Raw genomic sequence first — 133,219 nt, 5'->3', positions numbered from 1 at the left:
TATTTGAATCCCGTAAGTGATGTTTTCCTGGCATCTATTAACACAATGGAGACCATAAAAAGCAGTGCATGATAACGTCTTTTTAAATCAAGTAACAGTTAAATACACAGTTATATCCAGAGTTATCATGTGTTTGGTTAAGTTACCAGATGAGTTGAATATCTTCTCACAATATTTGCACTTGAAAGGGTTTCTCTCCAGTGGCGTTCTTTTTTCTTTCTTTTTTTTTTTTTTTTTTTTTTTTCTTTTTTTTCCCTTTTTTTGTTGTTGGTTTTTTGGGCCGCCCAAGGGGGGGTTTAAACCCCTAACCCCCCCCCCCCCCAGTAGATCCGCGCCTGTTTAATCTTGTGGTTATCTTGTGGTTTCCAAACCCAAGATAACCACAAAATACTTGTAAGATTTTCTTTTCTTTACCGTCTGAATTGGCTTTCACCGTGTGAATGCGGCTAATAACAATAGACACAATTACAATAATGATGAGGATTATTATTATCATCATCACAATTATTATTATTATTAATATTATAATTGTTATCATTATTATTATTACTATTATTATCATCATTATGACTTATTAAGTAAGCAAATATCATTCCCAAAAACCTGGGGGGATGATTGTACATGCCATCCCCCCCACCTTGTGAGGTGGGGGGGATGCATCCCCCTCATCCCCCCCGTTGTCTACGCCCCTGACCGACACTACATCATTTAGCATCTAAAACCTCCCGATCAGAAAATTTTGTCGTCCTTTAAATTTCATCATCAAAGTTGTAGAGCAGAAGATGTCCTATAGCTCGCCAAGTTTATATCTTATGGCTGTGTAAATTGAAGAAGGAACCAGTAAACTACAAAAAGTAAAGCATTTTGAACGTTTTTTTTTCATAAAAATCTTCAAAAGAACCAAAAATTCCCTCAAAACTTCTTTTTTTATCACCTAATTCCAACGAAGTATGATTATGTGTGGAAATTATGAACATTGTGTCCATGGCCTCCCAACCAATATGTTATGCATAGCAGGTCAAAATACAAAATTATTATATGCACCGTAAAAATTATACTTTCTGTATTGAAAAAAAATGTATTTCTGATTGGATTACATCTCAACTTTAAAACTTGTTTGATTTATTCGAGGGGGGTAAACTTAATAAAGGGGAATATTTTCGAGAAAAAAGGCGAAATAAAACTCGAAAATGGTTTGATTTTGACCGATAGATAAACTTGTTAATGTTTTTTGTGGATGACCTGTGGTAGAGGCGGCGACCACCCTTCCTACGGGGAACAATGCCCCCACATTTTTTCAAGTACCACAAAATGCCCCTTTTTACTTCTGATAAGTGCCCCTCTTTTCTTTCTAAAAAATTGCCACTTTCCATGTCTGATAAATGCCCCTATTCAAATCCCCTTTTTCCTCCGTAGTAAAGCCCTTCCCCTTCTTATAAGTACCTTTTTTTTTCTTTTGCAATAAAGTCCCTTTCCCTTTTTATTATGAATATTCTTTTTTTACCTCTGACAAAATACTTTTTTTCTTTCTATGGCGCGGGCCCCTTTTCCTTTCTAACATTTGCCTATTTTTACTTATAATGAATGTCCCTTTTTTGGTATGGGAAATGCCCTTTTTGGTATGGGAAATGCCATATTTCACCTCGGTTAAATTCCCACTTAACTCGACACAAACCTCTTTTCTTTCATGATGTAATTTCCCCCTTGTTTACTTTTGTTTGGTGTCCCTTTTCCTTTCTATATAACTGCCCTTTGATAAATGATTGTTACCTGTTCTTAGTTGACCACTAGGTGTAATTAGTATACCGTACAGGCCCGTAACCAGAGTTTTCAATTGGGGGCTTCGTTTTTAAACGGCTAGGGGTCCAGGGGAAACGCCCTGGCGATAGTTAAGGGAGCAGAGCCCCCTGAAGCCCCTGGGTTTTCATTCTTTTTAAGACCCCAAAAAGTTTTTTTTTTCAGGCAAGTTGGTTCCAAAATTTGTTGAAAGACTCAATTGTTTTCTGCCCATTATTGTAGAGCGCTTAGAGACTTCTGATAAAGTAAGTGTTGGGCGCTATAATTATAAGCAAATATAATTATTATTATTAAAGCGCAAATAATTGTGAAATTCAGGTCTATTTTGAAAAAAAAAACAAAGTGCAATTTTATGCGAATCGTTTCGCGCCTTAATATACAACTGTTGAAATATTTATTTTTTCAATAAATTGGAAAGTTCAAACTAATCTCACTTCGAGGGCTGGGACCCATGTCCCACGTCAGCCTCATTCAAACATATAGGGCTTATATTATAGATACAACTAACCTCTCCCCTTCTAAGCTTGCTCACAATTGTAGGCAACTATATCATAAGGTGCAGCCAGGCGCGGATCCAGGGGGCCAAGCGGGCCTTGCCCCCCCCCCCCCCCCCGCAAAAAAGAAAGAGAGAGAGGGAGAGAGAAAAGAAGGGAAAGGGTTGAAAGAGGAGAGAAAGGGAAAAAAAGAAGAGGAAGAAGAAAAGAAAAGGGGGAAGAAGGATATCGGGGGAGCCGAAAGGACCTTGCCTCCCAGGCTGTTGTCCCCCCCCCCCCTCCCCACTTCAACAAAATAAGAGAGAAGGAAGGAAAAGGAAAGAAAAAAGGAAAAGAGGAGATAAAGGGGAGGAAACAAAGAGGAAGAAGAAAAGAAAAGAAGGGAGATATTGAGTTGGAATTTTCCCGCTAACAAGTTGTGGATCGGGGGGGGGGGGGGGGAAGCCCTTGTCTCTCTCAAGGAGGTCAGTTGCAATTTTCCCCGCCAACAAGGTGTAGATCGGCGGGAGCTGGGCCCACTGGCGTACTGATGGAGGGGGGGTTACAGTTGCCCCCCCCCAAAAAAAAAAAACAATAAAAATAAATAAATAAAAATAAATAAATAAATAAATAAATAAATAAAAAAATAATAATAATAATAATAATAAAATAAATTAATTAATTAATTAATTAATTAATTTAAAAAAAATAAAAATAAAAATAAAAAATAAAATGTGGTATATTTCTAATTCGATACCGGTGAATTACAAATGTTGCTGAAATAACAGAACTTTCAAGATTTTTCCTCAGTTTTTAGTAGATTATACTTTTGTATGCGTTTGTAGGAAAATGACAATTTCCTCATTTACAGTCAAGCAAGAAATGTGCTTATATAGAGGCCTACATGTCAGGGCCCGCGGAACGGCGGGGCTCAAGGGCCTCGAGCCCCCACCCCCTCCCCTCCCCCACTTTTTTGAAAAATGATATTAAAGAGAAATAGAATGTACAGTAAGAGAGAAAAAAAGAAAAAATAGTGACCTGCCAGTGTCACAAAATAATGATATATAGAACTTTGCTAATCTGACCGTGATTAAATGCCTCAAACCCTAAGCTTTCGGGGGCTCTAGGCCCCCTGGATCCTCATCTGAAGGTAATGTAATGCCTAAAACCCATGAGCTTTTGGGTGCTCCGCCCCCTGGACCCCACGCCAATAAGTGTCCTGCCAGTGTCACAAATAAGGTATTAAAAAATGCCCATCTGAACGTAATTAAATGCCTAAAACCCCTGAACTTCCGGTGGCTCTGCCCCCTGGACCCCATTTAGGGCCCTAAGGCGGACCCAATCTGACGGAAGTTTAATGCCTAAAACCCCTAAGCTTCTGGGGGCTCTTTCGTCTTCTTTGAGCATGGCTGATCGTCAACGAAACGGAGTTAAGTCTTTTGTCACATCTGTTTGTTGCTATGGCAGGCAACCAGTGAAAACAAATTCGTTCTATCAAATTATGGAAATACAAGCATTAATTTAAACAAACAGAACTTTGTTATTCCTGGCTCATTTTTCCTGATTGAGGTGTCATATGAAAGGTCAGAAAATGACCTTTCTAGAAATGTGATTTTTCTCTTTGAAATTCAGTTACCGCCCGCCAAATGACTTTTTGGTACCCTCTCTTCAAATTGTTTTTTATCACTCATGCATGAAATATGCAACATATGAGTTGCATCAAATGTAAGAGGAGGATCTAAGCTTTACAAATGTGTGTCATTTATTAATTATAATTATGATTAAGTTATGATAAAACTTCGATAATTCTCGGTTTCTTTTTTTCTGGGACGCACAGTATAGTACTTGCGTATGCGCACATGGTCATTTTCCTCGACGACATAAATATACGATTAATTTCGTCAACTTAGTCAGCATCGTAGCTCACCCTCGTACAAATTAGGGGTTCAATGGTTATTTGCTCACGAGGAGGGTGTTGATTTTTTTTTTATGGTGCTCCACCCCCCCCCTTGATTTCGACCCAGACCTACCAAGTCTCACGCCTATATATATGTATTTCTGTTAATTCATGTATAAAATTTTACATATTAAGATTAGTCATGTAATTTATTGTATAGTTGATTGTTTTAAAGCGCATCGAGAATTTATGAGTATGCGCTATATAAAAATTACTTTATTATTATTATTATTATAGCTGGCAGAAGCGGATCTAGAGGGGGGTTGGGGGGGGGGGGTTGTAACCCCCCCAAAAAAAATCCGGGGACCATTTTTTTTAATCTTATCTTTTTTTTTAAACTTGTAATTTTATTTTATTCTATTTCTATGTATTTATTTCATTTATTATTATTATTATTATTATTATTATATTATTATTATTATTATTATTATTATTATTATTATTATTATTATTATTTCTTTTTGGGGGGAGGGGGGGGGGGTTGGGCGAACAAATGTCACAGAGTCCCTTGCCCCCCCCCCCCCCCCCATCAGCTTTTTTGAGGACACGGGCCACCGCCGAAGTGACAAGCTAGGCCAGCGTTGCCGATTCTCATCCCCAAAATCCCCACATTAAAAAAAAAAAAAAAATTGGGGGATTGTTGAAGTCTTTGGGGATGAAAAATAAATATTTGGGAATGAAAATAATATTGAGTTTTATGAAAAACGAATTTGGGGATTTTCTGTCAAAATTTGGCAACTTTGGGGATATTTTAAGTGTCGTTTGGGTGGGGATTTTGTGAAGATTTAACCTGGCAACGCACGCTGAGCTGGGCTGCTCATTTCCTGGATTACTTGTTCAAGTTGCTCACTTTTTTATCAGTCTGGTCTGAGTGTAGTGACAAGCTGTTCATAATAAAAGTATTAGGCTAACAGTGCTTATTCCAAGGTCCCCAATTCTTTGTATCTGTGTTGTTAACTGGCTTTACATTGCAGAAAAATGCAACTTAATTTTACAAATTTTCATGGGGGTTAATTTGGCAACGACCTCTATACCAAAAATAGTGGTGTTTTAGATGCAAGAAAACGCCATTTTCACACACAGATTTTCAAAAATTTTCCCTACTGTGGGAGGGGGGACACCCCCCTCCCACACCCTCCCCCCTTGCTCGCTCCGCTCGCTTGGACTCGGTCGCTACGCTCCCTCGCATACCACCCCAACCCCCCCCCCTTTATAAAAAGCTGGATCCGCCCCTGGCTGGTCCCTTATATTTTGTTTTGCATAGTAAAATAGTCCCTGTCCGTTGTACACTGTGTACTTTTTGTAAACACTACTTCTTTTTTTCAAACAAAGGAGTTGTGATGGTTGTGCATTAAACCCGTTTGGAAGTATACAGGTTGATATTATTGCTTCTCTTTTGAAATACATTTTTATATTGTGAACTTTACAACAGAAGTGCAATTTGATTTATTTCACATTTTGTAAACAACTTAAATGGTAATTCCTATCGCACTTCAAAACAGCGGATCCAGCCGGCGGGAAGAGGGGGGGGGGGGGGGGGGGGGCCAATCCGTGAGAAAATATTAGTTGCGACTCAACCACCGGTGAATAAGCGGGGGGGGGGGGGGGGTAGGAGGCACTTTTTATGTCCAATTTTTCAGGAAATATTTTACCCCGACTCAGCCAGCCGGTAAATAAGCGGGGAAGAGGGGGTAAGACCACTTTTTTTTTTTTTTTTTTTGGCCTTCTTCGTGAGAATTTTTTGTTGTTTAATAATTAAAAAAAAAAAAAAAAAAATTAGCTTCGACTCAGCCGGCCGGCGATTAAGTCGGGGGGAGGGGGGGGGGCACCTTTCTTCTTTCCCTTTTTTGATCGAGTTTTGGAGGAAAAATCTAGCGCCGACTCAGCCGGTCGGTGAATCAATTATTTTTTTTATTTTTTTTTTGTGGGGGCGCTTTTGTTTTGTGTTTTAAAAAAGGTTAACTTTACGTTAATATCCTATTTTTTTTATAGTTTTGGGGGCTACTAATCGCTACTTGGGACCGCCCCTGCTTCAAAATGCTCAAGGTGATACAAATTTATAATACTTGTTTAGGGATACACGTTTTTGAAATATCAGTTTAGGGTGTGAAGTCAAGGGGGGGGGGAATACGCAAAATACTCATTTAGGATATATTTTGGCTCGAGAAGAAATCTTCGTTTAGGGGGTGTCTGGAAACCTGTGGTCACGCATGCTAACAGCATTTCTACATGACTGAGACCCCCGGGACATAAATATGGCAATTTGGAGGAAGGAAATATGTAACAAACAGTGGGGTAGCGTGATCACGATAACCAGCTCGGGTACATAATAGCGTAGGCCTGCAGCTTTCTTTTCCAGCAGAAGAATATTATTAGTCACACTCTTGAATGTTGCCCACAAAATATTACAATAGGATACTATGTGGGTAAATTAGACTATTTTATACAACACCTACGTGGATCCTTGTCATTTGATTGGAGGTTGGTCACATGATATTCAATAGATGTTATATTGCACGACCGTGCATTTTTCGTTATATGCGCCGTGCATTTTTGGTTATATGCAGACTGCGTACCTCTCTGCCGTGCGCGTATCCCTGTGTGTATCTGACGCGAAGGCAATCTGAATGTAATCGAGAAGGCTTGACACCAACTTTAATTTATCTTTAATTTAAGGAGTAAAGCATAATTTGTTGATTAACGTTCGATTAGATCTTCTTCGGTGTTGTATAAAACAACTAATGAATGTTTTTCATTCGTTCAATATAGTGCGAATATTTTCATTCGTTAAAAGATTAACGTTAATTCTATTCAACTCGGCTGGCGCCTCGTTGAATAGAATGTTAATCTTTCAACTCATGAAAATATTTGCAAATTTTGCACTATTGAACTCACAACCATTCATTATTTGTATAATATACAGTGGCGGATCCAGGGGGGCACAGGGGGCACGTGCCCCCGGCCAAAAAAAAAGAAAAGGAGAAAAAGGAGGGGGAAAGAAAAAGGAGAGGAAAAAGAAAAAAAGGGAAGAGAGAAAGAAGAAGCAAAGAGGGAGGAAAGAAAAGGGGAAAGGGAAAGAGAGAGGAGAGAAAAGGCGGAAAAAGAAGAAAGGCGGAAAGGCGGAGGAGAGAAAAGGGGAAAAAGGAGAATAATGAGAAGGGAAAAGAAAGAAAGGGGTATGATATTATAAGAAGGTGTTTTTTTTTACCGGGTAAGGGGCGGGGGGGGGGGCATGCAATTTTAAGTCGAACATGACTAATACCAAAGATTTGTATCTCCTTTATAACTTCTAACTTATAACCTATAACTTAGTCTTGAATTAATTTTCCGATATACCTATTCTAAGTGCTCTTTCAGCATGCAGATTGTCCCCGCCATTAATCCTGCCATAGTTGCTGGTTTCATTGTCATATTATTTTCTGTCATCCCTGTGGCCGCGAAGTTTCTATCCCTTTCGCAAGCACATTTTTTCCATCGCCTACATGTAATGCTTATTGCTTCCAGTTTGCAAAAGATCCCAGTGGCGGATCTCTGGGGGTGGGGGAGGGGTTAAAGGGTTTAACCCCCCCCCCCCCCCTTGGGCTGCCAAGTGAAAATGTGATGTGAATAGAAAAACGCCATCATTTGTCCAGACCCACATAGTATCCGTATCGTCATCGGGTCAAACCCCCCTTAAACTGTTACTAGATTTAAAAAGACGTTATCGTGCACTGCTTTTTATGGTCTCCATTGTGTTAGTAGATGCCAGGAAAACATCACTTACGGGGGTTCAAAATAGCAACAACAAAAAAATAGCCTCGCCGCTACGCGGCTCGTGGACGATGCTCCGTGTCGTCATTGGGTCACCCCCCCCCCCCCCCCCCCCCCCTTAGCAGAAAGCCAGATCCCATCATCCGCCCCTGGATGCCTACTCTTTGAGGGGGTAGAAAAAAAGCAATTTTACGTCATATTACTCCAGGAAGTGCCTGAAAATGCACCTAATGTGGTTCTAAAATTGCAAATGCTTCCTACTCAGGGAGGGGGTTCTGACCCCCTCCCAGACCCACCCCCGCTTAGTCGCTCCGCTCCCTCGCCGCTGACGCCTCGCTCCATCGTTTTTCATATATTTCACCCCATGCGATTGTGTGCCCCCCCCCCCCGGTAAGAAATTCCTGGATCCGCCACTGATATAGCATAAGTAATATTTTATCTATCTAATAAAGTATGCCAATATTTCTGTAGATTGATGTAACGATGTGTTTGAATGGTCGCTCCAGTCAAGTTTTTCATTGGTATAGACACCAAGAAACTTTGTACATGTCTTTCTCTCTATAGAAATATCATCTCGTTTATTATTTAGAGCAAGGTTGTCATTAGATTTTCTACCTCTATAACATATCAATAGAATAATAATTATCTATCATTAATTCTATAAATTCATATTATTAAGTCATTCACAGTTCCATATTATCTTTTGGTTATATAGGCTTGTGCAACGCAGGAGCGAGAAAACTGACTGAAGTTCTGGAGAATGAAACATATTTAAAAAATGATCAGTAAATACATAGGGCTATTTCTCCTTGTCTGGGAGGACACGCACTTTCAATATCCCCTATGAAAAGAGTGTGTGTGTGTGTGTAATTGGGTCTTTACCTTTACAGACATGTATCAATCAGATATGATTATTTCTGGGGACCGACTTTTAACGTCACCATCCGAAAGACGTGACTCAGTTTAGAACCTGCGTTCTCGGCTGAATCAGTTTGTAACTTCCACTTTTTAGCTGGATTACAGGCGCACGCCACAACGCCTAGTTATGAATATGATAGGGCTGTAGTCCATCTTTTAATTCATGATACACTACACGTTTCGTTACTTTTTCTCATCTAAAGTTCTAAAGGAAGTTAGTTAATTGTATTCATATCTATAAAAAAAAAATCTATTGGAAACAGGATTAAACTGTTGCAACATAAAATATTTGTGAAATCAGTAACGATTTAATTATACAAATTTTCCCATAATACACCAGTTCTTATTACGTAACAATCAATTGGGATATATTTCTAATGACAGAACCCCCTCACAACTAAAACAAAAATCCTTATTATTATACTTCTTTGCAATATTTATAACCTACTTCACTTGCTTATTTACTCTCGTATATCACTTGCAGTTATTAGAGTGATTTAAAATCAAATGATCTATAGCGGTTTTCAATTTAGTAATCCTTCTCGAATTTCTGAGGAGCAATAATAAAATGACTCACACATTGAGACAATATGAAATATATATTTGTTTTATTGAAAAATGCTTTCAAATTATGAACAGCCCATAACATATTCTTCTATTTATTTGGCTTGAAAAAATACGAGATCGAAATCATTTCATTCTTCATTTCCCCCATTCAATTTAAGTGATTTCAAAGTGAGTTATCTAAAACTGAGTTATCTGGCCCGAATTCACAAAGGAGGTTTGTCGAAAAAAATAATAAAATGACTCACACATTGAGATAACATGAAAACTCGATCTTTTTTTTTATTAGCTAAATATATATCTCATATTTAATATACGCACAAACCATGATAAATTTTTCCATTTATCTATTTATTTCGCTTTACAAAAATATAAGTTGATCGTATTCTATGCCATTTGAATTTCAAATGAGAAGAGCAAATATAAAATAAATAAAGTCAGAAGCACAAATCAGTCCATCTTATAAGCCTTCATGACAGCGCCACGGATGCTTCGGTAGTATCTCAACCATGGGTGTCGATCCCGGGGGGGATGGGGGGGATATATCCCCCCCAATATTTTAGGTGGGGGGGATGCCCTGTACAATCATCCCCCCCAATAATTCACCATCAAAAAAAAAAAAAAATAAAGAGAAAAATTAATGATGAGAGTCCGATGAGAGTAGTTAATGGTTATTACTCGCAAGATGACCATCAATATACATATTTTGCTATCTCATTTTCATAATTACATATATACGAAGTAAATGAGACAACCGTATATGAGACAAGAATAAATTGAATTCTCTCTCATACGGCTTCATGAGGAATTGATGAATTTATTCAATTTGTTCAATCAACAGCATCATAGAAATGCAGTGCGCCAAATGCAAAGCCGCAGCGTTAAAAAGCAACAAGCTAAATGTTAAACGCGAAGCGCAAAAGTAGCAATCTGCAAAGCACATCAGACAATCCTGGACAGTGTACAATAGATGAACTCTGTGACGAATTCGTGATGAGATCGGAAACAAGGAGAACGATTTTCGGACATCAGTATGACTTATAAGAAAGTTCACTAGTTGATATGTTGTTTCCGTTCACCTTTCTTTAAAATTCACGTCATTGTATCTTTGTTTATTTTTTTCACTCATTTTATTTCCTGATATTTCCTAAAACATTTTTCATTTTTGGATTATTATGTCACAACTTTTTTTTTCTTCATTTAAAAGCTGATGTAAGCCTATGTCACTGGCCCCATAAAATCCAACCATGGCTTATTTTCAATTTCATACAAGTGATTTATAAATGTTCGTGATATCACATGATTTTCAACAAATTCGCGTTTCTCCATTTCTGTTGCAAACTGACACATTCTAAAATAGCCAGGAAGAGCATATATTTTGTATAGTCACTAATGGGCCTAATTAGTGGCCATTTCTAATAATTTAATAAAACGTGAAAGCTTCCGCGATACGCGCGGGATGGGCGAAAATGATTTCAGATGTGGATTAAGAGTAATAATCAAATAAAACGTCAAAGCTTTCCCGCTTCGCGCGGGAGGTGGAAGACTGAATTCAGACAAGGACACTATACAACGAATCGTCTTCCTTCTCTAATAATTAAATGAAACGGTAAAGCTTCCGCGCTTCGCGCGGGATGGGCGAAAACGAATACAGACAAGGATTAAGAGTAATAATTTATTGAACCGTCACACCTTCCGCGCGGTAGGGGGGAGGGAACTTAATTCAGACAAGCACGCGATACAACGAATCGTCTTCATTCTCTAAAATTGTAATGAAATGTGAAAGCTTCCTCGCTTCGCGCAGGACTGGGCGAAATTGAATTCAGACAAGGATTAAGAGTAATAATTAAATGAAACGTCAAAGCTTCCGCGCTCCACGCGGGAGGGCGGGGGGGATTGCACTCAGACATGGACACGATACAATGAATCGTCTTCTTTCTCTAATAATTTAATGAAACGTGAAAGCTTCCGCGCTTAGCGCGGGATGGGCGAAAATGAATTCAGACAAGGATTAAGCGTAATATTGAAACGTCAAAGCTTCCACGCTTCGCGCGGAAGGGGGGGGGGGGAACTGAATTCAGACAAGGATTAAGAGTCGAGAATGGTACATCGAATTGTATTCTTTCTCTAATAATCTATGGAAACATCAGAGCTTCCGCGCTACGCGCTACGCGCGGAGGAAGGGAAACTTGATTCAAACATTAAGGATTAAGAGTCGAGAATGGTACATCGAATCGTCTTCTTTCTTTAATAATCTAATGAAACGTCAGAGCTTCTGCGCTACACGCGGAGGAAGGGAACTTGATTCAAACAAGGATTAAGAGTCGAGAATGGTACATCGAATCGTCTTCTTTCTTTAATAATCTAATGAAACGTCAGAGCTTCCGCGCTACGCGCGGAGGAAGGGGAACTTGATTCAAACAAGGATTAAGAGTCGATAACGGTCCAACGAATCGTCTTCTTTCTCTAATAATTTAATGAAACGTCAAAGCTTCGCGGGGGAGGGGAAACTCCTCCCTCCTTGCACCCAACCCCTTGGCTACGCGCTTAGGGAGGAGGTGCAACCTGCCACACGCTTCTACCCCTTGGTTGCTTTGATCCATTGCTGAAAATATTTTGGCACCTATCATCCCCCCAACAACGGATACAAATCGACACCCTTGATCTCAACATACCGGCATCGTTGAGGTGAAAACCATCATGCGCGAAAAGCTTGCCGTGATTAACTGCAAAAGATCGATGGCGCCAAAAATGCACGTTCGGTAAACCTTCCAGAAATTTAGCGAGCAGGCGGTTGGCATCGGCCACGTTCGTGTTGTAGTTCGGCTTCCACTTCGGCACGAATAAACGCGGTATGCCACAAACGAGTACATGACCGACAATCGAAAGCACGGTGGATTCGGTAGTCGCGCCACTGTCGCACAGGTCGTTGGACCCGAGATCGAGGACCACAGCGTCTGGGGATAGATTCCAGACGAGATCTAGCTGCGATGACGCGGAGAAGACGCTGCCTGGCTGGTCATGACCGACATCGTACATGAAAGAGAGAACAGAAGATTTCTCGAGACTGAGGTTATCCCGCTTGGGATCGCGCGCGATGTACTGATTGAGACGGCTGATGTAACTGTGACCGAGTATACGAGAACGACAGGAGGTTCGTGATCTGAATCGGATGAGCTACACGACATGACAGACATATTGCTATGAGATGCGCTTGACAACTCGTAAAAAGTGAAAAAGAATTGAGTCGGAACGAAATGCGCTTAAAAATTAGCCAAATGAAGATATCAGACAATTCGGATATGGCTTTCAGCAACAGTATTTAAACGCCACGAAATTACAATACAGCGATCAAAAGTGACAAAAATGCAAATAAGTTACTTGTTGATTGCTCGGATAAGTCTAGGGAAGACTGAGGAACAACTAGAATTATTTTCAAATTTATACCGAAACAACAAAGAAAGATTGTCCCAAGTAACCTGACTTAATTGGCCAAGCCATGAGTGAATCGTTTCCCTAGTAAACAAAAGGAATCAATTAGCAAGCTGATGTGATTCGTCAAGACTTTCAGCCAATGAGCGCAGGTCTACACTGATACAATGGACTCTCATTAGTCGTTCTTTTGTAAGTTACGTAATGTTAGTAGGAGGAGAAACTGGAGAGCGTTACTTTGAACAAAAGGGATAGCGAAGATCCGGGAGCATTGAACTTTTTTGTTATCGTGTCTGTGGAAAGATGCTTTCTTGCAATTAATTGCTCCTTTTTGAAGACCTGATAAAAATATGATCAGGCATATTGGCGGGATTGGCATACAACTTTTTCGGGTTACAATAATGTATATATATATAATGATACAGGTGTATGTGTATATACGTGCTTGTCGCAACTGGGTAACCCTTCATAGCTAGCAAAATTCTGCAGCAAACAGTTAGCCATAGTCAGCTTTAGCTGATTTCCTATCTGCCTATTAGTTGTACTCAGGCTAGGGATATATAAAATGTTGAAAATATTTCTTTTATGTCCCTCAAAACGATAAACAATACACTCGAATAGAAACGTTCACAAAATGTACTATCCTGAGACGCAAATGGCGTTTTGACGATAGGATTTAACTGACAGAAATCCATACCAATTGAGGTATAAATTAATGAGAGCTCCACAGCACAAACTCTCAACAGAGTTGCGAATTCGTTATCAGTTATCTGGTTAGCAAAACAAAACATTTCGTCCTTTTATCGGATTTCTTTATTTGGGGGGGGGGGGGGCGGAGTTCACCTATAAAATGTCTCACACGTGTTAATACTAAGTCGGGTTATTGAGTTATTTAGGATACACATTCATCTAATTTTCTCAAAAGCAGCAGCCCAGTTCCCGTGTTATTCTTGTTTAATTGAAAATTATTGGGAGTTCCTTGTAAAGGTTCTTTTTATTTCAGGCTTTGGAAAAGGGAAGACCCCCTTTTCTTTGATATTTTTTTTTATCAAGAGTAATAGAAGTACTGTTTAAAATACACTATAAAGGGTGAACAAATGAGGAATTAAAATTTTCTTAATTGAGTATCATACCCTGTTTTGTCTTCCGTATGTCGCGTAAGATTAAATAAGATTTTAAAAATAATACTATGAATACCGTTGATTGGTTTATTAATATGAAGTTGAGTAAATCCAGTACCTAATGAACTACTTGACTAATAACAAATATTGTTAATTCTTATTTTTGCCACAGGCTTACCTCCTCGGCCCTCTATTGTTGTGCAAATTCTCCATCCTACTGATTAATGATTTGTTATTTCTGTTGTTAAAGTATAATTTTCTTCATCATACGATGGTGAATATTTTCCATGAGTACTGACAGTTTGCATTTCAGAGCATTAACAGTGTGTGGTGGAATATTCACGCACTATTACAATGCACACTTCTTCTTTTTTTAATTTGTTTTAATTCGGATAGATCCCTTCGAAAAATTCTAACACCATGGCCTCCCCCACATAGTCTGCAAGCACAAACCCTGGTCAATCGTAAAAGTGAGTCTGCACTATAAGACTACCATAGGCCATGTACTTTAGCTGCTCCTGACCTATATTGACACAACCAGTAGGTAGCTGGGATAGACTTCTCTCAAGGCACAATGATTTGTTGATAAAGTGTCAAATTAGGGTCTGTGCCTGCAGACTATCCCCCACATACCTTCCCTTCGATGTACGCCCCTACCTATATTTCATTCATTTACAGGTAACCTTATTTTGAGACTGCGGATATTTTCTTGGTGGTGATTGTATGACCGTGACTTGACGAATTTCTCTTTACTTTCTTTTTTTTCAATACGATGCTCACACGGGCCGGAGAGCCTGGTGTTTTATTTAGTTTTAATTTGAAACGATGCTCCAAACCCCATCTCGCTATATACGCATTTCGTCTTCATACTGTAACAAATCAGTGTTTTAGTATTGGACGAAGGTTAAGCATTTTCTGTTGTACGAGCATGCGCTATAGCAATATGGTGCATCGTTGATTTAGCAATTACCAAACTGAAGGAAAATGAGCATAAATTACATATTTTGATCATGTTGGTGCAATTATCATGTTTCTTTTGGGGATATTACTTGTATAGTAGTGATCTAATCAGGAATAAGGGGTTATACTGAAGATTATATGTAAAGATTTTATGGGATTAGTAGAAATGTTGTGTTGAAGTGTTGTTTTACTAACGAGGACATAATTGTTCTTTTATACGGTTATGTATAGGGAAGTTTTTAGTATGGTGAGGATTGTGTATTTAGGACTTTCTACTGCACTGTACCCGATACAGGCCAGCCTCACCGAGGCTGGCCTACTTGTAATTGGCGCTGGCCTTAGTCTTAACTTGAAGTCTTACTTCTAGTTCACACTTGTACTTGTTAAACGAGTTTACCCTGAATGTTGGTTAGTTCGCATTAAAAGAATTCAACATGCAACTCATGATTGGTCTGATTTCTTAGAACAGTGAAACCGTAGTTAGACATTGAGATCGAGAATCGGTGACAGGAGTTGACAAAGCATGCATGGTGATTGATTGATTGATTGCTCGAAGGATGTTCAATTGACTGTTGCTGTGCGCAACGATTGGGGTGACCGATTGCAGTCGAAGGATGCATGATTGTTAATACGCCCTGTGACGTGAGCAGTGAAAGAACTCCAGCCATCAAGCTACGGGCATATACTTTGTCCAAACGGACGGAGAGCGCCTGGCCGACACGGGGCATCCTGACAAATATTCCGTGTCAAGCCAAGGTGGCGAAATCGTGTCCGCCACAGTACACAATATTCAGACCCAAAAGAAATAATATTGATTATACTTATATCGATTACAGCTTTTTTAAATCTAAGAATCTGCAGGCTGAATGGGGAATAGGTGTTTTGTTATAGGGTGTTTAGATGGTGTTTTAGAGAGTGTGAATAGGGTGCGTAAGTTACGTAATCACGGTGATAGGTGTGTGATGATACATGGTTATATTCGGGGAACAGGCGAACTGAATAATATTTTTTAGATGGTGCAAAAGCGGAGTCACTTATAAACTTGGAACCCAAAGAAGATTCAATGTTTAATAAAAGAAAATAAAAAGGTGTTATAGGTCTATATTCTTTTTCGTACACAACATTTTATATACTAAAGAATAAGCATTGCTTTTTTCTTCTGTAGAATAAGACTGAATAATTAAACAAACAAAAATGAGAATCATATTTATCAACATGTTATAATATTAAATTTTTTGAAATTTTCTTTCATTAAAACACAATCTACCCAAAACCCCTCTCTCTTCCTTTCCTCCTCTCTAACTCATTGGATATAAAGTCAAATATATTATTACAGTCGTTCCAGATCAAACGAACTTTTTCACCATCATAAAACAAATGACGATACGTCTCCTTTTCCTTTTTTGCAGCAGCAACACAATTTAGTTTGGGCAATTCTAAAACGATACAAATGATGGTTTGTGTAAATAATTTCATGCAATAATTTAAATTGGAACGCTCTTAATCGGCTATTTAATGAACCTTGTCGTGGTCTCTTAAAAATCTTTTTTTAATGTTTTATAAGAAAAAAACATGTTTATCTTTTATCATTTCAAAAATATTTTGTGTGTCACTGATTTCTGTTTAAGAAATTCTGTGTAGAATTTAAAAAATACAATATCATTCATTGATATATTACTTTTTTCCCAGTACAAACGCAATTCCTTGTACATCATAAATCGTATCACTGTCTTTTCTCATATTTATTTTCCAGCTAACTTCACGTGTTTCATAAAATTGTCTGTATTCGTTTTAAGTCATTTATCATTCGATCCCAACTGTTGGAAATATGCAAAAGATCTTAAGTTTCCACTTTGGTCTAAAATATGTTATTTTTATGTATATATATTTATCGAATAGGTTTTTGTAAAATATGCACTTCCCTTTTACTAGTATGAATTTATTATTACAATTATCTACTTTCCTTGATATGGTTCATATTTCATCTGAAGATACCTCGTATCCATAGAAACAAAATCCCCTTGTCTCAAACACATTTCCACATTAAAATAGCCAGTCGATTTTCCTGCATTAAAGATACAACTTTACATTATTTTCACCCATATATGAAACTGCTGACCGAATCCAAAAAAGCAAACAACTCAATAGCTATCAGAAGCACAGGCATGTTAAATGAGATACATGAAACACAAGTTCGTTAATTATTCTAATCGCTACTCCTATATTTCTTCCCTTCATAAACCCTATTCGATCCATCAGAACAATATCATCCAAGACCTTTTTTCTTCTTGTTGCTATTACTTTAGAAACATTTTTAAAGTCGAATATAACAAGCGAAATCCATTAAAGACTCCACATATTTTCTCCATCTGTTTTTATGACACGCTCTACACGAACAAAAAAGTGGAGGAAGGTATGTGAATTTTTAAAAAACTGACAGTAACTCAATTGTTTAATTTACTCATATTATCTTTGATTTCTTTTCCTTCACATTTTGATAATTCCCATTGACTTAATTAGCCTAATATCGAAATTGCGTGATAAACAGGGGATAAACATGTTACTTTTTTTGGTGACACTTTCATGTAAGCTGCGAACCAGAATTAAGGTCGTACCAAAACTATACCTCTCAATAAGGAGGATAAAAGTTATAATGACTAATTGGGTTTTAATTCAGGCAGCACTAATACTTTGATAAATCCATACAGATATATTTTAATAAGTAATCTAAATGAGAAAGAATAATATAATGTTTTATACTATAGATGGCGCAATAACAGCTTGTCGGTGGAAAAGATTATTTCTAAATCCTGCAACCACGAACAATGTCGCAAGCGGGTCGCAATTCTAGCTTGCTTTATGAAAAGACAGTTCAAAATCAATCTTACGATAAAATACAACCTATGTCACATCTTGATTCATTTATTGGATTCTAATAACAAGCATTGTATTTTTGTTTCCATCGATTTAGCACTGCTTTACTGGACAACACTGGTATATTGGTATCGTATCGTCTGCGCAGCCTCCAATGCCTGTTCGCTCTTTGCTGAATGAGAGACGGCGTGTGAGAGCTCGAGTGCGCCAAAGTTTCCGCACTAATTTAATTTTTGTTTGGAGCGAAGCCTCCGTGTTTAGGTCTCACATTGGTACTCATACCAAGACGTGCAACGACCTGTCAAAACTTACTGCGAAGGAACTATATCGATCTCTTTTGTTTTGTTTGGATTTTCATGACATCTGACAAAGAAATTGACCATCCGAGAAATTATAGTTTAACCTTTTGTTAGAAAACATTGTCTTGCGGGGATTGTCTGCACGGTCTTTTGTCTTACGGCCAACTGGCAGCTTGGAGCGCGGAGGACTCCAGGGGAGCGGAGAGGATCTAGCGGTGGTAGGAAACATTGAGCTGCTGGGCCTGGGAGACGGTAGACGCGGGATCTAAGCTGTTACTACGACTGCGGATGCAGGGAATAAAGAGCCTGAGGAGATAAACGCGTTCAAACAGTTGAATTACGGATATTTACTGTGGAAAGTATTCAAATTAATTTTGTGTCGTCTTGAAGAAAATACTCAAGAGAAATTCAGTGGAGTTGTTAAGGGAACTTAATCGTGACTTCATCTTGACTTCATCTTGACAACCTGATGATTGGATCTTTCCACTGTTAGTTCAAAGAGTGGAAACACAACAGAAGTGAAAATATGGCCAGAGGAATATATTTTGCCACGATTGTGGCGATATTTTTAACATTTGAGGGAGCATCGGCACAGTACTTTCAACACTTAAAAGAGTTTACAGGTAAGTTTATCTATTTGAAGATTAAAAAAACATATTTGTTGAAAATGGTTTAGTTAACTTTGTGAAGCTATTTTTATGTTTAGTTATTTTGTTGTTAATGGAGTTGTAGAAAATTATCAATGGACCATGCCAAGACTTGATACTTTTAGAGTATAAGATGAATTATGATTTAATTTTGTTAACTCATTTCTAACTTGAAGAATTTAAGAATTAATAAGGAAATCAGGATTAAGAATGCTTTAAATATGAGTATGAATATGGAGAGAGATAAAGAGAGAAGGGAAGAGAAGGAGGGGGGGGGGGTAGGGAGGGATCCTTATGGAGGTAGAGCAATGTAAGTGCAATGTAGAGTTGGGGAAATTTAATTTCTTGATCTCTATAATGTTTCTGTTTATTAAGTGATGCCAAAATTATTATAAAAATCTCAACGAAACATACAAAGGTGGTATATTTAACAATGAAAACACTCATTTGAGTAAGAGTATCTATACATAGGCGTGAACTAATTAATCAGCAAACCAGATGAATAATTTTTTGTATCAAATTGAAAGGGTAGTGCTTATTCAAATGATATGAGCAACTATTCCACTATTACTTAGTTCCTGTCTTATTTTAATAATCATGCCTTTTGTTTCAAATTACAGCTAAATGAAATTAAGCAATCAAGATCACATATTTTCCAGTCATCATGAATTTGTGCACTGTTCACACAATATTTCTAGTTGAGATCATTTTGTTTTCAAATCTTCCAGTCTTTGCTTTGGAAGTTTGTGAGTGACTCACATCTCAGTAATGTAGCTATCCTTACTCTTTATTGGCTTCTCTCATCACTTGTCAACTCTTTCTTGTTCTAAGTGCAATTTACAAAACAGCCATCCCCAGGCCAGGGAACATGCTGCTTTCTTGACCCACAAAACCACTTTCTTTTTCTTCTCAGTTTACTTTTGCTGACCACACAGTGTTACTGTGTTTATTTCATTTTCTAAAAGTAGAATCTACATGTATCTTCTTGTTCATACTTTATATTTAGCTGTTGGGAAAACATTTCTGTAATCACAAAAAAGGTTGTTACAAGTTGTAGACAACTTAACTTAACTGACCACATGGTGTGACTGTATATTTCTTTTCATCTTTCCCCCTTTTTTAAGTATAATTTTTTAATCCCTAATTTTTCTGTTATCAAAAAACTTTTGTCAAGGATTTTAAACCACAAACTAGCAAATAATGCTTATTTCAAGTTGGTCTAAATCTAATTTTACTGACCTCATGGTGAGACATCAGTATTTCTTTTTATTTATAGTCAATACACTATTCATCCCATTGTTCTCATTTCGTAAAGTAAATGTTTGGAAGGACTTCGTGACCACAATACAAGAGAAAACTTGTTACAAGTTGGTCCTCACAAAAGCCCCATTCAAGTCTTGTATTGGAGAAGACTTGTAAACAATTGACTTTAGGGGGTTAAAACCTGCATTCCTTCTATTGTATACTGGTAATATTGATTCTTCTAATTGAATACCCAACAATCAAGGGAAAACCATCCTTAATCCTTGAACAAGTGGATTAAGTTTAGGTACTTGAGGATGGTCTTTTTAAGGCAATATTTTAACTGCAGAATATAAAAAAAAAGTCACCAACACCATTCCATTGAATTTTAAAAGCTATTAATTAAACCAAGATCCTCCTCCACAATTGTGTTAGAGGATGAGGATGCTGAAAATCAATTGTTTTCTTTATTCAGCAGAGCTATTAAGAAAGCTTAAAGTCTAAACTCATGCATTTTTAAATGCTTAGAGGCTTACTGTAAATGAGCAGTGGCTACAAATACAGGATATATTATGTATAAGTATACCACTTTTTTTTTGCTGTTGTTCATTTGGACTGTTTCACATTTTAAACAAAAATATTGATAGATATTTATAAAATCAGATCATGTATTTTAAAATATCTAACAATATGTGGAAAAAATGAATAAGATAATATGAATTTGTTAATTGAGTTGATGGAAGGTACAGTACATGTCATTTTTAATACATCAAACACTGACAAAGTTGACAAAACATTCTTTCAAATGTCTGTCAGAGAACAGCCCTGGCTTTTTGCAAAATAATAAGGCTAACATTAGTTTACATAATTTGGTGTAATGCTGTTATTTTAGTTAAATGAGTTTTAGCTATCCATCTGTTTGGAACATTTCGTAAAACTTCTTATCAATAACATATGCTAAATTTCTGTGACAAATTTGTTCTCAGCAAATTAAATGCCACAATCTCAGGAGCTTGTAACATTTACTGTAACTTGTTACTGATAATTTTTTTAAAATGAAACATGGCCTAGAACAGAATGACTGCTTGAACATCTATGTCCTCCTGGATATGGATGTTGTCACATACCAGACATTTGAAACAAATTACCCCTAAAAATCAATACCATACAATACATTATAGTTGACAGCCTCTCTCGTCATCACATTACCTAACGTTTCTTTGGAAGCATCTAACAGCTCGCCCACTAAGTTTATTAATGGGGCACTGCAAATAAATGCAAAGTATTGATTATATTGATGTGGTCCTCATACATCACAATGTCGGTTTCACAGGAAGATGAATCATAGTGGGTTAAATATATTGATCCAAAAATATCAACCCAATATATTTGAGAGTTTGGCAATGAAGGAAACTTTTGATACATTTTTTCCTAGGCTTAAACCAACCCAATTCAGGGTAAATTCATGTTTTTATGCATAGAGGTTGTACTCTTGTAAAATTAAGTTATATATACATGTAAATTGTCCGTTTCCTGGTAGAAGAGCATTAGGTTTTAGGAAGGTGTTTCCTAATTATTTAGTTTACCGGTATTGAAAATTTTAATGTTAAACCATTAGCTAAGTGAGCAGGACATAAATAGTCAACTTAATGTGTTTTTCCTTGCAAAGTTCTTAATAAAAGGGGACTTCTCACAGCATGTCTTTCCACCGATGCGAGCGGAGGAAATAAAAACTGTAGTGCCTCTGTAATCTTTACACTGACTCCAAAACCTGCTCAGATATTAAAAGATTCATTACTACTCCATCGGAGATAGTAATCAGAGAGGATATCGAAGCACTAAGACAGAGGGTGATTAGAGCATATTCTCCTCATCACCGTGACGATACTAAAGCAGTACATAGCTCAGGTTATGCATGATGACGGTCCGGTATAGTATTTTATAGATTTACAGTGTGAGCCAATTTCCTCAAGACATCGATTAGCGATTGGATCGCCTTGAAGAAAAGAGGCCCAGCAAAACCTGGAAGAGTGATGATCTCTCTTGTGTAACCTGTTATCCTAGCTTGTCTTGAGTTGGTTGGAAGTGCTTTTGTGATTATTATCATCTCCTGTGTGGGAAGTGATGGCATCCCTGTTAGTAAAATTTGAACTCTTGAAACAGAAAGAAAATACCAATGTTCTCTTGAAACATTAACTGAAATAGTTTAACTTGATATTCTGTTAACCAAGTGCTACAAAACCTAAGATACATTAAAATCACTCAGATTTTCAGTTGCTATTTATTGCAAGATATGATCTTTATGGTCGATGGCTATCTTTAATATGTGTCAATTAATATATATCCAATCATGGCAAAATGATACTCTAACTCTGGAGTTCTGATAATAAGTGAATAACTGTATTTGGTGAATCATTACACAAAACCTATACCACAAGGCAAGGGCTCTACATGAACTGTAGGTGTTAATATCTTTGTCAATTAGAACGCGCAAGTATATTCTATACATGTACTATTGAACATTCACTATGTAAGTCATGAAGTGAAACTTGAATGTTATTTATAGTGACTTGGCCTCTGTCATCTTGTCATTTTAAAGAAAGTGGCCTTTTCAGATGTCGTCATCCTCCTCCCCGCCGACCCAGTGTCCATTTAGGGTGGAATTTCCTGTTATTTTGTCACATGCCGTGCGGGTTTTGATTGTGAGCAATGAGAATTATTGTTACTTGTGACAGCGTGTTGTCCTGATCCATACAATCAAGCTCCTGCTGCGAGGTGCACACTGTCAATATTGATGAAGAGTCAATAAGTAGGTCCATTGAACTGTTTACTGCCAGACCCTTGCTCTTTCTTTCTTCCTCAACCCCTTCGTTTAGTGATCTCATTCCCTTTCTATGGATCGTACATGTATAGCCCTGTCACACCAACGAGACTGACTATAGATCAAACAAAATAATTGATTTACCACCAATGGTCCTGAAGTCGATTGGTTTCTAGTTGGATTTGCAGTGTGACTGAGGCATGGCTGGAAACCCTTGTTGGGGAAAGCAAATGAACGCATGAAATTAGACATTTAGAATTGCCTGCTCGACCCACTTACGTCTTTGTGTATGTTTGAAAGAGTCATCAGTACTTGGGTGAAGGACATGTACTTTATGCATCAAAAGATAGCAGTGGTAGAATTTTTGTTTGAAATAATAATAAAGAAAGTTTAAAGAATGAGGAGGTAAGTGAAGAAGGAGTGACATGTACTGTAACACCTTTATTTGAGATGCAGCTTTTGTAATGGCATGAATACAACAACATGTACTCACTCTGTTTGACACCATTTACTCCTAGATAATTAACTTTGTCCGTATATATATCAAGGCCTTGAGATATTATTTAATTCAATAAATTCACTTTCAATTTATTCATCATCCAACAATGTAAAAACATATACTGGTACATGTACATGTGTAACAGTCATCAATACTCCAATTGGAAAAATATTACATGAAAGGACACCTTTACAAAAGCACAAGGCTTGTAAAACAGAAGGCACCTGAAAATATGAAAATGACCACAAAGGGAATACAAATCAAATATGCAGTACATTAAATACACTATTCAGACACAGTTCCCCCCCCCCCCCCCACTCCAGCAACATCAGATATAGCAAATAGAATAACTAAATATACGAAGATACATGTACATTGTACATCATATCATGGTCATGATCAAGTCTATAGTTGATCAGTTAAGAAAAAGGAAGGAAGTGCTTGTTGATCTGACATCAAAATGATAAGAATTTGTAGGTCTACATCAATTCTTTTTAAGCCAAGAACAAGGTCTTTGTACTCTCACATAACTTCCACCTTCAGCCTTGGATCATTCAATATTTGTATTATTGGATCAATTTTACTCTGGTAATTTCCTCTTCTGTGTCCGATTCCGATTGCATGGGTGGAAAGTAAAGTTTGATTCTCTGCTGATTGGGTAGCAGTGTAAGATGACATTGACTTTGGGAGATATTCATCTCCAATTTGTGTTTGCAATCGAAGCTGTTGTTTGGCTTAGCTGGTCTCGGTTGAAGAAGTGTGTCAGTAGCTTGGGGGTTACTTCATATCTTTCAGCCTGATCTTCTTGTGATGTTTGTCTGGGGTTGGGATGGGTGTGTGCATGAATATGAAATGGAAAGAAGGGGAGGGGGAAGAAGGAGGGATCTGAAGCGACTCATTTGGAAGAGGATTTAAAGAGAGAGAGAGAGAGAGAGAGAGAGAGAGGAAGAGAGAGGGGCAGGGGCAATAAGATGTAGAGAATGATAATAGACATTTTGAACTGGTGACTGTAATGGTGTAGTAAGTTGTATCGTTCATATTCTTGAAAACAATAAAATTGAAAGTACATGTAGGAGAGAGGGAGCTAGAGAGATGAAAATGAAAGACAATTAGGACCAGTAATACACATGTAGCAATTTATAGTGAGAGAATAAGAGAGATAAACAAAACAAGTGATATTGGGATAATGTTGGAGGGGTGGGGGAGGGGGTAGTGGAGATTGGATGAAGAGATAAATTAGAGCAATGTAATTGTAGCAGTAGGACAAATTAGAAATGTATTACAAGGACACAATGAATGTTTGACAGAAGAACGTACATATACATGTATATGTATATAGGGAAATAGCAGGACCAAACAAAAAAACAAGAAAGAGAAAACCTATTCAAAGAGTTTGACTGCTTTATTTTGACATCAGAAGCAGAAAGCACTGCAAATAAGAAGAAAATATAGGCCGGAGCAAACGCTGTAAACACTTTGATGAATGTTGAATGGATTTGACAGTTGTAGAGAGCTACTACTTGTGGGAGAAAACCTTGCTCTCTTTTGCTCATGTTATTACGAAAGCTTTTGACAAATTTACAAGGAGTCAACTTCTACTCCTTTCATTACAAATCCTTTGTAAGATGTAAATCTTTGATGAAAACCCTATAATTGCATACCGGTCTATGCAACGTGACACATCCCTCGGAGCAATGAAGTTCACAAATGGATCTAAACTTTGAAAATTACATTCCACATGTACAGAGGGAAATGTACATTTCATCTCTTTCATTGTAACTTCTATGAATGTTCTTCAACATTTTGTTGTAGAACATTGCCTACAATGTACACATTTAAGTTTACTAATTGTCCAGTATACACCTGTACAGTGTACTCTGCGAGCTTACCGAGGCCCCAAATTTGTACTTTTTGCATTTTTTTCTTCTAAACTTTCATGGATGCATACTTGTAAGAAAATAAATGCGTGTTCATGTACATGTATCCTCTGGTCTTTGATTTTTGGACATTTGAAAGTGCTCAGAAAGTATTTTCTCATGCTGTGCAGTGTATGAGTTTAGAACTTTAGACCGTAATGAGTGATTGCCATGACGATCACTTCTAACAAGTATATCCTAATGTAGAGACAAAAGACTGGAATTGTAGAGTGGACTCAGAGGAGGAAGTGGTCAGGTAGGATAAATTTATCTCAAATTGCAGGAATGACCAAAGAGCGTCCACCACAAAGCCTGTGGATACTCTCTAAAGACTCTCTAAAATAGTATGAAAGGGTGGAAGTCTGGACTCTGGAGGAGCGATAGCATTTACAAATGTTGTTTCTCAAACCATTTGTTATCACTATCTATCTTTATTGTTCTCTTGTTTATTTAATGTTCTGTAAATCACTTAATGGTATATCTTAATCCATCACCTACGGGAAATTTCTTTAATTCCTGTATAAAGGCTATGTGGATAAGAGAATTAGGTAGTTAACGGGGGAAGTACCGTGCAAATGTTAACTGTTATTCTTATATTTGTGTATTTTGCTGGACCGAACACTCTGAAGTATGCATCCAGCACGTTAAAGTGTTAGATTGACCACTTTGGAAAAACTGCCACTCCTTGCCCTTTTTCAAATGTTGGTTATAACACGTTTTGAGACTACGGTGTGCTGTCTGCTCTGTGTCAAACTTGGAATTGTGCACTGGTAGAACGCTATATGCCACTGCTTTGTAAGAGAGCTATACGTTGGCTTCTCTTTTGGTCGTCATCGGTTAGACGGAGGAGTCGAGCGAAGAGAATGGAGGGTACGATTGATCATGCCATGTGTACTGCCACTCCTTTGTAGTTTGATCTTTTTTGTGGTGGTTTTGTGATGAAGAAAGGGTGCTTTTCGATTTGTCATCTTTAGCTCGGGGACAATAACATATTTCATTCTTACCAGAGGGTAATGAGGGTAGTAACTAATCCACAATAACACCATTGGATGCGTTAAATCAAGCAGAAACAGATTAGAAAAGTTGATTTTCAACCCGTTGCCACCTGTTCAGACAGGTAATTTCAAGATTCTCATAACTCTGGAGTCTGGATGGTGGACTGTATAACAACATACTTCTCCTTTGATCAATTTATTTTGTTGCTAATGTTAAAGACCCCAGTTGCAACTACATATCAACGGAAAGCTTATAATCCAGAAACTCCACTAATATCATTTATATGTTATTCTATTCCTTTATATTTGTATTTTACATTCCTTCAGCTTTCCATTGATATAAACTTAAAGTTGTATTTTCATCGGTTAGGTTCTTTAAAAAAATAGTATGAAAATGATACATACAATGTAGATGTATACTGTATACTGGAACATGTTACCATTCAGAGTTTTTGAAATCTTTTTGTGTACTCGGTAAAGAATAAGGTTTACTTGCCATACAGAATGCATGATTTACCCTTTCACCTCTACTATCATGGTCTAGTGTTCTTTGTCTAATATTTCTGTATACAGTGTTTTTCTTGTGTGAAAGGACCTTTATTTTCCTGACAGCAGTTAGCAAAGAAAGATGCATCCTTAGTAATATTAGATTACGGTGATGATCAGGTCTGATAGATGTGTAATCTACTGAGAAGGACAATTTTTCACTATATCCAATTAATATTGAAAGCATTGATTGATCATGTTTTATTGCGACATGGGTCATTGAACAGAACTTCGAAGCAACATGGAGGCCTAGGGGGTCTATTTTAACCAAAATCTTCTGTGTATGTTAAATGATACATGATACATGGCTGAGATAGTATCTAAGCTGTGTCACTTTCGTATTATTCCACCAGCTTCTATGAGGGAAGATGAGCTTTGAAATCTATTCGAAAAGTAATTTCTGACCTTGCCAAGGCACCTGAAATTGTTTTTATCAATCCATTTGAAAATTAATTATATTGACCCATTTAAAGAGAATACAATAGAGGGAGGGAGAGAAAGAGAGAGAGAGAGAGACACTCAGACAGAGAGACACACACAGAGTGACACACACACAGACAGACATGGAGACAGACAGAGGCAGAGAGAAGAGGGTTGATGATTTTGAACGTATACATGTACAATTGCAATAAAGTCTGCACCATTAGCATTATTTGTCATATAAAATTTAGACAGGAATGGACTTGAACACATGAATCCTATTGGGTACTAAATGTGTACATGAAAGAGTCGAGAGAGAGAAAAATAAATACCGGTAAGTGAGATATAGAGAGATGGAGAGAAAGAGAGAGAGAGAGAGAGACAAGCATATACAGTGTAGTTACACATTGGTAGACTAGCATTAGATGATATTTAATTCATGTTGATACAAGGAGTGATGCTGTTTTCGAGGGAACGGGCGGTGGCATGCTGTTCAGGTCCATTGTCAGGTCTGCGGTTTCTATATTTCCAGACTGTATCAGCTGTAATGTGAACAATGAAACCTCAAGTTCTTTGTCAGGAACGATCTAGTGGGTCTTAATAGTCTGTTCAGACTCTAGCAAATTTTAATACAAAACTTGTTTAAAGGAACATTGTTAAAGAATCATTTTATAGCAAAAGGGACGTACAGAGTAGAAAAAAGCAGAGTAAAACCAGACCCAGATTCTTTATAAAAAATTTTGCTAAGTTTTGCTGTACGATGTTTTGTTATAATACAATGTTTCTTTGTACAAATTTTCAGAGCAGAAGAGGGGTAATTTCTTATCATATCGCTAAACGATGAATTCTGCTAGTTCGAACGCAGAGCTAGTCAGGTCTATTTAATACTCCTTGAACTGTGGAAGGATGCTGAAAAGGCAACCCAATTAATGGATACAAAGGCGCTGTTCCACAGACCCTTCGCCTTGCATCTATCCGTACAAGCTCCCAATAAAGCGGCAGCAGTTGGTTTTTCAATTTTGGGAAATCAGAAAAGCAGTAATGATGACGCACACACTCCCCCGGTATCATCTTCGTATCGCTTTTCAATGATATTGCTTATGATGATAGTCTATCACTCAGATGCGATCCACAAACCATCTCCAAAGAATAGATTGAGCAATATTTCATGAAGGAAGAGAAAACAAATGGTAATATATTATAGAGTCAATTCTTCCAAAGAAACAGAAAGCAAATGATAATGTTTATTAACAGAATCAATCAATAATTCAAAATCTTAGAAATTATCATGAAGACATGTTTTCAAGTACATGTACCGGCATTGCTCTTTGAAATTTGATGTATGAAATGGTTTCCTTGTTTTCCTGGATGATGTCATTGCTATAAAAATATTAAAAGGATGAAGTTTGACCAATAAAGCAATTGGCTAAAGATAAAATCATTTTGAGCAACAGAGAGATAATTTGATGTAATGGACTCGCACTTAAACCTTTAATTGCGATGTTGACAACAAAATGATGTCATTGTCAAGGTATCTTTAATGAAATGTCATAATACAGTTGTATTTTAAAAATGGACCTGCATGAACCATCTGACTATTAATCCATTCTTCAAGATGTTTTATTATATACAGTATAGCATCCATCTCCATTACAAAAAAATTGAATGGCTGTATTCAGAGCAGACAAGACAAGATTTGTTTTTAATGTAAGTAAAGTGAATTTGCTGGCATTGAAAAATTAGTAAACATTTGGATCATTGGATGTTACAGCAGGGATTAACATAAAATGTCTCTGGTTAGACTATAAGATGTTCTTGAATTCTCCTGTGTTTCTCACACAATGTTCCCCACATTTGTTTTCTCCGTTACGTCTGGGAAGGAGGGAAACCTTTTGTAAAACCCTGAGCAGAATCCAAGATGTTTCTATCAGAGACCTAAATTGTTACATGGCCAAATCCTCTTGTACTTTCTTTATCATTATCCTGGTTTCTTCAGAGAGCTTGACCTTTAAACATAAAGCCATGCATGTTCATTTGAAAGGGAAGGCTGTATAGCAAATCCAGAGGGGCTGCAGAAGAAGGGGCGTGGCCCCTCCCCCTCTATCACATTTATATCTCCCATATGGTGCGTGTAGAAGGTTTTGTGCCCCTCTCCTCATTTTATTAGTAACCTCCCATTATCCAATAAGCATTCACTAATAATGTCTGGGTATGTTGAAGGATTTTGCCCCCCCCCCCCTCCCCAACCTCCAATCCAAGGTGCTATTTGAACATTGCGAACTTGCCTCTTTGTAAGCTTTTTACTCAGTTGAACTTTGAAGTAAAACTTTTAAAGACAGGATACTTATGATTCTTAGGAAAATTGACACAAAAGGAAGAACTATTTTTATCTAGAAAAGGGATTTTCAAAGAGCGAAAGCATAAAAAACGTAGGAGTTCATCTTGAGAGACTATTTCTATTTTAGGCGAGGAGAAAAGCGAAAGTGACGCTGTCCCAAGAATGATGATATCCCTATAGACATGGTTGGCATGCCTTGTACCTGTAATTCCAATATGTCATGTCATCCACATGCACCCAACTGACAGATCTAATACCAAATCTTCAAATGTAGCAGAATATCCCTCTAAGCTGCAACAATTGACAAACAAATCATACATCACAGACAAATTTTCATTCCGTCAATGTTTTTTTGAGGCGAGTTCCAGTCGTGCAAACTGTGGAATGTGAAATTCTAGCTCGGACGTGAACTCTGGGGAAATTTTGGGGAAGATTTAGTTGAGCAGCTGACCCAAGGTAAAAGTGCAAGGATGTGAGTGTGATGGGAGATCTCTTTCTTTACCCTTCTTATTCCGCTCATCTCCTCCCATTTGTCAACCGGGAGATGGAAGATGGAATCAACATCCAGGAAAACTAAAAGAAGAGAAAGATCGAGAGCCGGATGAGAAGAGAGAGAAAGGATGGAAACAGTTAGAGAGCATTTAGCGGAGTAGAGTAACCACAGAGATACAATCTTGAAATTTAAGGAGGCATGGGATCAATTGTCTTTCTTTCTCATTTCGCTATGTTTTAGAAGCCTATTTAGTGGAGAAGAATAACCACAGAGACACAATCTTGAAATTTAAGGAGGCATAGTATCAATTGTTTTTCTTTCTCATTTCAGCTTTTCTGCTGTTGTTGCACAATGTTTTAAAAGCCTATTCACTTAAAACCTGAAATTATTGATTCACTACCAATTATCCTGATTAAATGGGTAAATTATATTCACCCCTGCTGTGTATTGATCGTGGCTATTGTAGGATGAAATTCTAAAGTGTTTCATTGTGTCTGTGTCAAGTGTGTTGGAGCTTGGAATTCCTGGCTGCCCCACTGGGGCGCGGTGTTGAATTAATACAATGGTTCAAGCCCAAGTTGGCTTCTCAACACCAGGGTAACTGACCCTGGGTCATTCGTAGGACACCTGTAAAGTAAGAAGTAGTCTGTGATACAGACCCATCTCCACCTAAGGAGAGAAGGAGGATTGGAGATGGTGTCGGAGGAGAGGTGAGTGGTGGGGAGATGAAGAAGGTCAGATACCAAGGTTCAAAGCCCAAGTTGGCTTCCCAAGTCTGGGTCATTGGTGGCATCTGTAATGTGATAGATAGTCTGTGATACATACTCTACTTCTCTCCACCTAAGGAGGGGAGGAGGATTGAAGATGGTATTGGAGGAGAGTGGAGCGATGGGGAGATGAAGAAGGTTAGATACCAAGGTTCAGGCCCAAGTTGGCTTCTCAACAAAAGAGAAGGACAAGATAAGAGAATAGAGCAGAGGAAAGCTAGAAGAGATTTTTTTTAAAACCTGAGGCTTTTCATGGAAATGTGGTAAATGAATATCAAAAATAAATATGAACAACTATTACACAGAAGATGAACATTGCAGATTGAAAGAAAAGCAAGTAGGAGCAAAAGACATAAACCAACTTATGATTGGAAAAGAGTTTGGGGACTAGGTCTTTTTGCAAGAACAAACATTATAATTGGAAAAGGATGGTAGAAATGAAATGAATACAAATATTTGAAATTATTTTTAGTCATTATCAAACGTTATTGTTATCAAGTACCTACAGTATTTGGAAAGAAGGTTCTTCTGTGAATATATGATTATGAATAGCAAAAGGAATTTGATTGCAAGTTGATAACAGTTTTATATGCTGGTGAAATATATTCAAACTTGTATTGAATCCTTATGAAATTCTCCAGATGTTCTTGACATTTTAACATTTATCAGTTTGCCTCTAGAGTTTTACAGAACAGATGAAATAGCCCACGCTGCAAAAGATGCATATCTCAGGTCAAATTAATGGTCCAAGCCATTTTCTTTGACATTTATTTGGCCATAAAAGGCTCATTATTCACAAATATTGTCATTTGATTTGGGTTAGGAGTTATATAGCTTCTGCCAATTCTTGGTCATATCACAAGGAAGTTTGATGAAAATGAACATATCGAGATGGATAGGAGTTTTATCATCTGTTTTTTTTTTTTTTTTTTTTTTGGGGGGGGGGGGTTAATAAAAATGGGATATGAAGTAAGAGAGGTAGAGAGAGAGGGAGGGAGGGAGAGAGAGTGTGAAAGAGATTGAAAGAGAAAGAAAGGGAGAGAGATAGAGAGATTGCGATCATTAGACATATAAATAGAGAAAGGAATATCGATGGTAGATGCAATAAATTTGCTCATCCTCAGGTAGCAGTTCCTCCCTCTAGAAACAGTAGAAATTTGCAGTTCCACCACTCCTTTTCCTGTCTTTCTAGGTTATGTTCACTTCTTGTAGTGTGCTAAAGAAGGAGAGAAAAATAAATCTGCACACAAGCAAGAAGCATGTACTCTCATCTATCACACTCCACTCCTCTCTTCCGACCGCTCAATTCCTCTCGTTCCTTTGATGTTTTCATGTTCCTCTCTGAGGAAAACTACACAACAAATCCTCAAAGTTTGTCAGGTTGATCCCCTTCTCTCGTTCCTACACTCCAAGTTGTTTTCTTTCACTGTTCGTCACAATGCTATTCAATCATTCCTGACTGGGGAAGTTGTTTTTCAAGTCCGTTTGTCGCCTAGAATGCGTTTGAGCAATTTGTGAAACCAAAATCCCCCAGACAACAAAAACGACAAGTGGGCAGTATGTTGCAAGTTGCGGTCAAACAAGTGTTTGTGGTTTACCATTTATGTTTTTGGATAACATTAACAGGTGTCAATTGTGTGCCAGAATGGATTGTTTATGAAAATGCGATCTGGAGGATTTTTGCCATGCCCTTATTTTAGATTTCTTTTAAATTCCATTTTTATGCAGGAGACTTTGTTTCGAGAACAAATTATCTTTTTCCTATCTTCTGCTTTCACATGGAGTATCAAGCATCACTGTCCCTATGTGATTAAACAAAAATTACTCTCATCTTCTGACTATACATTGTATATATCACAGTGATCAAATGCTTCTCGAATTCAAGGAGTAAATTTGTACAGGGTATCATTTACTACACCTGGATGGAGAGTGACAATTACTAATGGGATGACTGGACAAAAGGTGTAACCACCATTGGAACCAAACCCATGACCTGACAGAAATTTGAAAATCCAATGTACAGTACATGTATGGACAATTAAATTAACTGCCAACTTCTTGGACTTGTAAAGCAGTATTCCTACTGAGACAACAATGATGATAGTAAGGGCCCCCTCACTTTTATTAAATAAATCTAGGCTAATTTGAAAGTGTTGCCATCTAGCTTTCTAGTGGTGTGTGTATAAATGCAGTCTTCTGAATCAGGAAGCAAATGTTTTAATTTAAACAGATCCATATACATGTAGTTTGATAATTTTATTCTAAATCTGACTGATCACCTGAGTATACATCATGTCAAATACTAAAACCACTATTGATGTCATCGTAAAGTTTGCTGACATTCCACCTAATTGCATTCCCATGCTCAGTCCACAATTGAATTCATCCTGCCTGGTATAGCCTGGTTCTCCATCTAAAGGAGGCGCTGCATGGTAGGTGATCAAAGTACATGTATCAGGATTTTTCAAAAGGGTCGTGATTGCCCCCATACCGCCCCTTGCAGCAAACAGGGCTAAGCCACCCCCTCCTATTCATGAACTTCATGTCAAACATAAGCTCTTTGAATTTTCACTTTATTGTGCTGTTGAATGACATGGTGAGCTTCAGGATTACGACTGTAATTTGATGCCAGTATGCATCTTTAGCTGGATGTGGGAACAAAATAATTGCCAACTTGGACGAAGAACCGAAACAGGAGCAACATAAAATGTATTTGCTATGAATAACCTCTTTTAATGGGCTTCTCTGCATGTTTATTTTCTTACACGAATCATGTGTAAAACAGATCATTGAATATTGGTTGAGTTTCACATGAAATTCAGACATAATGAATGGGCATTTCTCTCAATATAATCAGTTGAACATTACAGGAAGACAGATTTACAGGAAGAGAAAAAAACAAGTAAAAAGGGAGAGATACATGTACATTTATAAACAAAGAGACACCAAAAAAGTATGTTAAGATGATTCCATAGACATAAATTAAGTTAAAAGATGGTGTAGAAGAGTAAAGGGAGAAAGAGGAAATGAAACAGATAGAGAGGTAGAGGACCTACAGTGTCGTAGATGGAGTGAGAAAGATAGAAAGATACATACATGTAAGGAGAGATAGAAAGAAAGAAACAAAGGATAGATGGAGAGAGAAAGTAAGAGAGAGAAAGAGTGAGAGAGGAAGAGAGAAAGAAAGGGGGATGAAGAGATTTATGACTGATGATCCATATCTGTTTACATTTTCTTAGCAACAATTTCATGGTTAGGTGGACATGAAAGAAATTCAGAGCATGGAACAGTGGCATGAGAGCTTCAATAGAAGTCCACTTGCTGACTTTGTTTGTATTCCAATGGGGTATTGTTTCCTTTATTCCTCTAACAAATTAAAATGAGGTTTCCTGCAATGATAAAAAGAGTTGGGGATAATTGTAAACCTGAATGAAATAATGAACAATAATTTTGATACAGCATGTGATTGCAATAATTTAGATTTTAGACTCTGCAAATCATGAATGGATATACCAGACATGTACATAGTGATGCATGATACAAATATTTCAAGGCTCATTAAAGCTATAATTATGTAGTTGTCTGAAATGTAGAGCCTAGAATACAAGGAAACCTTCAGTACACATGTGCATTGTAGAGTAGACCTACTGTATGTTCACTCTTTCAACCAACACCCGAAAAGGAAGAATAAATTGTTAGATACATTTCATTTTGATATTGTAGAACTTTAATAGGCCAACATTTTGAATTTTTGTCAAAAATTATTAATTTCAGTCTTTTCTGCCTTTTATATTGATATTTCACATGTATTTGGTTATTCATTAATGTGAGCGATATGAGTGAAATATATATTTGGTAGACCTTTAATATTGAAATTCACACTTTTTTTTGTTGCTGTAGTAAAGAGTGTACTACATGTATACTCGCTCTTTGAACTGAGAATATACATGTATGAATGAATTACAGAAATAACAAAAAGGTTTTACAAACTATTTCATTACTTATTTGAATGGGGCATTTATATCTTGCTTCCTGTAAGTTACAAGAATGTCATGATAATTGCTCCCTATAATCATAGATGCTCGTGATTTATTGATATTGCGAGATGGGCTAATATTGACTTTGTCAATGATTATTACTCAAAACGTGAGTCACAATAGAATTGCCTGGGTGGAAATATCTTTATTTACTGATCAAATTATGCAAGGTGCAAGATAGTTGAAATACAGGTCTCTGCTGCCCAGGAAACCAATTTGACTGATCGAAGTCCAGACCACTATTTTTATTTGGTTTTACCTTAAAATGTGAAGTTTCATTTGATTCAGGAAGGAAGATATGACTCAAGCTGAAACATACCTGTACTTGTAAATTGGGATATGCCACTGACTTTGTTCTTTAAGAAAGAGATTTAAGGTTTATGCCATATTGTCATTATTATAAGAGTCTCTACATGTAATTTCATTTCAACCCAAATTATGATCTAGTGTATACAGTACATAATACTTAGGGGATGTATTAATTTACTAAATCAACTTTTCAACAGAAATTCAAAATCAATACAATTTCTGATGTCTCAAAATCTTAAATTCTGCTTGAATGCTAGTCCAATTATTGAATGAGTTGACCATATTGGTTGTCATGTGTTTACCATGGTATTATAAGTTTTTTTGTACAGTCATTTTGCCTTAATCATGCTATATAAACTAACTTGTCGGCTACACAGAATTAAACATGGACAGCGTAATAAAGATTACCAGTATTCATGGGATTTTCAGTGTTTCATGGCTAAGAAATAGTATCTGGAAACCATCATGTTCTGACAATAAACTCACCCCAAATGGAGTATTGGATCTCCCAAGCTCTAGATAAATCTTTCAATATCCCCTCTTTGATGAGAACATTGGAATGTGAAGTTGATGGACATGACATTGATGTCACAACTGAAACTATCTACAATTTATTTGTCTGGTTTCGGAACCTTATATAGTACTTTTTGGTATCCTGAACTACTGAGTTGATACCTACATGTACTGTTGTTACTTAAAATGGAAAACCATGAATGATAATTACTCATATTCTTCATATTTTACAAAGCATTTAGCATTTTGTATGATTAGTTCTAGGAACTGTTTCACAAATATAATATTTGGAAATGGTCACTTTAAACATGTTGCAACTTGCAAGGCATTCCTATTGTTTACATAGTGATGGATTCAGGCAGGATTCTTGACAGGGAAGGGGAAAGAGGAGGGGGTACATGTAGGTTGTGGGGGGGGGGGTGGGGGTCATGTGCCCCTGTGTATTCCTTTTTCCTTATCTGACAACATATATGTGATTCTTTTTATTTATTAGGAAAAGTACATGTTCAAATATATTAAAAATGGGTGTGATGCAGTTGATGATGCAGCCTGAAACAAAGTCATAAGACTAAAGCAGCAAGGTTAATATTTGTAATACACTTATTGGAATGTCAGTGTGACAACATGACGAACTCGTAAGGTCACAACCTTGTAGGATTTACTAGATTTATCTGTGAATGACTGTATGCTAATAATAAACACACCTGGTATGATGATATGACTTGTGGTTTCAGGTAATGCAATATGCCACTGTTGCATAAACATGATATCCCAGATGGCATTATGGAATTTTATATTTTGGAGAAGATGATTTCATGTTATTGCATTTTTGTAAAGAATGTGGCCTCACCTTTATGGTAACAAAATGAGAGCAACTCATATTTTTCTTCTTTGAGTGGTACTGCTTTACTGTTTGGGAATGGTCATTGATTTGTTCCATTTTGTAAGGAATTTGACACATTAATGAGCTGATCAGAATTCAAACAAGGTCATATAATTCTGTTTTGAACACAAAGCCTGAATGTGAATAAAACAATAACACAAAACAATATGAATACAAAACACAGATACTTCAAAGAACAATCTATAGACTAAAGAGAAACAGTACAGTTATCTCAATAAATAGTTGGTCTTATAATAATTAAGGGATCATCCCATTATAGAGGATAAGATCCCAAATTAGAAAATAAACAGATAAACAGATCGATTTCAAGCTTTGTAGATTAGGTTCTTATCTAAGATAAACTGGTACCCCACTTTATCTAATCATTTGTTATCTTTTAGAGTAAGAGCTTGCTTCACTCCTGCTACATGTGTATTTTCATGAAACTTAGGCAAGAGAATGACCCTTGAGAAGATTTTAGAAATAAACAAAAGCCTTTGTAGGAGGGGGGGGGGGTGGGGGGACTGAGACATTTCGTCCCTATTTTCACGAAGTGACGGTAGTGAGGAAAATCTACACGCAAAGTGAATGCAATTTCTTTTCACTACCGTCACTTCGTGAAAACAGCGACGATTTGTTTTGATGACTTTGTAAGATTTATATGATTGTGTATAGGCCCCTATGATTTTCCAAATAAAACTTCCAAATAAAAAATATGTTCTGTATGTGTATTGATATTAATTCATTTTTAAAGACGTTTTCAAAGTACTGTACAACTAATATTGGTATACACTGTTTTATTTAATTACAAAATGCATTAAATGATTTGCATATATGCATTACGACATTAGTGCAGTTAGCAGAAATTTCTTCTATCTGTGGCTGTTTTGAATGTTTTTTAAGGGGCCAATCACCATGTCTGTTACATTTTTTATTGCATCAATAAGTCTACTGTATGTTGAAAACCCATGTAAGCCATAATCAATAGCATTACTTAAAGTTAAAGCACAGACTTACAGTTACATTTAAATTTAAGCCTACAATGCATGCCTTTAAATTTGCAGTCTGTGTTTGTTTAGATGTAGTATTTGCACATTGGTTTAAGATTGGGTGTTTAATCCCGTTATCAGCATATGGAATGTCTGCATTATTTGCTACATTGTAATAAGGGTAATATTTGATGTTTGTTACCCCCTACCCGCCTTTGTGCTAAATGGACCTTGAGCCCATTGCAAACAAGGTATACCATTCAATCAAACATTTAAAAGCTTTCAAATGGATAGGTACATTGTTGCATATGTCACAAATGTCAGATTAACTCCTTTGTACAGTATATGCATTATTTCTGTACGTTCGTTGCAGCACATGTCACAAATGTCAAATTAGCTCATTTCTATGTATAGGGCCTATTTCTCATGAGTACTGTAGATCTCCCTATTTCTGCAAGTACAGTACATGTACATGTATGTCATGAAATATTGATTTAAATTTCATGCTACATAATTCATGATTATAGCTCATACAATTATTTGGGAAACTTATTGTTTTAATTTGATACAACATATTATTAACACTTTAAAAAAAAATCAGCCTAAATATACTACCAATATCATTATGAGTTAATTTATGTTGTATCCATTACATTTTCATTGAAAGAAGCTCCGTACAAAAGTTAATCATGAATAACAATTCCAATTCAGATATATCATATCTGTAACAGAATAATAATATTGGAGCTTTCTCCAAGTTCTGATATCATAATTCCCATCATATATCGGTGTACTTGAAGTGAGGACTGCAAAATGTTTCTGGTGCTGAACAAAGATCTATTTTATAGGGTCAAACTGTCAAATTGTTGATCAGTCATTTTGTTGGGTTGCAAACAGTTTGTTGAGGAAAGCAAAACTATGTGATGCTATTGAAAGATTGACTTTGGTTGATGTGAATGACCTGAGCGTTTAGAAAAGTTGATGGCCAACCAAGTATTTGTGACGCAGAGCAATCAGTAGACACAGATACATAGATATATTGATGGATAGATAAAAAGAGAAAGAGATAGGGAGATATAGAGATAAACAGATATATAGATAGTAAGGAGGGGATAGGAATATAGAGAGATAGAAAGGAAAAGATAGGGAGAAAGAGAGATAGAAAGGAAGGGACAGGGAAAAGGAGAGATAGAAAGAAGGAGATAGGGATTAAAGAGACAAATACATGTAGAGAGAGAGAGAGGGAGAGAGAGAAGGGGGGGGGGGGTAGATAAAGAACCCAAAAGAAGAACTGATCAACTTTGTGGGTTGATCTGAAATAGTCCTTGTAAAATATTTTAGTGTTTTGTTTCTTTATGTGTAATGATCTTAATGATGTTTGTATTTCACATTTTATGATCGTTAATAAGACCAAAACAAATCATAGAGAGAGGAGAGAGAGAGAGAGAGGAATGAAAACAAAATTTAATACCAAAGAGAGAGAGAGAGAGAGAAAGAGAGAGAGAGAGAGAGGGAGGAATGAAAAAAAAGTGAATGAAAAGAAAGAGACAAAGAGAGTGATAGGAGAGAGGTATGTACATGTGGAGACAGAGACAAGTGCAGGTTAACCTTTGGGGGAAACCACAAAATGCCTTCAGGTAGCAAATTTGTTTGCCAACAAATTTGAATCATTTTTACAATAACTCAGATACAAATGGATAGTCCTGAAATTTGTATTCATCTACAGAATATAGTTTAATGAGGTGGAGGGGGTGAAAGATGTATTTTGTGAAGAACCTAATTCGTTCAGCATGAGAATTATATGAAATCAACTTGTCTGTGTCCTGAACAGAATAAACCCAATTTGCTTGTCTCTTGTCCAAGATATTATCCATTAAATTTGATATTTGAATGATATGTCTCAATTACATGGTATTAGAAAATCTCCCTGTATCAGTGATTTTTGAATTCCCCAGTTCCCGCCTCATTCATTTTCAATGTAGCGGTTTCGCTTGGTTTATCGCTTCTTCTCTCTTGTTTGTCAAAGGCACATGAACTTGAAGCGTTCACTGCGGTTATATCGTAATATTCAGAGTCAGAAAGGTGTCAACTGCGTGTTAAAGTACATGAGTTTACGCCCTTCTGACATCGAACAGATGATAGTATGTTTAACTTCTTGACTACTGAATTCTCTGATGTCCATAGTTTCAATATAGGGACCATTTCGTTCCCATAGACAATGGATTAAGATGGTATTTGATCTTAATTCTCTTCTTGGGCATTTGTAACATTTGTAGCATTGGTATCATTTTGATTTGAAACTGAACCAAAGAAATGTAAAGCGGTGTTTTGTGAAGTTGAAGTTCTACCGTCTGGTTCTTTGAATAATTGTACTTCTGATATTAAGTTTTTTGTACTCATTGACATTGAAATCGTGGATCAAATGATCTACAAGGGATTTGTGGTACATTCTTTTAATGTACAGTAGCAGAATTCAAAATAAACAAGCCTAAAAATGCAATGAACATCTCAATCTTTTTTACCATTTCAAAGGGATGAAATTTTATTTAGGAATACTGTTCTCCTTGAATAAGTTGTGGCTTCATTTACATCTAATAAAGGGATATTTTGCTATATTTTCAATTTGTTTTCAGCCAGTTATGACCTCTCCATGAACCAGTGGTTTTTTCAGCCATTTTCAGCAAAGTATTACCTAGATGTGATCACTATTATTGACTATATTTGTGTTTACAAGATCTAAAACTCTCTTGGCTGGATATCAGCTTCTAAAAGTATTTGAAGTGAGCTTAACTTCAACTCCAAACTCAATCGAAATAGACTTGTAGGAGGCTAACAAACAATATCTTTTGATTCATTAAATGGTTTCCAAGTACTAGTGAAAAACTTCCTGGTTTTAATTTGTTTCTAAACAGCTTGATAACTCCTTAAAGAAGGCAAGACTTGTAAGACCAGGAGCTGTGTTGGATGTAGGTCTTGACTTCAAGGAGTTCCTGAAGTGTACTTCAACTCAACTTTGTGCAGTCGATTAGAACTACTCAAACATCCTAACAAAGGAGGTTTCAAGTTAATTCTCAAAACCCATTTAATGGAATAACAAACTAAAATCCTGTTTCCAAACAGTATGATTACACCATCATTATTTTGAGCATTATTGGGTTGCATTCATTCTTCCTGAATCTACAGAGGACTGATTGGATATTTAAGAGGCTTAATGCCAAGTAAATCTGGGCTAAATTGACTCCCTTTGTGGTCCTGCATCCCAATTTCCTGAAACATGGGGTTTATAACAGCAAGGAGCTGGTATAGTACACTGTACAGCAGGTCAGTCACTGATAAACTTCAAGTTCAGTTTGTTAGTACAATGTATAGATGAAATAAGGATTGTTACCAACTTTTAGTTACCATTAAATATAGATGAATGAATCAGAATTCATTTGTACAAGTTAGATCTCAATGTGGTTAAGATGAATAACTTTGATAATGGCAAACAAGAAAAATTGTGAGTGAAATGCAGGTGCTTGTACTTATTGTAGAGAGGTATGAGAGAGAGGAAGATGGATCATGTACAAATAAAAGATTTGAGCTGTGGATGCAGGATGTTTATAGGGAAGAGAAGGAATGTTGGGTGGATGGGAAAAACAATAGGCGTGTCTGCACTATCTCGAGATTGCCAAATATCCAGCTATTTTAATTATCCCGATCGCAAACTATCCAGCTAATTTGCGTCTTCATTAGACCGAAGTAGCAAATTAGCTGGATAGTTGGTCGGGATAATATCCCAAGATATCTCGGTCTAGTTTGCGGTTTTCCGTGTTTACTAGCCGTACTAGCGCGGCGCTGAGCGGTATAGATCGCATGTGCGCGGAAAACCGGAAATCGTTGTGCATGATGGGATCGGGATATTTGACTCCGTACTTCTGTCTAATGCAGATGGTCGCAAACTATCCCGCTAGTTGAGAAATAGAGGAATATTTTGCAAACTAGACCGAGATATCTTGGGATATTATCCCGACCAACTATTCAGCTAATTTGCTACTTCGGTCTAATGAAGACGCAATTAGCTGGATAGTTTGCGATCGGGATAGTTCAAATAGCTGGATATTTGGCAATCTCGAGATAGTGAAGACGGGCCTAATGTGTAGTTTGAAGCAGGGTCAATAGCAATGCAAATGCAAATGATTGAAGAAGATGCAGAAACAGGAATGGAGAGAATAAGTATAGATGGAATCATGGAATCGGGGGAAAGGAGGGGAGGGGTAGAGATGGAATCATGGAATCAGGTAAAAGGAGAGGGAGGGGTAGAATTTAGGAGGGACGGAGAGGGGGAGAAGTAAGGAGGAGGAAGAGAGAGAGAGAGAGAGAGGGGGGAATATAAGAACAATGGGATGAAAAAAGTGTAGTTAGAGACAGGACGGGATGGGGAAGGTATGTGATGATAGAATTACAGAGAGTGAGACGGAGAGAGGGAGGGGGACAGGAAGAATAAGGGAGAGGGGGAGGGAAAGAGGGAAGAAGAAATGAGGGAGGTGGGAAAGAGTGAAGGGGAGGGAAAGAGGGAGGGGGAAAGGGGGAGGGGAAGGGAAAGAGGGAGGAAGAAATGAGGGAGGTGGGAACGAGGGAAGGGGAAAGGGGGAGGGGAAGGGAAAGAGGGAGGAAGAAATGAGGGAGGTGGGAAAGAGGGAAGGGGAGGGAAAGAGGGAGGGGGAAAGGGGGAAGGGAAGGGAAAGAGGGAGGAAGAAATGAGGGAGGTGGGAAAGAGGGAAGGGGAGGGAAAGAGGGAGGGGGAAAGGGGGAAGGGAAGGGAAAGAGGGAGGAAGAAATGAGGGAGGTGGGAAAGAGGGAAGGGGAGGGAAAGAGGGAGGGGGAAAGAGGGAGGGGAGAGAAAGAGGAGGAGGAGGAGGAGAGGGACGGAGAGAGAGAGAGAGATAGATGTGGGGAGAAGGGGGAATAATGAGGTCAGACGGTCAATGTAGTCTGTGCAATATGAAAACATGAGAGAGGACAATGTTTATTATCAGGTATCATTGATCAGGCAGAGAATATAAGCATTGACAGACAGGCCGGAGATGACATTTCATGTTGTGCCATCCCAGACAGCTAGATAGTTCACACTCCAGCGATCAAGACACCAACATCATAACTGGATATACCGGTAGATCAACAGAAATGTGAAGAAGGGGAAATATAGTTCATTAAGTTCAGTTGATTAGTATGGGAGAGGGTTGTTTGCAATCTTGCATTTAATATATATACATCTTTGTATACTATTGTGACCTCAAATATCTAAATCAATACCGGTAGGTAATAAGGAAATGAATGCTGGACTAAAGAAGCTGCAACTTAAAGAAACTATATTTTTCTTAGTACTAGCGTACCGTACAGTATATATATCAAAATATTGTAAAATTTCCATTGAGAAGTTAAAAAATCAGATCAATCTGATTTGCTCAGATGGACCAAGAAGGATTTGTGTTCATGGAAACTGTTAAAAAAAGTTGGAACTTGGAGTGTGATTGTTAAACTATGTGTAACCATGTTTTGTAAGCAGTGATGAGTTGAGTAGTACGATATGAAAGTGACCAGTTTAGCTTTGTTCTGAGAATCAAGGATCGCATCAAATAACGCTAAAGTCACTGCACCTATGGTCATTCGGTGTACAGTAAGCATATGACTGGTCACCTCTTAATCATTCATATCATCTGAAAGGGTTCTGTGACAGTCTGATGATGATCCAGGAGAATATAATATGCTGTGAAGGATTGGCATGGAACGATATTTCATGTAGCACCACTCAATACACAGCTGCCTTCAAAGCTCTGGTAGGGAATGGCAAATGTACCAGACAGTCCATCCCCTAGATTTTAAAGGGATGCTTTCATGTATCATGAACAATGTGCCCTTGACAATGAAATACAAGTGCTCATTTAAATGTAGATAATTAGAAATTATCAATGTTAGTCCAATTGTGTTTTTATTGTTATTCTACAGTAGTTGTTGTTGTAGCTGTGAATGGCAGATATTGAACATTTTTGCAGACACGTTTTGCCCCAGATATACTCGTACAGTAATTGCCTCATAACACTTCAAGTATTTCAAGTAACATTGATTTTCTTTTTCTTTTGATGTTGATTTACAGAACTTTTTTAAAGCTTTGAAACATCAATCAAGGAATAAGTTTGTAGAAAATTGTCAGTTTGTCAGTTATTGTCAGTTCAGAGCCAGAAGGGCATTAACGTTAGTATCCTTCTTACTCCAAAAATACATGATACATGTATGTCTGAAATAAGCAACCCAAAAGACTCAAGTGATGGGAAAACTTTGAAAGTGCTTGGAAGGCAGATGTTAAGATGAAATGGGGAGGATGAGAGCTGAAAAGTGAAAGGATCTTGTTCAATTTCTTGGCTGGAGTGGAACAAAATCTTTTGAGTTCTTTCTCTCAAATCAAGGTCAGGATTTGAAGGATGTTTGCCAAGAGTACATGAAGATTGCTCCGTGTTCTGGTTCAAAGACGGATTGCATTTATAGGCATTGTGTAATGTTGAGGTATCTAGGAAAGAGAAAGTGAAAGTGAAAGAATTGCACTTATTGGAGGGAGGGGGAGGGGGGTGCAGGGAGGGGGTAGAAGGATGATAATTTCTACCATGCCATATATAAAAAAGGTAAGAATTAAAATACATTTAGAACATCAAGAGCCCCTGTATTTATCACTATAATGATCTAAAATAGCAATGAAGAATATTGATAGTGGTGTAGAATTTGTTTTAATGTAATTAAAAAAGAAAAATCTACTGCAAAAATGGCTGTGTAAAATATCAATGAAATAAAAATGTAAAAGGGAGACATACATGTAAGAATAGAGAGGATATACCTGTAAATGTGTAGATTGGATTAAAAACGAAGTCATGTGAAAAATAACTGCACCGACCCTACATGGTACATACATGTACATACATGTTACAGAGTTGTTTCACATCAATGGAAGATAAAGAAATGAATTATGTCCTGGGGCAGAAGAGAATGCATAACTCATTTCTCTGTCAACATGCACTTGACCCAATTCCAAACAAGCATGTTCTATTTTCATGGGGGCTGTATAGCACAAAGTACATGTGACTCGTGACTGTTCTGAACTCCCCCCTGCATCTAGACCACTTCACCTCTCTCCATCAATAGTGCTCTCTCCGTGGTCCTGTCCTCATTAGCCCAAGCTTTTAAAATGGCCCACCATTTCTGATCTAGGGGGATTTTACCTAGTCACAGCAAGAAATTATTCCTTGGTCACAGCTAGGACAAGCTACATGTACTACAGGTTGTAGATCAGTTTTTAAATAGCCTGGTTTAATATTTTGATGTGGTGTATAATTTGTGATTATAAATAGATTCAGATAATTCATGACAATTACCCGGTATGCGAATAGCAGGATATTTTACTCCTTGTGCTTTGGATGTCAGCTGATGCTATTACCCCATATAATAATAATAATGATAATAGCGTGAACTTATAGAGCGCACACACCATCCAGGGATGCTCATGGCGCTAGCTCAGCAACAGTTCTTTTTAATACTAGTAAAGTAAATGTTTAATCCAGGTTTTTTTCTTCATTTGCACTAATCGTGGGATAATTCACCAGTGAAGATGCACTTGGACTTCATAGATAATGCTCATACGCGTAATCTTATTCCTAGAGTGATGGAGATTACTCGACTCAAGCTAATGAAGCTAATGGAAATGGGGTGGTTCCATCTCTGTTGTTTTTTTCTGTCTAAGAATCACTGATCTGTCTAATAATATCTCAAGTTCAAGCGTGTTCAGGCTAATGAGGATGCACCTGGAGGTCCTCTGCATGCGAAGAGTGAACATTACTCAAGTTGTGATACAGGTTACTGCAGGTGGGTTTCCCATCGGTAAACAAAAGGGACTTCCCGCCGGCGGAAGCACCCGAGAAATCCTGGCACTGCCGGTAAATCCTGGCGTCTCTCTTTCCAAAATACTATTCAGCTGCTCACGCGCAAGAGAACATTTTCAGTGGATATCCTGCTCGCTCAGTTTCTCATGTCGTAACCCTACGACTTGTATTGATTATTAACAAGCCTTGTATGTGCTTACGGTCCTCATTGCATGAAATGTTGTTGCAAATGATTACTATCTTATTCATCTAATAGAAACTGTCCTCATTTATATGTTTGCTAAGCTCCAGTTTTGTTGGTATCATTGTATATCTCTTTGTAGGCTAATGTAATTTTAGAATGATTATTGATCTAAGCCCATAATTATGTTTTTTAAATGATGCTTAGATCTATACTATTCAAGGTATTGTGTTATTGTGTTATATGTGTCATACTCTGTCTGGAAATAAATAAAGATGAAAGCAAACATTTCTAGGAGCATTCAGGCATGGATGGCTCTCTTTATCCACTGATACTGATGTGTTGCCATAGCAACAGAAGTCTGTATATATTCATCTGTTTACTTGTGCTTTATTCTCATTGTAACTTGCTGTCAGGATGATTCACCTTCAAATGTCTAGAAATGCCTCATTAATTTGGAGAGGCGTGGGGACACTTTCAATGGTTATGTTGTGAATTTTATTCTGATGACTATCTTTCTCATACTACTCATTATCTCATTAAGAGTTTACCTACATATATCCTGTAATTATCTTACTCCTTAAATAGATAAATGATAACAAGAGATGTCCATTGATTCATTGACAAGGCTATAGATTGTATCCATTTAGTCTCTTCATAACATACGCCATCAATTCCCCTTTTTGTGTCAGGGAAAACATTATCCAGTAATGGCTCCTATTCAGATTTGCTTCTTATCCCTATAAATGTTGTCTCGACTGTGCCCACATGTTGACAAGGAGTTGTTAAATGTACACTGGTTTAAATTTACTATGTTTTTATGTCAGCCCCAAGGTAAAGTTACCCATAAAGTTAGTCTGAATACTATGATACCACTGCCCTGTCTATAAACTTATAAATTGATTCCTCAAATTGTAATTTAACAAAATTTCTTATTAGAAAAAATGTGGAAAAGGTTATTGGGGTACAGGCCTAGACAGCTACATGTAACAGCAGGTCTGAAACATGAGGAACTCCTTGATAAATACTTTTGGGGGGAAGGAGAGCTGAGTAAATAAATGAATAAGTTATATGACAGATATAAGGAGAAGGTAGACACGAGTTCTCAAAACCAGACGATAGATAGTGAGACTTGTATAGATGACAGATTAAACGGAGGGATAATGGTCTGTGTGTTTGGAAGCATCCTCTACAAGCTGATAATTGCATCCATGTCTTTCATCCAGGGAGCTGCGAAAGGGAATAAAATCATTGAAAATCAATAAAAGCAACAAAAGGCAAACTCTTCAGGAAAAGTTCCTTGGATTGTTCAGCTGAACATTCTATCGGGCTCTAAGAAGATAATTTGTACAAATTGGACATGATAACAGCGTGGCTGTTTGGTGGGAGAGAATGGAATAGAAAAGATTCAATTAATGCTGAAGGATAAAGGCTAGAATAGCAGAGGGACCTGGGGCCTAGTACATGGGAAACCTGACAGTTGGCATGGCAACATTCCCTTGAATGTTTCAAGTTGGAATGTGAAATATTGATGGTTAAAGATAAACTTGAGTTCTGGTAAATATCCAAAAATAAATCCACACGGAATCCAACGAAACGTACACTGAATGCTCAAGATTACAAATAAATGACAAGTGTTAAACAATTTTGATAGAAAATGTATAGTGGCTGAGTAAGGAGCATAGAAAGATAAGGAAATCTGGGTAATGCTCTGTAAGTACTTTTGTGCGTTTGTTTTGATATCACTGGTCCAATCTTCTGCAGGTAAACAATCCAGAATAAATCATAGCAATTTTCTCTCAAAATATGATTCCCATACCAGAGCTCAAGATGAAGCCAGTGACTCGCCAACTCGTGATAAAACAGCATGGTTTCTTAGTAATACTGCTTTCACTATTATCATGAATTTGCATTGAACGGAACAGTAGGAATAAGGGAAACCACTTAATGGTAAACACATATAAATGTTTAATAGAAGAAGCCATAGAGGTGAGGGGTGGAACTGTTAAAGTGATCATTCCATTATACCGGTTGGCACCCAATGTGTAAAATATAACAGACATTCAGGCCTCCTCCATAATATGTTTGTGTGCAAATATGATGAAGTGATGATGAAGTGTTGTTGGCATTTTGTTTTTGTATGCTTTTTGGAGGGGGATGTGTTGTTGACATTTGTTTGTTTGTTTGTTTGTTTGTTTTAAGACTGTAATTTTATATATAGCTGTGGTGGCTTAAATATAGCTATCTGCCTCTTTTCTCACTTTTCTTCCATTTTTCAAATAAGATTTAAATATCTAAATCATGGTTTATTTGACCTTCCGCTGCGAGTATACAAATTTAATCATATTTTCTGGGAAAGAAATATCTCTTTTATTCTATGACAGTGTTGATTTGTAGTCCAGAAATATTAGAATGCTTTGAGAACTGCTAAAGTTGCCCAAGATCTGGCACCTGGCTTGAAGCCTTCTTGAAGAGCTTTCCACTAGCTAGGGTCGGTCACACCCATTTTAGAGTGTCTCCTCTTTGGCTTTTACTTCTAGATTTCCATGTAAACACCTGTTGTGTCAATACAGTCAATTCTATTCCAGTTAGAAAATTGAATAAGTGAATTACAGAATAGTCTTGACAGACTCTTATCCCTCAGTGGTATTGGATGAGGCTATACAGGTCAGTTCTATCTCCCAAGACCTAGAAATTGGACTACTTTCCCAGTGGATCGTAAAACAGATTCCTATTGCAAATGCTGCTCCTATAGGACTACAGTGGGTTAACCAAAGACACATCTTGATCAAATTTTGATCTTGACCGCGTTTGTGGTCGTCCGATTGATTTTAATCCACCTTGGAACTAGTCTAAATCTATGCTTGCATCTTCCTGTCTTCATGCCTGCCGAATGTCCCATCTTCTTCTTTTTTTTCAATCAATATTCTCTAACCCCCAAAGACCGAACAACAAATAGTCTAGAATCAAGATTGAATGCAGGTTGTTTGGTTTCGTTCCTTTTGAAAGTTTGCGGCCCGTCTGAAGCGTTTTCCTAATCCATTGATAGTGAAACATTATGACAGCAAATAAAACTCATAAGTCAACAAAGACAGCGGGTATGTAAGGACAATGGGAATCCATACTTCCTTTGAGGGGTTACTTATGATGAGACCATGAGATGCTTTGGGGTTAGAGTGTTTTCCTCCTACCAGATCAATGCAGGAGAATGGTTGGTATTGATCAGTGGTATGCGTAGTGGTCTCCTCTGGGCTCTAACTCTTGAGGACATTCTTTCTGGTATGCCTTTGTCACTTGTGCAACATAAGCAGGTATAGAACAACTTATTTTCAACATGGACCAGTCCATGTTTTCACCCAGGTATCCCTCATTACATTTTGTGAAACTTGTCACAAAGGCATGAAATTTCTCATTCCAAATTCCGTCCATTTGTACATTACATAATAATATTTTTGTAATGAAATGATAAAAAAATGATTTAAACAATATTTTATTTTATGATATTTTCTTGCAAAAGAAAATTATAACAAAGAAAAGAAGAGGAAATATAATCTTCTCCCTTCTTTTAAAAAATTTAAGATATTTATTTTAAAAAAATTATCCCTTTTTCAAATAACTTGCAAATTAGTTATCCAATTCTTCTTTTTGCACATCTTTTCAATTTGATCGAAGTCAGATTGCCTTCAAGAACATCACTTTTGCATCCAAATTCTTGCTCCTTTTACTTACTGCTACAATTGAAGTTTTAAATGCAGGCCGCCAGGAGAGGAAACCCATTTTCTTATGGTCGAGTTGACAATAGGCTAGTTTCCGCAGACAAACAACGCTCCTTTCCTGTGTGCACTGCTGTAGGAAATGTGCTTTTTGAATCGAAACACTTGTTTCATTTCCTTTGGGACTGTTCTTTCTACTTGTTCAGTTCTGAATCAATATTCTTTCATCTCCCTCTGGTGCTTAGAGGAGTCTATTGATGTAGAAATGAAGAGGATGAGATTCATTCAATTTAAATATTTTTCTCATTTAATTTTACAGGGGTAGATCTCCTTCCGATAATAATGTTTGGTTTTTCTTTTCTTTTCAAATCTTAAGATCGGTTGGTCTGTAGTATGGAAGGCAGATGCTTCTTTTATACAAATGTGGTATATCCAGTGAAGTCATGAAAAGGGTATGGGTAATAAAGCGAATGCTTTTATACTGTCATTGCTGTCTGAAAACATGCGTTTTAACATTTAAGGTAGTTCCGTCCTAGAAATATTTCCATATGCATATCATTATAAAGTTTCACAGATATACTAATGCTTTCCTATTTTCGCTTCTTCCAGGGGGAGTTGCATATTCTTCCCCCTCCAAGTGTTGAACTAGGGCAGGTGCAACAATTTACATGGCTTTGTCCATATTTTGTTGTTTCCCTACAATAATGTTCAATATATCTTGCACCTTCCACAGAATATGTAGGGCTGAGTGAGCAAAGATAAAAACATGAATTGATGCATTAGGATGTCACTCTCTCAAACTCCCCATATTTGTTCAGTTCACCAAATAATGCCAAGATGGGAGGCTGTAAAAATAGACCAAGAAATATGGATGGCTGTTAGGGTCAAGTACACCCCTGTTTATAAAATATTTTGTCCCGAAAACGAAGCTTACTTTCCGGCCTTTTACGGGTGTCTGGTGCTATTCACTCAAGGAGGGCGGAGGGAGCTGGAGTAAAGCTAATGGAACAAGTGGAAAAACAAGACATTCCTGGACGTGATCCTTAGCAGGGTGGATGGGCTGTAGGGTGAGAAACGGGCCAATTGTAAGAAAATGAAGAGCGACAAGAGGAGATGGATGGATATATAGAGAGATATATAGATAGAGAGAGAGAGAGAGAGAGAGAGAGAGAGAGAGAGAGAGAGAGAGAGAGAGAGAGAACAGTACAAACGTGATAGTATGAATGAGACAGAGAGGTGGACCATGCAAGGGAGAATGAGTAAGGAGAGATAGAGAGGGATCGTAAGGAGGATGAAAATTTAACAGAGAGAGAGAGAGAGAGTGAGGAGGGGAGGGGAGGGGAGGGGAGGGAGATTACATGTAGAATGAGGGTAAGGAAAAGATAGGATATGAAGAGATAGAGAGTTATGGCAAGTATAAAAACAGAGAAGAAAGTTTGAGCAGGCAGAAGAAAAACAGAGAGAGAGAGAGAAAGAGAAAAATAGAGAAAGTTGGAGACGGTGGAAAATATGAAATGGTCAAAGAAAGAGAAGAGGATAGAGAGGAAGCAAGCAAACAAAAATGGTAGAGAATATTTCAAAGTAGAAAAATAAGAAGCAGCGAGGAAGAAGGTGACTTCTGAATACGGAACCGAAACTGGAAAAGTATTCAGCCTTAATTGTAGCCCAATGCCAGCCACCAAACGAAATTAAGGCATTTAACTGAGGTCAAGTCTGTGTGACAGGTTGTAATGGAGGTCATAGGTCAAGATGGTTAGAGGGGAGGGGTGTCGTGCTTCTGATGACTCACTTTCCCAGTCTGAGAGTCCATCTTGAGTTGAAGTTTTCATGGCAAAATTTCAAGGTGGAAGGGATCATTCTTTTTTATTTGAATGTTGAACTTTTTTTTCTTTTACTCTTGTTGATCACTTGTAAAAGTTGTATGGTATATTTTTCTGATCTTGCCACAAGAAGGCCGTAAGAGCTATGTATTGTCAATATCAGTACTGGCCCTCTTCTTAAAAAGTTAACTTAGTACTTAATCAAAGATGAATTTAAACATATATATATATTCTCTTATCTCTTGCAGGTAAATGTGACCAGACACATCCGTGCTCACAGATATGTGTAGAGACGGCTGCTAAGAGGTTAAGATGTGCTTGCTTTCCTGGACATGTTCTCTCAAGAAATGGTTTCCTTTGTCTAGGTAAGTACAATCACACAAATACAGGTGCTACGTACATTAACACATTCAGGACGGAAAGTTAAAAAGTGGTTAATTGATCAACTCAAATTGGCAACACTGTTTCTTTTCTTTCCATGACTACATTTTAATTGAAAGGTCATTAATCTGAACAATATGTAGACAATGAGTTTATATAAACAGAAACTATATCATGAAGTCCTTTATAAGAAAATCCCAATTTGTATGGAAAGGTTGAACTTTTTTATCATGTTGCCAATTGAAGGATTGTATAGCGGATTGCTTTCCTGGTCACGTACGGTCAGGAAATGGTTTGCTTTGTCTGGGTCTAAGTAGGAACACAAATACAGTTGCTTCATTGAATATCTTTAAAGTATTTGTCCAGACAGGTTATGTTTTGGAATAAATGGATTGCCAAATCTTTTTCACCAATAAGTAGCATATAGTAAAGTTCTTTGTGAGGTCATGACTAGATAATGATGATCATTGTCTGGCATATCATATTATATCACAATGGTTCTTTCCATTATCTTTAGAGTGTTATATTGATACCAATCAATTTTTTATTGCTGATCATTATCAGATTAATCCAGTGATTGTAGCATATTTAGCCCCCCCCCCCCTCCTTACCCCCTTGAAATGACCCTAATATTTTGCCCCTTTCTCACTTTTCATTCAATCAATGCCATGAGCAGGTATAGAGGGTAAGTCAGAGATGTCAGAACAAATTCTAAAGGCCTGTTCAGATATGTTGCGGCAAAATCGCTGCGTTTTTTTTAAATGATGATGTGAAGTGTAATATACTTCTCATTTTAAAATCTTTTAACACAGAACTCAGTGAATATGCACAAGTCCTTTGTTGCATGTGATTGCCATTCATTTTATATGTAAAACAACAGCGGCAGCTTTTTAACGGCGGTCTACCGTGCCATATCTGAACAAACCTTAACCTATATCAGTAATAGCCAGAAATATGAGTTGCCGTAGTATTATTGCTGAGGACTTGCGTGATGCACTCATAGATATATCATCCGCTTGCTTCTATTTTTGTGTGAGAATCAATATTTTTCATTTGTATGGAGATGAATGTCTTCCATCTTGAAAACAAATTGATATCCATTTCAGTCTATTTGGTATCTCCCATACCATCGCGTGATTTTGATCTTTATCTCCTGTGAAAGGGATAGATACCATGGCATACAGAGGGGTAGATTTGACCTATTGAATTTTGTGTAAAGGTCCACCAAAGTGTCTAGACCACAAATATTTGAAGATAATTGTGAGATCTGATCTCACATATATGATAACTATATTGTGGTGGACAGGAGTAAGAAAGGGTTTTATTTTGTATGAAGCAGTCACCTATAATTACCTATCAAATATCTGGAAGAGGTCTGATACAATTTCAAGAAAAATGACATGAAAAGGGTGTAGACCAAGAGAAGATTTGTGAATCACTAGCTGACATAACAACAAATATCATTGTTCAAAATATTGAACATAAAGCTAGAGATCATTATTGAAAGAAAACAGAAAATGATTTTCAAAATGTCAAATTCTTATTTAGTGGTCTACTTTCTGCTTACCTTTATAAAGAGTAATATATATGTATAGATTTTGAATACACAGGATAATATTACTTCTTATTATGGCCAGGGGGACAACTACTTTTTTGTGACTTGTTTTGATTCGAGTTGATCCCTCGTTTGGATCATTAATTTGATCTTTTGTGTTGTCTTTTTCTTCCTGCACGCTTTCCTCTCATGAGTTGCTTCATTCTATGAAAGTTACACCATTTTATCACGCATAATAATATCATTATAAACATTTGTTCAATTTGGGTTGTAGATTATTATTACCCGGTATATAAAGTAGCAGTGAATAGTGAACTGATCAAGTATGAGACTCTGGGATTATAGAAAGGGGTTGATGGCCTAATAAATCCACCTTTTGGTCAAGAAATTGACCACTGATTGTAAGAAAATGACCCCCATGGTATTCAACCCAGTGCTACTGACCTTGTGTTTGCTATCAGACCGCAAAATATATTCCCTTTTTCATCGTTGACCCATTTATATCCTTTATCTTTTAAGTTTTCTTCTTCTGGTTTCTAACCCTTGACCAACCCACAAAGGAAAGAAGTTTTGTCAACAATAGTTCTCTGAGTTATGAAAGTCCTATTAAAATTTTTACACTGACCATAAAAGTAGATTAATATTTCATTGATTTGCCATATAGTTAGACTGTGAAAAGAAATAAACCTGAAATTTGACAGGAAAGTGATCAATGTTATATGAGGGGAAAATTAATGTTAACTCTCAATAAGAATTGTATTTGTACCGTGATATGAGTACATGTACATGTAACCCCAAGTCATATGCATACATGCCATCATAACTAGAGGAGTATCATTTCAATTCATATTTCGTTGATACATTATTTCATACAATCTTGCTTCCCATCATCCTTTGCCTTTGGACTTATTTTGCAATATTTATTTTCAAATGTGAAATAGTACCTTAAATATTTCATATTTCATTCATTACTTGAACATAATAGTGTATTTTGGGGCTTCAGAAATCTAAATCCAGAAGTTGTAATATATATGATGTCAATGAAAGCGGCGCAAATACATTGTATATTGATTTATATGGATTTACAGTTAATGGATTTATCTCTGAAGACGGCAACCTTGATTTGAATTGAAAAGGAGAAATATAATAGTCAACTAATGCATTTTCCTAAGCCATAAAAGCTTTATTACAAAAAATTCTCACAGGCAATCTCACAAAGTTCCTTTTTTGTTTAGTGAGGAGGGGGGGGGGGGGGGGTGTGGGGTTGGCTACAGTTACAAGTCGAAATTCTGTGCAAATCTATTGAGGATAATCACATGTTCTACTTATAATTATATTTTTGAAACTGATAAACTTGATTAGCTTAAACATGAACATATGAAAATATGCAGTCATATTTTATCTTTAGAATCATTTACAAAGGCAGACAATGATCTAAGATATTCCAAGGTATTATACTTTAATGATGCCCCAAGGTGATTCCTACAAGATATGCCATTCATTGAAATATTGATATCATCATGACATAATCCCTAAAATATGTATTCATACAACAAATAATAGATATAATTTAAAAATGATTCATAATATGATTCATAAAGAAGAATATGATATGATATTGGTAGACTGATAGATGAAAACATGATTGAGATTTTGAATTTGTTGTCAAATACAGCTGAGGGACTTCTGCTAGAAGCAATCAAAAGTTAAAAGTTTTATTTGTGCTTTGGGAATGACAGTTGATCCTGCCGGGATGATTCTCATCCACCGATAAACAATTAAAAACAGGACGGTTTTCTAATCATGTATGGAGATTGCACATTTCTACACGACTGCTAGCTATATCGGTGTTAATATGCCCTCGGAACCCCTCTGTACTCTCATAATTCCTTAATTACTACTGGTTCATCTTCGTCACTCCTCTTAATACAAATCAGCAATCGACATCCCTGATGCCAGCATCGCAGTATAATACCAGATTTATCTTCACGTTTTGCTCCAGGCTGGTCAGGGGTGGTTTTAACGATTCCGATATGACAACTGCTAAGATTGGATGCGTATGCTGGATGAATTGGTTCAAGCTTTTGCTTCATGCTTTGGGGAAGCTTAGAATAGCTTTGGATAAATCCTCGGCCCTGCCTTATAAAGAGTTACGATTGATCCAAATCAATCGCAAGTCCTCCAATCAATCGCAAGTTTGCAGTTTCCTATCTCTTATGAACATTGTTGCGATTGATATCAATAAGTTGCGATCGATATCAACTCTTTATTAGACGGGGCCCAGATGTATTTGTAAAGGGCCTTTAGTAAATGGCCATAATGGTCATGAAATAGATTAGGTGTAGATGTTTGATTAAAGGAATTATTCAGATGTAGAATTAAATAATGACTCCAAAAAGCTAGATCTAGTTGCTATTCAAATATTGAAACAAGGCAATTCTATTCATGGTCTGTAGTCAAGAAGAAGTGCAATATTATCTCCATTTATTCACATGAAAACTATAAAGTCCTTTCTTGTACAGTTGAATGTAGTATTGAGTTACCTAAACTTTAAATATCTTTAATCTTTAAGTATCTTTAAATTTCACTGAAGATACTCCCTCTAAACTACCTTTTCGAATGTCATATATATTCCAGAAAAGCTTTAAACTGTATGAAGTTTATCTGGAACTGACAATGATTTATGTATTTCAGGACTGAGGTTTTGTGTGTACAATATCGATTATCAATAGTTTTCTGTTGATGGAAGAAATGCTTAATTATCAAAGTTTCAATGTCTACTTGAATTAGATGGTTTGTTTTCCCCCACTCTAAACCTTAACACAAACATTCTTTAAAATATAGTTCACACTTGTAACATGCATGTACTTTCAGAAGTGAAGAGACATGGAAGTTGGTTAAAAGGTATGGCATGTAGTGATGAGGAAAAATTGATACTTTTCAAGGAGTATCACAGGAGGTACATTTTCTGTGTCAATTTCAAAGGTATAGATGCAACCATCGACAATCAATTCAACTGGCTTCCGGTTGCATCTTGATTTGTTATTTTACATAAGAGCCATTACTATGTAAGGCAATGTTGCTTCAATGGACCGAGAAAGTATTCTCTTCCCTTCTTGCGTGAAGCTCTCCAGGCGCATTGATTTCTTATTGAGTAATTACACCAGTGGCGATGGGCCGGGGTTAATATCTCCAAAAGTGAGACCGAAAGGAGAGAAAAAAATGAAGAGAGGAAAGGATCGAGTAGGGCTTCGGAGCACTGCCAACAATCCACCACGCACAAGTTTGTAACTGGAGGCGATTCGTGTCTGTGGTCTCCCCCTTTCAACCTCTCTTGCTTCTCTCTTTTTTATTCTTTCTCCTTGTCATACTCTTCATCTTTCTCCCCAGCATTCTTAGATATATTTTTTCTGTCACAATCTCTCTCTCTCTTTCTCTATCTCTCTCTCTCCCTCTCTTTCTAACTCTCTAGCTATTTCTGTATAGGTACCTGTTTCGTCAGAATGAAAGAGAGAGAGAGAGGAAGCCTTGTTATTTTCATGAGGTACTCAAACATGACAGGTTATGACTAGTTGCGTGGGTGGAGGAGTAATGGAATATTTGACAGTCAATTCTCCGTTTCAATTGTTATCGAGAGTAATGCTAGCAAGATTATGATCATTGTAGAGAGGTAAAGAAATGAAAGGTTGAAGAGAAGGAGGAGAAAGAAAGAGAGAGAGAGAGACAGAGGGAGAGAGACTTATTTTTTTTTTTGGGGGGGGGGGGGGGAGTAGGAGGATGGAGGTACAAAAGAAATGAACAAAATGCCAAAATATGTTTGAAGAAAGCTCTTTTGTGAATGGTACATAGTACTTCTTGTGTGGGTGTCACACATAACGAATGGAGTGAGTCACAAACTTTCTTTGTATTTATGAAAAGTATGGAAAGAAATGCAAAAGAATTGAAGTAGAGTATGAATTAGCATTGAAGGGACGAACAAACCATATGAAGAATGAGAAGTCATCTGAAGAGGGATGGGTTGATGATAAAGAATTGGAAGAGAAGAAGGTGGAGAATTCAAATTGAGAGTTCGAGCAAGATGATGAGACTTCATGCAATTACTTTTACAATTCAGACTCACAATGACAGTGACTTTGACACCAACAACAATGATGATGATGATGAAAACTATGATGTTAATAATGTTGAGGTCTATGATGATGGTGGGGGTGATGGAGATGATGATGGGGTGATGGGGATGATGATGGTGATGATGATGGTGATGATGGTGATGATAACGCTGATGGTGATGGTGTTAAGGATGAGGAGAATGAAAACAGATATTACCTTTAAAATGAAATCCCATTCCCCTCCCTCTATAATACACTCCCCCACCTCCCTCTCCTTTGCTCCGACTCCTCTTTGATGATACAACCCATTGCCAACATGCTTGGTGGATGTGTCATCTGCCTGCATGTATGTTCTGAGAATTGGTATCCGGTATTATTCATGGCTGAAGAGATGAACACTGAAAGAATGAGGTCTGCAGTGATGTTGAATGTACATCATGTTGTTTGCTGAAAGCCAGATGGATTAACCATGTGTAGACTGTAGTAAAGTATGTATTAATGCCCTTCTGGCTCTCAACAGATATTCCATGGATGTTGATGTCCTTTTTTGTTCGTTAGATCCCCATGGTAGCAATGAAGAAGTGATGTGAATTGCAGCTTATTGATTGGAAATCTGAAATAGTAACCCCAAAGTCAAAGGCTGTTACATAGCTTTACGACAGGCTGTTAAGTTGAATCCCTATTTATTTCCTTTCTATTTGAGAGAACGGGTATACAGTTATGTGGTTGAATTACTCATTCTTGTTTTTTCTATTATTGTTATTATTACCGGTAGGTTGAAATCAGACGATTTAGATGATTTAAATATTTTAAAATGTTGGCTCTAAATATTTCATTCAAAACATATATCCCAAGTTATATGATTCTTGAAAGGGTCTGTAAATATACATGCAAACCAAAAAAAGACCAAATCCAAAATCCAAACTGTTTCATGATCCAACATATAAGTAATAGAATCAATCTTTTTCATCTGATAATTCATGAGAAATTTCTGATGGAAATCTAAAGTCTTATTCTGAAAGTTTTTTTTAGCAGTGAAACCTTTTAGTGTCTCGGATTTGCAAACTTATCTTCAGCAATCAATATTTAAAAAGTTTCCCTGATGGTTTCCCCTCAGACTATACTGCCTCTTGATATTTAAATCATCCCAACCAAGCCTTCTCATCTTCCCTCATCTTATATTCTTCCAATCACTTCAGTCGGCATGAAGGATGTAATATGCTGCTCAATGGAGAGCTAAATATGATGACACGTGAATGTCCTTGGATGTGTTTAGAATGATGAGACGTAGGAGGATATAGAACACATCTCATCTCGTCGTCGATAGTATGGGGAGTGAGATTCCTCTTACGATTATTGATCGAATGGAACGCATTGAGGTGGAAATACTAGAAAATACTTGAAACAGGAGAGCTGGGAGATGTTTTGAATGCATTTGATTCAATTTGGAGATGTTTGACTATCATTTAGAGCACCATCATCATACATTAACTGCCCATTTGTGAAACCCAAGAGCTGTATTTTGAACATGACTTTATTGATTGAGATAGACGGTTCTTGTGTTTGTGATGTGATTCTACAGAAGGATGTGAAATACATTTCTGCAACCTTGATAAGAGAAGCTCAATACAGGAGTTTTAACATGTCTTCTGTTAAGAACCAGAAAAGCATTAACTCTGTAGTAAAAGACAATATAATGGGTTAACACACTTCTGGCTCCCAGCAGAAAATACATGTGTAAATTCTAGTGTTAGAACTTCAAATTTCAAATGCATATATAGATTTTGTTTCTTCAACCTATACCTCATAGATGTTTTCTAATGGAGAATATTGATTTTTTTTATCTTCGAGTTAGAGATAAGATTTTTCCCTCGCAATATATATGCCATGACTCAAATAGGGTGAGGCATATTTGCTTGCATTTCTCTTCAGCTCACAAATATGATAATCTAAATATTTGTATGAAGCTTGATTGTTCAATAACGCATCTTTGAGATATTAGAGATTGAACAAGAATATTGGACAGTTCAAGTCAAAGAAAATCCTAAAGAAAACTATACACCAAGCGATTCTTTACCCTTGTAGCTTCAGAATCTCACGTGCAGATGAAAAACATCCAAGCTTTTTTGCTTGCCAGATTCAGGGTGATATAATCAGAATTACACCTAATCCAATAAACCTCCATTATACCAGTGTAACTATGGAGCCTTGATTACCCAACATCCTAACAAACAAATCTTCCTAGCGACGTTTCTGATGTTGCCCCTTCCAACCATTAGCAGACTAATTTCCGCGCCCCCAAGGTTATTAAGATGGGGGACGGCTTTTGTGATATGATTAATTTGATTTTGATATTGTTATGCCTCTGTGCGTCTGTCGCATCACTCTGGTGAGACATAGATTCATATTCGAGTCACCAAAGGATTAATCTTGTCCTAAGCAGATTTGCAGGAAATTTCCAAGATTGTTAGCAATGGTAGTGGAGGAAAAGATGATGCATTTTTTTTTGTCTAGATGATATTGATGTTGCTGATGTTAGTAATACTCAGAATTGTTATTCTTTCCAATGCATTGTGTTTAGGAAAGTAGATTGTAAGTTTATATACTTGCTTTGTATCAGGGATGGATTTAACAGAAGCAGTAGCAGTTCAAAGGAATTCTTGGGGGGGGGGGGGGGATGGCTCATACTTTTTTCAAGCCTCATCTCCAATTTTTGTGAGGTAGATGTAGAAAATAAATGAAAGAACCCCCGAGCCCCCCCCCCCCCTAAAAAAACCCAAAAAACCTTGACCCAAGTTAGTCTTCTAAAACCGCTCCTGAACACGAGGTTGCATAATCAACAGTATTCTGAATTCACTTGACTTGTTATATTTCTTGGATTATGCAGAGCCATTCTACGCAATTGAGATCTATATCATTTCTTGAAACTGCTGAGTAAGATGAACATCTTGTCTAAAGTAAAATCAATTTGCAACATTTATAGCATTTTTTCCCTACTTTCCATGACGTAAGTGTAAGACCGGTGAGATAAACATCTCAGGTAAGTGATATGTTTTTGTAAGCGTCTTTACCTGCTAAGCTGGCTAATAGATTGCTTTTTCTTCCTTAAAAGTATTAGTTGGAAGTTAATCTCTTAAATCAGAGGGGGTTCAACACCCAGAGATGCATCAATATGGAGTGGATGGAAAGGTCTAGCTCGGCAGGTATAATTACAGTGTGCACTGACAGAGGACTAATTGGGCAAGCGGGGCAGAAGAGGCATCCTGGAAATTGGATGACATGAAATGTCATTAGACGAACAATAACATGATGTGACATGATGCAGCTGAGATAAGAATGAAAAGGGAGAGAGGGATAGAGAGGGAGGGAGAGAGAGAGAGAGAGAGAGAGAGAGAGAGAGAGAGAGAGAGAGAGAGAGAGAGAGAGAAAGAAGGAATGATATAAAAAACAGTTTACACAAAGAAAAAGAATTGATCAGTCTATTTTAAGATTAGAATAACTTCATTATTTTCTAAAACACCAAGCAATATTCTAGAGCTTATGAGATTGCAAAATAACTTTATTTTGGTGCAATTTCATTTATTTAAAAACTTGTTAGGATAGAAAGAAGGATTAAAAAGTTTGAAAACCTCCAACAAAAATAGTAAAAACAGTCCTCGCCATATCATGCATCACTAACTCCACCGTGTGTCAGGAGACGTTATGACGCTCTTGTTTTTGCATTTGTCAGCTCGCTCACAAAACTAATTAAATAGATATTAGATCAATACGAATCTAGAGCCATGTACCTGGCATTAGGATGTTACTAGCCAAGGTGTGTTCTCACCTGCCCTCTATAGACTTGTGGAAACGGTAGGACTTCAAAGATTACAGAGATACATTTGCAAAGTGTTATATGCCTGAAGAGATTATTTCAACACAAAGCATAGACATCTTCAAAAGATTGTAATGAGTATTCTTCTTCCATTAATTTGGTATTTTGAAGTATCCTCATTTGGAATGTTATATCAATATGCACTACATTCAACCACAACTGAAAGAAATTCTACAAAATTTAATTATTTAGAAGCTAATGTTCACAAAGATTATTTCGCGATAATAAAGCAAGTGCAAACACAGCAATGTGGGTGAGGAGTAAACACTCAATATACCAAGGCTGCTGATTAATTTTCTTGATAATTAATACCAGCGCTGGAGCGGTATTGTAATGAACTGAAGTAATCCCACCGACTAAGGACACAATAGATCAATATTTTGAACAGCTTATTGCATTGGAAGTTGCTATGAATGACACATTATCATTTCCTTGTACAAGGATGACAATGAAAAGTATATCTGAGGAAAACCTAGTTATATTGTATTGTTATCTAAACAAATATATATATATATATATATATATATATATATATATATATATATATATCCTGGAATTGCAGGTTCACAGAAACACTCTTGGTTAGTTTGATATTTTGGTAAAGAGATTGAGCCATACATTAGCAAACAAATAACGAAAATAAATTATTTTATCTGTTTGGAACCAGAAGGGCATTTACTCCAATCCTTTTATGGTACACAGAGTTAACAACTCTCTGGCTCCATCTTTAAAAAACAAAACAAAGGTTTCCCTTTACTTCATTCACTGATAATTTATTCAACTTATGCAGTTAACTGTTGATGATCTGAACATAATATAGAATTTCTCAAGTCTGCTAGGGATCATAAAATCAAACCGTGCTGGCTTTAAGACCTGTTATTTCACTCTGAGATTTTTTCTGTTTCAGGTTATCAATATTCCCTTCATATTAAGCTGTAGCTATCTCATAAGACGAATCACCGTGATCACATTTGTATACATTTTTATCCTCGAGGTGTAGGCCCCTAGGCGTCCATGTCAGAGAATTCCTCATGGGGAAAGGGGAGATGACAGATAGGTGGAGAGCAAGACATACCAAACAGGCTTCCTAACCATCTACAATCATTTATATTCATTGAAAAGTGATACGTCTCATCAAGATTCATGGAGATCAACCTTGAAGGCACATGCCACCCATGAATGTGAATTAACCCATGGATAAAGGTGGATCGCGATGGAATAACTGCCTTCAGATTGTTTCACTGATCATCTCGGCTCTATCACTAACCAAAAGGTGCAATCGCCATGACAACGTGTAATCACAACTCGTCAGTGAGATCTTTCATGTGTCAGACGAGTTGTTTGTTTTTAGGATGGAAGTAACCATGGGATTAGGTAACCATGGGATTAGGTAACTGTATCAATCTGATATAAGGCTTGTATAGACTTGCTTGTTCCTGAGGACACTGTGAAACTTATATCTTCCATATACCTCACCAAGAGCATAATGAAAGATGATTAAATGTATTATTCATTAAGGCAGCTTGGCTACATGTGGTGGCACTGAAGGACACTGATACACTTCTATCTGCCATAGCTTACAATAGGCCACCAAGAGCATATCAAAAGATGATTAAATGGAATGATAATAATAATAATAATATATAAGTCGTTTGTATAGTGCTCTTACATAAACAGCCTAACAATGCTCACAGAGTTTGAAAAATAAATTAAAAAACAAGTTCCAATAGTTAACGATACACCTTGAATTAGAGAGTTGTGAGAGCCTTTAAATGAAGGAGACATGCAGACAGATCATGGCAGGTCATTCCACAGTTGTGGTGCAGAGGCCTGAAAAGCATTATCACCAGCTTCACTGTTTGTTCTGGGCACAAGGAGTATGTACATACATGTATGCTTTGTGTTGGGTTTATAGGTATTTTGAACCACCCCCCCCCCCCCTCTCCAACTATCATCCTAGGTAATGAAGATGTACATGAGTTTTATCAGACTGATAATAATATAACAGTGCATTTCAATGTATTTCAAAGTTATATCAATTGATACAATAGCAATGCTTGCATTCCTGAAATAATGACAATCGCAATCTGTGAACTAAACCACAATTCAGCCTTTAACAGCTGGGAAGATATATTTTAATAAACCTTGAATTGAATTGAAACAATTTATCCAATAAAATTGGGAGCCACAAAAGAATAGAATACTGGTGCTATACGTACCAGGATGTATGAGAAGGAGAAGAATGATAATTCAACGCTAATAAATAGTGCCACTGTGTCAAATCTCTCTTCTCCAGCTCAGCTGTACCTCTCCCATCGCTATAGCAACCTGTCATCACAAAAAACCAAGGTGCAATCCAATAGATTGACTTTGGATTACGCAGTCACAACTTTTTATAGATAAGGTGGATAAATTGTTAATGAGTGACAGGAAAGTGACGAAACTTGATCCATCAGAGCAGTTGTTAACACCTTGCTAACTGTACGAGATTTCAATTTAGTGAATTACAAATTCAGTCAGATATACCATGGATGGTTATACAACAGGTTGTTAATTCCTTCCTAACTGTATGGGATTTCAACAGGGTATCATCAGAAACATGGTCAGTCTCAAGTAGAATGTTAATAACTTGCTTACTGTAAGCTTCAGTAAATTCTGTCAGTTTCAAACGAAGAGCTGCTACATTGGGATGAGCACTAGTTTTATATCTACCTTAGATTGTAAAAATACTTACTGGTAGATGACTGTTGAGAGACAGAAGAGTGTCAACTATCTGAGTTAAATTAAATCTAAATCAAATCTGTAAAATCAGTTAATATACCCTTCCAGCTCTCATCAGAGTCAGGAGTGGTTTGGAATAAAAGGATATTATTGATGATCTTTTGCCAAAATTGCCTTTTTTTGATAAATGCATAAGTTCATCTTATTGCAACGATGACAATAATAACTACTGCTACTATTACCAAGTGTTTTTAACGATTTCTACTACTTACTCTACTACATCTATATTAACATTTACCTGAAATGTACTGAAACATTAGCGAACAAGGCTTTGAAACTCATGACTCCAAATGTTAACATTGGTTCCATTAAAAGTGATACATGCTCAGAAGTCTTTGTTTTTGGCAAGGTCTAAAGTGAATCCCCCATAATCACAGAGGATTTGAAATCATTTTAGGGGTCATAGAGTAATATGAGGTTTAGGTTAAGAGTGGAATCCCCTCCATTTGAGTGGCTTTGAATTACCCTTTTTAGGGTGGATTCCACTCTTGTGACTACATGTGGCTCCTAAAAGACATGACTCCTATTTAAACTAATTTAAAACATTTAAAGAGTACTACAAAGATGTCACAGTTATGTTTGACACGACTTGCCAAACCGTCTGACATACAGAACATAGGGCTACCCAGCATGCTCCCATAGCAAGACAAGCAGGTTTTCCATTTACCCCTCATGGCGGAGTGAAGTGTTTGTATTGTCCAGACTGGCGGAATGATGGAGGCTTCATGACAAGAATTGAAAAGCATGTCTTAATGCCAATGTTTTCTTGCAGACGTTTACAATATAGTGGACTGAAGTATAATGTGGCGAATATGTGGTGAACTGGGTTGTATGAGACATTCTCCAGCGACAGATGCTCCTTTGGTCAATTTCTTTCCCGAATTGAATCTAAACTTGAACCCTGAATTCAACACCATACCTAACCCTAAGTTAAAGCTAACATAAACCCCAACTGCGACCCTAACTATGATAATTTATTTTGATGAAAGTTATCTAGAAGCAGTTGCTCCTGGAGTAAATGTGAGATCACTGGTGGACCTGTATTCTCTTATTTTTTCAATTCATACTTAAGTAACATTGAAAGAGAAAAGCTTTAGGTGATGATTTTTGTGGTATTTGCTGTCAATAGTTTAACATCTTCATCGGATATACATGTAGGCCTACTTCAGACATAAGATGTATCTTACTGAGACAGTATTAAAAACACCAGGGGGTGTTTCACAAAGATCCTAACTTGAACTTATCTCAAAGTTGAACTTAAAAATTATGGAGAGCCATTTGTAGCCTTAAAATGAAATATATTCAAAAGCGAAAATCAAGTATTTTAGACTTTTCATAAATTCCACATCAAGAACATAAAATCTCCTTGATAATAGAAAATATGAATGATTTGAATCAACATGTCATGCCTTTCAAAATAACTTTTACAAAATATTATCGAAGACACTAACAGCTTTCCATAACTGTTAAGTCCAACTTAAAGAACTTATCTTTATGTAACATCCCCCAGCTGCAATATTGAATTAAACCTGTCAAGGTACGATGAACTCATAATAGTATTAGTTGTGTCTAAAGTGTAGTCTTTGAGAAAGTTGTCAAACTAATCTGAATGTGGACAAAGCCACTATGAAACACACTGCTATGACATTACATTATGTCTGTCGGTTCTCATTAGGCGGTGTCACACAGAGGCCAAAAATCAGGATTTTAGTTCTATTTTAGTTATCCTCTTAATTGCTGTCTGTCATCAATTATCCCATTAAAAATCCTTTAACAAAGCAAGAAAATTCTCCCTTGAAAGAATTTTTCGAGGGATTTTTCTGTGTGACACCGCCTATTGTGTAACATTTTCTAATAAATTTTAAATTTCTTTAATGAATTGTTTAACGGAAGTAGAGTTCAAGAGAAGGGGATGAAGGCTGATAATTATCAAACAAGTACAACAACAAAAAATACCTAAATACAGGAGAAGTGAAAATATGGTAATAAATTTACTTTTTTAAAATCATTTATTGCTATTGAAAACATCATTTGCAGAGAGAGGGGGGGGGGGGGGGAAACCTTTCAGTAAAATCACAATCGGTCATACATTGGTGAATGGAAAGCACTTTCTCAAAATCACACTTTTTGTTTCCTTTTCAGTCGACACAGACAGGCTGTTAAGGTTACAAGTGCGTGCTTGTAGAAAGGTGGTAGAATCTAAAAATTGCACTTGGTCTGGCCCCCTCGGGGCACTACATTAATTTTCTGGAATCGATAGCATGAGGTGAAGAGGAAAGATGGAGCTGGGAGCTAGGGGCTAACATGTGGCAGATTGCTTGGTAATTGGGGGGTAACTTGGTTAGAATGAGGCAGCTGATGATCCCTAGAGGGATTAGGATACCACTTCATCACTCAAAAGAGAAGAGGCTCCTCTCAAGATGATGGAGGGATGGAAAGAGGGATAGAGAGATAGAGAGGCAAAGAGGTAGAAAATGGGGGAGGCGTGGCAGAAGAGAGGGAGACATATAAAGAGACTGAAAGAGTTGGGAGGAGAGATGTAAAGATTAAGGCATAGGGAGAGATGGAGAGATAGAAAATGGCGGAGAGAGATAGAAACTTGTGGATGAATTGGGGAAAAGGTATTGGAAAAAGATATGGAGAGATAGAGGGAGAGATGGAGGGAGACTAGGAGATATGAAATGATGGAAAGAGATAGAAATCGTTGGCAATGTATTGGGAGATGGAGCAGTGGAGGAAGATGAGGGGATCTGGAGAGAAAGGGATATAGATGGAGATTGAGATGGAAATCGAGACAGAAAGATAGAAGACAGTGGGGGTGGCTTGGGACAGAACAGAGTCGAATGGATGATGGATAATAGTGAAGATGCATGTACATGTTTTTTTGTGACTGATAAAAATATTTGTCTGGGTTTGTAAAAGTAGTTGAGATTGAAGTGGGAGAACGAGAGAGGAGATAAACTTGGAGACAGACAGAGAGTTAGAAAGAGAGAGAGAGAGAGAGAGAGAGAGAGAGAGAGAGGGAGAGAGAGAGACCTTAAGAGAGATGAGAGTTGAAGAAAAGTGGTTTTCACAAAATGTAACGCAATGAAGGTAAAATACTTCTTCCTGCAATTATAACAAAAACGTCATCAATCAATAGTCTAATTTCCTCTATTACCTATTGCCTGAAGGATTTTTGGTTGTTTTCGAGGAAACATTTCTTTCTCTCTTCACGAAGCAATGAAAACAAGCCACTGGATGAAATGAATTCACCCTGACATTTTCAATAACAATGCTGTATTGTTTGATCTGTTTGTATTGGCCGAGATGCATTCAAATGAAATGATGCTGTTTCCGTCTCTAAAGATGGTGGTTCATCTTGGTTAAATGGGGACCTGCTGAAAGCCAGCTGATTTCTTATTTAAATTGGGGCTTCTCATATTTTCTCAAAAGAAAAACAATTTCAGCAGCATGCCAGTTCATAGAATGATGTCAATGAACCATATGTTTTGAAATTTGGGAGGAAGGTTCTAAGGATGTGTGATAATAATACTCTGGGTTTATGTGGGGCTTAATACATCAATGATGTCTCTAAGGGCTCTACAGATATATTATTACCACGGTCATCGGATTCAGATTTGCCTGGACACAATGTAATCACATTCTCCACTCCCTGGGGAGCATTCCAGCCTGGTGCCATTTTACAGATACTGACAATGTTGAGCAAATAATAATAACTTTTGCATCCTACTGGGTACCCATTTAACACCTGGGTGGAGAGTGGCAAATGCTTATTAATTGCTTACTAAAGTAAAGTGTTAGTATGGACTGGGATTTGAACCCTAAACCCTTGAATTGAGAGTGAATTGAATAAACCACTATTTCACGATACCTCCACAGGTGTAGAATGGATCGTAAGGCATAGGGTATACATATATATGGCCGGATCTGTTATTTATAGAAACTCTTTAAATGATAATGATGTAGAACTAAATAGTTGCTTTAAATGCCCGATAAAGTTATTTGAATGATGTAGAATCATCATAGACTACTCAAATTAGGAAAGCTGGGTCACAAGTAGCTAAACAAAATTGATTAAAGTTAAGTTGTTATCAGAATAGCAATAAAAATACAACCCTTGATTAGTACACATAGAGATGAAAGAAGTTTAAATAGACTATATTATTACATCTGTCATTCATGATTTGTGCATGGATGGTATAGACAATCAGTTAATAGCAAGAGGGACATGTATAACTCTCATAAGTGCATACATGCGTCGTTGGACGACATGACATTTACGATTCCATTATACTAGGAGCCTGGAGCGAAGCATTCATGCCTCGAACCCTAGCTGGTCCCAATTAATAGCATAAGAGAAGATAAGGACGATAATCGCTAAGAAAAATAAAGTTGGGAGCAGCGCCGCCGAGATGTAGTTTTGTAAACCCCAGCAGCGGCGAATCTGTCGCGAGGTGATATTCTAGAGAGTTAGGTGTGTCCTGTACACACATGTCGTGTGTGTTTTGACAAGTCGCGAGTTAATGGGAGCCACGGCGTGGTTACATTGTATTCAGGCTAAGTAGAGTGTAAAAAGCTTGACGGTAACGGATCAAATTTCGTCAGTTATGAGTGTACATCTGCCTAGGGTTGGGAGCCGCCTTGAAGAGTTTTGGAGTCGGATGACGGGGGATTGAAGAAATTCCTTCGCATACAAAGAATAGATTGGCATCTTGTTCAAAGAAAAACGATTATCAGAAATACCGCTTTCCTTAGTTTGTTTTTCTGTGCTGTGTTTATAAAAGAGTTGGGCAGTATTTTTATTGTTTGAGTCGTGGACCAGTACTTTGAAAAGTTGGAAAAACTTTGCTAAATAAGTGCTTTAGTTTTGCATGTTCACTGTGATATTTTTCATGCACGTCATCATTTTTACAGAAAAGTTATTTTAAATTTAAGTTCATGTACTACCGGTATTCATTTATTTGATTTTTACTGTTAAATATGTCAAGCAACATGGCAATAGCATATTTCCCTACTCCAGAACTTCTTTTTTTTTCCATCGACAGGAGAATCAAAATAACGTGATTGGCATGATCTGTTTTGTATTCTTGCCACCCTTTGGTCCTGCATCTGTTGTTGCATTTCATATTGTATTTATACCAAGCTATATGGTAGACCGTATCATCGCCATAAAATTATATGTTCCCTTTAAACCTTTACCAAAACAATTTTTTTTTAAATGATCTGCATTCTGTTGGTGCATTCTTTCCACCCCTTTGGTCCTATGTCTCCACGCCTGACGTATCCAACTTTCGATCCTATTACGAGAACTGCATTTCTGATGTCAATTTCAATATGAGAAACCAAGGGCAACAATCATTAGGTCTGATGTGGTTTTTGACCATCGTGACATGTTTGACAAGTTGAACTCTAATCGGCAGAGAATAGCCGTGAAATTCTCTACCCCAAACGGCACCCAGTGTGTGAAAATAAATAATTGCCTGAGGGAAAAGGATTGAGAGGGAGAGAGGTGAATTCCAATGAAATATGGATTTGAGAAAGAGCTTCAGTCCCATTGCTAGAACAGGGGAGTGTTTCACAAAGACCAAGATCGACTTTAAGTTGGACTTAACTATGACAGGCCATTCATGCCACTGGTTGCTCTCACTATTGGTCTCTCTATTATGTTCTTTAGATAACATTTTTTCCTTCCATGACGTATTATCAAAAAATGTAAATTCTGTCGATTTGTGACCACGATTTTTACGTCATTTGAGAGACCAATGCCATGAATGCTTAGAGGAACTAGTGGCATGAATGGCCTGCCATAGTTAAGTCCAACTTAAAGTCTTTGTAAAACACCCCCCCCCCCCCAGGTCTCTTGTTTTGTTCTGAAAATCATATTAACCTCCAGGACTTGAATCTTGATCAATTGAACTATACAAGCAAGAAAATTGTACATTGTTGTTTCTTGAACTGCCAGTTAAGATATCCTAAGAAGGTAGCCCCAGCTAGCCCCTATTCCTTTCTCTGTCAGTGACCTATAAAAACCAGTTGCTGATCTACTTTGCTTACTATGTAACGTTTGTAGTGGCTTTTTATGTTGAAAAACTCTTCTAACTTTGTATCTACTTCGATACATATCCCCTGTGATGTTTTTGTTGCATATGCTTTATAATTCGTCAATGCAATTCCTAACACCTTGTGAGGTTTTCAATTGAAATGTATACAAATTTGAGATGTTTCTTTTGATATTCTACGTGCACTAAGTAAAACAAAATTAAAAGAAAAGTGTAGTTACGTGGCCTTCATACAGTCCAACATGCTTCTTTATAGACTAATGCACTGTACCGACATTAAAAATTATATTTCCTGTTGTGTAAGTTACTATTTTGTTTCGCGCCAAGTTGTGACCTAATACCAAATAAATATCTTTGTTATTCCTTTCGTTTGATGATAAGAATGAGAATCCTGAACACGGTGAATTCAAACTTCTATACTCTCCTTTACACAGGTGAAACTATCGACATCGACAGCGACGTGCCTACGACCAACGGCCTCATCACGGACGATGAGGACTTCGGTGAGGGGAGCGGGTCAGGTGACGGAGAGGGCGGCGAGGGTGGCGAGGGTGGCGAGGGTGGCGAGGGTGGCGAGGGTGGCGGTCCTCCAGACCAGACGGCTGATCTGACATGTGATGATTGGCCATGTGAGAATGGGGGCACCTGCTACCTCCGAGGGGAAACCCCCATGTGTACCTGCGCCCTGGGATGGGAGGGAGCCATGTGTGAGGATGGTAAGTCAATCATACTTTGCATATATTACCTGTTACTTTCAAACCATTCCAATGTAATGTTTCTTTCATTGAATAGTTTTTATAGTCGTGTACATTGCCCTTTAAAACAAGTAAACTGGACTTAATGTTTTGTATTTCCCTTTGATGATATACAGGTGGATAAAAAATAATCTTTACAAATCATTCAACTCTTTCCTGGCTTTGGTTGAGCAGAAGAACAAACATTTATACGTTGAAAAGTTCTTTTGAAAAAAATTATTGCATGGAATGTAACATATCTTTAGTATAAAACAAAGATTTTTTTATGCATTCTATAGGCCTACTATTTCAATATTTATGCACTCATACACATATCAGACTTCATTATTATTTAGATTTTTATTATTTTAGCTATTTTATATGTTACAGTTGGAAGAAGACAGAAGTCAAAAAAATGAAAGATTCCCCCAAATTTTACCAAATTTAATGTATATTTAGAAACAAATCAGGAAGCTAATTGTTTGGGCTGAAATTTAGGCTGAGAATAATCCTGCCATGAAGAAGTTGGCCCAATCAGATCAGATATTTGACAAAAGTTATATGGCACCCAAATGACTGGTCTCTAGCAGAGGGGCGGGTCAACAATCTATCATAATCATTCTTTTTTCCTCGAAATAGGTAAAAATGGTTAAACTTGTAAGAGAAACTTTTGTATAAATCCCAACTATGCAAGCATTTAAAAGCTCAGCTTTGAGTCATATGTAGAGAAATATACACACAGACGCCAAATGTGAAAGAGGTTTACTCTGTCTCCAGACCCCCTTTAGGTGTCTAAATATTTTGAATCGAAAGGAAAAATTGTCTTTGTTATTCTTCCCCAGAAACAGTCAATATTATTTTTATTCCAGCAAGCCCCTGTATGCATTCGGAAGCAAGACGGCATGGTCGTTTAACAATGCAAATAAATCTTGAACTAAGGGTTAGGAAACCTTCTGGGCATTGCATGAGTCTGAAAAGTGAAAGGAAAAGTATAAAAGAGAGAAATTGTTTGAAGCACCTGCTCTTACTGTTATATCTTTGTTTGATGGCTAAATATTCAGTTGTTCAGTATTCATACAATGTTTGATAGGACAATGGAACACCTCCATCTTTATGAAAAAAGTATATGCATGTATTTGTTTGAACTTATGTTTAATAGGAAACATTCTGTTAACAGTTTTGTTTTGTAGATTTTACTTGGTCTGCCTCTTTGGTACCTTACAATTGAGGTGTTGAGTGCTATCAGTGTCGCATTGATGTTTGAGTATGATACATTGCATTAGAGAAAGAGAAAGAGAAAGAGAAATAGTGAGTCAGACATAGATTTAGAGAGAGATAAATAGATAAGGAAAAGAGAGATAAAAGAAGGAAAGGGTTAGCAGAAGAGGACAGAGATACAGAGAGAGAGAGAGAGAGAAAGAGAAAGAAAAAGAGAAGGAGAGAAAAGTTTAACAATGTGAGTATCTCTCGTGCATACAACAAAATTGTCATGAGTTACATAGTACAGGCTGTCTTTATTATAAAAAGAGACGGGGGAAAAGATTGAAAGAGCAAAAGGAAGATGGTATGTATGAACATCAGCATCTCAACATCAGCATCTCAACAATGCTGTATTACTCATACACAATAATTGAATTAAAGACCAAGCAGTCTTTGGAAACACCGAAGGCTGTTAGATGGGAAAGCACTGCCTAAAGGAGAACATATATGAGTAATGCTTACATATCTCTTTACCTCCGGAAGAGAAGGCCACCAAATGCACCCATAATTTATCAATCATACCTCCCCTATCAATATGTCTTGTCAACAGTCACTTTTCACCTGACATCATGCCAGACCGACAATCATCTGCCGCTCCGCCGCCGCAGAATATGAGCATGGTATCTGGTTGGCCATTGCTGGGTGGTTGCAATAAACGGAGCAATTGTAGCTGGCTCGTTGGCAACCCAATATTTGTGATAACGATGCGATGAGAGCAATATGATTCGCCAAGTGCTATAGATAGTGCATTATGATACAGACAGGACATTCACAATACAAGAACTCTATACAAAGTCTGTTAGAATAAACATTAAATATTAATAATCATATAGCAAACGGGGCGACATTATAAGATGGGAATATCATATAAAGGAATTGGCATATATCTGACATACACCACACTGTACCAAGAAATTTAGGTTTATGGAGATCAGCTCATACCGTATGTTTAATATAAGCTTAAATCGCGGGCATTGCTCGAGGGTACCAACTAACAAGCTGTGCAGCTCACATCAGCATATGTTTTGTAGTCAATACTATATTCACATTGGCAGTGGGCACTAGTTCTTGAATGGATGCTCAAAACCTCTGCTTCACTATATACATTCAGACATTCGGCTAGAAGAACGTAAATATTTATAAACAATATAGTTAAGAACAAAACTAATCATACCCTTGCCAAGTTTTGTAATTGTTGAAATTTGTGAAAAATTGATTTGTCCTTTTTTTATGTTTCTTGAGAATGTGAAGTATTGAACTTATATAAGTATTCAATAAATTCCACCATTCTTGAGTTTAGAAAATACAAAAAACATCCAATTTACAAATGGTATGACTAATTTAGTTGTTAAATGTTTATATGGATTATTGTTTAGCTGTAAAACATTTTTTTCTAGTCAGAATGGGACCTATGGGGTAGTGCTATGGGAAATGAGGGGGAGTAAGAATCGGTCTGGTATCAAAGCTTTACAACCAATTTGAACTTAATGCCCCTGATCGTCATACCAGTTGTGTGCTGGTCTGATTCTTGAACAGTGACATTGAACATGGTGCTCTACATTTTCTCCAACAAAGAGAAGAATATTGCACAATTTTGTGAAGAGGAGGTAAATAAACATACCATTTGTTGCTTGATGACCTGTCCTAGTCATTTATCTTTCTAGCACTGTAGCACAGCTTTTGTGCACTCAAACCACGAGCATAATAGTATCAAAATGATACTGTTTTGACAATTATGACTTTAAAAGTACATTGGTTTGGTAACTTAAGTTTTATCCCCATTGTTGATTTATTGCATAGCTTACATTACCTAAAAGCAAAGCAATGTACAGAGCCTTTTTTGGGTACTGGTAAGTAAAACTTTCAGGGATGAGATTCCTCCTCCGATTAGCCGATTTCCGCTGATTTCGATATTTCAAGACCGTTTAAAAAAAATTAAAATTAAAAACCTTAAAACCTGTAATCACAGTAAGGGTGCTCTACCCCTTAACCCCCCTCCCCCACCCCAACCCAGCAGGGGCACTGCCACTGGACCCCCAAGTGATCTTCCTTCTTTTGGGGAATTTCTCTGTCTCATCTCTGAATTACTCTATTGTCTTTGATCCTCGACATAAGCTAGTAATCTCTTTCCCATCTCATCATTCAAATGATAAATTCTTCCTCTGCTGGAGTATGTTTCCAACTAGATGGGACACGGAGTTACGTCATTCCGCCTCTGTCTTGCCAGTGCAACATCAGTCTCCCACTCGATGGGGATGAAGCGATGTGTCTCTAATATCCGCTAAAACTATTTGTTGACTTTCTGCACACGCACTCAAGTCCCCTTTGAGGCACTAGGGGTAGCATGTATGATTGATTATTGCTTGAGATGGAAGAAAGTTTGTACTTGGTGATATTGGTCCACTTGGTTAGGAGTTGAGAGATTGGATGCTAATGTCAATCATTTAACACAAATCTCCTATTGGATAGTATAGTCTCTTCTCTCAACGGTGATATCCAGATTGCACCTTGCATGAAGGAGGGAAGCATTTGTACCACATACTAAATCTTAGTAGTGCAAGGAAGAAACAAAAAAGCACTGTACCTGCATACTGCGTCGTGTAAAAATTCCTTACAGGAGATGCTATTAGCATATTTTTCATATATTGATATGAGGAGATAAAACTGCTGCAATCTAAGCTAATGATTGGATGCCCATTCAGTTTTTTTATATCACATTTATAGGCGATAACAAGAGAAAGCATGATGTAAATCAAATTCTGTTTGATGTACAGCAGAAGAGATTGGATGAGGGAAGGGATCACATATGGCTCCCCTTCTTTGTCAAATTATTGTGAACATTTTTTTTTTGCCTTTTATTTTGAGACCTCACTTCATCTTACAAAAAATACACTTTGTGGATGGGTTTGTTAGATCTTTTTACACATTGTGCCCCTTCATCAAATCATCTGCTAATATTTAGTATCCTCATTCTAGCAAATCAGTGAAATACACTACCCTGGATTGCTGGAAGCGATCATTTCCCCTTTAAGTGTTTTGGATCTCCCCTTTAAGTGTTTTGGGTCCCTTGTGTGATAGATACCCGACAGAAGTCACTTGAGTTACAGTCATCCTAAATGGAAGGGACCTACTTTTATGATTGCTTGGATACATACATATATATATATCATCTTGGAGAGGTTTGTTTGCATGTGTGAGCGTTGGACTTGCCATAAATTATCCTCAAACTGTAAATAATTAATCGGGGCACACAAGGCGGGAACCTTTTAATTGCGGTATCCATGTTGATGGCACTCTGCACAACTCTCTGATGTGAAGTGATCCTTCCTCATGTTCCAGGCAGGGTATCTTTTCAGTCAGTATGGTGGAAGCTCTGTGTGTATCAAGTATTTGATGTTGAAGTGTTAAACAAGGTACTCTCCCTTTATGGAAAATTAGTAGTCAGAGTGGAAACGCAATCCCATCAATTAAAAAAAATAAAACTGAAGAGCGATTTCAATACCCTATGTCCCATTGAAATTATGTTCAGATTAAGTACCAGTAATATGTCATTGTTATGTCGCACATTACAATAGGTGACACACAAGGCTGTTGAGAATGCGTTAGATTGATTTTTTGAAAATAATTGCTATTAGGTTATAATTGCTACAAATGTGCTGTGATACTGATTGAAAATAGATATTATCTTCAGAGACCCAGAATGATGTCAAAGCATACATGTATACAGAGTTAATGACTTCTGGACCCTGTTTCATAAAACTTGATATCATTAACAAGTTACAAGCTACTGTCATAAGCTACTGAAATCATGGTATCTGATTGGCCGAGAGCAAATTTGTCATAGAAATTTAACATTTGTTATAGATAACAAGTTTTATGAAACAGGCCCCTGGATCTCAAAAGTTGAGATTGGAGTCCCATGTATATGAGGACACTTGTGTAAATCATGTGACAAATACAATTCTCTTATTTATCTATCATTCTCATAATTAATACAACTCTACAAGAACAAATGCAATAGTAGAATATTTTTACAAAATGTACAAAGTAAAGTCTAAACTCCACCAGAAATAAACGAGACAAACCTGACTGTCTTCCATCTCAATCTAAGTGATGACCAAGTGAGGGGGAAGTTTACACTGGTGCAACTCAGGCATGCCAAAGGGGTATCACGCTAGCAGGTTACGACAACAAACGAGGGGCTCACGACACTGGCTTAATCATACAAGCTCTCAACACGCAGGGTCAGCTCCGATACTCAAACCTGACATAGCGATGAAACGTGATCAGTTTACTTTCAACAGTCGGCACATGGGCTTAGCCATTACAGGGGGAAGGCTCTAATTATTAGTTTTGAAAGTATTTCAGCATGCATGGGTACAGTTATGAGGGGTCACTAGAAGTTCTGAAATTTCATTTATGGATATAAAATCTAGTATAAAAAGGACTTCCATCTACTTCACATGATAAGTTTTAAAACATTGTTGTTGTTTTTTTTATCTTAGGCCTACACAATATGCAGGAAAATCTATTAATTTTGATTTAAATACATGATACATGTAACATATGCCCCCATAAATTCTTAACTGATATCAGTATTATTGCCTGTATGTTGAAGAAATTTGCAGTGTATACTGAGGTGTTTAATAGCCATTTTTTCATCAAAAAATACCATGTTTGTGTTGGATGCAAATACAATTGTCAGGATTATGTTTTGATATAAGAGTTGAATCTGTTCCTCAAGTTGTTAACATTACATTACACACAATTAAGAAGAGAGTTTTTAAAATCAATTAGGTGTTCTGAATGCTCGTGATCAAAGTCTTGCTTATAAATGCAAACCATCTCTCGCGAGCTGTGTATGATTGTTTTAATAACGTTGAATAGTGCAGCGTGGAGATAGAAGTACAAGCTACGTAATGCGAAGAAGACGATGCAAAATTACCGAGTGTGCCTCTGAGCGACAAACATTCTAATACTTGAACCGTGCCTGCATTCCATCTCATAATTGTAGTCAATATGACAAGTTAATTTGGCTAAATAAAATGTCACACTTGCCAGAAATAAATAACCTACATACGTGACACCCCGCGGCGGAGGGCTTCTTGTAAGAGGCCTATAAAAACAATCTGATGGACGATACGTGTGTGTCAGGGGAGAGAGAGCGTTCCTCTAGGAAAACGGAAGATGGGGGTTGGATCACTGCCTGGAGGGGGGTGCCATTGTTTCTCTAGAGTGTGACGTTTTATTCTAGAGACGTTGCGATGCGAGACGCCATTTCAAGCTCCCCCTTCCGCTACAGCCCAGTGGGGCAGGGAGTGGGAGGGGGAGATGGAGGGGGAGTGAGGGGGAGTGAGGGGGAAAAGGAGAGGGAGAGAGGGAGAAAGAGAGATAGAGAGAGGCAGAGAGAGAGAGAGAGAGAGAGGGAGGGGAGAGAGGAGAGAGGGAGAGAGAGGACTGGATTCGCAATGCAGGAATAATTATCTGCAGGATAATGTTTGCTTTATTACCAGAATGTGTAGACCTTTGCTTTTTTGTGTTATAATATTTTATTGCATAAAACCTTAATGAGTTTTCAAAAAATCCTTCAAATTCATTTAATTAGTTTACAAAAAATAGACTTACAAAAAACGTAAATACTCTTAGCATAATGCAGTGATATCAGCACATTCCGTTTGTAAAGTATGCTATTTATGTGTACCTGTGTTCTGAAACTCAATGTGCTGATACATATAGATCTAGAATAGCTGTCTGATCTGTAAAATTAGATCTACAATGACATCATAAACCCTAAGGATGACTCCCTAGTACTTGTTGATGAGTCACATCTCTGATATTAAGTTGTATAATTGTATCTCTAATACGATGTAAGCGATACCTGCTGCCCCCAGAAAGTTTCTTTGAAGGCATTCGTTCACATTTGTAATGAAATGAGGAAAAAAAACTATTCTTCACTGGTTGACAATTACATCAACAAATTTCCTTCTTTTTTTTTGTTATCAGAATTTTTTTTAATCTCATGTTATCTTAGTCTCTGTATTCAAATGGTTAGTTCAATTACGGTACAGTCAAACCTGCTTTAACGACCACCTGTATAGAAAGACCACATTTTTGGTTTCCCTTGGAAATGGTATCTCATTAAAACATGTCTTAAAAGACCTGTACATAAAGGCCACCTGCCTATAAAGCAGAAGTTAAATTTTCTTACCAATTGTGACAATACGATTTATTATTATTGATAGTGTCATAGAGCTTGATCAATGAAGTTTTGATAGAAGATAAAAACTTTATCAAATTTACTCCAGCTTTATGGGTAATGTTGTACATTTAAGCATAGTCATACCAGCTTCAATAGTACTTAGTGATATCCTGGAGAAATGCTACACTTGCTTTAGGGTATAGGAACACATGCATATCCAATCTATTAACTATGAAAGTTTGGAGAGAGATGGGTTTCAGTGGTTTGGTATTTATAAGCAGCGTTGATGATCAGCAAGTTAATTTGCAAGTTTAAATCATGCATGTTTGAGATAGGTGATCAGGAAGAGATTACCATATAGATTGGAAGGAAGACTATTATGCCGTGGCAGCGGGAGGCTTATTGTCGGCATGGGTATACTAGAGAAGGAGGAGATTAGAAAAATGAGGTGAAATGAGGGGAAAAGAGAGTGGAAGAACAGATAGAAATAGAGAGAAAGAGGGAACGAATTATGAACTTTATCATCCATGATGATAATGGCAATTTCCCATCTTCTCCTAAAACAATGTTACAATGCAAGCTAAGGTATGTAGATCAATTCATGTCTATTTTTCTGGTATATCTATTTTCTTTTGTTTGTAATAAATATAGTGCTATTATTCTCTATGTCTGCCTTGGAATAGTATAACTAGATGGATAGCACTGTTTTCTTCTTTTCTTTCTAGTTTTAAAGCAAAGAGAGAAAAACAGGAAGCCAATGCAACAAAGAACTCCAAAGAGTTAAACTAGATAACATTTAGAAAATGAATAAAAGCAGACTCATTGTCAAGGTTAAAGTGCTGTTACAGGAGAGAAAATGAAGCAAGGAAAGGAAACTGAATGAAATAGTGACGATTAGATAGATAAAGTGAGCTGTTTTATTAGACATAAATGTATAGTCAAACTATTGAATAGATATTGATGTTTTCATGACCATTTTCATAAGTTTTATATATCACGTTATAAGAAGAATTCCTTTGAAGAGAGGACCTGTTTTTGAAGATGACCCATTTTCCTCCTCTTTTGATATTTTGAAGGAGACTATTTTCACCTCTATCAGTTACAGATGATCGATCTCAAATTAAAAAGGCATGCAGACGATGACGGGCCACCAACACATTCAATCTCCCGCACCATTACACAAATTTGATCACCGTTTTCTGCAGTTTTTTTCACCATTCATGTCACGTAGCATTATCCGTTACCATGACAACCTGGGATGGAGAATCAATGGGAGGAAACTGCAGGAAATCGAAAATGTCGCGGGGAATGGAATGTAGTTCTTTTTTATGGTGGAGTTTGAGATGTTCTCGAGTATGGTGTTCTCAAGTCCGATGTTGCGGCTGGCTTTTATGAAACTGGATGCTATGAAACCTTGGAGTGGGATATTTTATCCTGGCTAGAAATTCACTGTTTCTTTATTTTTTCGCTGTAACCTTACATGTTCCAGCTTCCCATCAAGGGCTCTTGTTCCAAGAGATGATGCCAGATCAGCTACAAGAGCTGAATAGGGGATGGGAAAGAGACTCAAAGGGGTGTAATGCATCCCTGGGTTCATCCAAGTTATATCTTTCTGGGTTGGAATGCGTGTGCACTTATTCAAGAAAGATTTTTGAGAAAAAAATAGAGCTGGTATTTGAGAATTATCATTACTTTACTAGTTCTTCACACTTCCAGGTTTTTATTAATTCTCTCCCCTTAAAACTCATTTTTCAATAGCTAACTATGTTAATGAACACTAACCTACTGTACAACAGTCTAGGCAGTTCCCATGTCATCTCTCTCCCTCATGTTGCTACATAAAAGTAGGGTATACAGCTATCCACTACTTGATTAAAAATCCACAATGTTTTTTCATCGTGAAAATCAAAAGATATTTTCCATGTGTATAGTCAGTTCATATCTTCAGTAGATCCCACATGGTGTCATGAGAGCCAGAAGGTTATAAAGCCATAATCCATGTCAAATCACTTGAGCTAATGACCTTCTAGCTTGCAGGAGACGATGTTGAAAAATGGCTTCAGTATCCAAAATTGTTAATAGAAACCATAATCCGTACCAAGGTCGGCTATTTTATGCAGCTTTTGCATGAAGATTCGGTAGCTAGCTGACCATTGCAGATATTGGCTGCTTTGCTGGTTTCATATCAGCTGTTGAGAGCCAGAAGGGCATTATCTCTGTGAATGTACATGAGTTAATCCACTTCTGGCTCCAAAAAAATGATATGAAATTTTGATGATGATGCGGATATGAGAGTTGTACTTGCCCCCAAAATGGAATGAGAGAATTCATTTTAGAACTGTAATCCAGAGGTCAGCTAGTGAACTAATGAATATTTTCTCCATCATCAAAGCTAAGGATTTGACCTTTGTTAATTAGAAAACCATGGATGGATTTTATCTTAAAATACACCCTGACGAATTGATATTTCTTATGGAGTACCGTTCTTCTGTATACCAACACTGAAGTATAGAACAAACTTCTTATTGAGAATATAAAGGTGACTACCCAATCCAAGGCGACGGGCTTAATGCATATACCTTTTGTTTCTTAGGGTCATGATAGTTATTAATTTTTCATCTCTTTGTGCTATATTGAAAAGCTTGAAATATTATAATGCAGCCCTTCTTTTAATATAAGAAAAGATACAGGAAAGGGTATTAGAGATGTGGCATACACACAAATAGCTTTTAGCCACTGAACGTGCTTTGGAATAGGAAACCACAGGGTCATCATAATCTCGAGATTTCTCTTAAGGACATTATTAATTCTTATTAAAAAAAGTTAATGCAATGTAGTGTTAAATAGAGCGGAAGAACAATAGCAAGGAAAAAGAAAAAAATCAACTTCCTTGAGAAATCACTTGTAGACATATTCTTAAATGATTCTAAAAAACAATCCAATCGAGACATTGGGGCCTGCATGTACAAACTTTGTTGGGGTAAAGTGTTTTTTTATAATTTTAATATTATCTTGAACATTTTCTTTATACTAAGATGAATATCAAGATAAAGTTGCATTAGAAAGTGACCAAGTGACAAAAAAGCAGCAATAATTTCTTCACGTGCTAGGTTGGTACATTATCTAACCGAATAGAAATTGATTCCAGATTTGTTGGTTTTGGTTTTTAAAAGGGCATTACATCAATAGGCATTTTGTAGACATAGTCTTCTTCTTGCTCCAAACAATGGGGACCTTTTTATGGTTGAAAAAACACAGACACCTGCCTCCAAAGTGACTGACTTAATTTCATTTCCACCACCTTCAAATTTGTTCCATCGCCACGGAAACCCGTGAGAATAGACCCATGTCAATTCTCTACACAGGAGGTTAATGATGCATAGAGGATGAGCCAAGCTACTGTACTTTCATCCTCGATGCTGACCTAGAAAGAGAAACACTTGCCCCATTCAGACAACCAGAATTCATTGTATCACTATACAAGAATTGCATAGCTTATGTTAAGTAATTATCCATTTCTCAAGTCTGAACATCACGTAATGAAATGCTGTACGGTGAAATACATGTTTGAGTATCGTTTGAAACAAAAAACTCAATAAAGAATCATGTTCCTGCTGAACATCGTATTGAATGAAAATTGTATAAGTGGGCGGGGCTCATTTAGAGCATTCACTCATGATTGGCCGGCTGTCATGTCAACTCACCTCTTTAAAACTAGTTTCTTTATATATTTTTCATGACATTATTATCCAGTCAGTACGCCCCTTTCGTCATACAATGATTCTTTATATTTTCATTAGTCTGAACGTGCTATTGGATGTTGTCAAGGTATTCTAAACAGATTTTTCACGGGTTAACAGGATGAAGTGTGAGCTGTACAGGAGATTAGATGTTGACACATTATTTTCTGCCTTCCACTAAATTGATTACATTACAAGTCAGGGGAACATTAGAATGCTTGATTTAACTGGCCTTGATAAAAAGAAAATGTTTCATGGCAGGTGTATCACAATTTTATCCATTGATCTGCTATCACTTTAGACTTGTCCTCATCAGCTCGAGTTGGCCAAATAGCCCGCTATTTCTGATTCTGGGAAATTAGCCCGATCACGAAATAGCGGGCTATTTACACGAAAAATTTTCCCAAGATATCTTGTGCTAGTTTTCAAAATAGCCCGCTATTTGCTCGGTCCATCTTTACCAGCCTGAAGACACTCACTATGCGCGAACACTGAGCAATTTTTTTGAGAAGACGGGATTGTAACTTCAGGCTAATTCCCTGAATCAGAAATACCGGGCTATTTGGCCAACTCAAGCTGATGAAGTTATGCCTAATTTGACTAATCATTACTCCTTACTGGGAATGTATGATGTCATAGATTTATTGTATCAATATATCATCTGTATGAAGCCATTAGGGCATTAACTCTGTATTCAATTATAATGAGTTAACGCCCTTCTGGCTCCAAACAGATAATATATAAGATATATGTGTGGCTATGAAAGTCAGTTTGGGGTGATTTGCTGCCTAATGAGTACTACTTACCTCAACTGTGTCATTAAATTGATATATCATTTTGAATAAACAGTATTATAACATCAAAGAAATTGGAAAATTAAAAACAGCAATAATTCTTCTCATTTCTTTGAAATGCATCAATAAAAATGATTTGTTTTTCAGTCATTTGCTGGTCATAAGTGAGATAAAGTTCCAAGCCATCAAACAGATTGTTGAGATATGTGATTTAAGCTATCATTTAGTGATGAAATATTTGAGGGAAAAAAATTGACATTCATCATTCCAAAGCCCCTTTAGACTAATTTTTGTGCACGGTAGAAATATATTAATTATAGCTAATTGTCATGAGGCTTGCAGAAGGATCTTGAGCAAAGAGTTTTATCTTGATGTGTCAGTGCAGAAAAAAATTCCCCTGCCAAAATGCCCTTTGCTACAATATAATTTTAAAAAATCAAGAAAGTGAGCTTGATTCATGAACTTATATGATTGAATTATTATCATTCAAAATTAAATCTAATCGCTCCTGCTACAGTACATCAGCATAGTATCATCATGTTGGCTTATGATAGATAGGCAGAGAGCTTTATACTCGGTGAAACTCCTCTGCCAAATTGGGTTAGTCAGAGAAATCAATATTGTTAGTGAGAATTTACCAGCTTGTCATCGCCTCAGCTCTATTACAAGAATGCCATTTTGGAAGCAAATTCAATGATCACGTTAGTTCAGGAAAATGATGAAGATGATGAGCTAGAGAGAGAGAGAGAGAGAGAGATAGAGAGAGAGAAAGAGAGAGAGGGAGAGAGAGTGCGATAGATATAGAGTGAAAGATTAAAACAGAATACAGAGAAAAGGAAAAGAGCTAAACCTAGAAAAGAGGGTTTGAAGACTACTTTGGGAGATGAATTCACTAGAGTGGAGTTGTTATGAAGTGTTTCTAAGAATAATTTAAAACAATGTGATCAAAATGTTGATTATTTTCTTAGGAGAGGATAAAATCTTGGATTTGATGTGAGAAAGTAAAGATAAAAAAATGGCGGTGGTTTAATCAAGATATAGAGGAAGAGAGGCACACAAAAGTATTGCAAATGAGGAATGATAGATTAAATGATAGTAAGGAATGGATGTTAAAATAGAAATATATTTGCTATCTAAACCTGTTACAAATATGTTCTGGTATTTAAGAATGGAACAGTATGCATGTGATATGTCTTGAATCATTGGATTGAGATGCTATCGAGATGCTATTATGGAAGGGTAGGAGTTAACAAAATCAATGATTGTAAAAAATGGAAACTAGTTTGGAGAGAAAGAGACAGAAGAAGTTGATTGGTGACAGAGAGACAGTATGAGAAACTGAGAGGGAGAGTGACATTGCAGGAAAAAGGTGACTGACATGGAGGTGAAAGAAAGAGACAGAGGGGGAGAGATGGAGAAACATCGGATGAGGGAGAGAAAGAGAGATAGAGAGAGTGGGGAAGAGAGAGAGAGAGATGGAGAGACAGTGGATGAGAGTAAGAGTTGGAGATGGAATGGTAGAGAGCCATTGAGTGATGGAAGATTATTTTCCATAATTATAAGGTCTAGTAACCGACATGTGTTTGTAATGGTCACCTGAGGTTAAGCATGTCTGCAGGCTAGTATCTTTATACCATCATGAATTTGGCCTAAATCAGGGAATTTCTCTTTCCTTAGACATCAGTTCAGACACAGAATATGTCAGATATTCAGACAGAACACATCTATTTAGAAAGACATTAACTCATAAACATGTATTTTACCACAGAAATGTATTGTATTGTATTGTATTTATTTTCCAATCATATTAAAAAGACAAATAACATATGACATAAAACGAAATGAAACATAACAGAATTAAAAAAAAAAAAATTACATGTGTATATAGATTGCTTAAAAATGATTGGCTGGATTGCCCGTTCAGTGTCATAAAAATATATGACACTGTTCTTCCTGGGGGTCCAGGTACAATTAAAAGAAACATTACGTAAATAGAAATTTTAAAAATAATGCTCAAGCTGCTGAGTATAACACTTGCATGTCCTCTTTCGTGTTAACCAATGAAACAAAACAATTAAAAGCAAGAAAAGGCTATACATTTACAATTGCTGAGATTTGCGGATAATTAACCCGCTATGCGCGAATCAGTAAGAGGAACGACTGCAAGAAAGAGAGATAGAGAGAGAGAGAGAGAGAGAGAGAAAGGGAGAAAGAGAAATGGAGAAGAACTCTCTTGCAAAGCGTGTGGAAGGCACATGCAACGCCTGGCGCGTCCGGGGAAAGAAATCAAAGCAATTGAATAGGTGAATGAACAAGTACAAAATATGCTACCTTATTCACGGATCCCGGACGCGCCCAGCATAACACCATGTAATTCCAAACCCCGCGCGAGAGACCCGCCCACTGTGTTGTCTAATTCTCTATCCGACAATCGATCCTCAACTATAAACGTCAATAAACGATTTTCCCTATGAGGCCAAAATTTATACACACGCCATCATCAAACGCTAATTAAAAATGCCATACGCACACGTGACAACAAACTATCGCACCCCAATAGAAGGTACGCAGTGCTTGTTGCCAGCCGGGACAAGTTAAAAAGCTTATCCCAGCTAGCAACGCAAATGAATGCAATTCGCATTCCGACCATTGTGATGCGGCCGCTCGCTATCAGGTGATTACATAGCTTGTCCTAGGGCAGGCATGAGTAAACTTGACCACAAGAGGAAAACGGTGTATTGCCGCGTACCAAGCAAAACAAACCCACAAATTTGAGCATTCAGCCATCGTGCAGTAGAAAGAAAGACGAGGCAAAAAATACCATACACTTTCGGGCTACACGAAAGAAAAAGCATCAATAGTTTCAAACAGCAGCTTGATTTATACAATTATGTTTACATACACAAGTAGAACTTAAATACATGTCTACCCTAATTACTAGTAATGTGTCCCCCCCCCCCCCCCCCCACAGCTAAGTGTAACTTCTGGCAAGGCATAATACCACTGAAAGTCTAGGCAAGATCAATGAATGGCAGATAGTTCTTTGCAAAAAACACTTAAGCTGTTGGAGAGTTTAATATTGTTAGGTAAGCGGTTAAATTCTCGCGAGCCTCTATATAAAAACATTCTCCGACAGCTCTCGGATTTCGGTTTGGGTAGAGCTAAATTTCCCCGGGATCTCAACCCGTATGTCACCCTTCTGGCTCTGAACAGGACAGGTTGTAAGTTGGTTAGGATGATATAATTGAAATCTTTATTAACCCATTCAATACTGTATGATTTTTTACGACACTCGTCTCCTTGGTTATTTAGCATGTAGTGTATACATAAGGGCAGGATCCAAAGTGTTCATGATGATATATGATGGACTTGTTTTCTACAATAAGAAGTAAAATAACACATTTAATGATTAATCACAGAAATTTGAACAAACTATCATTGGGGGGGGGGGGCATGGAGAGGTAAATCCTAATTGAATAGACTGGCAAATTGTCAATTTAGAAGCAAAATCCTTTCCATTGCATACCACAAGGGTCTGCAGAAATGAGATTTGTATTTTAGTTTCATTGCAATGATTATTATGTGCACATCTAGGTCACTAATCCTACTCTTTAAAGTGAGTATGGTTGAAATTGGGGCAGTCAAATTGATGTAAATCTATCCTTCTCTCTAAATTTAAATTCCAATGCTTGAGGAAGGAAGAAATGTTTTACTTTCCTTTGTGAAGTTTCTTTTCATTTTAAATGTGCATTAATCTATCCTTATAATGGTGGGAATTGACAAAATTGCTTTTGTTTTGAATTACTCATGAAAACTTGTCATCCCTTTTGTAATATTCTGACATGTGTTTGGTACATGTATGTTAGATTTCTTGATGCTAATTCAATTTGGACTGATTTTACACAATGCCATATTAAAGTTTTTGACAGTTTCCCCCACATTAATCCATAGAACACAATTCAGTCTTTACATCATCTAAGTGAGAGCTTATTGCTCGAGCAATTAAACAGAAACATCTAAATTTGACCTAAAATGGTATTTACACCCTTTTGCCGGGCAATCCATCTTCTCCAGGTATTGCATAGAAGAAAAGAGATGGTGCCCTGACAGTCATACATTCCAAGATGAAGGCCTCATTTATGAAATGAAATGAAACATGATACCATACTATCATGTATGCACTCTAGGGGAATATTAACGCATTATAGCAGAAAGGTGTTAATGAGGAGGTAACCTTTAAAAATGCCCATCTCTTTGAACATGATCAGAAGTATCTCACTGGCGCTGGCTTACGGCATGCTGCACTCCAAGTGTGACAAGAAATCATTCTGAGTCTTGTATTTATTCATTGATCTCAAATTACAGTGAATGATTTCATTGATGTGGATTGGAATTCGCTTTTTACAAATGTTGGTCACGTTGAGGTACTCGACTTGTGGGGGAGACTATTTTAGCTCTCTATATGTATATTAGATACGGAATCGTTTCATATGTACTGAACCTGCATAAGAGGCCTTTGACTTCATCAACCTTACTTTAAAATGTACTGAACCTGCTTCATCATATAAGAGGCCTTTTGCATCATCAATGTTACCTCAAGTGTGAGGTTTTAAATTCTGCTGGGAATTCGCGAGCCAAACATGGACTTTGAAGCATTGAGGTGTACTGCATTGAGACGTACTGCATTGAGAAATGTATTAAATATGCATGATTTGTTGAGTCATGTTTTACAATGCTTTTTCTTTCATACAATCTTGATCAATGTTGTAGCATGAGTAGACTGTTTCATAATCTGTTACACAGGGTAAATGTGAAAATAGCAGGTGGTTTTTACTAATCTTTCACAGGAAATGTTATGCTTTAGTGGGTTAATCTCGATCCTAGCTTGAAAGTAAAATAATGCGGTATAAAAATGCCTGTCCTATTTTGTGTGAAATGCAAATCAGTTTTATGATTATGATGGTTGATACAAAGAAATATTTTGCAGAGAACTAACCATTTTTACAAAAGGAAGGAGGATTAAAACTCAGCCCATGGAATCCTATGTATGATACATGTTTTGAAACTCGATGAGGCTGTAAGGGTTAATAACACTCCAAAATGGTTATCAGGGGTGCAGAAAAGCCCCTCTTGAATTATGATTTACCCTCTTCTGATCCCAATTGCTCTTATATTACCTGACTAAGCAGGGTATATGAGATTGTATTCTAAAGAGAGAGCAAGAAGTCAGTGGAATATCTATTGTTTATGGCAAATGGGGACAGTGATGATTTATGATGTTTGATATTTCTAGATCACTTAGCCCCTTGTTTGTATACAATAAAAGAAATGATTTATAGCTCGGTACATGAAAAGGTACAATGTACCTCCTTAATGGCCATTCCCATCCCCTTCAATTCAGACGCTAGATAACTCCTTCCATTCCCCAAATCCTCGTATTTCAATTGCTAATCTGACATTGTCTGATACTGTTCATTTATCCGTCCTCTTCTACTTAACTTCAGAAGACCTTCCACAAAAAAGAAGTCACTTGTGGTTATAGGTGAAAAATCTATATGTCAGAGGTTCATAGTATCTATTTTCATGTACCCAGGCCAATGGCATTTTTGAAAGTTTGTTCGAAGATGTCTGTGAGCCACTTTGGGCTGTGTGTAGTTTTGTAGCTTGAAAAACAATTTTATAAATAACTGTAACTATAACCCCAAGGGATATATAAAAAATAGAACTGTCTCATTAATTATGGCAATGCACTAGATGTGAGGCCAAAGATATGTAAGGCAAATATTGCTAAATAACGCTACACATGGGGGCTATCCTCATCAACTGTATTCAAACTTTTCTGAAAGGAGATTTACAATGATTACAGATCAGTGATCAAGAATAGTTGGATGCATTTCAAACAAAGTGGCGCTAAGTGCTGCCATTGCAGACAGGTTCAGGGATAGATGTTAAAGAAATGAGTGTTTTTATCAATATTCTTGCTTAAAAGTGCACCAGCGTAAAGGAGATACCATGCAATTTTTTTTGCAATTTGTCCTTCTCTGAGTGTGCTGGACTGCACGGAACGTCTGTAATCTTACCTTGGGTTGTCCATTACGTTCATCCCCACTCACAGATCAATATTAAAACCCAGATTATTTAGTTCATCCCTCCTTCCATCAACTTCTCACTTAACATGCTCTCTATCTCTATGCCGACCTTTCCTAGTCTTGGAGCTCAATCTCGTATTCTCGTCCACGGTAGAGACTAGAGAGGGAAGCTCTATGCATCAGGATCAGGGAGTGATGGTGGGATGTAAAAATATGTTGAGTAGTGTCTCAGATTGTGACATTTCTACCTGATGCTTTTAGAGTGCTTGTGAGTAAATGGTGGATGTCTTACAGCAATTTAACCATGATATAGAGAGAGAGAGAGAGAGAGAGAGAGAGAGAGAAAAGAAGAAGAAGCAAAGAGTCAAGAAAATATGAGAGAATAGGAAGAGAGGAGTTAGGGAAAGAGAAAGAGAGGAAGATGAGAAGGAGAGAGAAAGAGAGAGAGAGAAAGAGAAAGAGAGAGAGAGAGGAGAGAAGCAAAAAGAAGAAAGGGTGATGTAGAAATATAGAGAATCAACAAAAAATGCAATCAACATGAATGCAAATTGTCATAATGTACAATTTTCAAAAAGTTGGTATTAGTCAACTTGTCAATGGATATTTAGGGCTCAATACCCCCAATTTCCTCATTCCTATATCTCAATGTCCTGGTGGCAATCATACATTCTTTCAGCGAGCTCAAACAACTTCCATGAATGCAAATAGAAAGAAATGGTCTTTCTAAAAAAGACTAGGCATCATCCACACCAGATCATCTGTCTACCACAGGAGGCCAATTTAGAGAGAAAGCACGTATCCGCCAACGACGAAGAGATGATAATTGAAAAACAAACTTTGGCGTTATTTGTACACGTAATGTAGAGCGATAAAAAGAGAAACAGAGGAAGAGAGAGAGAGAACTCTGGCACAGAACGTTTATTGATGATATGTTTGCATGTTTGCCATATCATTCTCGTCTCCTCTTATGCAATTAATTTACTTACAGGAGAAATATAATTGCTTTTTATGTAGCATTTACTGACTCATATTGATTTCTTTCTCTACTGTACAGGAAGAATAGGAGAGAACAGTATTTCTTTATGAGTGTGATGGGGCAAGGAGAGAGAGGGAGATGCGTGTTGATGCCACAGTTGTATTCTGATAACTTATTTGATAGTTGTTTTAAAGGGGGATACTTACTAAAAGAAATCTTAACCTGAAGCTCTTTATTAGTCAATTGACTGTGCCATGGTGGCAACTTTAATGATTGGTAGACAGAAACTAAATTGCTTGACATGTACGCAAACACCAGCGAAATTTGCAATTTACAGTTTGTTATGCCAATAAAAATCACTAAAGGGCAAAATCTGATGTATGTGGCTATTTGGAGTTGCATACATTATCAAGTGGAGTTCTGAACATAAATAGACATGTCATTTCACTTTATATTTGGTCTAATCTCCACTCTATAGTGCGGCTATATATGCCTCATACAGTAATCAGATGTACTAATTACTTATATGTGGTCAGTAACTTATATGGCACAAAATAGCTTGGACTGTATCTACCATAAAGATGAATTAATTTTTCAAATGCCACCCTAGGTAACTAAACTAATCCAATTCCCCCCCCCCAAAAAAAAATAAAAAAATAAAAAATAAAAATGTTGTTTTTTAATGCATTTAAAAGTCCAAATGACTATATCACTAAATTGAAAAAACATCTTATGTGCCATTCCAATATCCATCTATTTTATGGTTCAGAGGAGATCATATTTATTATGGCATCCACATTCCGGATAGATCTGGTCAAATTGCCAATGCTATCAAGCTGATAATGAAATTTGAAGAAGCATATTTTGTTTTCTTCCTCATTTATTACGACGACGGAGGTTCTAGCAAATTTGATTGCCACAAACTAAACACAAAAATGAATTTAATCACAAGAGTGATTACTTTTGGTCTGTGAGGTAATTCCTATCAATTTACTTGCTTTGAAGGCAGATGAAGCCAATGTAATAAAGACCTGTATTATTAGCTTCCTATGCTCGCATACTTTGCCTTTCTAGATGTCATCGAACTATAGCTTTTGCTTTTGAAAACATCAAATACTGTCTGACAGCCTGTCATGTATAGGTAAATGAGATTGAGCTTAAAATATAGCAGTAGCAATATGCAACTTCCCTGAAATATTAAAGGGGTATACTATTAATAGGAAAATAGAGTTTTTTGAAGCTTTTCCTATAACTATGATTTATGGTATTTTAAGGTTTGTTATGACCTACTCAAATGTATTTGAGTGCACATTCATAATTGTATGCTTTTACATGCATTAGGTTTTTGTCCATTTGTAAAATATCTTGAGTAATGAGGAAGAAAATCAGTAAAAGTTTGGAAATGGTTATTTATATGAATTCAATATATAGCGTGACAAATAGCGTGATAAAGTGAATGAGGAAAAGTTGTTGTGGCTACATAAAATAATACATTAGTTGGCTGTGTATTAGTGCTAGGTGAATGTAAGCTGTTTATTGACATTAAATCTTTTTGCCATCTTAACCACCGGAGTACATTCACATCTCACTCAGATTGAGTTATGACTTGTTATCTTCGTAGGTCATCAAGTACCGGTATGGAAGAGGCTTATTCTGGTAACAATGACTGATTAATCTATCATAAAACAGTTACCGTTAAAAAAACACATTTATAAAGTCAGTGAAAGACATGTAAGGAGTCGAATGATGTTATTCCCTGTCAAAAAACTTCTGTATATAGTGTCAACCATATTTGTATCTTAACATACATGTACATTATGTGTTTAGATACAAATGGGGAATGATATTTAGGGCCAATGTTCCAAGAGGTCTATCTCCTACACTTTTCAGCACTGATCATTAATTGTCCATCTTGGTGTCACTCATAACTATCATACTTTCTTCATCTCATATCTCCCTATACAGCTGTGAACATTCGCTTCCCTCGTTTCTATGGCACCTCGTACCTCTCGATTCCAGTACCCACCTCCAAGCTCTACCAGTCCTTCTACATCACCATATCCTTCAAGCCTGAGTCTCTCAATGGAAGGCTCTTGTTTGCTAGTCAGGAGGAGGATGGTAAAGGGGATTACATGGCTGTCGGTCTGGTCGATGGGAAGGCTGTCTTCAGGTATGTTTAGTTTTTCACCGTTTTAACAAGTTATTAAAATTGATAATCTGTTACAGCAAAGCCTTGGAACTGCTCAAGGAAGACATGACAAGTCTTAATAAGCAGTCTTTATGTGGTTTTATGTATGACATTTGTTCCTGAGACAATTGCTCTACGTACAGTGTCAAACATCAAAGGAATGCCACACTTTAAATTTTAACCCCAATCGCAACCTCACTGCAATCCTATAGCTTTCACGATATAAAGCCCGAGGCGAATTTTTGCCGGAGTAAAATGTTGACCAACTTTTATGTTTATTTAGCGCACCTTGCAATGAGAAACAATATTGACATGAAACAGAATAATGTGCTCACTGTAGACAAGTGGTCTTTATGGTGCTAAAGCAGGTTTCACTGTATTAGTGTTATCTATGCAGCTTTTTGTGTTCATATGATGTTTGTAGTTCCTTTGGTTTTTTCCTATCATTTTCTTTGTAATTGATGTTCCCATTAATTTCTGTCATTTGATTCATAAGGTTAGTCATCTATAATGTTTGTCATCTTAAGCTTATCTATAGTATCACAGTCTATCATTTTGGAGGGGAATGATTAGCTAAATGTTTTGTGAAGAATGGAACTTTACTTTGTGAAAGCCGCCTTTTTAACTTCAATATCAAGGCTTTCTTTGTCAAGTACAATGTTTCTTTTTTCTTTTGTTAAACTTTCACCTATTTATCAATCTGTTAATCTCATATTAATGTTCTTTCACGTCATCAGTCGAGGTTTGGTTGTGAAGTCGAAATAAATTATTGATCTGTAAACTTTGTTAAACTATATTTGTTGAATGGTGAAAAACCCATTTTCACCTTTGCTTGTAATAAGAAAAAAAAATTGAGGATTTAAAAGAAATGAGATCAATCACACCCCCGTTTCAAAGGAACCCTTTATTCTGTAAATCTCTAGAATGACTTTTAACAGTACCCAATTTTATTTTGTGGCTTTAGCCTCAAGATCAATACCATTCTCATATCATTGTGGTTGCTAATCCTATTCTCATGCCTCCAAAAAGCAATCATAATCTTTCATATCCTAAATTCTCACAATAGGAAGATTTCCACTCAATGTCATCTGATTATTTTCTATCATAACATGGGAGTCAGATCTCCTTGTTGTGGATTACAAAGAGCTTCTGCTTAAAAGTCACCCTTTCGAAAACCTTACAGATCTTTTACAGATCCTTTACCTTACAGACAATATCTTTCTCTCTCTTTGCGATGAATTATTCAAAGCCTTTCTTTCTAGAGATGGTTTGTTACTTACTTTTGTCCATTTTGAAAATTGCTTGAAAATCCTTACTAAGCTGTCCTGACCTTTGGAGAATAATGTTTTTTGTCTATCCTTCTGAGAGAATCACAGAAAGTACCTTCTGTCGTCATTTGTCATTGCACTTAGTAAGGATTATACCTACGAGCAAGCCAACAAAACTAAAAACATTTTATATAAAATGAAATGTTCAAGTCTTCTGACATTTATTCGAACAAGACCAGGAATAAATAGTAACAAATTGACATGATAAACTGATCAAATTCTGTTGGACTGTATTGTTCAATTACTAGAATAGATCATTTTCATGTATGCTTTTGAGAAGGCGGAGAACGTACCAAGCTACCTACTTTAACACTCCCATTCCCTTAAATGCCTTTTAGCAAGAAGTGTATACCTGTTCCGCTTCTTCATGATAGATGCGTCACCTGTATCTATTGCAGATTGGGTTTATTACCCCTCCAAAGAGCCTTTCTTACCCCTTCAAAAGAGCCTTTATTACCCCTCTATAGAGCCATTCATTCCATCTCATTCCATCTCATAGCCAAGGTTAACAAACTATTCCACCGTAGGCCACTGTTATCTATCATTACCATTCTATCATAATCTGGCTCAATTCTTTATTATAATCCCTGGTATTAACTTCGATTGATGTCAAATTGTGGTATCTTGACTTATGAAGAAAGATGGCGTACCTTCATAATGGATTGTAATTATGATGGTGCCCAAATAAATCATGGATTCACCGACTCAATACCCAACAGTGACATACATTTCTTTTTGCAATATGGAGGTGGTTGGATTTATGTCCTGTCCTGTAAAGTCAGGTGTATATATACCATCCTTTGTATCTTCAGCCACAAAGGAATCAGAAATGCAAAGTCCAGTAGTTGTGTGGGTGTTGTGGTTTTAGAGGGAATATCCTTTTTTCAAAGTTTGGGGCAAGTTTGACAGATGTATCTATAGCATTGGAAGAAGTTGATAGTATAGAAATATGTGGGTGTTTGGGGCATTGAAGAGACATCATGACTAATCCACATTTTTATTCAGTTATACAGCTTTTGGTCATTCATTGTCCCAGTTCCATTATTCAGAATTCTGAACGTTTGGTATCATGCCTGATTGAATTATTGCATTGTGGGTCAAAGTGTACCCCCTCCTTGAAATCAGCTACTGGTATAGATTTTCTTTCTTCATTCAGTTTAATAATAATCGATGATGCAAATTTAGCCATGTTTAATATGTAATGTAAAAAATTGGCTGAAAGCCAGAATGCATTATATGTATCTGTTAAGTTTATTACCGGTAGTTAATTTCTTACTTGCCCTAAACAAATAACCCATAGGTTAACCCAGTTATCGAATAAAGAAACAACACAGAAGCAGACAGGGTACATTATGACTTCCATATAGAGCACAGACATTGATGAAATCATGAAGACCGGACTAGAACATGATGTATAATAAGTAACATAGGCTTGTGTGTCCACATCATCTCTGCCGCTCTATTAACAGTACTTTAATTGGATTTATGCATTGGTAACAAGCCTACCTAAACAAGATGAGGCTCCACGACCGGGATTCATTGCTTGCTTTGTCATCCTTGCATAAACTGAAGCAGGTTGAATTCAATGTAAATGACTTTGAATGAAAGGATGGTGATAGTAGCCGCACAGTTTAATGACCAGCTTCCGTTTTGATTCATAGAACTTGCAGTAATATGAAGCCATTTAACGAGCGGAAAAGTTTAATTCAATTTAGAAGTAAAAGTTATATGAGCAATACAAGAGGAAGCTAACTTATTTCCATGCAAAATCATATGTTTAGTTGCACATTCAAAATAAAATGGATTATGGGGAAAGGAGCTTCATTAAAATTTAATCAGATTCCATCACATATGCTAGTGAGGATGTTTTGAGGTATAATGCTCATCATTTATAATATTTTATCAAAAAATTGATTGAATAAGTTTGCCAATTTGTATGGGTAAATAGAATAACATAAAAATTAGTAAAGTGAAAAGTTCTCTAATATTTCAATTAAAATTTGATATTTACCAATATCTCTGTTTGGAGCCAGAAGGGCATTAACTCATATCACTTAACACAGACTTAATGCCCTTCTGGCTACAAACAGATAAAAGAAGATTTCCAATTTGAAGATGAGCAGATAAATCAACTCAGAATGAAGTCTTAGATATATCACATCTAACTTGTATATGATTTATGAAGTATCCCATTAAAACAACTATTTTATGTAAACTCAGTCGCACATTTAGAGATACATGTATGTAAAGATGAGATATATCTTTGCTAACAAGCACTGGGATGGTTTGAAAGGAAGACAAACAGAGAAGCAGATCAATACAATGTGGCTCCAAGATGGTATGCACATGCTGCATGCACGTCTGAACCCAGACGAATCGTGTAGAACTTGGGAGAAAGAGTCGCCGCGTTGCCCGGAGTGTGTTTACAAATTGTGCCCCTCACGCTTGATATCTTAATTGTGGAGAGCTGGACGGTTAGCCAGATTTCTTTTTATATCTCCCTCTAAATGACTCTGAAACTGGCCTTGGATACCTCAAAGTGAATCGATACAATCAATCTGTACGAATTTGTAAAGAGATTCTATTACACCGTCGTCGGCCTACCATAAAAGTGTTGGATTGGTGAGGGTGTTTAGAGAAAGTGAGAAACTTCAATTGAATTGACTTTTTTTTTCTGCACCTTCAGAGTTTTCTGTAAGTGGGTTTCTTGGAATCTTTCTTTTCTTCAACGTAATACAATATTCTCTTGAAAGTTTTTTTGATGTTTTCTTCATCTCCGTACTCTATCTATCCATCTCATTATCACACTCTATCTCTCTCTCTCTCTCTCTCTCTCTCTCTCTCCCTCTCTCTGTCTGTCTTTCCATCCCTCTCCATCTGTTTGCTTTCTTTCTCTCACTAACTCACTAACTTCTCTCCTGTGTCTCATGCAAAACATAATACAATGAATAAGTATATTACAAAAAATATACAATGAAATGACAAATATAACAGTAATAACACGAGAAAAGAGGAACTAACTAGAAGCAGAGTTTGTTGAAGTATTCCTCAGATGCTGTTTTAAGATATATCTTGAACAAAATATACTTAGAAAATCAATAAATTAAACCTTCCTCTTCTTCTTCTCGTTCTTTTTGCTTCTTCTTCTCCTCCCACTTCCCTTCCTCTCCTTCTTCATACTTACAGTATATACAAGCAGTGTTTATTATAATTTTTTTATGTAATTCTCATACAATTGTTATCCTCTCTTAAAGGTTTGACTGTGGTCAGGGAGCAGCCGTGATCACCAGCCGGACCTCTGTCACCCTCTACAAGTGGCACACTCTCAAGATCGGTAGAGATGCTCGTAAAGGTTGGCTCCAACTTGACGATGCTCGTATGGTCAGGGGTACCACACCGGTAAGTCATCATAACTCCCTCTACTAACTACTGGATAACCATGGCAACTAAAGTATTCTAAGAACATCAGGAAAATTGAGACATTGTCTTTTTAGAGAGAAAAGGTTTCATAGATTGCAAAAAAAATTATTCAAATGATGTGGAAAGCACTCCTGTGTAACTCCTATACAAACCTAACTCCATGTATCTCAATGTTTGGCACCAAATTGTTTGTATTCTTCACATCGTGCTGTTATTCATGAGCTTTTGTTTCCTACAATTTGGCAGCAGAACCTTTATTCCCAGAAATGTGTGTGTACTTTTAAAGTTGAAGGTGAAATATCCTATGCAGTTCCAAAATGGTTGTTTTTGTCAGAAAAATAACCTTGTTCATGAAATATGACAATGTGCTGTTAGTTGTAATGGTAGTATTGATTAATTCAATGTGAAGGACATGTAGATAGAATCCAAGCATATTTTGTCTGTTTGGAGCCAGAAGGGTGTTAGCTTTCTGTAAAAGTATGAGCTCATGCCCTTCTGGCTTTTAACAGATAAACTGTTGAAATTACACAATACTGATGTATAGATCTGACCTCCCATTAGTTTCACCTGTCACATTTTTCTAAAGCATGAATTCAACAAATGATAGTACGTAGGAAAATTAAAATTCACAGTTTTCCTGTTTTGGGCAGCTGACTGGGAGTTAAATAAACACCTGACTATTTCCTGTTTAAGGTCACTGCAACTCTGTGAGTCACTGTTATAAAAACACAAGATATTATTATAAGATTTAGATGTTAAAAGTACAGCTTATCCTGTGGAGTAGCATGAAAAATTGTTTTCTTTGCTTTATGTAGTTACACATGTACTTCAGACATAGTATGAACATATTAAATTTAAGTTGAAGAATGAAATATAGAGTAATTAATGTATTTTTTTGTTGTTAATACCAGAATACCATAGAATTTCAATATTGCCTCAGATGGGCATTTTTCAATTTAATTCAATTCAAGACTTTATTCCAGACTCGACTGCAAGAGCAGAGGTCCATATAACGTATTTACATGAAGATATAAACAATTAACAAGAATAAGAGGGACACATATTATTAAAACTGACATATTTACATGTAGATATAAAAAATGAACAAAAATAAGAGGGAACACATACAGATATAAGAGAAACAAAATAAGAGCTTAGAACTAGATAACAGAACAGGTCAACCTATTTTGATAAAACCAAACTAAATGATTAAATACAATTATACCACCCTTGTAACTTTTCAAATGCTATTTCCTTTTTGCACACAATGTTATACAGGGTACGTTTTCCATGGTGACTTTGAAGGGAGACCTCTTTGTCGGAGGGTTCAACACCACTGCAGAGGTCCGTGATGGTCTAAGGATCAAGCACATGTTCCAAGGTTTCAAAGGATGTATCGAGAGCATCGACATTTCAAACATGGACTTGGATCTTAGGCCTTATCCCAAGGGTTCCATGCTTGGAGGACAGAATGTTGGTGAGTTGTTAGTAACTATGACCTTTCACCTTTGACCTAGCTGCTAAGGTAACAATGACCTTTGTCGTTTGAGACCTTTGACCTAGTTCACATGGTAACAATGACCTTTGTTGTTTGAGAGCATTGACATTTTAAACATGGATGTGAATCTTAGGCCTTATCCCAAAGGTTCCATGCTTGGAGGACAGAATGTTGGTGAGTGCATGGTCAAGACATTGAACTTTACAAAGCAATTGACCTTTGACCTCATTAACAATAATCATGGTAAGGAAACAGACTATATGTTAATCTAGATACCATTGATCTATTGATCTATAGAAAGGATTGGGATCGACCTTTGACCTCATGGCTTAATTGTCAGGTCAGGGGACAGTATGATGATGAATATAATGATAAAACTGAACTTCAGAAATCATAAGGGCTACTATGACCTCATCCCTAGGGTTAGAGTTTTATATTCATTGTAACTTTGTTGTTGTTTGTAATTGTCATTGAATGGAACATCTTGAAACCTTGACCCTACCCATGCAGGTGAATGCAGTGATGGTGTATGCAAGCATCATGTATGTACCAATGGGGGAGCATGTATCGGCAGGTCACCGGATCAAGCCATGTGTCTATGCCCTCTTGGAACACACGGCTCAGTATGCGAGGATGGTAAGTCAAGCTCCCGGCAGAATCAGTTTATATCATGTAATAATAATAATAATATTGGGTTCTTGTATAGCGCTTGTATCTGTCAGACTTGATGCTCCTGGGGCTCCTGATTAGTACCCTGGCTTTAGCACTGCTGCCATTACGACGCTCTAGCATTTTTAGGAATTAATTCCTGCCAGGTACCCATTTACATCACCAGGGTTGAGTGTGGCAAATGTAGATCAATGTCTTGCCAAAGGACATTAGTGCCGCGGCAGGACTCGAACTGCGGACCTTGTGATCAACAGTCTGGTGACGAATCCACTTGACCACGACACCTCTATGTAAGAGCCATTTAATCTTTATCAAAAAATTATTCAGTAGCGACCAATAATCAATTGATAATCAATATTGCATGACATCTGGCCACCGACTAAGGGTTAGCGAATGAGTCACAAGGTTATGACTGGATTCATTGGCTTGTGCGAATCCCTATTTCAGTGCCAATATTTGAGAGTATGAAGGTAGAAAATCATGACTTCCTGTTTGTGAACAGTAACCATAATGTATAGATAGCTATCTCTACCAGGGAAACCCTTTAATGTTGTTAACTTTTATATTATTATATTTCCCTTGATTTTTTTTGTTCTTGCAATTTGAAATTTCCCTGATTACATGTCTGATTGTGAGCAAACATTATGATCCAACATTTTTTTTATTCTGATTCTTGTATTTCCTGAAAGAGAAAAATATAGTTACATCAATATATATTTGCCCAAGAATCCAAGCCTATAAGTATTACTCTACCATGCATATCTTTGTTTTCATATACATTTCTGTTTATGATCTGTTGAATTTGTAGCAGGTTAAAAGCTTCTGCTTAAAGAAAAAATACAAAATAAGAACTTACTATGTAATACCAAACTCATTACATGAGCGTACTTCTTAACCCTTTCATTCTTATTAATTCTCTAAGTCAAGAACAGCGTAGCGCACCTAGGGTTCATCGCATGGTATTATAACACACATATACAAATGTGAGATATGTGATGGTATATATTTCTAGAGATCAAGCCACACACATAGTCGATCACACACATATGTGATTTGAAGCACATGGTTGGCCCATTTATTTTCTTTTGATTTCACCTCACTCGGCCAATTTATTAATTTTGTTTTGATAAAAGGTAGATTGAAGTTCATTTTTTCCCCTTCAAGGTATGCTGGTACCTCACATGTGAGCCAGATTTATTTTGCTTGAATTCTTCGCCGACTTTCAAATGTCTGTTTTTCTTTCTTGCTTCCAGTTGAATACTTTTTCTGTAGACCATATAATTCCCTCCTTCATTATTTCTTCTATAATCCTTGTTTCTTGCCCCTTTTTCCCTTCTCTTCTTATTCATCTATCAATATGCTTCTCTTGCTGTTTCTGTCTTCTTTTTTTCTTGTTTAGTTGCTTTTTCATTTCTTCTTATTTAAATTTTCTTTATTTAAACTTTACCAGCCTGATTTTCTGTCTATTTATCTATTTTATTCCTGTGCTTTTACATTATGCATGCATCCCCCCTCTCTCTCTCTCTCTCTTTCTCTCTCTCTCTCTCTCTTTCTCTCTCTCTCTCTCTCTTTCTCTTTCTGTTTCTCTCTTTCTCTCTCTCTCTCTCTCTCTCTCTCTCTCTATATATATATATATATCTATATATATATATATATATATATGCATCTAATCTCTTTCTTTGTCACTCTCTCCCTTCCCTCTCCTATCATCCCTTTCCTGCTCTTTCCTTCTCGTCCTCTACCCACTCTCCATCCCCCTCTCTAATCTCTTTTCCCTGTCTCTATCTATCCTTTCTGTTCTTCTCTCCATCCTTCTCTTCTTCTTTTCTCTTTCTTTCTTTCTACATGAATTATAGATTTTATTCTTGTACTATCCGTCATTCTTTCTCTGGCCTTCAATCTTTATTTTATATCAATGGTATTCACACATGACCTATTATAACTTCCTCTGTTACCCATCTTAATTAGCTGTAGATTGATAATTCAGTGTACCTTTAAATGCCTTCAAGTTCAAGGCCGTACTGTCTACTACAAATATTGCACTTTGCTACTCACAGCTATTTCATACATGTATATAGCAAAAGAATATGTTGTTGATAATTCCTTCAAAGGGTATTTCAAATTGAAATAATAGCTTATGTTTGGGTTGAAACAATGAAGGTCATTCAATATTGAAGGGGTCTAAGCAGGATGCACTCAACTACCAATTTACAATTCATGATTTGCTACAGTCTCTGGCTGACGTCCTTTATGTCCTTCAAATGCAAAGATTTTGGAGGAGGAACCATCTATTTCAAGCATTCTGATGAAAAAATTACTCAAATCAAGTTTTCATGCAAAAGCATTCTTATCCATACTTAGAAAATATACTGTTTTTATTTCATATCACACAATGTTAAGAGTAAGGCACAGTGATCGTACATTATAAATGATATGTTTGATACAGCGTTTTCTCAGAAGGTGAGGATAATGAATGCAAATTGTAAAACCCAGATTCAATTTGAAGAGATACCGCACATTGAGTATTCATCACTTTGATAGGAATAAAAAGACAAAATGATAGAGGAAATAAAATGTGTTTATACCAGGGAATTTAGCAACAAGTACTTGTGTGCAAATTATCAGATACATGTAAAATGAATTTGGCTTGTTCTTCAAATGGAGATTAATGATGATATTGATGTAGATGAGAAACGAAAACAGAGCATTACCCATTAAATACAGCCCCATAGTACAAATTCATGGATGTTTTGTTAACACTGATCGAATGCTCTCACCTGTTATGCGGAAACATTTTCTTTCCCCCTTTTGTATCTTCTTCATTCTTCAGTCTCCCCCCCCCCCCTCCTTCTAGCACTATTGTATCATTAGACCTCTGATGAAAATCAATGAATCCTTAATCTTGGTTGTTATTGGCTATCAATATCAATGTTTTTATTGTTAACCGTGTCTTCTACAATGTAAATTCTGCTGTAATTCAGCCCTGGAATTGTCTGGGATTATTTAGGGCAACCAATACTACGTCAACTCATTTTATTTCAATTCAATGCAATTCAACTCAATTTGATTCATTTTGTTTCAATTCATTTCAGTTCAGTTGAATTCCTACACACATTGTATTATCCATACATTGTATACCAATCTGCAGAATACATCATGAATGGGTATATGGGAGGTCAGAATATATCCATGCGTATTGAAGCAATCTAATATATCTGTCTAGATTCATCAAGCCTCTTTGGAATACAAGAAAGAAAAATGGTTTTCCTCCTGACCTAGAATGTTGATAGCAACTGATAGAGATACGGCAAGCAGTTGTCAGGGTGGTGATTTTGAGAGCTCCTTTTGAGAATGTATTTGTAGGTGATTCATGTTAGAAGGTCTAAATTGCAGGCGGCAGAAAGAAAATGCTTTAACCCTTCAAATCCCTTCAAATCCCATGTAATTGTTCTGTCTAGTGTCACTTTGGAAGCTGGTACATATGCATGAGCAAGATGAAATAGGTGTAATATAGCTTAAGACTTGATATTAATTTTTTTAAAGAGAGATCGTATCAAAATTTTCAAAGTAATATAATGAGGAGGAGGATGATGATGATGGTGATGATGATGACAATGCTGATGATAATGCTGATGATAATGAGGATGATGAGGATGAGGATGATGATATTGATAATGATAGACATGATTAACGCTTATACTTGTTAGTATTGATGCAGTAAGAAACAACATGCTTAAAACTTTTTGAATTATCTTTTATTGTACTGCAAGCAATTCATTTTTGTTTTACAGTTCACTTTGCATTTATTTTTTACAAACCAATGGCGTAATGGTGAAGACAAGATCCTCACAAGAAATAAATGACATGAAGCCTTCTCAATTTCTTTGACCGAAGGATGTTGCATACATCCAAAGAAACACAAATCATGTTCAAGCATATCATAGTCAAGTGTGAAGTTGTGTCTTTCATGTTCAGTATTCACGTGGACAACCTTTAAACACTACGAGCATGGAATGGAATTAGGTTAAGTCACATTACTCTATTCATAGGCGTGTTGACATAACCAGTATCGTTTGTCCCAGAGGCTGAATAGCTGAGAAGAAGATATTAAAATACAAAAACACAAATAGGATGTTTGTATAATGTGGAGGCGAGGAAGGAGGGGGTGGTAGAGAGATGGTATTTAGAAAAAAGACCAGTACACCCCCCACCCTCCCCCCTCCCCACATTAGAGATTCAAAGGATGCCCTTTGTAGTTGCTCGTTATGTTTTCATCAAGCTCCTTATCTTTACTCAAACGCGAGCCCAGGGCCATTTGGTAGATGCAGTCCTTGTGGAGCTTGAACTAATATACTCATGTAGCGTTACTGTGGCAACACGAGCATCATCATACATGCGTTTTCATTTCCCCAGGCATGCCATAGAGACATAAGTGACTGTTGAGCCCTTGTGCAGTCTGCTTGTGGTGTTACATCTGAAGATGAAGCGAGCTAGCTATCGTAAAGGGAAATAGTGCAATATTGAATTTGGGCAGGTGGATTAGCTATTGACAAGTGAGAATTAATGTTGCTTGTGAAAACAGTTTGATACAATCCCTCGCATGCTTGAAGATGTCAAGTATGTTAATGCAAGTTAGCAACCTGCTGACTCTTAGCTATTGATAGGCAGAAGCATATTGCAATGGATTTTTTTTTTTATTATTGATCTCAAAATACTGCAAGCGCAGAAAAATGAGGAACATGTTCAGCATTTCATTGTATCCAGGTTTCTAGAACATATTGTTTTCTTTTCTTTTGGAGAGAGAGAGAAAGAAAAGAAGTTACAGAATTGTTTTTCATACCATTCTATCTGTCCTTGAGGTAAGAGCAAGTAGAAAATAAAATAGGATATATACAAATTGTGTTTGAGGAAAATGGAAAATGCCAACAAAACAAAAAACTCCCAAGAAATGATACAGTTAATGTGCTATTGAGCTACAAATATTGTATTATCTGATGGTTACATTTTTACTCATTGTATGCTAATGAGAGAGTGTCATGGTTATGGACCATTTGAGTGTGTGAAAATGTGTCTCTACTCCTGCTTGCTACTGTCTTCTAGCTATTCTCTAGCTCTATTCTGCATGTTGCTTCTGTTTATAGTTCAAAGAAGCATCAACAAAATCCTTTATTTCATCGGCTGAGAGAACTGAAATTGAATTATAAACCTCAGAAAATACTCAAATGATATACACATGTTGTTGTTTTTTTGTTGGTTAATGTCAATCAGTCAAGAACTGACTATAATCACCAATGCCTTTCTTTTTTATATTTATTTCCATCTTTCTCTTTTTTCTCTCTTTTTTAAATATATGATATATTAAATATATTTCTTATTTACCTCTTTTTCTCTTTGCAGTAATTGAGATCCACACCCCATCGTTCAACAGCTCCCACTCCTCCCACATCGCCCATGACTCCCTCGGCAAGAAGCATCTCTCCTTCCTCCAGATGGAGATCATTTTCAAACCCAAGGAGCCGTCTGGGATCCTCATCTACAGCGGTACGGAATCCAGGGAGGGGGACTTCTTCTCCATCACGCTGGATGAGAACTACATTGGCTTTAAGTTTGATTGTGGCTCAGGGCCCGCTGTTTTGAGGTAAGACATGGAGTGAGTGCAAAGGATTACTTGAAATGGTAGTGATGATGATGATGGTAGTGATGCTGGCGGTGGTCATAGTGATGTTACAGGTGGTGTTGGTGTTAGTGGTAGTGGTAGTTTTTATAGACCATCTAATAAATAAGTGTACTTTTTCATCTTCAACCAGATAGAGGGATACTTTTGTTAATTCTTATTACAAAAAAAAATGGAGGGCTGCTCACAAGATGAAATACATTATTCTATATGTTTAATATAAAACAATTGTAAAAATCCATATCTCTAATGGATTTCCCTTAATTTTTTTTCTTCATAAGTTTCTCTCATATTGTGCTTTTATTTAAAAAAACTTTATATCTGGCTGTAATTTTCCTTTATATTTTAAGAACTAGTCCCAAATAAGATTACATATATAGCTTTTGAAGCATTCAAATTAACATGTATTTCATTGTCTCCCTCTATTGTCTGCAGATCAACCCGGCCAGTAACACTTCATAATTGGCACATTGTGGAGGTATCCAGAACGGCCCGAGAAGGTATGTTGAGGGTGGATAACCAACCTACGGTTACAGCCTTAGCCCCTGGAGCCTTCACGCAAACATCGTTTGATACAAACCTATACATCGGAGGCATTGATGATATCGACCTCCTGTCCAGAGAGATGGCAGTCAAGAATTCATTCAGTGGAGATATCCAAAGGGTGAGAGATAGTCAGAGATAGATGGAAGAGATGAGAGTGAGATCTAGGAAAGGAAAATTAAAGGGAGAGAAGGAGAGAAAGAAAGAGAAAGAGAGAGGATGAGAGATAGTCAGAGATAGATGGAAGAGATAAAAGGGAGATCTAGGAAGGAAGTAAAAGAAAGGGAGAGAAAGAGAGATATTAAAAGGATGAGGGATAGTCAGAGATAGAGGTGTGAGATAAGAGTTAGGTTCAGGGGAAAAGAAGAAGAAAGGGAGAGAGAGTGACATCCAGAGGGTGAAAGATAGTTAGATACAGCAAGATAGGGAAAAGAAAGAGAGAGGGAGAGAGAGTGACATGCAGAGGGTGAAAGATAGTTAGATACAGCAAGATAGGGAAAAGAAAGAGAGAGGGAGAGAGAGAGAGAGAGAGAGAGAGAGGGCAAGAGACAGTTGGAAGCAGAGGAAAGGAGAAGATGAAAAGTTTGAGAGAGACAGAGAAGAAGGAGAAGAAGGAGGAGATGAGTTGAGTAATAGCTTTGTTTCTCTTTCTTGTCTACCAAATAGGCACTTGTAAATAACAAATAAATCTCTCATTTTTTCTTGGGATCGGAATCAACAAATGATTGTCATATGAAATGTATATAAAATGGAATACACTGATATTATATACATACTGTATGTCTTTCATTGATTTATATAATATCCCTTTTTTTTTTCTTCTTGCAGGTGTTAGTCAATGATAACGCGTTAGATCTGATCAATGAGGCCGTGGGCGGGGCTAATGTCGGTAACGCCCACCATCCATGCCAGGGGCGGCCATGTGGTTACAATGGAGAGTGCCACCCACTTCAGGAATACTACTTCTGTGATTGTAGACTAGGCTTCAAGGGAACCTACTGTGAAATAGGTCAGTATTGCAAGGGTTATATGTAGATTTCCTTTCTTTCAATTATGAGTGCTTTGAATTGATTAAATTTAGAAACTGCTCTTTTTTTCAGAGCATTTTGTGTAAACAAGTGATATAAAAAAAAACTAATGTACTGCTCAAACAAAGTGGTGATCATAGGGAATTTTTCATTCATTTTTTTTAATTAAAGATGTTTTACAATGAATCAAATTTCACTGTAATGTGTGTAACCTCTTTATATACTGGTAGTGCTTTAAACAATTACAATTAAAAATTTACAAACAATTACTATGGTAGACTACTGCTTTGTGATTTCCTTTTGGACATGTGTGTAGATGATATAGGTGATCTAACAATATATATATAATACTTTTGTGTATAAAAGCATCCTATGGGCCCAGGAAATGAGTGAATTTTCACGAGAGGTTTGTCCTGCATATCTCACTCAAGCTCTTTCTCCCCCTTTCTTTCTTTCTTAAAAGATCTTAACATGTATCTGATTGATTGTGCATATACCTGACTGTTCTCTTTCATTTATATATGTTCTCATGTTCTTTTGCTTATAATGCAGATTTTTTTATGTGATTTTATAATTTTTTGTGCAAGTGCGCCGGGAGCATTTGATTTCAAGTGGATTTGATGCTTTACAAATCTCACATATTATTATTCATTATATCTCTCTTTGTCTCTCTGATATAGAAATTGAAGAAACTGTCACAGAACCTAGCTTCATAGGAAGGAGTTATCTCTGGTTTGCCAGTAATGAAATTACTTCCAGGTAAGACTACCCTGTTTTAGTTAGTTAACACCTTATTAAACATGTCTGTATAACTTACCTTACAAACTGTGTTTCATTGCATAAATGAAAGTAGAGAGAGCTGCTGCATTCATTACATAGCATCTACGTAATTAACTGTCACCTAGCATTCATAACTTGACTATTCTTAATGATATGATTTGCTCTTTCCCTTCTCTCTTTATTCTCCCATTATTTGATTTTGCAGTGTATGTCACTATCTCTGTCTTTCTATCCATCTGTCTCTGTCTCTCTTTCTCCCCTCAATCTCACTTTATCTCTTACCATCTCCCTTCTCCGAGACATTTCTCTGTTTTCCAATGACTGTCTCTCATTTACTTTCCCAACTCTGTTTACTTTTGGTAGTCTTACATTGAATATTGTGAATAATGCCAGCTGTGACCAATGGAAAATGATCCTAATTTGAAACACTGACCAGGAATGTTGAATTTGTGAGACATTGTAGAGCAAGTGCCAAAAGCGCCCACCAGAGACAGACACCGGTGCTATACAAGAAAAAAAAAAATCCATTTTTATTATCCTTATTTCATTTACTGGTAATCATGAAATGGCCATGCTGTATAAGTCATTATTTGGTGGGGTCTTTTCTTTTTTTTTGGGGGGGGGGGAGATTTTTGCAAATTTTTTGAGCATCATGAATTCAACAGCTTGCAAAATTTAGCTGGTAATACATTTGCAAATATGTACCATGAGAAGCCTGTGTTAATTATTAAGAAAATGAAACTCGCAAATATCTGTTTCCCTGTCCTCCATGGAATTATCTTTACACAGACTATTGTTATATACAGTAATTCATCTATTGACCATCATATCTTTGCAATGTATATCATCATCTTCCCACTTTCATTTGCTTTGCAGATTGTCAGGGGAGAGGAACATGTTCTCCTTTGAACTCCGAGCCACAGAGCCCAACGGTCTGGTCCTATGGGCAGGTCATTCCAGTATGACCTCAGGAAGTGATTTCATTGCTATGGGCCTTGAAAATGGCTTCCTTTTACTAAGGTAAGTGACCAGTGCCAGACATATGAGGTGACATAATGAGGATATTACAATTAAAGCTCTGAAAGTCTTTATTGTCCGATTAAAAAGAAACCATAAGACTTATAGTATGGCCTTTGTATACACAAACTTTTGCTCAGTTTGGCATATCAAAGTGTCCATTCTGTTCCTGTTTTAACTTCCAAATAAGGAATTAATGTTTGCTTTACTACTTGATGTGTTTCTTTGAAATTCAAGTAGACTTTCTGACATTTCCTAAAATATGATATCGTAATGCTTAATGTTTTTGAGCTTTAGCTTGGATTTGACTTCAAATTTTGGTCATGAAGTTTGATTTGATATATTAACCTAAATTCAGTTTCAGCTTGAATTGGAGTTTTTGCTGTCATTTTATTTTGAATATGAAATTTTAATATCAAACTCAACCTTAGAAAAAGACAGGTGAAGAGTGGAAAAACCTGTCTTATCAATCAGGGGTCCTGTCAATGACAGAGAGAGTTCTTTTTTTTTAGAAGGAGTTTGAAAGTAAATCTGAGATCAGTTGTGACAAGCTTGAGCCATATCTCCAGTGAAGAGTTTAATCGAGTTGAGATTGAGGTTGAGTTTGCATTTCAATGTGGAGTATAAATTGTATTTTGATGGACTGATTTAGTATATATAGAGTTTGATTGTTATTTAGATATTGGTCTCAATTTCCTTTTGATTTAAAATATAAACCTAAATTCAGTTACAGTTTGAGTTTGAGTTTTTGCTGTCATTAGATTCTAAATATGAGACTTTAATATCTAATTCAACCTTAGAAAGAGATAGTTAATCCTACTGATTTAGAGTTTGATTGTGATTTTGTAATTATTGTGAATATCTTTTTGAACGTTCCAGATTCAACCTTGGAGGAGGGGAGGCAGTCCTAACAAGCAGGAGACCTGTCAACGACGGGGAGTGGCACGTCGTTAGGATAGACAGGCTAGGCATTGTGGCTATCATGGAAGTAGACAACGACAATGCAGTCACGAACCAGGCCAGTGGAGAAGACTTCAGGCAACTCAATGTCAATGATGGCTTATACCTAGGTAAAGTGATCTAGTGTGGATTATCTTCATATTGTGCATGTTACTACATCATTTAGAAATCGCTACTTTTGCTGTTAGGTCTGGCAGGTGTTATCCATGGTTAGAGTTTTCCTTTAAAGAGTTAATCTTACCTGTTACAAAGGACCAAGTTCAACTCTGTTGATGAATTGTCTTGTCTGGGAACATTTGCACCAAATATAAAGGGGTGCAAAATATGTTGAAACTCTCAATTTAAGATTAGATGGATGAAGAAGTTTAAAGTTTGAATTCAGCCAACATCTATCTCTCCTTTACACCAACCTTATAACTCTCTCAAACATGGAAGCAATGATTTTGATCTTTTTTTTAAAGTCTTTTTCTGAACTAATTTGAATTATTTAGAAGCTTCATTTTCTCTCACAAGTTCATGGGCAAACGCTAAAGTTGAGCCATGAAATTTTCTCATTACATTTTCAAGTTATAATGTAGACAATGTTGACTAAAGACCCGTCAAAAATACATAACCCTTGAGTTGTAATAACAATACCTATGCCTCCGAAACTGATTTCAACCTTGTACGATATCTCTTGTCTAACCGGCCATCTCCTTGTGTCTTTGATCTTGCAGGTGGAATGGATGACATGGTTGAGACGACAATGAACCTCTACTCAGAAGGCATGACAGGGTGTCTCAGGAACTTCAACATTGACCAAAGTCTCAAGGTCTTATCAACGGAACAACCCGACGGCGGCAGGAACATCAAACAATGCTCATAATCCATCCATAAAAAAAGAAAGACTTTTTTCCTCTTCGTGTCCAGCGGCAACATTTTTGTATGGCCCAAGAGGGCGTGAATTCAGTCGCGTCTTGTCGCACAAGCTGTCCATAGAAATGCAATTGAATTCCGACGTTGACCAAGCTCAGAAATGATCTGCTTCAAATATATATTCCAAGTGTTTATATGGAAAGGAGATCATCTTTAGTGAGTCAAGGCAAGGCAGTGACGTGAATACATTCAACTCTGTCCTAAGTTCCCATGGTAATGGCAACAGTTCAAAATGACCATCATTAATGGAGTGACTTTTAAAGGGAAAGTTATGTCACATATCCGTCAGTATTTTTGTTTGATCTTGGTGGGAAGAATTCCTGCCGTTTGGGAGATCCATCATGTTAGTCACTTCTGTAGAAGAGCAAGTTTTAATGACTATAATCCTCCTCATATTGCCAACCAAAGCTCACATCAGTGTGGACTGTTATATTTGAATTATTGGTAGTATTTTTAAGACCTTATATTTTTGTCAGGGTAAGATGTCTAAAGTACAGAAGGCTAAATTACAGTCCATGTTTCTTTATATTTTCTTTCATTTAAATCTTATTCTAATGTACAATATTTATATCAACAAGTGTGTAAAGAATTGTTATGAGTTACAATGTGTCAGTTTAAAATCTGCATCTACAGTCTTGCGTAGGAGTTATACTTGGATCATCATGACCAGTATATAAAAATTGCAGATGAGGCAATTGAAAACCATGAAAAGATCAGTAGTAATAGTAACATTTTTATCATTTGGAAAAAACACAACTGAAACGAGTCTTGATCGCCATTCTTGGAGCCTGATTCATTTTAGCAGACTTTTTAACAGCAGAGTTTCTACAAATACATCAAAATCAACTCAAGACATCTACATAATGGTACTATATCTCAAAACAGTACTGTTAGAGATCTTCTCTTGAAACCACCCCTTTCGTCTCAATAGTGTGTTTTTTGTAAGGCTTTTCATTATTCTACTTACATCTTGAGAATCTGAATTTGAAACTTCAATTTATTCAACGGCAGATAGGTTTTTTTTGTATGTGTGTGTCTGTAGGCTGAAGTCGAAAGTCAGGCATTATTATGAGTTTTGTAGTTCTACACTTGCCCACAAACATATTTCAAACAATCCGCACTGTCACATGGCTTTCATTAAGTTGAAATTTGTATTTTCCTTTTTTTAAGATAGTAATGGTCATAAGAAATGCAAAATATCTTATAAAAATTATCACAGTGGAAAATCAAGTGAAAGGATAGTTTCTGGATTTTTATTTTACTGTTAGTTTTAAAATTTGAAAGTACTAAACATTTGTAAGTATTTATATGTCATATGTAACTCACAGATTTTGAGAAATATGTCAACCTCGAGTTCAAGTAATGTAAAATGACACACAAATGGATTTTTTGCCAAATGATACTAAATAAGAACAAGTAGTAAATGCATTCCATTAATGATGAGTATTTCAGTGAGAAGGATTTGAAAGACTTTTAAATGCCTTTTGATTATGTGACAGATTTCTTGTTTTATGTTTATGATAAGATTTTGTATCAACGTTCTTATGGATATATTATTAAAAGTTGTGAGGGTCATCATTTTTATGCATATTAATCTACATTTTTAATGAAATGTGAAAATAAGACAGGAGATATGATCAAAAAGTTGTTTATTGTTGGAAAAAAATATGTTCCTCATTTTGATTAGCTTTGACCTGATTATCATTTGTTAAAGGAGCATAAATGATACACGGCGTGAAATTTCAAGAAAATATTTATTTATGTTTCTTTATTTTTTTGTTATCTTGCTGCACATAATGCTTCGGACATATATTCCTTCATTTCATTAAGTTTAATTGTAAAAGTTGGAATTGGTACTTACCAACATGAGAACAATTATTAACTTGTAATCTTCTTTTTTAAAAGTTGTTATTGTATCAGTTCTACAAGATGTTTCATATGTTCTCATGTACAGCATTATTTCCCTTGAATTTATCAATGAAATTCAAACTTTCAATTGTGGTATATTCCATGCCTAGTTGTACAATGGTTTTGTACAGCAAAATTGTATGCACAGCAATAACATTTCAAAGGTTTGTGATAAGTAATGTCACTACCTTTCCATTTTTTTTTCTTCAATCAGAAATATTATATTATATTTAATCAACTCATTTGTATTATTGAGATGTTAGGTGTAGCATGTATATAAAATGTGACACATAATGCAAATGATATGTGTGTATGATTGTATGTATGATCGTGTCTTTGTTTATTACTCATTCAATTTGCCAACCTATTATACATGTACTTGTATCAAACTTAAAAGCCAACATTTTGACATCACCGTGCCTTTGGGAAGATCATCAATTGTATTATACTTCTCTTTACTAGACAACAGACAAAAAGAAATCAGTATCTTGATTTTAAAGCTTCATTGTATTATACGTGTAAACTATTATTTGCAGAAATTTCTCAGCATTATTTCCAAGATACTAGTATGTTGCCAAAAGGTAGAACAAATGGAAACTCTAGAAATCAGGTCCAGTTTAAGTACAATGCATTTTTCTGCTTTGTTCTTTGTTTATGGTGAAAGTGTAGCGATTAAACAAAATATTTTATGATTATTGTAAAAATGAAAGTTCATAGAAAGACAACCATTTTAAGTGAAAGTTGCACATCTGGGTATTTTTATTGACATTGATGGCACTTTTAGATTGTGCTTTCCCAATGAATTATGTATCACTTCTATATGATATCTTAGTGGTTAAGTATTTTTCATTTTATTGAATTCTATAAACCATCATACTTTTAATTTAGCTCAAAGAAAGAGACAATTTTTAAAACTTTATCGTAGATATAATAAACAATCCCTTGCCATACATTCATGGGTAAATTGTATTATTGGGTTAGATAGTTTGTCAAGAAAGTTGTTTAGCATAAAAATAAAAGTCTTTCTAATAACTATAAGTCCATCAATAATAATATCATTCATAAAATTTGATGTATCTGTTGATGTATCTGTATACATTTGTTAGCAAGAAATATCTCGATTTAAATCTATGTTTGCTTCCTCAACCGTTGGGAGTATCAATTCATCTATTTTCTGTGATTGAAGGGTTTTTTGTTAATATAGTTTTTCTGTTATGAATTTCATCAGACCCATAGATACTCTCTTTATATATGTAATTTCCATTTGTATTGCATGTGTTTTAATTTTTTTTTTTATTAGATCGGAAAAGAAATCTTAAAAGACCCCCCCCCCCCCCCCAAAAAAAAATTGCCATCAAATCATTTTTATTTATATTGATCACATCCTGTATACTATACCTTTTGTTTTTCTCATTGTTTTCGATGTAACATACAATATATTTGCTTTTTTAATAGTACACTGTTGTCTTTGCTGTGTATGTTTGTGTATGATGGGGTATGTATTGGATACTGTAAAATCAGAAACCTTTAAGTGCATGAAACTTTGAATAAACTAAAATTATTTTACTGCATTGAACTTTCACAAATCCCAACCGGTTTCATGCAGCAAAATACAGTGAAACATGTATATAGAATGCTCAAGTGAGAAAAGAAAAGTGGTCTTTATGGGCACATGATATTTATGTTCGGGTTCCTTTAGTCCATGTTTTAACTGAGTAATGATTTCACGGGATACAAATAAAATGGGTCCTAATAGAGAGGTGGTCTTTCTATGCAGGTGTTCCCTAAAGCAGGTTTGATTGTAATTAAATCAGGGTTATGACAACATAGAATTGAAATTTTATGAATATTTCTTGCAATGAAAATGGCTTTCATTAAAGATTCACTAAATGTTCATAAAGTGAAGGTTTCTGGTTTTACAGTATTGCAATATAATCTGAGCTATTTAGTGTACCACCAAGTAGATATATATCAATCAACATTATTATACACAATAATTTGATATGGTTTAGTCAATTTTATTATGTTTTGCAAAATATAGTCTATCCTTAAAAAGCCATAGATATATTTAATTGCACTTTTACTATGAAAGCACTGCTATGTCAAGATACATACTAAAACTTAAGTGTTCATTTTGGATCCTAAAATGCACATCATTTTCTAAGATGTTGTGCCCTTGTTAGCCATCTTAAATGGGGATTCAACTTTTCATTTTCCCAATTTTAGGGGATAGCATTCTTTGTCTCCCGTAACATTACCAATATATCCATATTTTGTGCTGACAAATTCAATTAGTACTGTAGACACATTATTCGTTATGCCCATGTTGGAGTTGCTGACAAAATTCTCTTAAATCCAACATCAATTGGGCCCCTTCCCCCATCTGCTATGCTTTTGAAGTCTCCTGTCATGTATTATTGCTCTTACATATCCCTTTGATTTTTAAAGTTGATATTTTCTTTTGCATAAAGTTATGCTTTAAAACGTGTAGTATTGATGGAAGTACTTTGTATTTAGTATTTGATCTGATATTAGAGGAACATTGAGTTGTTTAAACTGCAAATGTATTTTGTACATAATGTTTTCTGATGACTTCTTTCTGGATTAGAGATGAAGAAAGAATGGCCACATTTTAATTATTCAATTGTTTTGTTTTCATTTTGTTTATTATTGTGTGGTGATTTTGATCATGCCTGTAAGTCAGGTTTCGTTTTGAAGGTGGTGAGTTTATCAAAGTGTGTACAAGTGGATTGAATGGGTTCTACGGCAATGTGCCTGGTTGAATCAGTAGTTTAGAGAAAGAATAAGGGAAGAGAGAATAGAGAGAGAGGGAGCAAGAGAGTGAGAGGGAGAGAGAGAGAGAGATGGGAGAGAATTAGAGAGAGGGAGAGAGAGAGAGAGGGAGAGAATTAGAGAGAGGGAGAGGGAATAGAGATAAAGATGAGAGAGATGTGGAGGAAGGGAATGATATAATAAGAAATAATTAGTTAAATGTTTTATACCAGCTATTTTTCAATCCGTGCTTAAGAAACAAGACAGAATCGACTGCAACAAGAATTTGTTTTTGAATGTGTTTATTTTATTCAATTTATCAAAGAAATACAAGATCACTCCTAAATCCATCAATCCTCTCTCTCCTTTCCGCCAATGTGTTATTTTGTTCAAATACACTTGATCCGCGCATGCGCGGGTTATCAAATGTTTATCATGAATACACATTAATGAAAAGAGAGAAAGGGGTGGCTTAGATTTGACGAGCGAAATAAACTTTGAGAAACATTTACTTTCCTACAACCGATCCCAAACAACCTTTACAAGCACACAATTTACATAAATGGAAATTCGGGAAAGATCAATATGAAAGAGATGAAATGGAAAGATACTGAAAAGACGATGTGGAACTAATGTCTATGCTACAATTAACTTGTGCTACATCTACGCATATCTATCTAAAATGTATGATCAATAGTGACTATATGGTCGAAGCCACACAAATGTAAGATGAAGATGAAACAAACACAAAGAAGAAAGTTACAGAACGTCGTGGTCTCTTAGTACGGTACGTGACTCGAATGAGTGGATCTAGGGTTCGAGTCTCCCGTCCTCTTTTCAGGAAATTTCGTTTAGTTTTAGCCGTCGGGTTAAGAATTAAGTTTATCTGCATTACCTCTCTCCACCCAGGACATATTCTTTACATCCCATTCAAAAAAAATTCAGCTAGTTTTAAAGAAAAATACACCCTTTTTTCAAAGATGACACTATATGAATAGTGTATTACGACCATGAATATCCACGTTTAGTTTTCGTTTACACAAATTAATAGACCCAAAGCACCCGATGAAACTATCTATTAAAAAAAAGTACTATCAGAAAAAATGAAACACAATGATCCCGAGAAAAAGATAGGACATCACAATATAGGACGAGATGAGTTTATGGTTGAAATGTTCTAATGGAATACAAACATTACATCCGAATACATTACATTATTATATAACCTATTATTATTGCATCTAAGATGGGTTGAAAGCACACGTAAACAGATGTAGGAAAACAAAATTAGCCTAATAGAATGTGTAGATTCAGAAAAGTGTGGAATTAGATACATTGAACATTATTTTTGCTCACTAAACTTAGAATCTAATACTTTTTATCAGGAATATTGTAGCCCTGTTATCGTATGAAGAGAAGGGAACTTCCGACACTCGACGATTTGAAGGTAGAGAAGATAAGTGATACGAGAGGATCTAGAGACAGAGACTGAAATAGAGATATATGGAGATAACGGGAGGGGGAAAGGAAATAGAGAGAAGGGGAGAGAAGGAGATAGAGAGAAAGAGAAGGGGGAGAAAGAGAGGGAGGGGGTGGATATTAACTTGGCAGAATCATATATCTAAATATCAATCACAATCGTAGTTTATATACTGGCATATAATAACACAAATAACGTTAAAATGTTTATTAATCCTTCCCATAAGAAAGGTTTTTTGCGAACAGTGGATTGCATGCCCTTCTAGCACTGCAATGTATTCCGGTAGCAGAGCCTTTCGGTTTGTCTGTTTACCATCATGAATGGCTAGGGATAGGCAATCCATTGTTACGCGACAAAGATGGGTACTGCAATTGAATGGACCACTTTTCAAAGCTATTCCTGTTAATTTGCATATTTCAGTGTTGTTGTTTTTTTTTACTATCATCTGTGTTTAAGTCATATATTTTCAATTTGTTTATATGTAAAATTACATTATGATTTTCCATAACGAAAAAACAATTTTGTCAAACTTTAGAAAGAATACGATTTGGGGTAACTTTTTTAATATGGAAATTCTTTGAATACCCCAAAAATGTTTTATGAAGCTGAAATTACTGTGGTCTTTTTAATCAAACTGTTTATCACTGTCACTGACGACATGATCTTTGACCTTGTCAGAGTTGACCCTGACGTCATGGTGCCGTTGTGGTAGCGGTGGAGTCTCAGAGTTGACCCTGACGTCATGGTGCCGCTGTGGTGGCGGTGGCGTCTCAGAGTTGACCCTGACGTCATGGTGCCGCTGTGGTGGCGGTGGCGTCTCAGAGTTGACCCTGAGGTCATGGTGCCGTTGTGGTGGCGGTGGTGTCTCAGAGTTGACCCTGACGTCATGGTGCCGCTGTGGTGGCGGTGGTGTTTCAGAGTTGACCCTGACGTCATGGTGCCGCTGTGGTGGCGGTGTCTCAAGGTCGTCAGCTGTTTGAGGGCTGTTCCTGTCACAGTTGACCTTGACCCTGACGTCATGGTGACGTTGTTGTTATGGCTGGGTCTCATGGCTGTCATGATTGAGTGGACGTGGAAGGGGTTGATGAATGGGAGTTGGACTGCGAGGGAGCAGTGGCGGTGACCTCGCTCTCCTGGGAAGGTCAGCATCACCTGGATCCACCACGGATCCTGCTCAGCTGGGATGATACCCCAGCGAGTGGACGTCAGGAAGCCAAGCGGACCTCCCCGGATCAGCATCAGCATCAACTCTGTCTATCAGTGCTGACTGCATCTCCCCGCTCTACCTGTAGTAGTTGTTGTTGTTGTTGTCGCTCACGGCATGCCGCAAGCTCCTCTTCCTGTCAGAGGGCGTTTTGTGGGGCTGGGGTAGGTGTGGTAGATGCTATCGTTGTTGCATCCTGAAAACGTATGAGAAGACAAAGACAGAGGAATATAATTATATAAAGATCATATATAGATAGATAGATAAATAGATAGACAGATAGATAGACAAATACATATAAGAGATAGACAGACAGAAAGACAGAAAAAAGATAGAAAAATAGATAGAGAGAGAGATAGATAGACGGACAGATAGATGTAGATACGTACATAGATTGATTCATTATTTTGCCTGATTTTACTGGGAAAGAAAGTCATTTATATCCTTTAACCAGTTTTCCTCGCCCAACATTGACGCTATCATTGAACTAATAATTAATTATTAACTGATCACATGCTATTTCTCTTTTCTAGGGAGGGGGGATATTTTCCTATCATACCTTCTCTGTTGATGGCATCGCTGTGGTGGTTGTCGGCTCATCGGCTGAACAGTTGCAGGGATGCCTTCCAGTGTAGGTGGACTCGATGGCGATCTGAATGAAAGGATACCTCAGAGCAGAGTATGGCATAGGGATGTGATATGTCAACTGACCACACCTGCAAGTACAAGTATCTTTCATGATTAATAGAATTCTGACGAACAGCTTTTGAATTGTATTGTCTGAAATAGAATATACCTACGCAGAAAATGTACGATTCAAGCAGAATTAGCCGGAATCAAATAAGGCAAATGACAAACTATCTATGCAAAAACTTAATAAGCTAGATGGTTCGTTCTTTGTTATGCTTCACCTTTATAAATCGCTAGACTCTTTTTACGTGCAGGACAGAAGACCTGACAGTTGTATTAAAAGAGAAGAGTTCTTTTTAGTGCCTGGATCTGAAACCCCGGTATTGCGGTTTTATTGTGGATATTAAAGGTATGTCTTTGATTTCATTTTTCTTTTCTTTTCAATTATTTTCATTTCAAACATAAAATAAAACAATATAACATGATGAAATGTGCAGCGCATGGTTAATAATCATACACACATTAAACACACTTTCAATAAATAAATGTACAACATGACTTGGATCATAAAGAACTAACAATAACGTAATTATTTCCATAGTGTATACAGTAGGGAAAAGGGTATTTTAAGAAGTAGAAAAAGGAGGAAAGAGGACAGAAGAAGAAAAGTTATAAAAAGATGAGGAATGATGATGTAAGTCCGAAGTGACAAGAAGGATAGCCGAGGCACTTTAGACCAACTAATAATTAAGAGGGATGGACATTCTAAAACCCTAGGTAAAGGTGTCATGGTCTAGTGGTCACTTTTGTTTGTGGTTCGAGGGTCCAAGCCCCAGCACTAACGTCCTAATACAGGATTTTAATCTACATTGCCATTGTCCAAACAGGAGATAAAGGATACCTGTCAGGATTGTCGAAAGGCAGTGTTAATGTCATATACGCATTTGTGTGAAGCTTACGAAAGGGTAGGAATACTTCCTGATGAAGAGTGGAGATGGTGCACATTTGAATTCCACATTGTAAACCGCATTGGTGTATTTACGTTACGCGCTAGTGTAAACGTAATACTAGTATATCATTATCATTATTACTGTATATAGCAGGAGATTATTGCAAATATAAGTATAATATAATCTTGCCTGTCATATATCAAGAAATCGTCCTTGGCTCCGTCAAGGAGGCTCCAGACGTTCTCCTCGGGAGCTGTCTCTGATGAATAATCCTGATAGAGATCAAAGTAACCCAAGCGATAGAGCCTGTAATAGTTGAGACGAGATCGTAGGTCGCCTGCATTGATCACGATGAAGTTGATGTCGGTAATGTTGTGTTGGGAGATGTACTGCCTGCGCATGACCTCCAAGCTGTAAAGGGGAAAAAACATTGATTACATTTTATGAAATATGAACATAAAACATACAAGAAGAGGCAATATGTTGATTCTATTTGTTTTACATCTTCATTAAGCAATGACTAAATCAATTGACCTACTAACAAATTAATAGCAAGTTGATTGGATGTCTGTAAGCATCCTAGTTTGGTAAATCTCCTTAGCTTTAAAATTATGATTAATAATGTGAGGGGTGTTTATTTTAGTGATGTTTATATTAGACTTCTTCCATTACGTCATTCACCTTACACTAAATGGAGGAAAACGGGATGGATGCAGGTATTCTTTCTGATTAAAACATAATTTACATTTTTCATGAGGGCACCAGAAACTTGCGGAGCATGTGCCCTTTCCCCTTTGGCTACGTCTGTGATCTAACTTACTAATGGGCCTGCGTCAGGCAGAAACCTCAGCTGGCTTGCAACAGCGCCACCACCGTCACTTGACCTCGGCTCTCCAGCATGGGATGTCTTCCACGGAGAGACCAGCTCGGTGGCTCCATGCACCGTGCAGGTGAACCGAATGGAGGGTCGCTAGCCGACCCCACCCCTAGGTACAGGAGGCAGAGGAAAGCGGCCAGGAGGCCTGGGATGCCTCGGTTCCCCATAGCTGGTGTATAGGGTCTGCAGAAGGGAGAGAGGAGTGGACAATGGCAACAACATTAAATTGTTAATTAATAGTTGACATCTCCAACTGGTAACCATTATTTTTTTTTTTAATCTCTGCTGATTACTATTAGAATAATGACAACACCGTAGATAATTATAAAAGTGCTTTATCCGGTATAGGGTACAAGGGTATAATTAAGCTGGTGTACCCCCCCCCCCCCGTTTGAAAGCTGGGAATGGGGTGGGTGGGTGGGTGGGGGGGGGGGTCGATCAAACTTGCAATAAATATTCAACAAAATGTTATCAGGAAAGGACACTCCTTCCTAGTCTGAGGGGGAGGGGAAGGGGCGGCACCAACAATTATCAACGTCTGGATACTCTGCTGAATCCTATAGTGTAACAGTTGGTGCAATGGTACATGACTTATTCTTACATATTGGCCTAGCTTGTCCAAGATTACGATTCGAGTTCACTTGTTTGGCGTGGTAATCATTCTAAAAGACCACGGTTCCCAATGTTATATAAGAGTATGTGCATTTTGCATAATGCGCCGAAACGCCACTATGAAAATTAAAAGCAATACCAAGTAAGTGCACGGTCCTGATTGGTTGAAAGTCAGAATTCTTCTGACTGTAAGATTTGACCTACAATACTGATTGAGTAGATAATATATCATAAATCAATGCTAAAAATGGCACCTGACTGTTTGAACGTTTTAATGTGTTTCATAACATTCATATAACCTCCATGGAGTGAGACTATAGATTGCGAAATCTTGAACCATGCATATTTAATGATTTCACACTCAAACAGCATGTGACAACCGAATAAGTTCATCGTCTCGTAAATCCTTTATTCTCTTCCGCCTCAGCCTCAGGAATCAAAGGTCGCCTATTGTCACGATTGGTTCTGTTAGTTCTGTTTTGATTAGCATGACTTTTAAACGGCAGTAAACTATAAAGATATTAAAGCTTAGCAAATTTTCCTGTTGTCATCGGTTTTAAAGCAAACATCATGGACTATGACTGACCTCGATATCTAAAATGGTATACCCTGAAAGGCTGAAAATACCAGTTTCATAATGTTTTTAACAATCAAAGTACGTATATGTAATAATGGGGCATTGATTATCAAGACATGTCATCATTTCTTTAATACTTAACTTTGATAAGTGCAATTAACTGAAACATTAAAAAGGTATATAAGAGAAAATAGACTGATGAAATACGTGTAGGTTACAAAGAAAGAAACCCATCGAGTGACACAAGAACAGTCGGGTAATGTAAATGTTTTGTTCTAGATAGTTATTAGAAGAGCACACCGAACTTGAACTAGTAACCTCTCGATCTTAATCTGATTGCAATCTGAATCACGTGATATTGTCATCTTGACCTTCAGTGACCTGATTGTGTTGTATGAGGGCAATTCCAAGGTATCTTGTTCCATAATATTACAGACAAAAGCAAAGATTTAAGTATTTCTATTGACGGTATTAACTTGACAGTCCGAATACTTATAACTTGGATCAGTAGAAATAATCAGAAACAGAGGTAATTTCAATATTCAATATGTTCATGACTTGAGAACGCACTTGGTCTTGGGACATACTTATTTTCTTTAAAACCGCATTGCATCATTTGTATTTAAGACAATATTGCAGCCCATTTAAATACGTGCTTTGAACTGGAGAGATGAGAATGGGTTATTTTGTGACAAACTTGAGGATTTGTTCGTCTCCAGCAGTGCAAAATTGAAAAAAATACTGTGTCCACCCACTACAACATGATACAATGCCTATGTTTCACTACATTTTTCTTTCAATTTACTCCGGTACACTCTTTTCAATAATAATACCAATATTATGAACATGTTTTCGGGTAGAAATATAACATATAACAAAAATGTAATACATGTAATACACTGTCCATAAAACTTGAAAATATTCACCTTGGACGTAATAAAACGAACAATAAGACAAACTTTGCAAAACGAAATGTGGGGGAGTACTTTATAGGCAAGGTAACTAAACAGTGGTGCAACAATTGACAGTTAACAGTTGCCAAATATGTGACGTTGGTATCATTAAAAAGCCTGTTTACTCCCCTTTAGAGCGATGCACCATATGTAATGATTATGTAAATGTGATGTGCACCTAAATATGGGGCCAAGTCAAAAGTGAAATGTATTTTGTTATTGTCAATAGTGAATTCTGTATTTGTTTGGAGGTGAGATTGTGTTTTGAAGAAATAACAGTGCATTTTACAATATTTCTCTTTTGACTTGGTCCTATATTCAGGTGTACTGCATAGTCCATGATTATATTATCATTACAAATGGGGCATTATTGTAAAGGTGAATAAACAGGCTTTCCAATGATACCAAAGTAAAGTATTATATTAAAGACACAAAAGAGATATCAGCGCTCAAACTTGAATTACACAACTTGTTTTGAGGATTATATATATATTCTGCCTCTTGTGACGCAGTCATGAACTTTTCTTTGAGGATGACTAAATGAAGTTTGGCAACTACTACTAATTTTGCCATTCTCATTTACTTTTCAATCGGAATAAAACGATATCAAACCAGGAAACAAATAATGATTTAATTTTGAACTTACCACCGGGGTGATGTAGAATTTATTTGTTTGTCGCAGGTAGAATCCGAGATTGTTTACCCTCCGTCCACCGCGTACAACGCGGGATTCTGTTGTGAAGAAACTTTGCTTGGTGGTGTGTACAATGTACCTTCGAGTCAGGTATATCTATATCGGGTTATCGCATTACAAGATTAAAGGTCGGGGATCAGGTACTCAGCTGATAACATGTCTAGGTTGAGTTGGTTATGCATCAATTTCTTAAATCTTAACTACTAGTACTTGAACGCACGTTGAACCGGGGGTTAAGTACCTAAGGTCTATGGAACGATTGAAACCCCCATTTTTGCGTAGGGGCGTATCCAACATTGGGCGAAGCCAGCATACACCCCCGCCCTTGAAGTCCCAGAAACACAATCAGTGAACTTTCAGTGGGTCTACGGTAAAAAGGGGTGCCATATATATATATATATATACCTCTACTTTCCGACTGTCCGGGTGTTTCGCCCCTCCAAATATTGATTCTGGATATGCCACAGATTTCGTTTCTTAGTGATTTGAATCTGAAGTGTGCTAGCCCCTCGATACAATGATAGAAAACAATGAATACCGGGAAAACTATTATAGTTCTATAACTTTATATCCCTCTCTGATTATTCATTCTCTACCACCTCTAAGTACATGGGAGTGTTTCACTAAGACTGAGATCGACTTCAAGTTTAACTTAACTTTGGCAGGCCGTTCATGCCACTGATTGCCCTCGCCATTATGATCTTTAGATATTTTTTAATTCTATAATGAATTATCAACAAATGTAAACATTCTAAATGTCCCTTGACAGACAAAAGAATGCCAGTAAATGGTGAGAGCAAACGGTGGCATGAACGGCCTGCCACAGTTAAGTCCAACTTAATGTAAAGTCGATCTTAGTCTTTGTGAAACACTCCCCAGGTCTCCCCCCCCCCCTCTCTCTCTCTCTTAAGAAGGCTACATTAGTCGTGTTAAACACAGTTCGCAAATATAATTTAAAGTAAATAAAACTTCTTTTTTTTAATTCCTTTTTTTTTTACCTTTCTCTCTCGCTTCTCTGTCTCCCTCTGTCACTTTCTCTGTATCAATTTACTCAATGTGCTCTTGTCATCTTCTCTTTGTCAAGACAAATGTATACGTTCCAAATTCCTACCATTTTAGTACCAAAGATCATCATTCCTTTAAAGCACGGGGTTCCCCGATATGCCCGTTTGACCCACTTCCTTTGTATGTAAAGCCAAACAGACCCTGGGAACTCAATTTACATACAATGCCATGTTGGCAAGAAAATAACTTTATCAAGGCCACAATCCCAACCAGAAAATGGAAATAACATGTGATAAAGTTTAGGGTTCTATATGAAATATGACAATAAACAAATAAAACGCAACAAAACTATTTGTTAAATCAGACTTAGAGTTTACTTTTGTTTACCCAATACCGTCTACAAATAATGAAACGGGTGGTGCGTGCACTTTAATATTCGAGTCCAGAAAATGCAACATAAAACTATAGTCAAGTACATACAAGTAGTTTGCTATCTAAACTTTTTACAATTCAATTGTATGTTATTAATATAAACATGAAAGGTAAACTAAAAATGGGACTATCACAAAGTATACTTCTGGCTACAATTTAGAATGACATATTATGTAGAGGGCGAATATATTCCAGTTATATCTACCCTTTAAGTAATTAATGAACAGCATAACAAATTACGACATCGCTTCAAAAGATCTCACACAGTTTGGATATTCACTCACTTCTTGAATTTTTCTATTTCTATAGCGCGTAGAGACTTAATAGTAATTTGCGCTATATAAAAACTTAGTATTATTGTTATTATTGAAAATTCTATAACAATGTGCATTTATTTCAAAAAAATAGAAAGACGAATGACACAAACTAATGAATGTGGTCCATTTTGCCTACAAAACTACATCTGGGGTATCTTAGACGTTATATTGGCTACTCCATTGTTTATTAATTTACCACTTAGAATACAGTTGGGATAATTTTGCCACATTTACAAACTAACATCGCGTTGTTTATAAAGGGGTATCTCACTGAAGGGCGAATGCTTTCGAATGTAGCGAATCTCTTGGGGTTTTGCCAGGGTTCGAAAAAGGTTGCAAAAGGTTTGTAAAAGGTTGCCAGAAAGTTCGCAAACAGTTTTCGTTGTCGCAAACAGTTTATCATTGGGGATTTATTTTTTCCGCAAACATTTGCAAGCGTTTGCAAAACAGTCGTAAGCCTCTGCAAACAGTTGGTAGACGGTGTCGCTGAGGTTCTTTTTGAGTCGCCCCGGAGTCGCCAATGCTAGCGACCACGTTACCATATGGTTCCTATATAAAATCGACCCATTGAGTACCAGGAGTTAGCAAAAGGTCCCAAACACTCACAAATTGTGGCAAACGATTGGCAAATAGTTGCTAATCTTCGCGAAAACTGTCGCTAACATTTGCCTATATAGAGTCGCTAATATTCGCCAACTACCTTTCGCAAACATTCGCTCAAATGTCGCTAATTATCGCTAAACATCGCTGAAAGTCGCGAAATGTCGTAGAGGCGAATCCTGATTTTCGCCAACATTCGTCAGAAAAGTAGCATTCGCCGCTCAGTGAGATACCACCTTTACACGAACAGCTATTTAAATTTCAGCCATTTTCTTCATAAAAATATTCATGAATTTATTTCAATTTCAATTTTACAAGAAAATAGAAATGTTTAACTTAGATATGGCAAGTGAGAAAAGAGGCCAGTACACCAAAACGCACATACTTGTTCTGGGCACCCCTAATATACAATACAACTTAATAAAATAACAAATGAAATTAGATGGCAAGAAGAGGATAAAGGAAAAGAAGGGATAGAACCTGCCGATGAGTACATAAAACATTGTATGTTAATACATGTATACTGTAAATCAAGTACGTAAATCATGGAAACCTATAGGGAACAAAGTAAATCATCGCTTCACAAAATCCATTCGGATATAAATATGACATCACCTTGAACCCCGGAACAAAAACATCAAGTTGACAGAAACAAAATAAGACATCCTGACTATCTGAGGTTATTTTGTAAATGTGCATACGCAGTGTTTTCAGATTTCTTTTGCTTTTACTTCATTGTGTCCGTGCATGGCTCTGCTCCACAGTACAATATTATTTTGATAAATCATTACAATCCCGTCTAGATCTTAATGCTCTATCAACTCCGGATTTCTTGTTCTTCCTTCAAGACTTCATACTAGTATGGAAAAGAACATTGGCTCACACAGCGCCTCGTTGTGGAATAATATTCTAAAGCATGCACAAAACAAGAAGCCCGCACCCTCCCCAAACTTCATTTGTGTTCATGGTTCATTAAGCGTATTGCAAAGACAGAAATGATTGTGCATTTTTCTTTGCGCTATAAATAACAGACAAATAACATGACACCCCGAACAATTGGTGGCGAGACTATAGGGCCCTCTTTTATAAATAGTTTATATTATCAATCGCAACTTATTTGCGATTGATATCAATACGATAGGAGACTGCAAACTTGCGATTCATCGGAGGACTTAATTTGGATCAATAGCAACTCTACAGACAGGGCCTAGAGTAAATAGCGAGCGACCTTTCAAGTACAACCATTTTTCTACTCTGCATGTAGATGGAATGCAAATTAAGTCCATCAATTAGGAGGTGTGTGTGTGTGTGTGGGGGGGGGGGTATCATGTTAACAGCTTTCCTTCTCCCACTCCCTATTCCACTTTCTTATCCCTCTTGGATTTTTTTCCCTTCTAATCTGTTACCCTTTATTTGCGTCGACCTTTTTCGACGTCATTCGGCATTTTTTTTTACATAATGCAATCAGCTGTTAGTTCAATGTGTATAACATTCGTTTTGTTAATAGTAGTCTGTAATCCAAAGCCTTTTATTTGGTTATGAAGGTATGAAACGAGCAAATCAACGTTCTGTAATATTTCCCAGTTGAAAAAAAAGCCAGCCCTTTATCAAATAAAGTTGCTCGTATAAAATAGCGCCATCTGGCATGCAAAATTGATTCGAAACTTTCCGCGCTGTAAACCCTGGGAAGAATTAAACCGGGAATAAAACCCTCTCTTAAAAATATCTAATAACTTCGTCACACCGTCAAACCGACTCCACACTGACTACAAACCAACCGATGCCTTTTTTCGTTCGGTCTGTTGTCGGTATTCGGTTGATCTCATCATTGTGACTGGATATTGTTGTCTACGTTATAGACTTTGCATCGCAACTTTCGACTAAGAATGTTAATTAACTCCACATACATTGCCATTTTACCATAAATATAATATTCATAGATTATACGTCTGAGATCTATATGCATTCTGCTTGGACGAGTCAATGTGTTAGTCCGTATTTGACTAGAATTTAAATCCGATACTGGGTTTAATCCTTGTTTTCCCCTTTAAAATCGGGTTCAAAAAAGGAATTTAGTCAGAGGTCTAAGTTCGCCTTTTGATAAATTTGATTTTTCGACCCAGGGTCGCGGATTTAGTTAAATTCGTAGAATACAGGTTCGAACACAGAGCACGGGTCCAGCTCTCTAACCTCCATTAGTGGTATGTTTCATATCAAGTCTCTCCCTATTAATGTTTTTATTTCATTTACTGACTTTTCGGTATGAAGTATGATAGTCAAACTGCAACGTAAAGAGATATACTAGAAATAAATGTTTTTTTAAAGAAAGAAGGGGGGAGAAGAGGAAGAGGGACAGCGAGAAAGAGAGAGAGAGAGGGGGTAGGGTAAATGAGAGAGAAAGAGAGAGATAGAGAGAGGGGGAGAGAGAAAAAGAGAGAGACAGAGAGAGATAGAGAGAGAGAGAGAGAGAGACAGACAGAGAGAGACAGAGAGAGAGACAGAGACAGAGACAGAGACAGAGATAGAGACAGAGAGAGAGAGACAGAGACAGAGAGAGACAGAGACAGAGAGAGGGGGTTGAGAGGAAAATTTAATTCGGGATGTTGCCACTGAAACAAAATTCGCGTTCTTAAATTTCACTGCTATTCATTTGTCAAAGAAAAGTGGAAGACCATGTGGAAGAAATACGTATACAATTCACATAATCTTTCAATCTTCATTTGATTTTTTTCAGAATATCAAACATGCCATTTCCGGAAATCAAGAAAGCCGATAACCCACCACCAATTTTCTGAAGATTTAGAACACGAACATGCTGCATGGCGCACAGTGATCATGTACATTGACGTCATAAACTGGAATGTAGTTAGACGCGAATGTTCCGGCGAAAAGTGTAATGGGCTTCTTCGAATTTCGAATTGTTTTTAAATTTTCTATGATATAGACAAATCGATTTCTTTTTAATAGTTTGGAGGCAGTTGTAAGCATTTTTTTTGTTCCGTCACTTTCCTCCCCGATTTTCCTCTTTCTGTCTGTTTCGATCTCATAGTATGTCTACCGCCTCTCTCTCTCTCTCTCTCTCTCTCTCTCTCTCTCTCTCTCTCTCACTTTCTCCCTCCTTCTTATACTTTGAACGTTGTCGCGTACTTCTATTTGCCTATTTTTGAAAAAAAAGCTATCCCTACTTTGTATCTTTTGCATTCTAGAAGGAAAACCTTGGTCTGTGTAGGGGAAGGCAATAGCAGGAACATTCAAAATAATATGAAATTGAACTTGGCTTATGTCTCACCTATCTATTTCAAAAGGTCTACCCAGTAGGCTACTAATGTTAATAATAAACAAAACAATATTTTAAACATATTCATACAAATCTGGGTTAAACCTTCTACATCAAAGCAACTCGCGCACACGCGCACGTACATTCCCACACTCACACACGATTCCACACAACACCCGCCTATCCTATAACGCCAACCGTTAGTATATTACATCTGCTGGTATCCCCAATATCCAAATGTCATCTCTCTCTCTCTCTCTCTCTTTCTCTCTCTCTCTCTCTCTCTCTCTCTCTCCAATCCATATATGCAGCCACATTTCAATTTTTTTTCTTCATTTCTATCATTTTGTTCTTTCTTCATCATATAATTTGTACTTTGCCGCTGTTCCAGTCACTTGTACGTGTTTCTGTGAATGTCGCCTCTTTTGGCCACCATCTTTTTCCCCCCTTTTTTTTAATTTAAGTTTTGTAAAGTATTATTATCTGCTTTCAGTGGACCCCTCCATTGACACAGAATATAAATCAAATTTCATTTGCAATCATTCATTTTGTATTTTCAAAGGTATGGGGATTTTGTAATGGATTTTTTTTTTCTATTTCAAATGCAATCATGTTATGTATAAATTCTGCATAATATTTATCGTTATAAAATTTTAATTTTGTTGAATATGAAAAATAAATGCATACAATTTGAATGTGTGTGGTGACATGTTTCACTATCCCATTCTCGGTTTCCATGCGTTTCTTATGATTACTTTACATGATTACCATTATTAATGCTTTCTGAAATTATCTTTCTGGAATGATTCAGTTATACACGCCCAATAGGCCCCTTTGTTCTGCAAATCAAACTATTTTGACCGTTAAAAAATCAAAAACAAAATACTTGATGATAGGTCCTTTCCATGCTCTGCTCCACGTTTTGATATAAATCTTTTATGAAAAGTGCTATGTAAGTAAGTAGTTATTATTATAATTATTAATGCTCTATATAAAAAAAACAGGAAGCTGTTGATCTAACGTTCCTTCAAACATTATAATCAACATTTCTATGTTTAGAATATTAGGAAGTGTCGTGGTCATCGAAACAGAAATCAGCTGGACAAGTTGAAATCTCTGGCCTATCACTTAAATCTTTTGGTGCGATATTTTCAGGACATCATTGATTTTTTATAAACATTATCGGTCTAGTAATTGGAATGATATGGTCAATACACTATATATAGCAAGTTGTTAAAAATGCATTGGTATCAAGATTTCACTTACCACTCCGCTAATTTAGATTTTCAATTAACTATAAATCTAAGCATATATCAGGAGCTCTTAGAGCGCAGTAGAATATATACTTAATGCTGTTTCTGCGCTCTATAAATGTATCATTATTATTATTATTATTATTAGCCAGGAGAATGTTATTATATGATTATGTATGTTCTTTCGCGACGACGAGCTATGACATAAATGTGTGGTCAACGAACCTTATAAATACTTTTGCATTGAAATAACAAATGGCACAGTATTAAATATTTCCTCATTGTTCAATGAAAGCTGACATGTGTTATTCAAACACATCGTTTTACGGCGTACACTGAGGAAGGGGATAGGAGGCTGAAACACCACCCCACTCCAACCCACCCAACCCCACCCGTTTCCTATTCTAGTATCGTTCCCAAGTGCTTGATATTGCCCTTTTTGTTCATCCGTCATGAAGTCATGATTCTGATAAAGAATTAAAAATATAAGATAGTTTTTAAAACAAAACAAAAACGAAGATATTGCAATGAAGATGAGAATAAAGTGACCAGCTGTTCTCTTCTATTAAAGTATATATTAATCAATTTCGACATATCTTGTCTTTCATTTACTGATTTGATTGAACTGGAATAATTTTGATACTGATATTAATATCAACTACCCATCGCTCTTGTTTATGAGTCCTGATATTCTCTGATGCAAAGTATTATCTTTCTCCCCGACGACCGACTGTTTCTATATAAGCACCGGTACCCCAGTCCTACCGACAAACCGATTCCACGGAATTTTGGCCTATATGTTATCTTTTTTTTTCTTCATAGGTTTTTATTCATTTCTCTCATAAAGAAAATTGTACCTAATGTATAACATTGTATACAAAATAACAAAATAATCTTCACATAGGTCTAAATAAATTTACAAGTGAACTTTTACCTTTCCATATACAAGGTTACAAACGAAGTTACACATTTACAGATGAAAAATATTCACATAAACTAAATTATATTTTCACATTTCAAACAAATCGCAAATAAAGTTTGTACTATTTCATCGACCAGTTTGCGTATAAATTTCAAATTATTTCTTTTCTTTTCCACAAAATGTCTGTTCTATCGGTGAAACTGAGGTAATACATGAAACCATTTTAGGGGTAGATATACGAGGCACGCAACAGATGCGTGCTGGAATATTTATGTTATTGTCTCTGCTTACCTTGAACCGTTCCACGTACTCGGTTTTTCTTAGAAGAGGGCACTCTCCGAGGCACAAAGAGTATTCAATCAGGACCAGATATGATGGGCGTATAAAGTCTCTCTCCGATGCTGTTCAGACCGGCAGAATGATTCGATTTTGGTATCAGATTTTCAGTGTGTCTGAAAAGTAGTTATTGCACAAATCAACTTGTGCACTTATAAAGGTATCATCTAACATCTTGGGCCTGGGGCTGGGACGACACAATTCAAACGATAACCATTCAAGCAAACAAAAAATGAAAGGAAATATTTTACCTTGGGAATATGTAGCTTTTCGTATATCACGCACTTTTCGACAGATCCGGAATTCAGTTTGCCTAAGATTCGATGTAATGATATTTCAATCATTCTGAGATTTGAGCCAAATTTCATTTAAACCCAACTTTACTACTTTATTTTTATCCCCCCAAAATGATACAATTTGTTATATCTTAAAACATAAATTATCAATGAGGTCGAATACTTCATTTTAAATGAAGGCATCTTGCTTTCGCATACATGGGCGGATTAAACGCAACTCCTCTTTCAATTTCATGAAACAGCTTCTAATTCCATTATTCGTTAGACGTCATCTAAAAGTATAGCTTTTTTTCATGTCCCGAACAATTGAAAATTGACTCTAGAATAAACTGTTTATTGGTTTCCACAATATCTCATTTTACAAAAAGTTATATTGAAAAATGATTATAATATACATGTATATACAATACCGGTACACACTATTCAGTTGAACTTGTCAGACATATAGTGGCGGAGCCTATGGAAAAGACAAATACACGCTAAAACAGGGAAAGGGTGATGACAGGGATACATGAACCGATACTCACAATTAACTACACAAGACAAGGGAAAGGGAAGGTAATATATCAACAGCTTATTGAAACATGAGTACATTATGTTCTCAATAGAATATGTACATAGTTGGCATGGCCATACCGCTTTAATTTACTCATTGTAATAAAAAAAAGTATACAGCTTGGAGACAAAATAGTCAGGAATCAGGAATGACAGTATGTATTCAAATAATGACATTTCAATTTTCTTCTGAATACATGAACACTTACAGACCTCCTGGAAGTCTTTTGTGGAAACTTTCATTTTTTACTGTGACAAAACTCACACAGGTTCGGCTGAAAACACAACAACAATATATTCCTTCTGAAACACACTAAAGGTTGCTTCAAATATGCGTCATTTGAGAGGAGGTTTCCTTTTTAAGTTCAAATTTCTTGAAAGCTTCGTTCGAATTCGCTATTTGTCTTTAAAGGGATAGACCAGTTCTCGTCATGCAATTGCATTGTGAAAGAAACGTTGTGGAATCGATCAGAAAAGGTTGATCATCTAGCATATAAGTATTGGTGTGTACTGCAAGGTTCTGGAATCATCAAAATGATAAGAAATATGGCCCAGTCTTGGTAAAGTTACAAGCACTGTACACGGAAAGATGTTTATGTGATATCTATCCAGGCCGGGTCGATATGATTATTTGCCAAATATATTTAATAATTTAGTAGACGGTTTCCCGGCAAATTTGTATCATCATGTATTAGCCAAAACATATTCTTTCACATGATTGCTAATAAGATCTTCCATTTCTTTTTTTGAGGGGGGGGGGGGCGTTTCCAAAACTGGTTTACTACATTTAATAATCACAGGTTAAACCCGCGATACGGCCCATGAGACCGGCAGCATACGGAATCAACAGCCCAATTAACTTCCAACGTCGGTTTCACAGGCCTTCACACCACTTGTTTGTGGTCCACGAGAACAACATCCCACAAGTTAGACATAAGAGGCTTCCTATCTTCCCTTATGTATTTATTTATTTTGTCGATCTCGCATTTATGAAAAAGGAAAGTAGCTCTAAAATAAAAAGAATAAGGGATAGTATCAGAAGGAAAAAAGGCACTTATTAGACAGACAAGGGGGCACGTGTCAAAAAAAGAAAAAGAGGGCCCTTATAAGACGTGAGAAGGGGCACTTATCAGAAAAAAACAGGAAACTTGTTAAAGTAACAAAACCATGTCTAATTTTTTTTTTTAATTTTTTTTTTTTTTTTTTTTTTTTTTTTTGGGGGGGGGGGGGCAACTACCCTCTCCACCATCAGTAAGCCAGAGGAGACAAAAGAAATCAAATGAATGCCCCAGAAAGCACGACCTAGGAAGTTTTAAAGAATAAAGGCACATGACAATGGCCTCCCTTGTGAACAAACAGCTCTTCAATACCGAGATAAAGGACGTACATAATACAATCTGCCCATAGACATGTCAGGTAATAGATCATGAAGAAAAATGAATAATGAATATTTTCGTAGCCTAAACAACTTGTCAAAATAATTTGTTCGCTTCATCTCAACTTGAAAATTTCGAAAAAACAAAGGATGGCATTTTAAACAAACTAATCACTCATCGTCATTGGTCATCAGATGTAGACATTCCAACGTTATGGGAAACAAATATCTTAAGTTGTATTCACAGTTTCAATTGTATCACTATATGATTTAAAATAAAATATTATCTCTAAATATAACTGTACACTAATCTACCTCCATCGCATGTCAACCAGGTTATCGATAAATCGGGGGTGTAATTAAATGGTAAACCCATCTCTCGGGTAAAATAAATCATCTCGATCTATTGAGTTCACGACTTCAAGAGCGGACTATGAAT

The 133,219-nt window shown here is 36.7% G+C and overlaps 3 protein-coding genes across 4 annotated transcripts; 1 reads left to right on the top strand and 2 right to left on the bottom strand.

Annotated features, from left to right (window-relative positions):
• The first annotated feature begins 51,091 nt into the window (after nt 1–51,091).
• Nucleotides 51,092–111,479, top strand: LOC115919001 (pikachurin-like). The gene is made up of 14 exons (XM_030996644.1): nt 51,092–51,113; nt 51,430–51,546; nt 70,378–70,659; nt 91,701–91,905; nt 96,506–96,650; nt 97,950–98,148; nt 98,680–98,805; nt 104,236–104,476; nt 104,948–105,176; nt 105,884–106,064; nt 106,764–106,842; nt 107,740–107,883; nt 108,760–108,950; nt 109,557–111,479. The coding sequence occupies exons 1-14, from the start codon at nt 51,092–51,094 to the stop codon at nt 109,703–109,705; spliced, it is 2,310 nt and encodes a 769-aa protein (XP_030852504.1). The 3' UTR covers nt 109,706–111,479.
• Nucleotides 111,480–114,720: 3,241 nt separating this feature from the next.
• On the bottom strand, nt 114,721–117,177 carry LOC105444966. 2 transcript variants are annotated; one of them, XM_011679913.2, is made up of 2 exons: nt 116,841–117,177; nt 114,721–116,792 (listed from the first exon to the last, which is right to left on the bottom strand). In XM_011679913.2, exons 1-2 carry the CDS (start codon nt 117,158–117,160, stop codon nt 116,513–116,515), a joined length of 600 nt encoding a protein of 199 aa, XP_011678215.1. In that variant the 5' UTR covers nt 117,161–117,177; the 3' UTR covers nt 114,721–116,512. The 2 variants fall into 2 exon arrangements, with proteins under 2 accessions (XP_011678215.1, XP_030852527.1); XM_030996667.1 differs by having other exon boundaries at nt 114,721–116,808; nt 116,941–117,177.
• On the bottom strand, nt 114,735–122,521 carry LOC763395 (selenoprotein P). The gene is made up of 5 exons (XM_001199348.4): nt 122,365–122,521; nt 119,520–119,759; nt 118,889–119,110; nt 117,679–117,835; nt 114,735–117,315 (listed from the first exon to the last, which is right to left on the bottom strand). The coding sequence occupies exons 2-5, from the start codon at nt 119,741–119,743 to the stop codon at nt 117,259–117,261; spliced, it is 660 nt and encodes a 219-aa protein (XP_001199348.4). The 5' UTR covers nt 119,744–119,759; nt 122,365–122,521; the 3' UTR covers nt 114,735–117,258.
• Between the last annotated feature and the right edge of the window lie 10,698 nt (nt 122,522–133,219).

The sequence above is a fragment of the Strongylocentrotus purpuratus genome, unplaced genomic scaffold, assembly GCF_000002235.5.
Source record: "Strongylocentrotus purpuratus isolate Spur 01 unplaced genomic scaffold, Spur_5.0 spur5_scaffold_3, whole genome shotgun sequence".
Lineage (NCBI taxonomy): Eukaryota > Metazoa > Echinodermata > Echinoidea > Camarodonta > Strongylocentrotidae > Strongylocentrotus > Strongylocentrotus purpuratus.
The sequence above is the reverse complement of the archived record's forward strand: the minus strand, read 5'-3'. Positions and strand labels throughout refer to the sequence as shown.

Coding starts and splice junctions, on each gene's coding strand:
- LOC105444966 (XM_011679913.2), bottom strand. CDS start 117,160: ATGCTGATGCTGATCCGGGGAGGTCCGCTTGGCTTCCTGACGTCCACT. Junction 116,793..116,840: donor AGCGGCACCATGACGTCAGG/GTCAACTCTGAA, acceptor CATGACGTCAGG/GTCAACTCTGAGACACCACC.
- LOC115919001 (XM_030996644.1), top strand. CDS start 51,092: ATGGAGGTCATAGGTCAAGATG. Junction 96,651..97,949: donor TGGTCAGGGGTACCACACCG/GTAAGTCATCAT, acceptor AATGTTATACAG/GGTACGTTTTCCATGGTGAC. Junction 104,477..104,947: donor TCAGGGCCCGCTGTTTTGAG/GTAAGACATGGA, acceptor TATTGTCTGCAG/ATCAACCCGGCCAGTAACAC.